At 42.3% G+C, this 144,179-nt stretch overlaps 2 protein-coding genes and 1 long non-coding RNA gene across 4 annotated transcripts; 1 reads left to right on the forward strand and 2 right to left on the reverse strand.

Annotated features, from left to right (window-relative positions):
* Positions 1–3,120: 3,120 nt before the first annotated feature.
* Positions 3,121–36,410, reverse strand: TMEM123 (transmembrane protein 123). The gene is made up of 6 exons (XM_073338213.2): positions 36,138–36,410; positions 26,357–26,419; positions 22,023–22,052; positions 14,671–14,817; positions 11,865–12,018; positions 3,121–5,944 (listed from the first exon to the last, which is right to left on the reverse strand). The coding sequence occupies exons 1-6, from the start codon at positions 36,214–36,216 to the stop codon at positions 5,920–5,922; spliced, it is 498 nt and encodes a 165-aa protein (XP_073194314.1). The 5' UTR covers positions 36,217–36,410; the 3' UTR covers positions 3,121–5,919.
* On the forward strand, positions 35,670–72,399 carry LOC144930441 (uncharacterized). 2 transcript variants are annotated; one of them, XR_013635631.1, is made up of 8 exons: positions 35,670–35,912; positions 61,639–61,776; positions 61,986–62,097; positions 65,131–65,313; positions 68,087–68,221; positions 69,546–70,048; positions 70,597–70,815; positions 72,317–72,399. It is a non-coding gene; the product is annotated as an uncharacterized LOC144930441 (long non-coding RNA). The 2 variants fall into 2 exon arrangements; XR_013635632.1 differs by lacking the exons at positions 70,597–70,815; positions 72,317–72,399 and having other exon boundaries at positions 69,546–70,478.
* Positions 72,400–76,282: 3,883 nt separating this feature from the next.
* MMP7 (matrix metallopeptidase 7) lies at positions 76,283–85,087 on the reverse strand. The gene is made up of 6 exons (XM_073338270.2): positions 84,933–85,087; positions 82,660–82,883; positions 82,408–82,556; positions 80,134–80,259; positions 79,518–79,679; positions 76,283–78,857 (listed from the first exon to the last, which is right to left on the reverse strand). The coding sequence occupies exons 1-6, from the start codon at positions 85,038–85,040 to the stop codon at positions 78,835–78,837; spliced, it is 792 nt and encodes a 263-aa protein (XP_073194371.2). The 5' UTR covers positions 85,041–85,087; the 3' UTR covers positions 76,283–78,834.
* Between the last annotated feature and the right edge of the window lie 59,092 nt (positions 85,088–144,179).

Consider the following 144,179-nt stretch of genomic DNA (forward strand, 5'->3'; position numbering starts at 1 on the left):
CATCAACTCTCAACAGCACTGCCTGGAGAACAAAAGCCTGAGCTGGGGCCAAGAGTGGATATACAGTTGGCTTCTAGAAGAGGCTGGAAGCTCTGGTCTAAGGACAGAGGGCCAGAAATGGAATCCATTACAGCTTGGCCGGCTGATGGCACTGGCTTGGCCTCTCATTGCTAACCTAAGGACTTTCAGTTTCCGCAGTCACGTGACCTATAAATTGTTACCTGATTGAAAAGGCTGGCTGTTGTCTCTGCAAATACTCACTGAGAGCTTTGTGCCTTAATAGGGTACAGTATGAGCCTTCCACAGGAATCTGGCGTGGCTGGATTCTCTGCAGGGAGCCATGGAAAGAGAAAGGGATTGCTGGTACTGAAGGCCCTATCCCAGCGTCTTGGATGCCACAAGGCTGCCCCTAGTGGAACTGCGTGGGCCCTTGGGACCCAGCTCATTAAAGCAGTCACTCCCAAGAGACTGGTGACAGGCTGGGGCATAGATCAGACCCTCTGAATCTGTGACAGCCTCTAGAATTACTTATTCTCCAGGGGTGTGACTCCACTCAGCTACTTTGTTTTGAGAAGGGAAAAGTTATGGACCTGTAATTCTGTTTCCTTTGAAACTGTTCTGACAGGCTTTTCACTCACCTGCCTTCCTCCCCACTAGTGATGGGGGGTGGGGGTGTTATATTTATAGAGAAAATACTAGTTGGTTTTCTTTCTTTTTTTTTTTTTTAAGAAGATCTTCAAGCCTTTGCTGCTTGCCTTACTTCCTTTGGGAGTTCTGCCCCTGCCCAATAAGAAACCACCTGGAAAGCTCCAAGGTCAGAGGTTAAGCTGAGCAGGAAGCAACTGCTACATAACTAGGCTCTTGCACCCCACTCTTACAGTGGTTTAGGGGCTCATCTTAACAGCTTGGGGATATGCTTCAGATTTTGCCCTAGGAAGCTGAAACACAGAAGTGAGAATCCTGTTACACTATCTTCAGAGAAGTAAAGTTACAAGTCAGTAATTTTCCATTTCCAGAAAATAAAAATAGAGCAACAGGGTGAAACAGCTATGCAAGGACATGCCTCAAAAAGCAGGAACAGCACTGAAATGCAAGATTAAATAGAGGCCTACAAGAACACTTGCAGTCAGAGGAAAAAAATCACAGCAGCTAGCTTCAGCTTAAGTGTTGGCCTGGTGGATTTCATTATGATAAAGCTGGAGAATGAAAATTGCAAACAGTTTCTAAAAATCACATAATTCAAGTTAGAAGGGACAGACTTTTGTTTTGAGGAAAGATGTCCTCTGAAACCTACATAATATAATTCGGTTGAGATTCTGTTCTCCTGCGAGGTGTGGAAAATGGGAATGCTGTGTATATAAGGGAGAACAGAATTTTCAGGCTATGATTTGGCCACTGGGTCTGACAAAAGGTGAATTTAGTTTAAGTGAAGCATAAACACTTTACAAAAGAAAAAATAAGGCAAACATACAGGGTTTAAAAAAACCCTGGAATAACAAACTCTAGCCCTGCCTGTTTTTTGTTGTTGGCTTTGAAAATTCTTTGCATTATTATAACATCCACAGAGACCCATAATTCTCAGATTCCTTTTGTGGTCCAATTTTGCACTTTTGGTTTCAGTCCAAATTTTTCTTTTCTTTCTTTTTTTTACTAAATGGAAGTTTGAGCAAAAACAGATTGCCCTTTTATAAGTTACCAGTGTGGGAAAAAACCCAAAATGTTGTTTTTTCCCCATATATACATTTTGATTAGAAATTTTGCATACAAGTAATTTGAATAATGTCTGAAGGTAGACCATAGGCTCATTTTGTACATCACATTAAGATCAAAAGCTCAAGCCAAAACTGAAGGAAGTCACTTGAATAGCTATGAGCATTTAAAATTTCATATCTGATGCCTGCACTTTAGTTTTCTTTCTCCCCCCCTTTTTAAAACACATTGGATGCAAGGCAGCACTTAACTTTCAAGGCAACTTATTTTAGATTCTGAAAGGAAAGAGTATTTGATGACAAATGGAAGAACATCTTTCAACTTATTATTCTCCTTCCAGCGGGAGGGAGGTGCCAAAATAATTGTGCAGAGAGATTGAGCCACTGTTTATTCTAGTTTTCTTAGACACTGATTCAATAATGCATGTAAATATATGCATAAGTTCCACTGATGTTAATGGTTGTTAAGCATGTGCTTAAGTGTTTTGCTGAATTGAGGCTTTAACATCTTGTATTTCATTATAAAGCAACCAGTTTTACAACTCAGAGACTACCTGCATACTCTGTATAACATTTCCAGAATGGATGCATTGTGAGATCTTGGGAACTTTCTATTGTATGTTCCCACAATACAGCTATAACATTTCCAGAGTAGATAAGTTCAAACAGCTTTACAATAAGGCAACACAGCCTAGAGGGCTGAGCACAGGGCTGTGATGTAATCCCCTTTTTCCCACAGATCAGCTGCGTGTCCATAGGATAGGCATAGAGAGTTAACAATGTTCAGACAATCAGGTTAGTTAAATAGCTGTGCATTTTAAGCTGTTCTTAATTCTTCAAGTTACTCCATATGGGTAGACCCCTGCATCTACATGGCGTCCCAATGAATTCAAGTTCACCTGCATCTGGGTACAAGTGACCACAAACATGGAACAACTTGCAGGACTGAGGTCTATGTACATACTTTACACATATTATGGTACAGCAAAGAGTTCTGTCATTATCTGACTAGTATTATTAACAGTCAACTGACCATAAGGCTGAAATCCATTTCCCTTTCATTAGAATGTAAATTCTGAACCTTAATGGTGAGTAGGACTCAATTTTCACTTCCTACAGTATACACACACCTAAAGGAATTTAACTTTCCTTTGCATCATTTACTGCTACATCTTAACTGCAGACATTAATATTGTTTTCTACACACAAACTCCAAACAATAAAATAAAATGTATTTCAAACTGCAGAAGTTCTGGAAAAAATTAAACTCTTGTGTTCTGTCATCTAAAAAGCGGATCATTAAACACCTGTATATTGTAAATTGACATTTTCATCCAACATTTTTTTGGGGAATGATTTTTAAGGAATTAAAACACTGTTTAATAAAATCAAAAATACACTGGACCTGACATTCTGGTAATAAAGGCAAACATTTCATTTTAATATTTATCTGCACAACAGAGGTCAGAGGATCTCAGTAACTCTACTGAGTAGCACTTAATACAGTAAAACTCTGGGTAACTACAAAAAAAATTCTGTAGAACAACGATTTGCAAACTGGTAAAGTTTAGCTATAGTCTTTATATATACACATATAAAAAGAAAAAGGCAAGGTTTTCCCCCAAAACAGTGAAATTAATAATCACTTAAAATACTTCAATTTTTTTTTTAAACAAGAGAAAAAAAAAGTTTTAATGGCATAGCCCAGCAAACCCTTCCTCCTGGGAGTACGCAAACAAGTAACTCTACTGATTGCAAAGGGAGTGCGTGAGTAAGGACTGCCCACAGCAGGAAAGGTTTGCAGGCCTAGATCTTATCATACACAGAAAGAATTTTGTATTTAGGACAGATTTTTTTTTTAAATAAAATCCTATGAAAGTGCAAGACTTAAAAGAGTGAAACATTTCTAAACAAAATAGTAACTGGTATAAGACCTGTTTCTACCAAAGTGCTGCATCACACACTAATGGCCACCTTGCATGCAAAAATGCACCTGGGCAAACTTTCCAATAGCTGTCTAATACCTACGTGGTTGTGTCTTGGATGGTGAATTATCATTAGTAGTACCCACCAAAGCAGCTCTCCATCAGAGGCACTTTTCCATACAGGGTCAGCTGCAAAGGGAAACTGATTGGGATTGAACATTAGCTCACTGCTGCTGAAATATTCTAAATATCCAAATTTGCAGTCTTTGAGCCTCACACGAATCTTCTTATATCAGTGTAAATCAGGATTACATCCACTGAGGTCAATACAATTATACCAGTGTAAACGGGAAGAGAATTAGAAATCAGTGTCAGGCCCCTTCTTTATGACTCCCTATGAAATAAAGATCTGATTCAAAGTCTGTTGATATCACCCAATGGGAGTCTTTTCATTGACTTCAATGGACTTTGGACTAGATCAGGGGTGACCAACCTGAGCCTGAGATGGAGCCAGAATTTATCAATGTACATTGCCAAAGAGCCACAATAATATGTCAGCAGCCCTCCATAGGCTCCCCCACCCCCGTTCCCAGCGCCTCTCACCCTTCGGCAGCCCCACCGATCAGCACCTCCCTCCCCAAACCTCCCAATCAGCTGTTTCGTGGTATGCAGGAGGCTCTGGGGGCGAGGAACGAGGGCACAGTAGGCTGAGGGGAGGCGGCAGGAAGGGGTGGAGTGGGGGCAGGACTTGTGGCAGAACCAGGGGTTGAGCAGTGAGTACCCTCCAGCACACTGGAAAGTTGGCTCCTGTAGCTCCAGCCTCAGAGTCAGTGCCTATACAAGGAGCCGCATGTTAACGTCTGACGAGCCGCATGTGGCTTCAGAGCCACAGGTTGGCCACCCCGGACTAGATCATAATGTGTAAGTACAGCAGCACCAGGTCCTGCAAACAATTTTAAGAATGTAGGGCATAGATATATATTTTAAATGCTATCCTACATATTATATTTTACCACTTGCATTTGGAAAGTTACTCCCAACTCTTCCTAAATCCTACTAGAAACCCTGTATAAAGCTTCCAAATAAAACAAAGCAGGGATTTTAAATTACATTCAAGCTAGAATAATTTTCAGTGGAAATCTTCATATTCACAGTAGGAGACAAGCCTTTTTTTTAAAAAAATACAATTTTATCTCAATCATACCATTGTGATTTGCTGGATATGAATCACTAATTTAATTCTAAATAAAACCTGTATATTATAATGATCATCTAGCCCATTTCAACTTGTAGACCACTTCATAAGAGACAAGTACTGTCATGGACTGTATCTCCTCCCCCTCCCAGTTCCCCACAGATTGATTCTCACTATATTTTATTCTGCAGACCCAGAGGTAATGTGGTGGAAGGAGCACACAGGGTCACATGCCCCTTCAGATTTCTGCCAGGATTTATGTGCTCTGCTCTGAACCCCGCTGCATACCACCAGAACCTTTACATTGTGTCCCCCCACTATCAACAGTTACGAGTAGTCTCCGGTAATATATCCACAGATCACTGATCATCCGTAGACTATATTGTAAGTACGTTTTCTATCATCCTGTTCTGGATAGTTTACGACATTATGAATCATAATTTGATAAATTGGAATAATCTCATATCCCTTTACTAGCATCAGCACTGAACTGAAATATTTTTGTTAAAAAACAAAGTCTGAGGTTCCCAAATCATTAACAGAAGTTCACCCCAAGTTTCAAGTTACAAATAAATACATTTTAATACAAAATAGTAGCAAAGTCACTTCCTCTTGTAGTTTACCTGCCAAGCCTATTGCATTTTTCCCTAACTGCGACTAGTATTTTTTCAGCCTGTTGTACCCAAAGTAGAACCACCCGCATTTATGTAGTATGTAGGCAATAATCCAATGTATTCACAATTTTAATGTCACGTGGTATGTTATGGTAATGATTTGGTATCTCAAAGTTTGTATGCATTTATTTTAAAAAGCATTTCAGTTCATCATTAGGTAATGAACGTTCAAGATTTTTTTTTTAAATTGCATCAACAACAGGGCATGTTTCTGCAAAGTGCTAACTTCCTCCAGCTCCCATTGCAATAAATGGGAGCTCAGGGTGCTTGGGAAGATCTTGACACTGTGCAGGATCAGATCTATGGATGCATTAGAGATTGGGACTATCTTTATGAAAGGAAAAAAACATTTTCAAATAGATGTTCTTAAAGCAGTGATCGGGTGGAATTTCCCCACTGTCTTCTCAGAAGTATCTTTAAATGATAGCATCATGTTCATCACTGTAACAGAAACACGGTAATTAATCATTTGCAAAAGCATCAATGGTCTACAATACAATATCAAACGTTTCAGAATGTCATGACCCACTTTACTGCTCTCAAGGGTTATTTGCTAATAAAGGCACTCATCCTGGAAAGTGCTGAGCACCCACAATGCCTGTATGGGATTTTCTGTTAGTGCTTCTCAGAACCAGGCCTGATGTTAAAACACTTACCTTTCACCACATGCCTTAAGCCTTGCTCAACATATAAGACATTGCAGTGTTTTCATATTTCATTCGTCTAGCTAACTAACTACCAAAGTTCACAATGGGTACATTTTATTCTGTCTTCCCTCGCCTATATTAGTGATTGAAGCTATTCACCCTATTTCTTTCTCTTCATTTTTACTCTCAAAAATGAAATTATTTAAAAACAAACAAGATGATTTTCTGGTGTTAATCCTACATGAATTTATCTACTGGATTGCATTTTTTTAAATAATGGTTTCTGAAAACACCAATCAAATGCAGATACCCTTTTTGGGGCAGGTAAACATTTTGAACAAATGGCTAACAGTGTATTATTTGGACAAACAAAACACTTGGATTCTGCATGTCTTGTTCACCCAACACTCCTGTGACTTCAATTGCTATTACACATCAAATGTTTTACTTAGTGTTTTATTTACTACCCATAGACATGACCCCAGGAGCTACACAAACTAAGAGAAACAACAAGTATGTCATCAGAACACAAAGAGAACATTTTTTCTTGCTGCACACAGCCAAAGAATATAGGATGGGACCTATCTGATACTCCCTTTTTAAGTACATTGGCTTTAGAAAAAGAATGCCTCCGCTGACCCATAGATTGTACACTCTTCAGAGCAGAGATCATCTCTTTGTTACGTTTGTATTGTGCCGAGTACAATTGGGGTGAGATCTATAGGTCTTACTGCAATAAAAATAATTATTAATAAATAACAGGATTTTAATATAGGGCATTCTGATAACAAATTTCTTGATGTGTAATAATTACCTGGATTAGCTGCTTTGCTCATGATGGAGAACTTGTAATCAAAATAAACTGTCTGATGTATAATAATGGTTGACGGCACTGAGAGTTTTGGTGGCAGATCGTCATCTACCTTCTCTTTAATCAATAATTTTGAAATGTTATCAGAAAAAAACAATTAAGTTTATTTAGCCTGGTTTGTTGCTATAAACCTGCACTGCTTCTTGCTTACAGTTGTGTTATCCTTTTCAGCCTTGACTTTGGGAAGTGCTGAGCATCCAAAACTCCAACTGAAGTCCAGGAGGGATCTCCTGGTGCTCAGTTACGCTGAAAATAAGGCCCTTGATATATGTTCTTTATATTTTCTCCAATTTCTTCTAGATTTTCCTAGCATTTGGCCTTAAAGATGCCAAATGGCAACTACTAGGACACCACTTCTGAGAAACACTTGTTTTTTTTCTCCTACTTGTCTAATACTTCTCCAGTTACTCACACCCCTTTCAAAACAGATTTTACTCATTTGATAGGTTCATTAACCAGCCCTTAACTTCCAGGGTGCATTTCACTCACTAATTGGTATATCATATGTTCCAATCGATCAAGTACCCCATTTTACCTGCTTTTTATCAATAGCTTTTTTGACAATGGGGTCATTATTTCCTAAATGTCCACACAGGTCTAACAAGAAAAATAAAGACAAGACCGTTTTTAAAAACAGAGGAGAGTAAAATCAGAGAGGAGTATTCCGTCGAGCGATTCTTGTGAAAGGACAGGGGCAACTAATGCTACAGTGCTTTGAAAAGCAGTGTTGCCAACTCCCAATTTCATGATGACTTCCACAAGATATGATGTTATTCTCAAAGCCCACCCCCTGGAGTCATGTGAGTTCATGAGGCATCTCAACTTTCATTTAAAACAAAGATGTTTCTAGTCCTCATTGTTGTGGAGAAAAGGTTAAAATGCACTAATCAAAAGACTCAAAAAACAAAAGGCACATAAAAAGAATGCCCATTTTTTAACATCATGATTTTAAAGCTAATCTTATGATCTTGGGGCTGGGGGGGGAAGAAGGGGCTGAAACATGATTTTTGAATGCTTAGGATTGGCAATACTGGGAAAGGAATAGCTGAAAATAAGAGCTAGTTGATGATTCTTGCATGTGCTTTTTTGTTTGGAGATGGTTGGGGAGGCTGGCTGAACAGTGGGGTGTTGGAAGAGTCACTGATAAGGAGGGGGTGGAGCCGTGACTCAATGGATCCTGTGACCAGCAAACAGAATTCAAAAGAGGGAGATGTACCAGAATCCCTTGACACTATCAGAGTAACAGCTGTGTTAGTCTGTATTCGCAAAAAGAAAAGGAGTACTTGTGGCACCTTAGAGACTAACCCATTTATTTGAGCATAAGCTTTCGTGAGCTACAGCTCACTTCATCGGATGCATACTGTGGAAAGTATAGAAGATCTTTTTATACACACAAAGCATGAAAAAATGGGTGTTTACCACTACAAAAGGTTTTCTCTCCCCTCACCCCACTCTCCCGCTGGTAATAGCTTATGTTGAATTGGAATTCATTTGCAAATTGGATACAAAATAACTTAGGCTTGAATAGAGACTGGGAGTGGCTAAGTCATTATGCAAGGTAACCTATTTCCCCTTGTTTTTTCCTACCCCCCCCCCCCCCCCCCAGAGGTTCTTGTTAAACCCTGGGTTTGTGCTGGAAATGGCCCACCTTGATTATCATACACATTGTAAGGAGAGTGATCACTTTAGATAAGCTATTACCAACAGGAGAGTGGGTTTGTGGGGGGGAGGGGGGAGGAGAAAACCTTTTGTAGTGGTAAACACCCATTTTTTCATGCTTTTTGTGTATAAAAGATCTTCTATACTTTCCACAGTACGCATCCGATGAAGTGAGCTGTAGCTCACAAAAGCTTATGCTCAAATAAATTGGTTAGCCTCTAAGCTGCCACAAGTACTCCTTTTCTTTTGACACTATCAAGTTCCAACAATTCACTGCAAGTAAAACAAACACCTTCAACTGACATGAAGAATGGAAACCATAGGGAGTAAGGCAATCCAGTGTAAAGATGTTCCAGCTTCTGACCAAGAGGGTCTAACTCCCCAGGGTGAGATTACAGTTTGGGCAGTAGTGCACAATGAAAAAAAGAGAGAAGGCAGCTTAGTAAGAAAAGCAAAAGACATTCTCTGAACCGATACAGTTCAAATATGTCCTGACAAAATAGCTGTTGTTCCCCTACAAGAAGGAGTAACATAGCTCTAATAAACCAAAAATATGCAGTAGCCTGATCAGTGACTAAGAAACAAGTACTGCATGGGATTAAAAAAGAAAGCAGAGGCAAGTGATCCTAATTAGTGACTCTACAGCAGGGGTGGGCAAACTTTTTGGCCTGAGGGCCACATCTGGGAGGGGAAATTGCTTTCAGGGCCACGGCAGGGGCTTGGGGTGCGGGGGTGGAGTGCGGTGTGCAGGAAGGGGCTCAGGGCAAGGGGTTGGGGCAGAGGAGGGTTGCGGGGTTTATGACGGGGCTCAGGAAAGGGGGTTAGGGTGCAGGAGGGATTTGGAGTGCAGGAGGGGGCTCAGGTCAGGGGGTTGGGGTGAAGGAGGGGTATGGGATGTGGCAGGGGGCTCAGGGCAGGGAGTTGGGGTGCGGGGTGCAGGAGGGGTTCAGGCTCCGGCCCGGCGCTGCTTACCTAGAGCGGCTCCGGGGTGGCAGCAGCACGCACTGGGGCCAGGGCAGGCTCCCTGCCTGCCCTGGCCCTGCGCCACACCACTCTGGGAAGTGGCGGGCACCATGTCCCTGCGCGGCCCCTGGGGGGGGGGGGGCACAGAGGGCTCTGCATGTTTCCCTCACCCGTTGATACCTCCTGCGAAGCTCCCACTGGCCGCGGTAACCTGTTCCTGGACAATGGGAGCTTTGGGGGAGGTACCCACAGGCAAGAGCAGTGTGCGGAGCTCTGTGCTCCCCCAGCCCCACCCCCAGGGGCTGCAGGGAAATAGTGTGGCTGCTTCCTGGAGTGGCGTGATATGACAGCGGTGGCAATCCCGCGGGCCGGATCCAAAGCCCCTAGAGGCCGGATCCAGCCCATGGGCTGTAGTTTGCCCACCCCTGCTCTACAGCAAGGAACCCAGCAGTGGTTTGAGCATTGGCCTGCTAAACCCAGGGTTGTGAGTTCAATCCTTGAGGGGGCCATTTAGGGATGGGGCAAAAATTGGGGATTGGCCCTGCTTTGAGCAGGGGGTTGGACTAGATGACCTCTGAGGTCCCTTCCAACCCTGAGATTCTATGATTCTAAGATGTGACCCATATAAAGAAACAGGTACCAGGATGAAGGATCCTAATACTTAGACCTGCCATGTGTGCAGGGGACTGGACTAGATGACCTCTCAAGGTCCCTTCCAAGCCTATGATTGTATGATCTGATAATGCATGTGATGAGAAACCTGGAAAATGATAGGGGCATTTCCACTAACTCTAACCCATATAGGAACAAGCGAAGGGAGTGTTAGGTAAGACAAACAAAAGACCAAGTTATTTGACTTCAGGGATTTGGGAAGAGACCTGAAGGCAGACTCAATACATGTGATCTCTTGGAGAGCCAAGAATAAGATAGGAGACAAACCAGTGGATGTGCCTATATTGTAGAGGGGAGGATTTGAGGTTCATTTCAACATTTTCAAACACGAGTGCCCAAAGTTAGGCGTAAGTGTGTAAACGTTGGCTATAGATCATTGGAATGCTTTCTGTGAGGACAGGTGACTGATTTAGACAGTCTCTGCTTAAGCAGGTGGGGTAACAAACCCTGGATTCAAAACTGGCTTGTTAGCCAGTCTGTAAATTATGGGGGACTGTAAGGGGGAAAGAGGGATAGTCATTTAATTCCAAGAATCTGGCATGTGCACCCAATACATCCAGGAGAACACAGAAGGTAGAAATACTCTACTACAGAAAACGAAGAATAAGAAAAAATACCGTCAAAAGCGTCTATACGCAGATGGAAAGGAATGAGAAACTAGGAAGAAGAAATAAAAGTGTTGACAAATGATTATTTATTGAACATTCAGCTAGTGGGAATGTCACCACAGATAGGTTGCAATAAGTACAGGAGGGATAGAGAGGAAAGTAGAGGAAGAGTAGCTATACGCATAAGACGAAGAAATGATAGGACTGGTGAGTGTGCGGGTGTGAGGGAGAGAAAAGGGTGTTGGTGAGAGAGAGAATTCTTCAGGCATCAGAGTTCATGGAAGAAATATTCAGCAGTGAAGAATTCTAGTAAATATTAACATGCAAAATTCTGGAAGAGGGCTGGAGGTTCTAAAAGGCAGCACAATTACAGCGTAATAGCACTACACAAAAGAAGAATGCAGAGAACAAGAGATGATCAATATATCTTTCTGAGGAACTTCTCAAAAGGAGTATCTTAGGGGTAACCCCTCCACCCCCAAAAAACCCAACCCTAACCCTATAGTGGAAATGGGGAAGGAAACGGGAACAAGATTAGAATCCGTCAGAACTTTCAGGGACATAAATAAGGACAACAAAAAACCAGAATGAATGAATTTAGATTAGCTAAAGGGCAGGGGAGTAAGAAAGGAATTTATAGAACAGATTAGAATGATTATTTATTTGTATTATTGCAGTGCCTAGCATAATGGTGATTGTGCTTGACACTGTACAAACAAGTAGCTTAAAATCTAAGCAAGAAAATCCCCAATAAAAAATAGGCCCCATGAATAAATGAGGATCAGTTGAGGTGAAACTGATGAAGGCTCTAAGCGGCTGAGATACTGGCCTGCCTTTTTAAAAAAAATCTGCATTGAACAAGAAAGTAGAGCATTTTCTTCTCTTCATTTCCAACAAGAAACCAACAAATTAACAGGGGAACACACCTCCAAAAAACTTACATGGTTCTGTACTGAACACCTCTTCTCGAGTGATATGTTTTACACCCAACATAGAGAATGGCTAGCATTCCAAGTGTCAGCACAATGCCACCGAAAAAACTGCCCACATCAAATCTGGAGGTTCTGGATAGCACAGCTGCAGATTTTGGCGTGGCTAAGAAGAAAACAAAAAGAAAGTTTTTATGACGCTTGTAACTTTTGCTGTAATGTACTGTGACTGCAGTTCTCTCTGTCTAGGTTCTTATATACCCTCTGCCCAATCATAACATCATCTGAGGACCTCAGGTGACGACTTTATACTGTGCTGCTGGTAAAATATCAACCAACTCCACTGGAACCCAGAGCCGCATTCTTAAGTGCCAGATTCTGGCCAGCTTCAGCACACACAGTGAGTGAGGAGGATGGCACTAGGAGCCACTCTGCTCCCTTATACACTTGCACAGGGGCTGGCAAGAGTCCAATTGGCAGGCAACTCCCTCTACCTCAACACCTCTTTCTGCCCCAGTCAGTGGAGCTTGCCGGGCATGGAGTGGAAAGCACGACAAACTCTCTTCAAGGTTGGTGCTTTCCAGAGATCTACAGGAAGGCTGGAATTTTGGAACAGCAAACACAAACTGATCAATCATAATTGAATATTCATTTCCATAGATTCTTGAGCTATGATATATTCTTACCATACACTTTTCCTTAAAAATTACTAGTCTACCTGAATCAAGACTCAGCCTTAACTCCTAACTCAGTGGGTTAGGAAAACTGGGTTTCCCACCTGTAGATACAGCTATTCGTCCCAACAGAAACCTGCACAATCACCATCCACCTATGACAGATTCCTGTCCCAGAGATCATGCACCTGGGTAACCCACCCCACACCTTCGCCCAGGCAGATTCCAATCCCAGAGTGGTTTAACCAATCGAACATCCCAATCAAAAGATGCAATTTAAGCTGATGTGGTCAACCAAATGTGTGATGGCACTTGCTGAGGTTAACAGGCACTTCCCATGTTAAAAGACTTCACCTAACTTGAAGCACATTGATCTGCTTATAAGTGTCAATGTGACAATGGTGAAAGTGGTTTGGGTCAGCAGCTGCCTGCTAGGAAACATTGACACTGACAGCTTTATGTTCACATTTGACAACGTGTACTCATATGAAGTGTAACTCACTCAGTGTGGCACACTGTCCCCCTCTACTGGTGCCTGGCCACACATAAGGGTTCATGAGTCTGTCACAGTCTTGGCTAACAGAGCTAGGTCTTTCAGCTCAGGGAGTAGAGGCTCATGTGTTTAGATCTAGCAGTCCCAAATTCAACCCCTGCCACGAATAACCCATCCAGGTATGTGGTATTAAATAAGCTCATTAGGGCCTATACTTCCTAAGTGGAACTGTTATGCACAGGAGCTGTACTGGGCGAAAACAGGTTATTTAGAATATTAGTTGAGTTCAACTGGAAATTTAGATTTGGCACTTATGATGAAATCCTCTCCCAAACTGAATTATTGCCTTTAGATAAAACAGAACTGAAGGAATGACAGAAATACAGAAACTGAGTTCTTTAGCCTCCTGCGGAGTTCCTGCTATCTTCTATAACAGGCTTTCACCCAACATGGCTCTCATTTAGGAGAGAGAATGGCCCTTCTTTTTAGCAAACAAGTAGAGTCTTTCTTGGCTTCACTGCCAGCACACTAACAGAATGGTAACTGTATAACTGTTGTCAGATGGTAAGATGGTGTTGTCGTTACAGCTTTTCCCTGTTATTGGCACAGAGATAATTCTTGGAAATTCTTCTCCAGCATCTGGAGGTTGTAAGTCATCAACTAATTGAACTCAACAAGTGTGACTGGCTTAGCTGGTATCAACAAAGAATATTAGAAGCTAGAGATAAGAGAGACTTATGTTATCTAATGTGTGTCACCTTTCCAATGCATAGTTGTTACTTACTATGTTTGTACTAATGTTTTTGTTGATTTCAATTTCAATTTTCATAGCAGTAGAGAAAGGATATATTTTGGTCATATGAAGGTCTGATAAACAGCTGCTAAAAAAGTACCCTGCTGGTAGGTCAGTATAAACGATCTAATCCAGCATGAACAATCAAGCCATCATATTAGTTAACTGTTCTTGTAAAACACAAGTGCCTCTGAACTCAAAATATTGAGTCACCACTAACACAGTATATGAGATATAATTCCACCCCCTAATACCTCAACAAAAAAAAACAAAAAAAAAACAAACAGTCAAATCTTACATTAACCTTTAAGTACACTGTCCTTACTTTAGCTTGAGGATTGGATTTTCAAAATGTCTTCAAGGAGTGGGATGCCCATTTCAAAGTCCCAGGTAACATTTTCAAAACTGACTCAGAGTCCTAAGTTCTTAAGTCATCCTAACAAAACTTCCTTCTTATTTAAGTGTTGACAGGTCAGAATCTGACCTCAATTATACCTGTGTAAATCTTCCTGTGGAGTTACTCAAGATTTACACCAATAACTCAGTAGATTCTTCATTCTTTTAAGGAAATTTTGAATGCTACAGTTCGTAAACAATGGAAAAACATGTCTAAAATGCCCAATCAGATAAAACTACAATTAACTGTAAGTCTGGCATGTTTATTTCCTGAATATGAATTCACCAACAGGTTGTGCCATTTAAAAACTTCAAATGCACATTGGGTCAAATGGCCTTTTCCTAATGCTAAAGTAACTGGAGATACTTAGAGCAAGCTTTCAAGATGGCAGAGCGATGTAGATAACAGAAGAATGCAAGTTAGCACACTGTGGGAAACAGGCAGCAGTCTATAGTATATACCTGTTACGGAGCTGGAAGGAGACATAGTCTTGGAAGTGGTCACTGTGACACTGGCTGTTGATTGTATGGTTGTTGTGGGTTTTGAGACGGTGGTTGATGTAGTTGTCTGGGTGGTGGTTGTCTGGGTGGTGATTGTTTTGGTAGAACCTATAAACAGTGTACAATAATGATATCACATGGAAAATTATATTTAAAAAGATTATGCTAATTGTGAATGAAATTGCAGCTTTTGATTAACACTATTTTGAAAGATTCCCTATGTCAAAAAATAGCTATTTTTGCTCCCTTACAAAATGGCAGATTATCCCTTCAGAAAGGAGGGATCATGTTAATCGCTTTGGGTATTGTTCTGCTCCCGCAGGCACCTATGCTCCAGCACATTGTTATTGGGTTTCAGAGGCCATCTACCCACATGCACTTCCTAAACTGCTAGTCCCCAGTGCTGACCTCCAGAAGTGGGTGACAGGGTCCTCTGCTGTGTAATCTGCTCTGTCTTGTGCCTAGCTAGAGCCCACATTTGGGAGTTCATTACACATGATGCATTTCTTCATCCTGCTTTTTCTTTTTCTTAACTTGAGCTCAGAGCCATAACAGTGGTTTGGAGGTAGTAGGAAGAGAGGTGGGTTTGACTTCTGCAAATTGTTAGCAACAATTGTTCACTTTCATCTGTGTCCCTTTAACATCTGAATTCCAAAGCGCTTGTGAATTCAATTCTGCTCATGTCCATTAGGTGAGAATATTGTAAATAAGAATATTATGGTTGTAAGGCCCCCCCAACCCAAAAAAATAGGAAAAATTCTGATCAATTTCACAAGTGTATTTCAGTGACTCTGCTGAATTCAACAGAATTAATTTGGATTTACACTGATCTAAATGTGATAGGAATCTGGCCTTGAAAAACAATTTTGCTATAAAATACCAGTATATTTACATTGTTCCAATTAAAGTCTATGGCAAAACTCCAACGGGCTTCAGTGATTATTCCTAAATTCATAAGTTCCTCTTGAAGTGGTGTGTCAAACCCTATTTATATCAAGAGATTTCTGTGCCCAACCCTACTCCTAATTATGACCTCAATTTAGGAAAGTAACCCCAATCAGGAAAGCCCTTCAGCACATGCTTTCCTGCGGAAGTTACGCAGGTGCTTACGTGCTTTCCTGAATCAGGGCTCTGCGTGACTGATTGCAGGACTGAGATCTTTTAGAGTTTTCAACATGACAAATCTTAATTAATCCTAGAATCATAGGACTGGAAGGGACCTTGAGAAGTCATCTAGTCCAGTCCCCCTCACTCATGGCAGGACTAAGTATTATCTAGAGCAATGGTTCTCAACCTATTTACCATTGTGGGTCCCATATGAAGCTCTCTGTGTTATGTGGGCCGCAGCCACACAATATATATACTGTCTGTACAGCTACCATTAAAAAAAAAAAAGGTTTAATATTTGCTATATGAGAGCAATACGATTCAAATTGATATATAGCTTTCATTTCTACACTGGCAAATGTCGACCAAGAGCATTTTAAATCAGCAAAATGAGTCAAAACATTAACTGTTAAAATTAATTAATTTTAATTTGTAAGGATGGCATTCCATGGTATATTACCACCCTCACTTCCGTGGGGTTCTGGCAGCGGGGCTGCACTGAGCGCCCAGAGAGCACGGTTGCAGAGCCTGTTTGCAAAGATGGGGAATCCTGGCTGGTGTCGGGCACCCTACAGCCAGGGACTCTCCTCCATATACCCAGCCCCCCCTCCACCCAGGGGCTGCCCTCACCCAACCCCAGCATCCAGACCCTACCAACACTGGGCTGGCACACATGCCTTTCCTGCAGAGCCAGGGTGCCCTGTCCAGGGCAAAACGCCCTTCCTCATAGGGACTGCTCCCTCCAGCATCACGTCTCCCTCCCAGGAACTCCCCCCAAGCCTCCCCAAAGACTGCCCCTCAGCTCTCAACCCCCACATCCAGGGACTGTTGCCAGTCCACCAGTCCTACACCTAGAGTCTGCCCCAAGGACCCAGCTGCACCCCCCCCCCCCCGTGATCCTAGCCCCCTGCATCCTCCTCCCTGCTTCCTGCACTCTACTCCCTACACCCCCGCGACCACTGGTCTCCTACCTCGGCAGCAGGTAGCTCAGCCATGGAGCCTGCCAACTGCTGCTGTCCTAGGGCTGGGGAGCCTACTCCAGCCGGTGTCACTGAACCCGTGATCCTGCAGCGTGTGGGGGAGCTGAATACCCTGGCCTCCTGCTAATGCTGCTGTGCCCAATCCTGCCAGGATGGGGGGGGCTGATGCCACTGGGCCTGATACTGCATCACCCCATTTTTACACCCTCTCCGCTAGCTCTGCACATGGGGCAGGTGCCCCTCATGCCCTACCTCTTTTCAGCTCTGATGACATCACATTGACTGCAGTTGTGTGCTGATTGGGCCGTAAGTGGGCCACGGGTTGAGAACCACTGATCTAGATCATCCCTGACAGGTTTTTTTCTGATCTACTCTTTAAAATCTTCAATGATGGAGATTCCACAACCTCCCTAGGCAATTTATTCCAGTGCTTAACTATCCTGACAGTCAGAAACTTTTTCCTAATGTCCAACCTAAACCGCCCTGGCTGTAATTTAAGACGATTGCTTTTTGTCCTCTCCTCAGAGGTTAAAGAGAACAATTTTCTCCCTCCTCCTTGCAACAACTTTTTATTTACTTGATAACTGTTATCATCTTCCCTCATACATCATGTTTTCGAGACCTTTAATCATTTTTGTTGCTCTTCTCTGGACTCTCTCCAATTTGTCTACATCTTTCCCAAAATGTGGCACCCAGAACTGGACACAGTACTCCAGTTGAAGCCTAATCAGCACAGAGTAGAGCAGAATAATTACTTCTTGTGTCTTGCTTACAACACTCCTGCTAATACATCCCAGAATGATCTTTGCTTTTTTGCAAAAGTGATACACTGTTGACTAATATTTAGCTTGTGAGCCACAATGACCCCCAGATCCCTTTCCGCAGTACTCCTTCCTAGGCAGTCATTTCCCATTTTGTATGTGTGCAACTGATTGTCCCTTCCTAAGCGGAGTACTTTGCATTTGTCCTTATTGAATTTCATCCTATTTACTTCAGACCACTTCTCCAGTTTGTCCAGATCATTTTGAATGTTGATCCTATCCTCCAAAGCACTTGCAATCCCTCCCAGCTTGGTATCATCTGCAAACTTTATAAGTGTACTCTCTTGCCATTATGCTAAAACATTCATAGTTTATAGTTATCTATAGTTTATAGATAGTGTATGCCATTATCTAAAACATTCATGAAGATAGTGAACCGAATCAAACCCAGAACTGATCCCCGCAGAACCCCATTTCATATGCCCTTCCAGCTTGACTGTGAACCACTGATAACTACTCTCTGGGAATGGTTTTCCAACCAGTTATGCACCCACCTTATAGTAGCTCCATCTAGGTTGCATCTTCCTGGTTTGTTTATGACAAGGTCATGTGAGACAGTATCAAAAGTCTTACTAAAGTCAAGAGATACCATATCTGCCTCTTCCCCCTATCCACAAGACTTGTTTTTTGTATCACTTCCGAAACTACAGCACAAAAGAATAGCTATTGGACATATATTAGACCCAGGATTCCTTATGGTCTTCCCTGTTACGGTGAAAATTAAACTAAAGTAATACTGCATAAAGAACAGCTATTTATACTGTCTCCTCAGAAACGGATGGTCTTGTGGAACTTCAAACAAAGAATAGAACACTGTTTCACAAGTTCTGACTGACACGTGATCTCTCTAACTTTAATTTCACTTTTACCAAACAAACACTCTCACTCTTAAGAAAGTGACAGTGACGTGTTCAGAATAAAAATACCATAGGGAAACATATAAAAATAGAGGAGAGTAATATGCTATATCTGATATAATGAAATCCTGAATACTGAAGTAGAAGAGCAGTAAAATCTTGAGAAAAGGTCATTCCTAAAATAAAGCACTAATGTAAAACACTAAAACATTATATAACTAACATTTTCCCAAACAGATAATATTGGTCAAAAGAGTTTTCCACTTTTCTTCCCAAATTACTATATGCAAAGTTCTATTCATAGCTGGCTACTTTTGCATTATTTATATAACCATATAGCATCTAAGGTTCATCCAGATAAAATGAAATATTTATACTTATCTGGATTAATATTTTAGATTATTCAATTTTACAGTAATACTAATATTTTCTTGAATTGACTAACAATAAAGTTAATGAAGAAAAATAAACTGGTTTCATTTTAGTTACACACATGAACTGGCACCCAGTTTCCATTCCTTGTTCAGCACCATATAGCCTCTTACAGAATGTCGTTCTTACAGAGAAGTTTTATTTAAAACTTGAGAAGCCACATTTTGATTTTAGGAATGAAGTTCTCCCAAAGATTGAGTAGCACTGCTTCAAATGCAGCTGAGAACAAGAAAAAGAAACGAGAGGCTGCAGTACAGATCTACCAGACTGTGAAATAAACTTTAAAAGGGAAGTGGTAGAAACCTTACTCCTTGAGAAAGTTAAAACTGGACTTGTCAAAACGTTAGAAAATATATGGTAGAGAACACTACACCATCCCCATAATGCATCTTATTTATCACTCTCCTTTGATATTACGAGATGGCACATAATATCCCTCATGTGCAGTTCAAAGGCAACATTCATTCAGATTAAATATCTGGCGCTGTTCCATTCATGTGCTTACCTTGTAGCAATTAGGAAATTCAGCTCCTCTCTGAAGCATGTGTAAAACACATTAAGTAAAATACAGAACACATTTTAAAAATGATATGCAAACCCTCCAAATGGCATAATCATCTGTAAATATCAAAACAGCCCTTACCATCGGTAGTATTTAAGATTTCACTTAGGGCTTGAACTTGCAGGGGAGGGTACAAGCATTGACAAAATGTAGTGCTGAGCTACCAGAAAGGTTGCTGAGTTTTGTTCCTTATAATCAGTACAGTGGAGTAAACTGGGATGAGGCTCATACTGCTGGTAGGTGGACTGGCCAGGACCACTGTTGCCAGTGTATGCTAGAGATAGATACCTTTGGGACCCTCAAGACTTTTTGGTCACCAACTGGCTTTGCTGGAGCTGGCTTTGCTGGAGCTGGCTTTGCTGGCATTGTCTTTGAAGAGAAGGTCTTAAACACACTTGACAGAGCCACAGTTACTGGGTGGTAGCATGATTAAAACAACTGGTGACCACACAAACGTGCATTCACTGGATTGTCACCCATGTCCTGGACATGCCCTTTCTCCTCACCACATTACACCCTGGGCTCTGACAGTTGAGCTCGGTTCTTACCCAGCTCTTATATAGCACTTTTCATCATCAAATCCCAAAGCACTTTACAAATGAAGGCAATATCATTATCCCCATTTTTCAGATGGGGAAACTGAGGCACGGGACGGGGAAGTGATTTTCTCAAGATCACCCAGCAGGCCAGTGGCAGAGCCAGGAACAGATCCCAGGTCTCCAGAATCCTAGTCCAGTGCTCTCTCCACTACATAACACTGCCTCCAGGTGCTTACATGGCTTCCATCGCCATAGTATCTGAATGATACTGTGAATTTATTCTCATAACATGTATGGTACAGAAGTTGCACTGTCCCAATTTTACAGATGTGAAACCAAGGCACTGGTTGGAAATTGACTTGCCTGGGGCTATACAGGCAATCTGTCACAGAGCCTCAATTTAATGTAGATCTCGAGTCAAAATCCAGAGTCAAACAAGAGCCCATCATTACCAGTAATAGATGGTCTGCAGAGCAAATTATCCCCTGATAACAACTACACCTGCCTTCATATCATCAGTCTAGAGTGCACAGATGCCACTGAAGCTGGAGTTCCTAGGCATGAGCCAATAGTGCTTACGCATAATAGCCTGCAACAAATTCAGTATGGCTATAAGCAAGGTAACCCTTCCCTCTGAATCAGTACAGACCCAATGCCCTAACCCAGTGATGGGGACGCAGTGCTTCTGAAGATGCTGCCTTGTAAATGAGATGTGTCCAACTGTGGTCACTGAGGAGCGACATGGGGCAATAGTCTTCAATGCAGCTACCTAAATTTTGCCTAAATTCCCCGAAAAGGTATAACTGGCTACAATATTCTTCAGCTCATGACCTAGTGTTCCTATGCAACAATAGATAACAGTGATGTCTCACCCCATAGGTGTCTGAATTTCAGTGGTGGGTGAAGTGATTCTTGTGTTTTAAAAGTGTTCTGAAGTCATTTGGAATAAAAAATACAACAATATAAAGGATGGATTTCTTATACTAATGTTCACTGTACTTTTCTATACGATGTTCACTGTACTTTTCACCACAGAGGAAACAGAAATGGATATATTAATTATGGCAGTTATTCAGTCATGAAAAAGACAAAATTAACATATATTCCATACAACCATCTTGGGTCACCGCTACAATGCTCAGGTTGATAAATCAAACACCAAATTTCATGAAATGGTAAAGTTGAAACCTAACTGTAACTCTGTTCTCTTATGCATATGCCCATACTCCTTAAAATATGGTCTCTCTTTACATATCTGTTAAATAATACTCTATAGTATATAAACTAGAATTCTATATGCAGATTAACACAAAGCAAATTCGAGCACATGCAGCTAAATTATAAAATGCAAGAAATCTCTAATGTTAATTTTTAAAATTATTCAACTGCTTTCTTGAAACTTGGCTTATTCCTTGGTTTCAGTGAGCTCCAAAGATACAAAAGAGAGCAACCCTGAACTTTGTAGCTCCAGTCGTTTGAGTAATCACTGTACAAAATGTTTCATCAGAACACATAGGGAGAAGCACGTAAGGTTTTTTCCCCATTAAAAACCTCAAAAATAACTCAGCTGTTTCTATTCAGTGTTCCCCCACTCACACACAAGAAATTTGTTTGAGAAAATCATGAGCAACTGAAGGAGGTACGTATAGAAGCTAGAGACCAATCTAGACAATAGCGTGCTCAACTTGCAGCCATTCTAGCAATACCATATGCTCTTTCACCTCTAAGATAATGAATCCTGTCATGGAATCAGGGTCATATGCAATAAACTGTATTTCACAGATTAATCCAAAACAGTAAGTGGTTCAACCAATCAAATATTATATAAACAAAAATAGAAAATCATAGCACTATTTATACGTAATTTAAAGGGCATAATATATGAACTCCAACCAGATCAACTGTAGGATTTTTTTTAACAGCAAAATTAGTAATGATTAAGAACTTGACTGCACCATTAAAAGCTTAAAGCGTAATTAAAAAGGGTTATCACACAATTTAGAAATTTAACTCACCTGAAATAGTTGTGAGAGTGACATTTTTATCTAAAAGGAAGAAAAAAATACCAATAAATCCAAGTATGCTTAGACGTAAAAATCAAGGTTTTTTTGGCATTAAAATGCATTACAAAACCTCAGTTACCTATTGCTTACATCTTGTTTTGACTTGCAGATGGCAGAGTGCCTGGCTGCAGCTCCTTCTGCCACATAATTAATACATGGTGAAACACTGGTTTATAATTTACACTTGATGTCTTTGTGCAAGTCCCATTAACAGAAATTGGAGCTGTTGGTGTGTCCTAATGTCCTGATCCAAAGCTCACTGAATCAACAGAAGAACTCCCACTGATTCCAATGGGCTTTGGATCACCCCACAGATGCTGATTTTTCTTCAATACCCACAAATAAACCTCTCCCCAACACGTGCCACCCCAACAACTCCACTCTGGCTATGTCTCCTATACGATGTGCAGGCTGTACTCTTGAACCCCAACCACGGGGAGAGCAAAGACGATGCTGGCTGGCAATGCAGACTGTCTTTCTTTGAAGGAGCCATGTAGCTTCTTTTCAAATGAACGACATGTTCTTTACTGAATTCTGGGGCTGAACTGGAGCAGTGTCTCCTAACTGGCTCCTTGTTACAGGAAGGTTTCAGACATCCTCCTAGGAAGATCTTCAGACATATAGAGTTCTATCATACAGCAGTGCTAACTGCTCTCCTACTCCAAAAGATAAAACAAAACAGGAGTCATAGGCTTTTATTTTTTAAAAGTCCATCACTTCCAAACATGCCAAATTGAATAATGTGTAGTAATATATATATGTGGTTCAGTGTGTCTGCTCATGGCCTATATATATATAGATAGATAGATAGGATTACACAGATGTGGTTCCTAGGCCATGAGCAGACACACTGAACCACAATACACAAACCTTGAGTCACCCCCCAAAAGTATCTGTGCTCTTATTCAAAGGGATTTTGATAAAGTCCCTTGGCACGTTTGCACTCTCGGTCCCATTCTGAACGTTTTTTCTCATTGTACCAAGACGATAGTGCTCAGTGACACAGTAAGCCTTTTCTTTGCAGAAAAGAGGTATATTTTTATACGCCAGCCTCTTACAGTTTATTTAGTTTCAATCATTTCCAGACGTGAACGGTGAGCTTTTCAGAGGCACAAAAGGGAATTAGTGAAAGTCAATCTGAGCTGGGTACCCAACTCTTCTTTTGTGTTTTGGAAAAAAAAAAATCTTACCCGTAGTATTTTACCAACCAATACAAGATGAAAGAACATCAGAGAGCAACAGAAGAAAAACATCTGTCCTTTTATCTTTCTACTTTGCCTGTTCATTTTCCCCTAAAAGTCCAGCTGTACTCTGATATGCATAATGATAAACATACCTAGATTGCATTATTTCATATTTATTACTTAAAAAGGGAAAACAACTAATAATGCAATTAAATGTCATATGATTTTGTTTTATTTTTAAAAGATGAATCACAATTCATAAGCATGACAGCATGTTACCTGCATTTAAAGATATATTGGACACTTTCAGTCAAATATTTAGGGTGAATAAAGAAGGTATCAAGTCTGAATACTAATTTTTAGTGCATATTCCGACTCACCACAAGTGTGTAAAGATCTAGTGATACATCCAGATGCATCCATAATTTTAAGCACCACAGTATGACATGTTTAATAATTATCACTGTGATTGCCTCTTAAAATAAAACTAGTCCTATTTTCTCTCAAGGAAACAGGATTCTTCTATTCACTGCTAGCAAGTAGAAAAATTTTTCAACACTGTAAAAAACTTATTCTAACGAAAAACTAAATGACAAGATTTGGAGTTGAATCACTAATTAATTCAGGGAAGTTCTGTTATGCAGGAGGTCAGACCAGAGGATGACAGTGGTCCCTTCTGTCCTTAAAATCTACAAATCTGTTTCAAACAGGGTGTGTGTGTGTGTGTGTGTTAGGGCAGGTCTACACTACAGGGCTCAGCTGACCTAAGTTACGCAACTCCAGCTACGTGAATAACATAGCTGGAGTTGATGTAGATTAGGTCAACCTTTTGCGGCATCTACACTGTGCTGGGTTGATGGGAGAAACTCTCCTGACGATTTACCTTATGTTTCTCATTCCGGTGAAGTACCAGAGTTGACGGGAGAGTGATCAGCAATTGATTTAGTGCGTCTTCACTAGACCAGATAAATCGACCCCCAGTCATGCATCGATCCTCTGGTAAGTGGAGACATGCTCTTAAAGCTTACCTAGATTGTAAACTGTTTGAGCAGAAATGGTCTTTTTGTTAGGTTTGTACAGTGCCTAGCACAATAGGACTTTGGCCTTTACTTTACTTGCTACCACAATACAAATAATAATAAAGCTAGTACCTCTACAGGAAACCTGGATTTAAGAACCATCTAGAGTGTGAACACAATCCACATTTGACAATGGTTTCATATGTGATGTCAAGCTGTTGCAGACAGGATACCTGTAAGATACTAATCTCTCTGTTTCCTCTTTCATTCATGCCTATGCTTGCATGCCTGAGTAGGGATTCTGCAAACAATGAAATTAGAACATGCACCATTTCCACCACTACCCAAGGCTACCAGGCTTTGGTAAAATTATGTTCTGTTCTCCCTTTTTTTGTACCCACTACTGAATCCCTAAGTCAAAATGCTAACAGCTATGGAGAGTGCAGATGGAGTTTTATCTGTATGAATCACCACATTCTTCAGGACAATATTCAAGACCCAACAGGAATTTCTAGTAATGAGCCAAGTGAGAATGTTCACAGCCCACTGCTCACCTCCCTGATTGCTGCAGGTCTCAGGGCTACTTGGTAATCACCAAGATCCACAGAAATAGGAGTACTTGGAACTTATTAACTGATTTAGAAGTAGCTCTTAACAAAGATATAACAACTCCTTGATTTACAGAGCTCCTTGAGGCAGAGACTGTTTTTTTCTTCCATGTTGGTACAGCACCTAGCTTGCAAAGGGGTCCTGGTCCATGACTGAGGCCCCTACCTGCTACCACAATCCAAATAATAAATAAGTAGTAATCTACTTGTGATATTAAAGCAAATAATAAGTGACAAAAATAGACAGAGTAGAAGAAACTAGACTTCCTTCTCTTCCCTCTTTCAAGTGTAAAATTTCAGAGGGCCATGACAACAGATTATTTTCTAATGCTTCTTCAACACACAGTGGAAAGTGGTATGATGTGCTAGCTTTCAACCAACCTTTTACTGACATGGTGAAACATGTCTGTGCCAAGCTCCCACAAGAAACGACTTTTGAGTTTCTCAGTTCTCTTGCCATGATTTGTTCTCTTTTAATAATGTCACGTTTCAATAACCCAAGGCTGGAATGTTGCAGATCAAATGAGATGGATAATTTGTTTTAGTAGCAGATTAAAAATTGCATAGAAAATTCATACCTTCAGCTCTGCTAAGGATGGGGCAGGGGTCTAGGGTAGGGAAGCATAGTTTTACAAGTTTCAGAGTAGTAGCCGTGTTAGTCTGTATAAGGTTCTATGTCTACAGCTCCCACCCATTAATTATACACATTGACTTATTTGACCATAATACACCTGGCAATATGAAGCCTCTTGCTCCCTCTAATGATAAAGCATTAAAGTCTGAATAACTTGTATTATAAATAAGGATTTGGGGGCCTCCAAGTATGAAGGCTCTTTCCCCAAGGAATGGGATACGGAAGCTGGTGGTATATCTTTAACAGAGTTGCTAGCTCCTACTGCCAATATCTTGTTTGAACTGCAGTGTTTTGTGATATAGGCTCCATGGAGACAGCGCACGTTTCCATGGCGCATCTACCCTGGAGCCTCATCCTAACAGAAATTTCTCTCTCTTTCCCTGCCCCATGACACGTGGATTCCCACCTGTTGGTTACATTCACAGGCTACTACAGAGTAGGAAAATTCAAACAAATATCCACTGCTTGCAAGACAGCCTATTCACTGTTCTACTGCACTAAAATGGAGTGTGTTTGCTAAAGTTCAGAACGACCAAGAAGAAAATTAATCAAGGAGCTTTAGATTTTGTTTTCTTGATTCTTCTCTTCCTATGGCATTGGGGAGCTCATGGCTTGTGGCCAGCAAGTTACCTAGAATGGTGTCACCTTTAATTTTACCAATAAAATAAAAATCTATCTTGGGAGGTCTCTTAGTTGTGCCATCCCATTGCAAAAATGTTAATACCCCCATAAAATGCACGGTTTCAATCGCGGTCTATGGAGTGTTGTCTAATTTTCTGTTTGGGCATTTTTGGTGCTTGCCTATATAGTACCAGCAGGAAAAGGGTTATCAGACACTTACCACATGCTGAAGTATTTGAAGTGGATTGTGCGATTGTGGTTGGAATGGATGTATTTGTAGTCCCTTCAAAGAAAAAAGAAAATAGTGAAAGAATGAACTCTTCTAGCATTAAGAACAAGCCACTTTTGCGCAACCATAATGTACTGCAATTGAATGAGCAAGTCCCAAGGGCATGCACATCTTTTCTTCATGACATCCAACTGCAGGCCACGACTGGGGTCAGGGCAGAAAGCACAGTCACACAAAGGGTGGCTCTTGTCCTATTGCAATTTTGCCATTGATTTCCCTTCCAGCAGGATCAGGGCCACTTTCCTTAAGTCCAGTGATCCCTGTCCTTCATGGGTTGGAGTCCTGCTCACCTGCCTTTTCACTAATTGCCTCTTTTTTCTCCCTTTCCCCCTTCACTTCATGCTCTGTCACAGCTGCTGCATGTGGCCACGTTCTGACTGCCTGGGTTTACATTTTTGCATTTTGGATTTTTCCCTGTTTTGTTTTTTTTTCTAGTTTTGGTTCTGAATATTTTGGTTTTATTTTCTCTCATGGCCCCCATCACATTCTCTCCTCTCCTGCATTTGATTTAGGCAAAGTCTACAGTCAAGATAGTAATGTCAGTTAGGGGTGCAATTTCTAATGAAACTTCTATATTGGCAAAAGCCCTAGTGTAAACAGTGATACTGGCATAAAAGTATTTTTGCAAGTAGGGTTTATTTTGCTCAGAGAACTGGTATACAGTAGTTTATCACTTTTTGGCCATCAGAAGCTTCGTCTACATTGGAAAGGTTTGCTGTGGTAGCGGTGCAAACCTTTTCTGATGCAGATTTGGCCTTACGTCTCCATTTTCTCCTTACTTTCTTAGTCCCATTTTTAAAATTTATTTATTGTTTGTATTACTGTAGCATCTAGGAGCCCACTGTGCTAGGCGCTATACAAACACAGAACAAAAAGACAGTCCTATTCTTTCAGTTTTTCACTTCCTCTCTCCCAACTCTCTCTGTTTATCCCTTCTGTCTTTTCAGGTCTCCCGCTCTCTACATGCTCTTTCCCGTGGTCCCTCCAGCTCCCATTTTGGTGTGTCCCCTCTCCAGTCCTTATGTCTTAATGGGGCTGTTACTCCCCACCTATGTTTGGGGCTGTTCCTTCCCTCTCTTTCCCGCCACCAGTTTTGAGCTGTGTCCCTCTCCTCATTTAAGGATCTCTGAAGCTATGGCTACCACATGTTCTTTCTCTCTTCTCTCATGTTGCTGGTGCTACATAACCACTGCCCTCCACCTCCTTCCATAATGATTGCAGTGAGAGAGAATACTGTAAAGAGCTGCCTGGGGGGAGGGAGGGCTAGAGGTGGCAGGAGCAGGACAAAGAACCAAGCATATCCCCCTTAAACGGTCCTGATGTTCCTAAGGTTTGGAATCTCTGCTCTAAACCTCTCTCTTCTAAGTGATTCCGTAACAGCTGCACACAGGCAATTAGTGTGTTAAGGTTTAAAAACAGATTAAGCAAATTACACATAAGCAAGCACACATGCACACACAGTTTGCTGTGTAATTTTTATAAGACTGACTTCCAGGCATCCTGTTTGGCACATATAGAGCAATAAACAATGCTACAGAAATGCGACACGGGTATCTAATACTCAGAAAAGTGATATTAATTACTGTACTGTACTGTCTAGCCTACTGCATTTGAGAAATAGTGTGTGATCATTAATAATTAAACATACAGGGCCTGATTCTTCTTTTGGCTACAATGATTTTACACTTGTGCAATTCCACTGACACTAGTGAAGCCACCCCTCACTATCACAGGCCCTGTACTGGGGGCCCGAGGAATGGGTGAGCATGCATGCTCACTTGTGGAGTTTCTTGACTTCTGAGTGATTAACCTGTGCCACCTTGGTACTATGTTCTGACATGGGTTACACGCCCATGCGTGGGAGTGAGAATCACCAACACCACCCTATGTGGCCTGCCTGGAACGGGGACCTGGGAGAGCCGCTGTAACTAGAGTAGCTGGGAAGGAAGTGGTTGGGAAGAGCAAGGAAAAGGGCAAAGCCTTGGCTACACAACCTCCTTGTTGGCCAGTAACAAGTTACAGCAGCAAGGAAAAGGGGAGGAACTGATTTTGGAGTGTGCCTCTGAGTCAAAATGCTGTGTGGAGTGGTGCTGCACATATACCACCCATTAGGGTGGATAAAAATCAATGCTCTAGAAACAAACACAAAAAAAACAAGCAAGCGAAGAATGTTATTTAATTTGGATTTTTTAAATTTAAATTAAATATAGGTTTATTTAAAAAAATATTTATTTAAAATTATCTTCAAGTTAACAACTTATGTTAAGGGTTACATTTATTACAATCTATTCAAATTATTTAATTAAATAAAAAAGAATATTAAGCAGCACAGTACACTTCTGTTTATCCAGAACCCTATTATCCAAACCTCTGCATTATCTGAACCCCTTCCTGGTCCCCCAGCATGAGAGACATATAGCATGTCTCTATAGCATGTCTCTCATGCTGGGGGACAAGGAAGGGATACAGATAACATGGGTGTTCGGATAATAGAGCAGAGACCCCTATCCAGGATTGCGAGGAGGAGCAGGACAATGAGTCCCTGGCGGCAGCATGGCTCCTGCTCTCTCAATTATCTAAACTCCCAGTTAGTCAAATGAAACCCATGTTCCCCATGCGACTCAGATAATTGGGAATATACTGTACACTTTTGCTGCCAAGTTTTAAAGGAAGTCAGACCACTGAATTGGTGGAAGTCACTGGCTAAGCACCTGAAACCAGGATCTGTTGATGTGCTAAACCAGCTTTTGACTGCATTAGCCCCGTCTACAAGTGCAGAGAGAATATTTTCTTCATTTCAGTTTATTTAACCAGTTCTGTTCAATGACTAATTCCGTCAAAGTTAAGAAACCAACTACTCAGGAAAGCTAAGACAAATCAACTAGAGCTGTGAAGTTAATGAGCATAAATTAAATCCTAAAGAGGATTAAGCTATAGCGAGCTAAAACCATTTCTGAATCAGAGCACCCACACAAGAGTTTAATTCACTTTAACTTCACAGCTTTCATTGATTCGTTTTAACTTTTCTGAGCCTCCTCTCTGCAGCAGGGTCAGCCTAGTGCTAGCACATGGGCTACATACAACTGTTAAGAGAAAACAAACATGCACACAATAGAAAATGCTAAATTTGCACAAGTGATTAGGAGACTTCTGGTGGTTACTGATTTTTGTGACTTAGCAAGAAAACAAGGACAATTGAGGAGATCAGTGATCCTGCATGGCAAAACATACCGTTTATTACTCTGACAAGGATAGTTTAGTTCTGATTATATGTGACAATACACCATAAAATATACATCAATGTCCTGTAATCCACTTCAGAAATACGATACAGGCTTAGTAATAATGAAATCTCCATTCTTACTTCCAAGTAAAGATCTCAGAATGATCAGGCTTGCAAATCAGTGAGGTGAACTAGTTCCAACTGTATTTTAAACCTAAGGTACCCATTCAAAGTGCCGTGTAGCAAGGCACTTTGATATTATGATGGGACTGATGTAGTGGGTAGAATACTTATTTACAACAACAGTGAAATTTCCCAGACTGGTTACGTGAACAGCAGCATAGGAGCAGAGTTAAATTTTTTTCCCCTAGAAAGGACCCAATCCTGAAGTTCTTACTCAGAGTGTAAGGGGGTGGGGAGTTTGTCTGAGAGACGCCAGCAGGGTCAAGCTTCAGTTTCCCTGACAGTCCAAAGAATGGATTTTAATTCTGTTAAAAGTTAATTTATTGCAATAGTTGTATCTCTGCTAATGTAATAACCACAATTTATAAGTTCTAGTGATGACATTTTATATGCAAGTTCAATCATCTGCTTTTTGAATGACCTACTTTTAATTCTATTAAAAGTGTATTCATTATCTGATCTACCAGCTATTTTATCAGTCACTCTGCTGTTTCCCTTTGCTAGTGTCATCTGTAGATATATCTTGAAACATGACTGTTTGTGGTCTGCTCTGCTGAAGTGGATCTGCTGCATCAAGCTGGCCTAGCCTGAACGAAAGAATGTTTCCTGTGGGGATCTAAGATGGTGTCTGTCACGATGATTTATTCCCATCTCCTGAAAACACTTGTAGTCTATACCACATGCAGTTTCAAATCTCTGACACAAGCTAACTTGGATAGACCAGAAACAAAAACTTTCATACACAGAGAATCAGTCAGTTGTTCCAATTTTATGTGGAAAGGCTCTCCGAGTAATTTCCAATGGCTATTTCTATGAGTGTATCGATGAAATTGAGTGTGATAGCGTATATATAGAAAGTGGAAACCTTCATGTGTGTTAAACCTTCATGCATAACTAGAGGGTTGTGCACTTTGTTGCTTCTGTAGGCTAAGCTCACAGCACACACCTGGCTCCTTGCATTCTTCCATCCCCGCCACAACCTCCCTGTATCTCAACCTGCCATCCCCCTCTATTTCAGGGACTCTCTGTAACCCCAACATTCCTCCCTTATACAGTAGAATCTTCGAGTTACAACACCAGAGTTTCGAACTGACCAAGCAATCAACCACACGCCTCATTGGGAACCAGAAGTACACAACAGCACACAGCAAGTACAGTACAGTACTGTGTTAAACATAAACTACTAAAAAATAAAGGAAAAGTTTAAAAAAAGATTTGACAGGTAAGGAAACAGTTTCTGTGCTTGTTTCTTTTAAATTAAGACAGTTAAAAGCAGCATTTTTCTTCTGCATAGTAAAGTTTCAAAGCCGCATTAAGTCAATGTTCAATTTTAAACTTTTGAAAGAATAACCATACCATTTTTTCAGAGTTACAAACATTTCTGAGTTATGAACAACCTCCATTACTGAGGTGTTTGCAACTCTGAGGTTCTACTGTACCACAGGCTCTGGTAGACAGACAGACAAAATGCAACAGAATTGCTTCACTGGGCCAAAAATGTCTGAGATATGTACAGTTCTGTCACTTGCATAAAACGAAGAGGAGAAAAATTTACAATGTGTTTTATTCTGCATATTAAAGAAGGCCCTGATCCTAAACTGTGATGGCCACTCAAACTGAGAGTGTGCTAAAGCTCTGCAGTTGGGGCTATAATAGACTCTTTTCCTCTGCAGATCACTCACCAGCACTTTGTGATTGAAGTTATGATTGAAATAATGACTGAAGGATTACTCCTGCGCTTAAAGTTAAGCATATGTGGAAGCGTTTGCAGGATCAGGACATGAGTCTGTAGGAGTAATCCAAGTGTTGCATAGAGCTGGTGCTATATATAATCTCATATTATGGCTAGTGAGGATGAAGTTAGTTTTCATCAGAATCCCAATCTAACTTTACCAAAACTGAAGCAACTGGTAGGAGACAATGACAAAATAGGCTAGATTCAGCCCTGAGTCACTCAACTTCTACCAACATAACTCAGAATGCAAGGACCCTGGTACTCCAAAGTTTAACCAGAACAATTTCTGATACTGTGACACCATGTTACAACAGAAAAAAGATATATTAGAATTGGAAAAAGTACAGAGAAGGACAACAAAAATGATTAGGGGAACGGAACAGCTTCTGTATGAAAAAAGATTTAAAAGACTGGGACTTTTCAGCTTGGAAAAAAGACGACTAAGGGGGAATATGAAAGAAGTCTATAAAATCTTGACTGGTGTGGAGAAAGTGAGTAATGAAGTGTTATTCACTCCTTCACCTAACACAAGAACCAGAGGACACCCAATGAAATTAATAGGCAACAGGTTTAAAACAAACTAAAGGAAGTACTTCTTCACACAACACACAGTCAACCTGTGGAACTTGTTGCCAGGGAATGTTGTGAAGGCCAAAACTATAACAGTGTTCAAAAAAGAAATAGACAAGTTCATGGAGGATAGGTCCATGAATGGCTTTTAGTCAAGATGGTCAGGGGTGCAACCCCATGCTCTGGGTGTCCCTAGCCTCTGTTTGCCAGAAGCTGGGAGTGGATAACAGGGGATGGATCACGAGGTAATTGCACTGCTGTGTTCATTCCCTCTGAAGCACCTGGCACTAGCCACTTTCAGAAGACAAGATACTGGGCTAGATGGACCATTGGTCTGACTCAGTATGGCCACTCTTAGGTATAAAAACATTGGAGAGAGGGACACTCTTTCTCACTCCCATCTAGAGATAAAGAAAGGGAAGGTGGCTGTGACCACTCTGGGGCCCTAAGCTCCCAAGTTGAGAATCCATGATCACAGGAGCAATCACAGGGCTTGGTACCAGCAACTCACAAGCAAGTGCACATGTGCATATGTCAAGCATAGCATTGTACAGTAGGGGTATGTGGCTGGTTTTGCCAATGTTGAACGTTTATAATGTGTCAATGTTCAGTTATCTATCTTTGGATGTAGGGCGGATGAGGACTCAAACACAGAGCAGAATTTTGTCTGATATAACTTAACTCTGCATTTCCACTTTTTTATTTTTAAATGCAACCATAACTCTGAATCTCTGGGATTTTACACATTCATAAATTGATTTATTTTTATTTTTAAACCATAATTTTCTAATAAAATTTTCCCCTTAAATATTTGACGCATATTCATAACTTAGTAGCAGATTAAAAAAACATGATCAACTTGAAATCACAATTCTGTCTGAAAACCTATTTCTCTCTATTTTCTCATGGCCCATTTACTTTGTGTATTTGACAGCATTTTGAGTACTGTCAGTTTCACACTTTCCAGTGTACTGTCAACTAGTGAATCATTTTCATCCTTCCTGAAATAGACAAACATCAACAGGAAAGCAGAAAAACCCGCACAACATTTTTGAACAGAATTTAGATTTTTAAAAAGTCAGAACATAATATTTAAGGGGTACTCTATTAGCAACTGACAATGTTTTAAAATTACCTAATATAAAAAAAAGTCTTTACATTGACAGTGTTCCTTTATGTTACTCGTCTTGGAATAGAACTTGTAATTTCATCACTATATCATAGTAACGGCCTGATCCAAAGCCCACTGAAGTCATCTGAATCTTTCCAATGTCTTTGGATCAGGCGCTAATAGCTTATTTTTTTTACACAGTCAGTTAAGCACAGCTCATAAATATCACATTTCTCAAAAAAGAAAATGCTACTTTACAGTTCATGGAAAATACAGATAATAAAAACAGAACTATTTTCTTTCAACATTTAACCAATATTTGCCAGTCAGCTTGCTTACCAGGGTTTTATATTGGTTTACAAAGACAAATCATGCTGTTCCTTAGGTAAAACAGAACCTCCTGCAGTGTTTCATTGTATGACAGGGTCATAATGCATTAAAAAAAGACAATAGACAGGATACGGCATATGTTCCTTCAGAAGAGCATTTTTTTATCCAAGGGAGAGTTGTTTTCTACTGAAATGGAGACTTGAAAGCCTGTCATATTCCTCCACCTGCTTTTTTAATTCTATTTTTCATTGCAGTTTCACCAAAGTAAACTCAGTGTAAAAACTTTTACTAACTGTTTCAGAGTGGTAGCCATGTTAGTCTGTATCAGCAAAACAAAACAAAAACAAAAAAAACCACACCGAGGAGTACTTGTGGCACCTTAGAGACTAACAAATTTATTTGAGCATAAGTTTTATGCTCAAATAAATTTGTTAGTTAGTCTCTAAGGTGCCACAAGTACTCCTCGGTTTTTTTTTTTTGGTTTGTTTTTTTTAACTGACTGTGTATCTGTAAGACGAGAAACAATTCAGGATTGCTAGACCAAGTGATATTTCACTTTAGTTTCTGATGTCAGGATGCTTTTTTGCGGATTATTTTGGTTACCTATTTAAACAAAATTGTTGTGTTTGTGTGGGACTCCTTGAAAGTAATTTTCTGGGATTCTATCTGTCTAGCTTTTTACAGCCATCCTTATGGTAAGTGTTTTCAGAGGGTTATTATCAGTGTGGACTGAATCTGGTGCTTTCACAACTTGAGTTAAAGAACTCATCTGATGTGAGACGGCAGCAATCTGTATACTTGCAGGGATCAGCCACTTGAAGGAAACATTATTATAAGCACCAGACCAGTGCAAGACAAAAAAGGGCCCTTCCTTACATAGAAGAGTAATCCCACAACTGCAGAAAGAGCAGCAGATACCAGTCTTGCCATAAATGTAGCACCGCCTTAGGGCATTTGCTGATCTTCAGCTGAGATCGGGAAAACTATTTCCTCCCTCCCCAAATTTATGACACTATACTACACAACCAGCCAGGAATATTATGGCTCCCTCCTCTCCCTTCTCTGACATCTAGTGTAGGCCCCTAGGATAGTTCACTAGAAGGACCTTGATCTAGGCACCTTGTTCCATTGTTCCAGTTGCTTCTGTCAGCTATGGTTTTGATTGTACTGATCTCCTATATGAGTATCTTCTCTCCCTATTTTGTGTCCACATAAATTAGTATTTTTCTTTGTTGAAGGGAAAAGGGGATAGTGGAATTCAAAGCTGAACAAGAAAACAAAATCTAGGGGAGTTGTTTCCTTTTCTGCTTTCTTGCAATATACAAGAAGGTTTATGGGAATTTTTTTTAAGGAAAGAAAGGGAAGGGGTTCCACTTGTTTTTTCACTTTAGCAGTATCAAAAATGTCAAATCTTGTCTCCCGTTTTGTTGGAGGTCTCCTTTAGAGGAATCAGAGTTATGGATTGAGAGCATAAGCTCAATTTATTTGAGCATAAGCTTTCGTGAGCTACAGCTCACTTCATCGGATGCATTCCGATGAAGTGAGCTGTAGTTCACGAAAGCTTATGCTCAAATAAATTGGTTAGTCTCTAAGGTGCCACAAGTACTCCTTTTCTTTTTGTACTTTAGCTAATCCATCTGAAGTGGCCATTGCCTGAGGGTAAAGGCAAACCTGGTCCATTCCCTCCCTCCCTAAGGGAGTAAAACTTCTATTTGGACATAGCTTAGCATGTCATCACTTACAGAGTGGATAAGATGTGCACAACTGAGCCAATAAATATGATACCATCACTCAGTAAATGCAGATCATAAATCTTTCTGCACACTGTAAAACTGTAATACTGATTGCAAAGTGTGATTTTGACATAAAGTAGCCATCTACGCCTTAGATTAGATCATCCTAGAATGGTGAAAAGCATCTTTTGCAAGTGTCTTTGAAAGGCACAACGCACTTCTACTATACCTGTATTTGATCCCTTATCTTAAAAAGCCCCAGTGTGCAAAACAAAGATGATGACTGCTCTAGTTAGAGACTAACAGCCCATTAGTATCCGTGTGGTATGAAAACATGCTTTTATAAGCCTGCATGACCAGAGGCTCCCGGGACTCTAATGAAAGCTGGATTTACATCTCTCCAGACTATCCCAGGCTTCGGAATTACAAGACCGTTTTAACTGGGACCTCAGTACAGCGATACCCGAACAGCGGCGAGGCAGCTGTGCCAGGACGAAGGGCTAGGTTTCTGAGCAACCGGTCCTTGGCATCTCTCGGACACAGTTTAGGAAGGCAGCAAGCCGGTCCCTGCTTTCAGAAAAGGTTGAGGAACACTGAGCTAGGTGAGCTAAGGCCACTTCCAATGTCCGGGCAGCCCCTCCAAGGGGCACTCGCCAGACCGCTAGGTCTCCCCGGTGATTTGCTCTGCCAGGGGCCCTTCACCCACGTGGGAGGGGAGCAGCCGTCGGGGCCCGGCAGGGGGCGGTTCGGGTCCCACTCGGGGCACGGCGGCGGCCCGCAGGGCAAAGCCCCTCCTGGGCGCACCGTTACCCACGGCTCTGACTTACCGAGCGCGGCGAGACAGGAGGCGGCGAGCAGCAGCGCCGCGGCGTGCAAAAGGCTGGCAGCCCCCGCGGAGCGTCTCATGGTCCTGGGAGGGAAAGGGGGGAGGGGGTCTGCCCCGTGCCTAGCCCTAGGCAGCCCCCAGGGCAGGAGGCGAGGGCCGAGCGCTGCTGCTGCTGCCTGACGCTGACCGGCTGCGCCCGCCTCAGCTCCGCGCCTCTCTGCGAGCAGCCGGGCGGGGAGCGGGGCCCCGCGGCAGGCAGCTCACGTGGTGGAGCTGGCGGGAGCGGAGGGGCGCGGCCCGGCGGGGCGGGGCGGGGCGGGGCAGGCTGAAGCGGCGGCAGGGGGCGGAGGAAGCGGTTCCCGCCCCGCTGCGGGGAGCCGGGCCCAGGCCTGTGGACTAGGGACCGAGCCTGGGAGAGAGGCCGCCGGTGGCCTTCCCACGTGCGGCGCGTCCCCTTGGGGCTGGGGGCTGCGTTCCCGCTCTGCTCCCCCCCCCCGATGTGCCCCAGCCGCGTTGGGGACGTGGCCACAGGCAGGTGGGCACGGGGCCGGGGGTGCAGAATTCATTCCCTCGGGGCAGGATTCAGGGTGAATGCAGCCCCTCTCCTTGGAAACTTCCTCTCCGCTCTGCCTGGCGGGAGCCAGCCTTCCCTCCCTCCACCACCGTCCCGCCCGACCAGCCCCGCTGGAGGCTTGTCAGTCCCCTCCACACCTCGGAAAGAAAAGGAGGACTTGTGGCACCTTAGGGACGAACCGATTTATTAGAGCATGAGCTTCCGTGAGCTACAGCTTATGCTCAAATAAATTGGTTAGTCTCTAAGGTGCCACACGTACTCCTTTTCTTTTTGCGAATACAGACTAACAGGGCTGCTACTCTGAAACCACCACACCTCAGTCCTTGATTTCCACCCCCATGAAGTCAGCCAACCCTGGAAGGCAGCTGGCCAGCGAGGATCAGCTGAGTGCTGCCTGCTACTCGGCCTTTGCGGGTGTGTCTACACAGCGTTCTGGAGCCAGCCTCCCAGTCAGGGTGCCAGGTCTCTCAAAATAGCTGTGTTACAGCTAGTACTTTTGGTGTGGGCTGGGCTCCAGCTCTGAAGTCTCTGTCCGCTGGGTTTCAGAGCCACATCTCCAGCCCAAGCCACAACTTCAAAGCGCTGGCTGTGTACAGCTCTTTGTAGAGCACTAGGCCTGATTCCTGCTAGCCGAAGTCTGTTGATGAGGCTGAGAGGGTGGCTGCAAACTGCTGTGTAGCCCAGTAGGTCTAAAACTTTTTTTTACTTTTTTTCACATTGCAAGCCTCTGAGTGCGACCCCCCCCCCCCCCGCCCCATTAGGTTAAACACCATTATAAATGCTGGAGGCAAGCAGGGGTTGGGGTGGAGGTTGATAACTCGCCTCTCCCCCCCCCCCAGGGGTCCCAACCTGGTGAGAACCCCTGGTGTAGATATACCCTGTCTGCCTGCTCCATTCAGGTTCTCTCTCAGTATGGGAACTTGATCCCACAGGTCCTTCTGTCCAGTCTGAAGGCAATATTTCTTGTGGGATAGCACTGATCAGGCCTTTTAATGCACTGCAAGGGCTCAGCATATAATTGCATCTACAATGTTAGCAGTATTTCCAAACCCAAGCATTACAAAAATCACAGGTCAGGCCTCAAAAAAATCATTAGTTTGGCTTAAAAATTATGAGATTTTAAAGAAATAATTTAATCTTGGACTCTTTAATTTTTAAATTTTTAGCCTTTCAGGTGACCTCAGGTCATATTTTCAAGCTTTTCTCTGCAATCATGAGGGCTAGAAACTTACTTTTTAAAGGCAAAAACTGAGTCACACATAATCATGAATCCAAGAGCTAGGGCTTTGAGCAACAACAACAAAAACTGAAAAAGTTGGCCACACTGGTTGGTAATCACATGGAACCTTGTCCTGAGAAATTCTCAGCATCTACAACTGAAGACAGTGGAAGTTGATGACACTCAGCCTTTTGCTCATTGCTTAGCATCTCGCATGCCGGCCTTGGGAGTTTATGGATATAGAATGTAGATTGAGAGCAACAGATCAGCAAGTGTATGAGTACATTTCAAAATGCTAGCTACTCCCTGCCTCAGTGTGCACCACAAACATCAGGAATGTTGGGAAATAAAACTATTTTAAGTTGTATTTCCCAATGATTATATTCCTACAATTTGACTCTCCAGGCATGTATTACTACACATTTTTATGGCTTGCGTCTAGGATGGGTCCCTTCCTTTGAGTAAGCTTTATGTGTGTTACATCATTTCTTTAAAAGAACAAACAAACTCTCTGGGTACTTTGTATGCATGCATGTATGTGTGTGTCTGATCCACCTGGGTGGAGCTCTCTTGATTCCTTCTATCTGTGTAGAGTACCACTGAAACAAATATAGACACACAGATCTACGTGTGTGGATCATTTTTCAGGATTAGGGCCCAGATCCATAAAGGTATTTAGGCTTCTAACATCCACTGAATTTTCTTTCTGGGCCTAAGACCCTAAGTCTTGGTGTCTGCCATCTCGGCCTGAGTTGGGTTTCCTCCATTGCAAGTATACTAAGAAAGACATCGCATTTTCCCCCCTACTTCTACCATTTTCTCCTGTTTTTTGTTTTGTTGCTGAAACTTTGAATTCTCTCTTTTCTTTTTTAAATATTGTTTTGAGTTTGAGAATGCCGCCTGCCATTCTCTTTTGTTCTACTCTTCCTTCACCTGGCCTGACTGCCATTGCATTGAGTCAGCTCTTCCTAGTCTTGCCTGTTTACATGAGATGTTGCATTAAATGATGCAATACAGGAGGCAGTTTGTGTTGGCCTACATGAGATAGTGTTATATGAATGAATTTTTTAAAATGTGTCACAGATTAAGAAAATAGTTAAAGGAGCCAGTGCCATGTTAGAAAAGATTTATCTGCAAATTGTGTTTTCCCATGAGTGCTGATTGATTTTAGGAAAGCCAGTGTTTATGAAAGATATGGGGAAATATATTACAGAGTATTTTTCTTTTCTCTACTACTACTACTAACAGCAGCAAAGCGATCTTGGAAAGTTCTAGGCCAGTAGTCACCAACCAGTAGATCGCGATTGACTGGTTGATCGCAGAGCCTCTGCCAGTCAATAGCAGTCTCCGGCTGCTAAAAGTCCAGTGTGGCAGCAGGGCTAAGGCAGGCTCCCGGCCTGCCCTGGCCCCACTCTGCTCCTGAATTGGCTGGCACATCCCTCCGTGGGGAGGAGGGGGTCTCCGTGTGCTGCTCCCGCCTGTAGGCACTGCCTCTGTAGCTCCCATTGACCTGTAGGGAGGGGCAGCGCCCAGAGCCACGTGCCCCCCTTTCCCCAGGGGCTGCAGGGACATGCCAGCAGCTTCTGGGAGTGGTGCGGGGCTGGGGCAGGCAGGGAACTTGCCTTAGCCCTGCTGTGCCGCTGCCCAAGGTAAGTGCCGCCCAGTGGGAGCCTGCACCCCTTCCATACCACAACCCCCTGCCCCAGCCCTCAGCCCCCTCCTGGAGCCTACACCCCAACCCCTCTTGCACACCCCAACCCTCTGTCCCATCCTAGAGACTCCTCGTGCATCCAAACTCCCTCCCAGAGCTTGCACCCCTCACTACCTCCTACACCCCAACTCCCTGTCCCTGGCTCAGCCCAGAGTCGTCCCCCCCACTCTGAACCCCTTGGCCTCAGCCCAGAGTCCACACCCCCTCCTGCACACCAACCCCCTGCCTCAGGGAAGGGAAGGGGTAGATCCTGGGTTGCACTTAAATTCAAAAAGTGATCTTGTGCTTAAAAAGGTTGGAGGCCACTTTCTAGGCCTTGATCCTACAATGAGCTGCACATGGGGGCAAGGGTCCTCCTGCCCAAGCTTAATACAGGATTGGGGCCATGTTATGTTTGAGTATGCTCTATGTAGTAGTGTTATAGAAGACTGGAGAAAATATTGGGTGGCTAAGAGGTGTGTGAAGGGGATATTGTCATATCATAGTGATATACAGAGAGACTAGCTAGGTTGTACATAAAAGGAACCTATGTTGTAGCTGTAAACATTTGAAGAGAATGCTGGAACAACTAGCGTGTGCATTTGTGTGTGTATGCATGTACCCATGGAAATGAGGGTGTAACTGAAAGTGTTAAGAGTTGTCAAGGTTCCTTCCCCACTCTGAACTAGGGTACAGATGTGGGGACCTGCATGAAAGACCCCCTAAGCTTATTTTGACCAGCTTAGGTTAAAAACTTCCCCAAGGTACAGACTTTGCCTTGTCCTTGAACCCTATGCTGCCACCACCAAGCGTGTTAAACAAAGAACAGGGAAAGAGCCCACTTGGAAACGTCTTTCCCCCCCTCTCCAAATATCCCCCCAAGCCCTACACCCCCTTTCCTGGGGAAGGCTTGATAAAAATCCTCACCAATTTGTACAGGTGAACACAGACCCAAACCCTTGGATCTTAAGAACAAGGAAAAAGCAATCAGGTTCTTAAAAGAAGAATTTTAATTAAAGAAAAGGTAAAAGAATCACCTCTGTAAAATCAGGATGGTAAATACCTTACAGAGTAATCAGATTCAAAACATAGAGAATCCCTCTAGGCAAAACCTTAAGTTACAAAAAGACACAAAACCAGGAATATACATTCCATTCAGCACAGCTATTTTACCAGCCATTAAACAAAAGAAAATCTCATGCATTTCTAGCTCGATTACTTACTAATTTAACAGAAGTTCTGAAGAGCATTCCTGACCTGGTCCCAGCAAAAGCCTCACACAGACAGACGGACCCTTTGTTCCCCCCCTCCAGCTTTGAAAGTAACTTGTCTCCTTATTGGTCATTTTGGTCAGGTGCCAGTGAGGTTATCCTAGCTTCTTAACCCTTTACAGGTGAAAGGGTTTTGTCTCTGGTCAGGAGGGATTTTATAGTTCTGTATACAGAAAGGTGGTTACCCTTCCCTTTATGTTTATGACAAGAGTGGATAAAGGCTGCTAAGGACAGAAGCAAACAAAACTGTATATAAGCAAATCTTATTGGAATCATTAAATAAGTAACCTTTTCTCAATAACAGTTTCAAGTGGGTCACTTAGGCCTCAGTAACAAAATGTAAGTTTGTTCTCCTCATCAATAGGGCAATATATTGTTGATCGAGAACAATAATTAGGTGCAAATATCCTCTTTCTTCATCCTTCTTAAGAATATTTTGAACCAGGATTGCAGTTTTCATACTTTGCACACCCTGTTTAAATTGGCATTGGTTCTTCAGACTATTGTAGTCTGTTGTTGTTGTTTCATGCCATTAAGCAATCAGAACAAAAGATGTGCAACGTGAAAGGATTGTGAAATTTCTCTGCGTACTTGAGAGCGTTGTACATCACTCGCTATTATACTATATGACTGAATTGTAGTCATTCTTCTGTCTTCTGTAGAGCTAAATATACTGTATAACAGGTTCTCAAACTTCATTACATTGTGACCCCCTTCTGACAATGAAAATTACTACACAACCCCAGGAGGGGGGGACCAAAGCCTGAACTCTCCTGCCCCGAGCTGGGGGTGGGAGGAAAGCTGAAGCCCAAGGGCTTCAGCCTAAGGTGGAAGGCCTGTAACCTGAGTCTCGCCACTCAGGGCTGAAGCCCTCAGGCTTTGACTCCATCCCTGGGCGGTGGGTCTTGGGCTTTGGCCCTGGGGCCCAGCAAGTCTTACGCCAGCCCTGACAACCCCATTAAAATGGGGTTGCAACCCACAGTTTGAGAATGGCTGCTTTATAAGAATAGCAGAGAAAAAAAATCTTTAGAAGTCCTTCCATGACTAATTTTGCAAGAGTATTTCTTCAGAGTTTTTTCATGATACCTATAAAGTTAAAGATGATGTTAACATTTTTGTGGAGGAAAAATATAAAAGTTAAGGAAAGCATGCCTTATTTTAAAGAGTGGAATGTGTGTAGGACTTTTATAGACTAGAAAGCATGAAAAAGTGTCATTCCTTGCTAGCAAACTCATGAATTAGAGGAGAATAATTTCTATTTATGTAGGTCATTGTATAGCTCCATTAAAGTGACAGCTGACTGCATCACAAATAATGAATATTTTGTCACAGCACCACTGTGCTGTGTTATCTCAGTTTTGAAGATGGGGAGTTGAAGCACAGAGAGATTAAGTAATTTATCCAAGATCATACAGACAGTTTGTGGCAGAGCTGGGAGCTGAATTCAGATTCCTGAGTCCCATGCCAGTGCTTTAACCACAAAACCATCCTATCTTCTTTTCACTCACTTTTGTTCTCTGTGACCAAGCCTCATCAAGAGCCTCTAGTAAATTAAAATGTTAAAATAAAATTACATTTTTGTTATGGGGTAGTTTGGCTATATAACATGTACCAAGTCAAAATAGTTTACAGTTTTATATTTCCAGCATTCTGTTATTTCTCTGATCTGCTCTGGTTCTTGTACAGCTTTCGTAATTGTACTGAGTACCTTCCAGAAATGCATCTCCCCTGTGTTTTTATTGATCAGCTGAGAAGACAGCAAAACAAAGCTCTTCTCTGTAATTTAGATAAAAATAGTACCTGAAACTACATTGGCTAGGCTAAAAATTAAAAACACTAATAATCTCTTAGTTTCTCAGTGTCACAAGGTGACTGGCCTTTTAAGAGGAGATGGACCCAGCCTCACCAGAGAGTAGTTAGCTGCCTCCCAGCTGAAGCTGTAGGGCCTGATGAAGAGCACCTGGCATATGTAAAACAAAAGCTCAGCTGAGGAGGACAGCTAGAATGGGGATGCATTACAAGGAGCAGGAGGTCTCTAACAGATGCCCCTGATGTAGGGGAGAGGACTAAGGTAGCCAACTTTCCAATCTGTGAAAACCGGACACTGAGCGAACCTCCCCTGCTCTACCTCTTCCCACCTAAGGCCCTGCCCTGCTTTGCCTCTTCCCTCGTGGCTCTGTCCCCCACTTCTCTTCCCGCCCCCATCGGTCGAAAACCAGACACCTGGAAACCCTAGGGAAGACCCAGGCTGGGGAGGGATTCCAGAGAGAGTATAAAACGACAGAAACTGAACAGCCCCCAAGAGGGGTTGTCAAGGTTCCTTCCCCACTCTGAACTCTAAGGTACAGATGTGGGGACCTGCATGAAAGACCCCCTAAGCTTATTCTGACCAGTTTAGGTTAAAAACTTCCCCAAGGTACAAACTTTGCCTTGTCCTTGAACCCTATGCTGCCACCACCAAGCGTGTTAAACAAAGAACAGGGAAAGAGCCCACTTGGAGACATCTTTCCCCAAAATATCCCCCCAAACCCTACACCCCCTTTCCTGGGGAAGGCTTGATAAAAATCCTCACCAATTTGTACAGGTGAACACAGACCCAAACCCTTGGATCTTAAGAACAAGGAAAAAGCAATCAGGTTCTTGAAAGAAGAATTTTAATTAAAAAAAAGGTAAAAGAATCACCTCTGTAAAATCAGGATGGTAAATACCTTACAGAGTAATCAGATTCAAAACATAGAGAATCCCTCTAGGCAAAACCTTAAGTTACAAAAAGACACAAAAACAGGAATATACATTTCATCCAGCACAGTTTATTTTACCAGCCATTAAACAGAAGGAAATCTAACGAATTTCTAGCTAGATTACTTACTAACTAACAGAAGTTCTGAGACTGCATTCCTGATCCGTTCCCGGCAAAAGCATCATGGCAAAGACGAACCCTTTGTTTCCCCCCACTCCAGAGTTGAAAGTATCTTGTCTCCTCATTGGTCATTTTGGTCAGGTGCCAGCGAGGTTATCTTAGCTTCTTAACCCTTTACAGGTGAAAGGGTTTTGCCTCTTGCCAGGAGGGATTTTATAGCACTGTATACAGAAAAGTGGTTACTCTTCCCTTTATTTTTATGACAGGGCTGGATTGCTTAGCTCAAGAGGAGCAGAAGATTTTATTTTTGGTTTGTTTGGACTTTAATCCCCTGGAAGGGTTGACTGTTATGTGACTTAGTACAGGGCTAAAGTCACCTCAGTAGCTGAGTGTGCTGAAAGATGTGTGGGATGGTGAAGACAAAGGAGAGGAACGGAGGAAAGGTGTCTGCAGGAGCATGTTTCAGCACAGGGGGGAAGGTTCAGAGACTGCACCCTGCTACCCTGGACTTAAAGGCCCTGATTCCAAAAAGCACTTCTAGTCAGGAAAGTGCTTGGGTCCCATTGAAGTCCTGAGGAGGGGCGCCTTGAGTGCATGCTTGACTTCTGTAGAATCGTGACTTAGGTGAGATCAGAATCTGGTCAAATTTTAACCCATATCATTAATGTGTTGTGTGTGTGCGCTCACACCCACACACGGAAATTGCTCTCTAATTCCACTGACAATAATAGGATTGAGATGCTTTTGTGATTTCTTCACTGCTTTGTGCAATGCTTTTACTTCTTCCACTTTCTCAGCAGTCTTAGCTTGTTTACATTTTTCCTTTAGTATTCTTCTTTCACAGACTTGACCAGCTTTCCTCTATTTGCTTACAATTTCCAGTTACTTCCTCCACTGCATTTTGTGTTGTGTCCTTGAATAGTTCCCATCCATTCTGTAGTGAGATTTCTTCACTGCAGAGTAATGGCCTGAAATACCCCCAAGTACTACTTTGTATGCCTCCCTCATAAGTTATCCTTTAATTTATCAAGATCAAATTTGGCTCCAGTTGCACCCATCATTTTCTCGGACTTTAACTTAATTGTAACCTTTCCCACCAGTAGTTTATGATCACTGCCACATCGGAGGTTAGTGCCAGTGGTGATTGTCTGTGCTTTTTACTGATAACAATGTGGTGTCAGGAGTAAGGCCCTCAGCTGCGCCATATTCTTGGCACCCTAACAAGCTAGCTAGGCAGCTTGATGGACCACCCTGCCTAATTGGCTGAAGAAGTTAGCAGGCTGGTTCTTAAACTCAGCAGCAGCAGTAGCTTGCTGGGTGCTCAGTGCCCATGGATTCTCTGCCTCCCTGTGCTCAGCTCTCACTAAGCCCTGCTTTTGCTCTGCTCCTCCACAGCTTCAGCCCAGATCCATCCTACACCCAGCCTTGCTCCTGCCTCAGAACCGGCCCACTCCTGTCTTCCATGCCCCTGATGATCTGGTTCAGACCCTCAGCTCTGATTCCTGACTCTGACTCTGTCTTGATTCTTGGCTCTGGCATTTGGATTCTGACTCTAGTTCTGGTCTTTGGACCTGCTTCTTGGTTTTGGCCCTGTCTCAATCCCTGGTTCTGGCATTTGGACTCTCACCACTAGGCATGACTCCCCACTCTGACCACGATGCCTGACTGCCTACAACCTGGTCTCCTGACATGTGGTCAGTCTGGTTTGTGGTTTAACCGTCTTCTGCTGAGTTCCATGTAACCTTGTGCATGTCTTTGTGAGGAAACCAAGTATCACCAATAATCAGTGCATGTTATAGCACAGTGGTTCTCAAACTGTGGGTCAGGACCCCTTTTTAATGGGGTCACCAGGGCTGGCGTTAGACTTGTTGGGGCCCTGGGGCTGAAGCCCAAGTCTGAGACCTGCGCAGGGCTCAGGCTTGGACTTCAGCCCTGGGCTCAGGTTACAGGCCCCTCCCATCCAGGCCTGAAGCCCTTGGGTTTCAACTTTGGCCCCTTTTGGCCCGGGGGAGCCAGGTCTTGGGTGGGCTGAAGCTTTGGCCCCCCTCCTGGGGTCGCATAGTAACTTTTGTTGTCAGAAGGGAGTCGTGGTGCAATGAAGTTTTTGAGAACCCCTGTTATAGCAAGTTCTTACCTTTCTCTATTATTGTTTGCTATCCTAATGCCATGTGGTCCAGCTCTGTTCATTTGCTTACCATATCTGCCACAAATCTTTGCATTCATATCTCCCGTTATTAGGATCATAGCTTGATCAGGAATCTCATCTACAATGCTATCTAGCTGTTGATAAATCTGTCCTTCTCTTCCTCTTCTCCTGCTTTTGTTTGTGTATGTAACAGCAGATCACAGTTTTGCATGGTTTATTGTAGGTAGTAGTAAACCTTGCTATGACAATCTGCTCAGACACCAGTTTCCAGCTGTTCGATGAAGTTGCTGTTCTCTTGCCCACTGCTGTAGCAACCTTATCTCTATGCTTCACTTGCCCACTTGAATGTCCAGAGTAAAGGACAGTGTAATTTCCAAGTGTCGACTTTCCTGTACCTAGGCAATGCATCTCCTGTGTGGCAGCAAGGGAAACTTGTGACAAGTATCAGAGGATAGCCATGTTAGTCTGTATCCACAAAAACAACAAGGAGTCCGGTGGCACCTTAAAGACTAACAGATTATTTCAGCATAGGCTTTCGTGGGTCTGAAGTGCATCTGAAGAAGTGGGGTTTTTACCCACAAAAGCTTATGCTCAAATAAATCTGTTAGTTTTTAAGGTGCCACCAGACTCCTTGTTGTTTTTAAGGGAAACTTGTAACTTCCTTAACTCCTCTGTTACTAGCTGAGCCTGGCCTGACGCAAATAGAGTTCTATCATTCCCGCTCGCAATATGTGTAATGTGTTTAGCCGTTATCTGAAATCTATGACCATTTCTATTTGCTAGTGGATCAGAATCCATATAAATCTGTTTGGTTCGCAGTACTGTTTCTATAACAAGTGAGTTTCAGATGTAATGTCTTGTTGGGCCAGTCTGCCCTGTCCAGGTCATGGGAATGCCATGCCATAGCCTACTGGCATGCTAGGAACAGGTATCAGCAGTTCCACCCTCTTCAGCTTGCCTTCCAAAAGCATTGCACAAAGCAGTGCATAAATCACAACGATTGGACAAGCAAAAGTTTTGGAAGGAAGGGGCTCAAAAACTAGAGGAGGCATGAAGAAAATAATATACAAAAAGGTTAAATTGCATGGAAACACAATCAGGCCAATGATGAATGCAGTAAAAAAGACTACCGGTGAACTGAGAACAAATGCCAAATAGATGCTGAGAGTATGGAAGGAGCATTTTGAAAAAGTGCTGAACCCTGTCACTGATCCAGATGCAAGCATTTTAGACATCCTAGAAAACAGAGCAACTTGCAAGGCAGTGTGGATATCAGCACTGAACTGTAATCAGAAGAAGAAATAGGAAGAGCAGTGAAGCAATTAGAAAATGAGAGCTGCAGGAATATACAATATAACTGCTGAGCTGCTAAAAGCTGGTGGGACGAGTGCTATCAGAGCATTAGAAAAAATATTCAAGAAGGTATGGGGGCAAGAAGAGATACTAGCTGAATGGTACAACTACTGCCTTTAGACAATCATGAAGAAAGGAGTTACTGATGATCCCCATTAATTATATTGATGTCAGTACTGGGAAAAATCATGATGAAAGCAGTTAACAGATTAAGGCCAATTTTAGAGGAAATAGGCAAGGAACAGCGTGGGTTTAGACCAGGCCAAAGTTGCATTAATCAGATATTCATGCTCAGATAGTTGATGGTGGGGGAAAATGAAAATGGGTTTTAAAGATGTTTGCAGTTTTCATTGACTTCACAAGCATTTGATTCAGTTTGGAGGGAAGCATTATGGAAAGTAGCAAAGTCATATGGAGTTCCAGATAACTGCAATTATAAAAGCTAAGTACTAAAAGTTATAAGAATTGGTGGAAAATTGAAGCAACTGGCTCAAGTCAAATGGTGTAAGATATTCTCTTCTCTACTTTGGAGAATTGGTGTAGTCAACTAGGACTTACAATTAATGCCAAGAAGATCAAGTGGTTGCATGTTGGAAAAGGAACAACAGATAGTGTTGAAATATATCAGTCCTGAAGTCATAGAACCTGTAAAATCTTGTATGTACCCAGGAAGCTTGATTAGTGCCAATGGAAGTTAAAAGGAGGTGTGTCTTAGCTATGAGTGTTGCACAGAAACAGATGAAATTATGGACTGATAAAAACATTGTTTGGACCAAAGTGAAAATTTATCAAAGCAGTGTACTAACAACATTACTCTATGGTCTGGGAGCAGCTGCATTAAATGAAACAGACCTCAGAAGGCTGGAGGAAGTAGAGGTCAGAGTTCTTTGAAAGATGATAGGTGTAAAGTAGAAGGAGCTTAAGAAAAATGATGTTAGGAGAGCGGGATGTGAAATCAGGGTACAGGTTTGGCTAGAACCAAAAAGATTGCAATGATGGGGACGCTGTCAGTGGTATAGTCCTGAATGAGCTGTACACTACTGGAACACCCCCACTGGAGTGACCTCACACAAATGTGTGGAGGATGCCATTTGGCTCTCCAAAATGGTATCTTCCAGGTGGCGTGACCTTGCACCTATGGTAAGTGTGAGATGACACTGTGCGGAGGGTGCCATTTTGAAAGAAAAATAGCATCCTCTGTGCAGCAAAAGTGCCAGAATGATGTTCCGGCTCTGCTACACCTCGGGACACTGCAGAAGACAAGCAGATGGTAAGCTGGTAGGATGCCAAAGAAAGTGCACACAACCAAGCTCAGTCCAAACTAGATCTGACCATCAGCTAGATGTCAGGACATCATATGCAGAGACATGACCAGGCTGGGCTTAATGAAGGAACAAGCCATGGACAGGAATTAATGACAATGCTGAACTGCTCCCTTTGTCTGTAAAGATGTTTAGGGATGAAAAGAAGGTTTTGTGACTTAGCAATTCGGATACCAAGAACTAAAACAGTATAAATGCTTACGTGCAGCTGTGTGCATTTTGCCTCTGGCCTTCAAGTGAACAAGTTATGATGAAAATCTGACCATAATCCCAGAAATTCCAGTTGTAAAGAGTCTTGGAATTTATTTTGTAAAAGTCCTTTAAGTCTTTGAACTTTTTGTTCCTTACTGGCTTTGTACATTGTCTATTCAATCTGTACATCATTATTTATTGCTACATGGTACTTACTCCTGTGTGACTGTGGATAGGCTATATTGAAATCTTTGTGACCAAATATATCCTACTGAATAGTGTGGCTGGGGCCCATTCTTTTATGCTGCAGTTGTATGGAATATTCTGATTGTCACCTGAATACTGGTGAGAGGTGCCAGACCAACAGCCCTAGAGTCTTTTTATTCAGAGAACAGGTACAGCCTGGAAGTTGTAGCACAAACTTTCCTCTGCCAACCATGAAATGGAGGGGCCTCATCTAAGTAAAACAGTTTCTGCATCCCATCTCAGAACTGGCTGAATTTTAGTGGCCAGCAAATGACCCCTTATCTACATCACCAGGGTGTTGTGATACTTAAGCGTTCTATATATGATAGGGTTTTTATGTCAATCTCCATGCTCATTTTGTCCTCAGCCTCTTTGTTTTATCATCTGTTGACGAGGAAATGGAGCCACCATCTTATTTAATATATTCCATTGGTCATCAGAAGGTAACAACTTTTAGTCACTGTTCACCTGACATGTACCAGTAACACAAAGGTGAAAGGAGGAGTGCTGGAACAATTTGTATAGTGGAGGTGCTGTTTGAATCATTGAACCAAACTGTAAACCCTGTGTATGATGGAAATCACTTCAAGCCAGGGGATCTGGCAGCACTCCCAGCATCCCTAGTTCTAGCACCTGTGGGTAAAAGGCTCCATAAAACCACAGTCGCTAGAGCTACCCAGTTCACTGTGATGCCTCTTGATTTGGTATTTTAAAAATATAACCCTTTGTTCTTATGTAGCAATTTTTATCCAAATATCAAAACACTTTACAAAAGTTAAGACCACTAGGGACTCTGTTACTGATCACGTGTAGATGCTCTGGTGATGGGGGGGGGGGAAGGCAACATAAAAACCCTATCATATATAGAACGCTTAAGTATCACAACACCCTGGTGATGTAGATAAGGGGTCATTTGCTGGCCACTAAAATGTGGCCAGTTCTGAGATGGGATGCAGCAACTGTTTTATAGCGCAGCAGTTCAGAGTAGGAAGCGATGAAGAATACATTGTCTAATTGCAAGTGCCGGAACACTTAGATTAAAATGTAATTAGCTGATCTGGAGCCTGGCCAGATCACTGGAGTTAAAAAACGCCTACTTTTACAAAATTCACCATGGGATCCTTACTGATCACACAAGTGTCAGTTTTACCGCTCATGTGAAAGATGACGCATTTAGCAGCACTGTGCCCCTGACACATTGTTGGGCATCGATTCCATATTGACCTAGACAGGTGGAATTCTTCATACCAGTGCTATATTCTACAGCACTTGGAGATGTCCTGTCTAGGTATTGACTGAACCGGCTATAGCTTCTGAGATCTGACAGGTTCACAATACAATGCAGGATGCTGCTATCTTTTCATTATCTGTTGTTTTACAAGAGGTCATTAAGACTGAGACTAATGTGGTGATCCTTTTTGGGAAATACTTATATAGACATTGGAGAGAGATCTGATAGCAATGGAATTATTATAAAACTATTAAACTACTTAATTTTGAACCATCAATAAAATAAAATAACAAATCAAAAGTCAAAACAGCCCATTTATTACTGTAATGTTCTTAAATAAGCATGGGAATAGTTTTTTCAGGATGGAAATGCATGTTTTCAGGTATTAACTCAATTAATATTGCACTTCAAACAGTTAACTCATCTTCAAAGACACTGCACCAAAACATTGGTAGCTGGATACAATGTAGATTGCTCGCTGCACAGGATGTCCAGCACAGCATGCATTAAACATCAGAGACCAGAAGTTTTTTGGTTACGAAATCTTCTGTTAGTCAAATCAGAAAACAATAATTACTTTCAGTTTGGAGAAATAAATACACTTAGCAATGCAAACCACCTTCTTCCTTCTTTTTGTTTTTGTTTCTTAATAGAGACTTCTGCAAATTGAATGGCTATAGTTATTCCAAAAATGTGTTTGCAGTAAGGCTAGGGTTTTAAAAAACGGATACCTATTGTTTAATATGGATCTAGGAGCCTAATTTTAGCTGGCAATTGTTGAAAACCTTGGACTGGAAGTTGACAAGGCCTGCTTTTCAAAGATGCTGAGCACCTGCAGCTCCCATTGACTTGAACTGGAGGTCTGAGAACTTGGCATATCCGAAAATCAGACTCTTAATGAGCCAGTTGGAAAACAATGCAGGTCTCCACTTGATGCACCAATGTATTTTTTCATAGCTTCATAAGTTTAAATGAGTTATATTTTCTAGTCCCAGAGGGAGACTTTTTCTTTGAAAATAAAAATGTTTTGTATACTGGTCCTTGAAAAAGTCAACAGAAAAGACAATTACACATTTTATTGCACTAATGTTTAAATTACACCAGCTTTTGGACAAAAATGTTGTGGTGTAAGATACTTTAGATTAGAACACAGAATGTAAACTTCAGATAAAGGTGTTATCTATTATCAATAATATTTGTCAAATTTTGCTCTAAACTGGTGTGAATCAGGATTGGCAGAAGCTGCCCCAAAAAATCTTAGCTGTTTTCTCAGCCTACTTCCCTAGCACATACATCATTTGAGTTGAAATGCACTTTCAATCAGCTTTGCCTGTTTCCCCGCAGGATTTAGTGTTATGCAATATTTGGCCAGAGATTAATGCATTCAAACAGTTTTCCTTCTAATTTTACTATTTGGAATCCTATGCCAGAAATGATTACCTTTGTGTCGCAGAACATCAAGGACTCAATGCCTTTAGAACGTACAGCCATGTATATAGGGTGTTGAGGGGTACCGCATCAGAACTAGTCCTCAATGAGTCCTGACTGAGGTAAGCACATGCTTAAGTTGAACCTGATTCAGCTAGACCACCTAAGCACATGCTTAGAGAGACAAAGAGGGTAAGGTAATATCTTTTATTGGACCAACTTTGGCTGGTGAGAGTGACAAGCCTGTCATTCTCACCAATAAAAGAAAAGGAGTACTAGTGGCACCTTAGAGACTAACCAATTTATTTGAGCATAAGCTTTCGTGAGCTACAGCTCACTTCATCGGAGAAGCACAAAAGCTTATGCTCAAATAAATTGGTTAGTCTCTAAGGTGCCACAAGTCCTCCTTTTCTTTTTGCGAATACAGACTAACACGGCTGCTACTCTGAAACCTGTCATTCTCACCAATAAGAAGTTGGTCCAGTAAAATATATTACTTCATCCATCTTGTCTCTAATATCCTGGGATGGACACAGCTACAACTACATTGCATAAGCATATGTTTAACTTTCAGCATGTGCTTACATCCTGTTTACTTTAGTGGGATTCAAGCAAAAACTTGTTAAGCATAATGCTTTGCTGAATAGGGGTAGCTTGCTGCATCAGGGCCTCTAGTGGTGGAGCACACACCGGTTCTGGCTGGAAGTTCAGTTGTGGCTCCTGCATTTCCTTTTTAGAGTTATAGGGCTGGCTATGTTGGCTACACCCAACAGCCTGTGCAGAAAGGCATCAGGCCTAATTCTGGCCCCTTTGGATTTTGTATTGGTACCGGTGCTGCTAGCACTCCTTCAGCCCTTGCGTTTGAGGACTAAGTTCTTGGCTGTTTCAGCTGTGCTGGTAGGTACATGAGAAAGAGGAAGGGCTTTTTGTATCCTTTGTTTCCGTTGCACAACCACACAGCCAGTCATGGGGCCAGATTTTCCCACCCTTCTGTAACCCACCAGTGAGTGTGTGTTACAGGTCCTACTCTCTACTGCGCCACAGAGCATATGGGCTGTGACAGTCCCCAGCTACAGAGCCTTGTTTCTTTAGCTTAAGTTGTAGCATCTCATGCTCTTAATTCTGGAGGTCCCCAGTGCATCGGCCAAGATGGTGGCCATCACACTTACGTGGAATTATCTTACTACATGAGCACTACTCATGAAATAAACTACTAGTTGATGTAAATGAGCGTGGCAGAATCAGGCCTCTGATTATTAACAGCATTGGGATTGAAATAATTTAAGTATTGTCAAATTTCCGTTCTGATCACTCTGTTCCAGAAAGACACTGCCAGCCTCCTTTTCCCAGAAGTTTTGTAACAGACTGACCACTCTGTACCTGTTCTACTGCTCTGTACTGAATCAAATACTGATCTTCAGACCTGCTTGTATGTATGCAATTTCCATCTCCTGGCTAAAGCACCAACTCAGCAAAGCAATTAAGCACTTGCTTATGTACCATTCAGTGCTGAAGAGGGATGGAATTAAGCATGTGTTTAAAGTTAATGGTTGCATAAGACATGCTGGTGTTTTGCTCAGTAAGAGCCTTAAAAGGTGGAGGTACTCATTTGACTTACTAGATGGAGACCTATTTTTTGGAGGCAAAGGTCATGAGTTATTTTCCTGAGGTTTTTTTTTGTTGGGTTGGTACCTGATGTACATGGTGTTTGCATGTATATGGCCATGCCATTGATTATTATCCAACCTCAAAATCTGGGTACTACAGAGATAGGATCGAATCACTTTACAACGAATCCTGTCCCTTACAAATACTGCTCTCTTCTGAAATCTCTCAAGTGTCGTCAGAGAGACAGATGTTTATCGTCAACTTATCGCCTTGAACCACTGGTTGAGGCAAGGATGGAGAATAACTATTTAATGGAACATGCAATTGATTTGGAAGATATCCGTGTAGGAATAGCTTTACTGATACCTGCAAACATGCTCTATTTGACTTGTTGAATCCAAATCTGTTGAAATGAAGTGCTATAGAAACAGCCTCCCCATCACTTTAATACCATATGATTTTCTTTCTGCTAAATTCCAGGAACTGCAGTTTTACTAGAGTCTGCCCTTCTGAATGCCCTTTAGGTTTTTTGGCTATAAACATTACTTGTTGGGCTGGTTAGAAAATGGGGGGGAAAATGCACAAAATGTTTAATTTTCATCAGCATTTTCCAACCAAAAATGATTATCTCAATTCTCTGGCTTGTGATAGGTCTGTTATAACAATTATCAAAACGTTTAATGTTTTCTCTAGTGACTTGCTAACATATTTTGCCACCAGGATAAATATGGTATAATTCTAATGAATTACTACAGATTTACGTTGGTGTAACTGAAATTATGCATTCAATATCCTGTTTCAGGTTAGTAAAAATAAAAGCATGCTGTAGGTTTTGTGGAAGTGTACAAGATTTAAAAAAAACATGAAAACAGGTTGTTATGCTGCGGGGAGGTGAAGCCTTATTGAACCTGGTGGGCATACTAGTTGTCCTTTGTTTTTACATTTATCCTGAATAATCAAGCTCCTTTGTGGAATAGATGGCTGACATAATAGAAGCCACCACAATGTAAAGTTGGAATAGGAGTTGAGCCATGCAGTACAAGGGGTTTTCACTGGGGTCTGAATGCAAATGCAGGGGGATGGGGATGGTCGGAGGGGGGAGGGGAAGGGGAAGGGGTGGAAGGAGTGTGACACTGCAGAAGCACAAAGGAACCGCAGAGAAGTATTTGTAGTGTGATCTCTCAGAAAAAGCTGAGAGAGAGAGCGTACTTTTGGGTAGACTGTTGGTTAGAAAGAGCTTTGGAAGTATGAGCAAAGAAACTGGTTCCTGCTGTCCTTAGGGAAATAGAACTTTGTGTACATTCTTTGTAAATAAACAGCATTGCATCAAAGAAATACCTGACTCCATCATCAATTTCTCCCCCTAGTGGAAACAACTCACAAGTCCCCCATATATTCACTACTTGCTCAGATCAAAAGGGATAACAATATTATGAATTCTTTGGTTTGCTTGTTCTTAGATAAAGAATAGATCTGCTGGAGTAAAGAACCATAAAGGCTGAAAATACTGTTTTGTTGGCTCAGAGCTAGCTATCAGTAGATCTAGAAAATAAGAGTGTTTGTTGTTACACAGGTTTCAGAGTAGCAGCCGTGTTAGTCTGTATTCGCAAAAAGAAAAGGAGTACTTGTGGCACCTTAGAGACTAACCAATTTATTTGAGCATAAGCTTTCGTGAGCTACAGCTCACTTCATCAGATGCATCACCTCATTGGATGTAGCTCACGAAAGCTTATGCTCAAATAAATTGGTTAGTCTCTAAGGTGCCACAAGTACTCCTTTTCTTTTTATTGTTACACAATACTTAGAATTCAGTTATTTGCACAAATCATTTTAATTTTTCTCTGATTAGGATTTAAAAATAAGCAATTAGATATTCTGTAAGGTGCTTAGGAAATTTTTATGATTAAAATCAGCATTTACTCTGTATATATGCAACCTCACATCTATACTTGTAAGAGGACCATGTTTCCTGAAGCAGTTTCAAACCACTTCAAGCTAGAACAGTTTTAAGCTACTTTATGTTTCAAATGTGGATGGTGTCCAGCTGTGTCAATGAATTTTTTAATTATGGCCATGAGCCAAGATCCAAATTTTAAGAACTTGCTTACGTCATTCATATGCTATGATGAATAGGGCTGCTTTCCTGAACTGTGGTCCGTATTTGGAAATATCTTTAAAATTTAGACTCAACCACCCTTCTTAAACAGTTTTAACATATCTGGCCCCCCAGGTATGTTAACTTGAACCAGTTAATTTTTGTTAAACACATTTAAACTTGAAATGATTTGACATCAGATTTAAAACCATTTGAGGAAAATGATCCCCTTATAAATATAGAAGGGGCTTAATTAGTATTAAACTGCAAAGATCAGATTCTCAGGTGGGGTAAATTGGCAAAGTTTCTTGACTTTAATGAAAGGATGTGATTTACATTAGCTCAGGGTTTGACTCTGATAACAAATATAAAATTATCTTAGAGCAAGCTAAAGTCAAGGAAATGTAATACAGCTACAGCATGAACAATACTATTGACTTGCAACACCATCTGCTGGAAGACAGAAAATAAAAACAAAAAGAAAAGGAGGACTTGTGGCACCTTAGAGACTAACCAATTTATTTGAGCATGAGCTTTCGTGAGCTACAGCTCACTTCATCGGATGCATACCGTGGAAACTGCAGCAGATATTATATACACGCAGAGATCATGAAACTATACCTCCTCCCACCCCACTGTCCTGCTGGTAATAGCTTATCTAAAGTGATCATCAAGTTGGGCCATTTCCAGCACAAATCCAGGTTTTCTCACCCTCCACCCCCCCACACACAAACTCACTCTCCTGCTGGTAATAGCCCATCCAAAGTGACAACTCTCTTCACAATGTGCATGATAATCAAGGTGGGCCATTTCCTGCACAAATCCAGGTTCTCTCACCCCCCTCCAAAAACCACACACACAAACTCACTCTCCTGCTGGTATCAGCAGGAGAGTGAGTTTGTGTCTGTGGTTTTTGGAGGAGGGTGAGGGGGTGAGAGAACCTGGATTTTTCTCTGAAAAAAATCAAATTCCAAGTTTGCCAGTAAGAAAAGAGCCTGAGTAGTAGTCAACTAAAGAATGGAAGGGAACAGTTTACCTAGGAAGTTACAAGAGCCTATATTAAAATGGAGAGCTACTTTTACCCTTTTGTCTGCTTGCTTCTGGCAAAGGCTGACTCAGGAATAGAGGGGGAATTTCTTGGGGTGCAGCAACTCTGCTGGCTTGGAAAAGTGTGCACTACATCACCTGTTCCTCTCTGTGTTAGACAATTCCTGTGTCTCTGTTTCTACAGTTTAAAACCTTTAAAAATATCTTTCTTTACAGCTGAATATAGAAATTGCCAGAATCTAGTCCTGTACTTTTTTATTTAAAAGCAAACAAACAGCGAATTGGGGATGTTTGCACTAAAATGATATGAATCAGTGTCTGTATTTCTTCATATTTATATGCCAAACAAATGTATAAAAATCTGCATTAAAATAACGATTAGTAAGTGTGCAAAATTGAGCAATGGAAAGTTAGGAAATGCCAGGATTCAGGTAGTTTGAACACTGTGCACATGCATTTTGACACAGTCTTTAATAACACATTTGCACTGTTTTTTTTCCACAGGCCCCCTCATTCAGTGGTAATTGAAGTTTTGTTTGTTGTTTGCCTTCAGGCACTGTGCAGCTGTGTACATACTTTGCAACATGAACATACCAAGTCAGGTTCCAGGTCTCGGTCCTTATTTTCAAGGTGCTCAATGGCCAGGGTCCAGTATCTCTAAAGTACCAGGCTGACAGGTCCTATTTCTCAGGCACCATGAAGTTTTCTACGATAAGGTTAGGTTTGTTTGTGCAGGAGATAGAGCTTTCTCAGGGGACAGTCTGTGACAGTGGAACAAACTCCCAAAGGAACTAAGGACCATGACAAACCTCCCTACCTTTCCCAGTGCAAAGTGCATTTCTTCAACCTGACTTCTCTAATATAAATACATGAGCAATATGTACACTTAACCTCACTCCCAAACAAACCAGAAATCAAAGCCCTACCAAAACAAAACAATCCACTGCACACACAATTCTCCCCATGAGAAGAGGATGAGAGAGAATGAACTGGACCTGACAAATGTTATTTGCAATCATGTTGTAGCCATGTCGGTCTCAGGATATTAGACAAGGTGGGTAAGGTATAGGGTGACCAGATAGTAAGTATGAAAAATCGGGATGGGGGGAGGGGTTTAATAGGCACCTAAACCCTGAATATCGGGACTATGCCTATAAAATTAGGACATCTGGTCACCCTAGCTGAGGTAATATCTTCTATTGGACCAACTTCTGTTGGTGAAAGAAACAATCTTTCAAGGACCTGAAGAAGAACTCTGGAGTTCTTTCATCAACAGAAGTTAGTCCAATAAAAGATATTACCATGACAGATGTTAGTCATATTATTAATGTACTAGGGGAAGCTGCTCAGATACTGCACTGATGATAGTATAAGAACCTATATAGAATAGAGTGAAGGAGAAAGAGAGAGCTGCTTCTTGGGATTATCCTTTCCCTTGTCCCTAATGATCCTATTTGCTAAAAAATATATGCATTCTTAGTGCTGTTGTAGCTTTGTGCAAAAGTGTGAATTGTCTCAGTAGATTCTGATGTATTTTATCCTGTAGGCAAAGATATCTAAAACAGGGAATATAAATAACACAGGTTATGCAAACCCACACCACTAGGTGGAAGCAGATATTTTGAATTGTCATTTATTGAGAAACTGTTTCAAAAAGCGAAGTAATGTTCTTGGAATTCTGCTTTAAGCCATAAGGCACACAGCTAAGCAGAGTCATCTATAGAGTGCTGGATCTTTAATTTTTTTCCATGAAAGAACATGCTTAAAATCCCTTTAATAAATTGTGTTATCTTCACTCTCCTATTTGTCTGTGCTGTGACGGAAAAATATAATTGTCTGTTAATAATGGCTTTTATTTGAAGCAGAGAGTTAGAAAACATGTTTGTAAAATGCTTTGAAGAAGAAAATCTCTCTAGAAACGCAAATTATTATTATTGTTGTTATTGGGTCAAATTCTACAGTCCTTTCTCAGATCCTCAGAGGTATTGAGGCTCTTAGCTCCCATCGATTTCAGTGGAAGTTAGGAGTCTAAATACCCTTAAGGATCTGGGTCTCATACCCTACTAAGACAAAACTTTGACTGACTTTAATTCAACCTAGCACTGAGTTGGGTTAAGCCCTATATCTTACTGTACGTTATACAGAACCTTTTAGCTAGCAGGAGTAAATCTGCTAACTATTTTTGTAGTAATGCATTTTCTCCATTTACCACATTTGTTTTCTTGCTTCCTCAGGCATTTTGGGCCTTGTACATAATGTGTATAAATGGTATATTTATCATCCTCTCTGACTGTAATGTGTTTTAAGTGATGGTGTGTTGTAAAGCTTCATTCAGTATGGGCTGATCCGTTGATCCTCATTAGTGAGACAAGTGTATGAATTGCAACCCCAAGACCTGCTATGGGCTAGCTGCAGTGAACAAGCATTATTAAAATTACCTGTGCTCCTACAAGATGCTGCATTTTTGAAAGGCCTGACTTTATGGAGCCAGGTGTAGACAGTGAGGGGTGCATAACAGCACAGAGACAGGCAAACTCTGTGATGACCATGCCCGTAGCTTCTTGTGGAAGTGGTCTCCTGTTTATGTACTAAAAATGGAGTAGGCCTCAACTGTGTGCCACTGCGTACTTTCCATCTTGTTTCAGAGTAGCAGCGATGTTAGTCTGTATCCGCAAAAAGAACAGGAGTACTTGTGGCTCCTTGGAGACTAACAAATTTATTTGAGCATAAGCTTTCATGGGCTACAGCCCACTTCATCGGATGCATAGACTGAAACATACGGTAAGAAGATATATTGAATAATTTTGAATCTATTTCCCCATGTTAAGTATCCTCACACCTTCTTGTCAACTGTCTAAATGGGCCATCTTGATTATCAGTACAAAAGTTTTTTTCTCCTGCTGATAATAGCTCATCTTAATTAATTAGCCTCATACAGTTGGTATGGCTACTTCCACCTTTCATGTTCTCTGTATGTATATATATATATCTTCTTACTATATGTTCCATTCTATGCAGTCGATGATGTGGCTGTAGCCCACAAAACTTTATGCTCAAATAAATTTGTTAGTCTCTAAGGTGCCACAAGTACTCCTGTTCTTTTTCCATCTTGTGCAATTGTACAAGTTCCCAGTTTACACAATGGTATGGAACAGGGGCTTAGTCACATCAGACCCTGAATTAGGGAGAAAGTTCCCTAAATATGTAGCATTACATTAGTTATATACTGGTACCTGGTCAAAGGGGCCTTTTTTGCTTACTTTATTATTCTCTTGTCTGTTTGTTGTGCTGTTAATAGGTGTTAATTAATGACAGTTAAGGACCATCTTGTTCTGTGTCTGTATAGCCTAGCACAATGGGATACTGGTCTGTGACTGGGACTATGAGGCAGTACTGCAATACAAATAATCACATGCTGATCTACAGAAATACTTTTGTACCTTGACGATCCCCACTGGCTTAAGAGAGCGAGCTGTATTAGTCATTGTAAATGGAAGTATGTGAACTGCGGTTTAACTCAGTCCCCTTGTTTCCTGCACTGAGTGTTCTTTCTGCTCAATACACTCAATGGTAGGCATGTCCACATAATAGGGTTATGAAGATGGGTCGATGGGAGAGTTTGACTTCCTTAGCCATGGGATGCTGTTGTAGGAAGGAGGTTTGCTGGGAAGAGATGGGGTCCGTCTGACCAAGAAGGGGAAGAACATTTTCATGCACTGACCAACCTTATGAGACGGGCTTTAAACTAAGTTCAGAGAGGGGGCAAGTGACAAAAGCCACCAGGTAAAAAAGGTGATCTTAATAGAGGACTAGATATTTGGGGAGAAGTAGATGTGGAAAATTACAGTAGAGTTATAAGAAAAGGAGGACTTGTGGCACCTTAGAGACTAACATTTATTTGAGCATAAGCTTTCGTGATGCATCCGATGAAGTGAGCTGTAGCTCACAAAAGCTTATGCTCAAATAAATTTGTTAGTCTCTAATGTGCCACGAGTCCTCCTTGTCTTTTTGCGGATACAGACTAACACGGCTGCTACTCTGAAACCAGTAGAGTTATAGGAGCAACAAGAGGGAAAAACATAGAGGCATCTGCTTAACATCTTAGAAATCGATACACAAATGCTAGGAGTAATAATAATGGGGAATAAACAGTAAGAACTGGGAGTTTTAGTTCATAAGTCATAACTGAGCTTAACTGGCATCACAGATACTTGATGGGATAAATCTCATGACTGGAATATTGGTACAGAGGGGTATAGCACAGATAATAGGGAAATCCCTGATGAGCCCCCAGCTGTGAGAGGGAGGGATGTTGCGCCCCCACGTCTTCCACAAACACAGACCGCTTTGAGACTTTCTTGCTTGTAAACACCAACATGTAGTCTATTTAATCCCCCTACCAATAGATAGCACCTTTACATTGTATCTCAGCTTTCTAACCTCTTCTCCAAAAGTGGGGGGAGGGAGGGTATGGTGTTTCCACTCAGAGAACTCACTTTCTCAGGCTCTCCTAGCTTTTTGTCTTTCTTTTTCTCTTAGGGTGACCAGACAGCAAGTGTAAAAAATCAGGACAGGGGGTGGGAGGTAATAGGCACCTGTATAAGATAAAGCCCCAAATATTGGGACATCTGGTCACCCTAGTTTCTCTCTCTGTCTGTTCCCCTCAAAGGGCTCCTGCCTGTGTCCTTTTATACAGTTTCCCTGTTAATGGGATAATTGGTTCCTTGACTCACTAGCCCCAATCTGGCCTGGTAATCAGGGTACACCTCTGTCCAATTAGGCCTTCTGTGGGGAACCAAATTAGTACTAATAGTGACCAGAGTGCTGACTCAAGTGCAAGCCCACAGCACTCTGTCACATCATATCTGGAGATATTACCCAAAATGTCCATTAGTGATCACCACACTCTATGCCCCTAGTTTTTCGGTCCGGATCATGTATTTTTTCCATATCACTGTACTTTGCTAGTGCCCATACTCCTTGCAGAAAGAGAAAAATGACTGCAAAATGTTGTCCCTAGCAAAACTAGTCATATGAGATGTATGAGACTGAAACTTACCTCCTGGTATCAAGTCCTTCCAGGGACACTGGTCTCCAGGCTATTGTCAATGGATGAACTGTCGATGAACAGCAGACCTGACAAGTAACCGGGGTTTCCAGACTCTGTTCAGGCTGCACCTTCCTTCTGATTGCTGCAGTTCTGTGCCTCTCTTTCACCAGGCTTTCTATCGAAGCATTAGATTCTGTGCTTTTCAAGGGTGTGAATGAGAGACTGGTGAGAGCACTCAGGAAGCAGAGAACTTGGATTCTTCTTGAAAACCCCAAGACTCACCATGAGGGGGTGTATCTGCTGGTGAGGTAAGAGATCTAGGAGGCATCATTTCATGCTTGGGGATCAGTAACCAATAGAGTGGCTGAGAGGGAACTTCCAGTTTATAGCTTTGTGGGGGGTGCCCTGGGTGGGAAACACACAGCTCCCACTCCTAGATATCAGAGCTGTATGGTCAGAGCAGCTGAGTTTTCGAAGTGTGCAATCTACCCCAAAAGCGGTTTCTTTTGTCTTCCAGTCTTCTGCTAAGATCGGGACTAATAACACCTGAGATCATACAGAGCCTCCTTCCCTGGGTGAATTCCCCAACAGAAAACCACCGAGTCACCAGCACAGCTTTCCTTGCCCGGGTAAGACACAGGGCTCTGAAGAGCAGTTTCACCATTAGGCTGTTGTCTGTTGTGTGCCTTTCTTTCAGGAGTTGTACAGTTCAGTTCATAGGAGTAATTGTCATTTAGATAGTAAGATGGATCCTCCTTTATATGGAAACCTCACAAGGAACTTCATTACACCTTTCTGAGTTCTTCTCTCTGTGTTATTTTTATCGCTGTCACTGCCTATACTAGCTACACAGCCACTGGTGCTGGCTGAGAGAGAGTGAGAGAGATACAGACAGAGTTTGGATGACTGGACCTCTTCTGCCAAGTCCTAGTGCTGATCCTAACCAACAGCTCCTGATTTTGGTTTAGCTCAGCAGATCTTCTGAATGAACCTAGTGTCCTAATACTATGAAACAAGCAACATACAAATACATTAACATCTATCTTAGGTTCTCATTACTGTAGTATCTGAATACCTCAAAACTCTTTTTAATGTATGTATCCCCACAACACTCCTGTGAGGTAGGGAAGCACTATTATCCCCATTTTACAGCCAGGGAACTGAGGCACAGAAGGGCTAAGTGACTTGCCCAAGGTCACACAGGAAGTCTTTGAGGGAGCAGGAAATTGAACCTGGGTTTCCTAAGTCCTAGGCTAGTGTGATACCTGCTGGAGCACCCTCCCTTTCCACAGCCTTCCTCCAACATCTGCATCATATTTCCCACTTACGCTAAGCAACTATCTTCGGGGCTCATCTGGTTCTCAGAAAAATAATCTATCTGTGCCTGTGATGGGCTGTACCTGGGCTTTGAGGCGCCTTACAAGAGGCCCCGTGGTCCTACTACACCCTGCCCCAGGAAAAGAGCCACAAAGGTGGGTCCTCCAGGTCTGTCTAGAGAGGCCTCGTGAAAGCAGCCAATTAGAGCCCATCAGGCTCAGATAAAAGGAGCTGCAGGGTCTTAGCAGGTCAGTTCCTGGCAGGAACTGGAGGGGCAAGAAGGGGTGCTGCTCGCTGGCCACAGAAATTCAGGGGATAGCCGGAGTTTGATTCTGGCAACATTTGCTTAAGCTTGGTTTGCAGGAAAAGAGTCCCTAAGAACTTTAACCCTGAGGTGAAAGTGGCTGGTAGGAAGAAGCCTGGAGAAGAAGCAACAGTGAACTGAAATCAAGAAGTGCCTAGCTACTGTTTATAGGTCCATGGGTTGGAACCCATAGTAATGGGCAGGCCCAGGTTCCCCTACCATCCACCATGGCAAAAGCCCCACGAAGGGGACAATTCGTATGGAGAGCTTGAACAAAGGGCAAGATTTAAAGGGCCAGAGTTGGGGCTGAAGACCCTAGTGAGGGAAATGGGACTATTCTTTACTTCCCCAGAAGGGGTTCATTTGGACTTTGGGACTCGGACAGAGGGCTGACCCACAGAAGACTCACTGAGGTCGACTGGCAGGGTGCACCAGGGGTGAGAAAAGGACTGTGGTACTATACCCAGCCACTAAGAGGCTCTCAGAAGGTGAGTGGACCCCTAGTACAGTGCCCAAAAGGAAAGCTCCATGTTTTTAAGACATTTCTCATTTGTGTGGAATAATAAAGTTACAATGTATTATGTGCCAAGTATCAGAGGGGTAGCCATGTTAGTCTGTATCCACAAGACTGTGGCTGTAGGAGGGCTCCTTGTTGTTTTAGTATATTACATGTCTGCTCAAATTATATTCCCAGTCTTAATGAACATATTGGGGTTAACGGACATGTTGATTTTATTTCAGCTAATGAGTGATCCAATGCTCAGGGAGAAGAAGTTCCTTAAGTCTGTCTTACACATCTTGGAAGAAAGGTCACATGATAGAAACAGCATTGTCCATCAGCATTGTCCATTTGGGAAATTTAGTCTATGGGGTGCTTGAGGCGGTAAGAGAGAATACTGAATAGAATGCAGCATAACTAGAGAAACCAAGGAAAACAGTTGTTCAGAGTTTACAGAGGCTGCACACAATGCACTAGGCCAAAATCTGCTCTCTCACCCTAGTAACCTCTTTGCAGTCAATACAGAGCAAGCTGGATCCTTTGGTAAACTGGGCATAAGTCAACAATGTGCACTTTAATATGACCGTATGTAGATGTATACATCTAGGAACAAAGAGTGCAGGCCATACTTACAGGATGGGAGACTCTATCCCAGGAAGCAATGATGCTGAAAAAAACTTGAGTCATGGTAGATAATCAGTTGAACATAATCTCCCAGTATGAAGTTGTGGCCAAAAGGGCTGAGATGATCCTTGGAGGCATAAACAGAGGGATCTTGAATAAGAGTAAGGAAGTTATTTTCCCTCTGAATATGGCACTCATATGAGCACTGCTGGAATACTGTGACCAGATCAGGTGTCCACAATTCAAGAAGGATGCTGATAAATTAGAGAGGATTCAGAGAAGAGTCACAAGAATTATCAAAGGATTGGAAAATATGCCTTTAGTGATAGACTCAAGGAGCTCAATCTACTTAGCTTTACAAAGAGAAGGTTAAGGGGTGCTTGAGGACAGTCTATAACTACTCACATGGGGAATAAATTTTGATAATGGGCTCTTCACATTAACAAACAAAGATATAACAAGATTCAATGGGGAAAGATGAAGCTAGACTAATCCAGACTGGTAATAAAGCTTACATTTTTAATGGTAATTTTAATTAACCATTGGAACAGTTTACCAAGGGTTATGGTGAATTCTGTCACTAGCAATTTTAAAATCAAGTTTGGAAGTTTTTCTAAAAGATACACTCTAGCTCAAATAGAGACTATTTCGGGGAAGTTCTGTGTTATGCAGGAGGTCAGACTGGATCATCACACTGGTCCCTTTTGGCCTTGGAATCTAAGTAGCTAGGAATCTAATAGGATTACACAGGTGTAATATGGCACCGAGTTTGGCTCATTGTAGCTAGCACCCGGTCTGAAATATAGCTATAGGTCTCAGGGGTATAGATGAAATTCCCACAGCTTCATAATTGCTAAAGAAAACTTATTAGAAGTGTGATCAGTGATAAGTGGTTTTTAATGTCATATATTTGTACAGGTGAAAAAGCACAAGAAGTTTCTTCTGGACATACTGATCAGGACCTTAAATGACACTTTCAGTTCTGAAGTCATTGGTGAGAGCATGAAGGCACTGGCCAAAGTCCTGAAGGAGCTGACGGAGAAGGACATAGCTTCTTCCTTCAGAGACCTCACCCCACAGATTTGGACTTGCTTTGACAATGTATGTGAACAGAACTGGTAACTGGATTGGTAACTGGTTAAAAAGAACTGGATTGGTAACTGGTTAAAAGATAGGAAACAGAGGGTAGGAATAAATGGTCAGTTTTCAGAATGGAGAGAGGTAAATAGTCGTGTCCCCCAGGGGTCTGTACTGGGCCCAGTCCTATTTAACATATTCATAAATGATCTGGAAAAAGGGGTAAACAGTGAGGTGGCAAAATTTGCAGATGATACAAAACTACTCAAGATAGTTAAGTCCCAGGCAGACTACGAAGAGCTACAAAAGGATCTCACAAAACTAGGTGACTGGGCAACAAAATGGCAGATGAAATTTAATGTTGATAAATGCAAAGTAACACACATTGGAAAAAATAATCCTAACTATACATATACAATGATAGGGTCTAAATGAGCTGTTACCACTCAAGAAAGAGATGTTTGAGACATTGCGGATAGTTCTCTGAAATCATCCACTCAATGTGCAGCAGCAGTCAAAAAAGCGAACAGAATGTTGGGAATCATCAAGAAAGGGATAGATAATAAGACAGAAAATATCATATTGCCTCTATATAAATCCACGATACGCCCACACCTTGAATACTGCGTGCAGATGTGGTTGCCCCATCTCAAAAAAGATAATTGGAATTGGAAAAGGTTCAGAAAAGGGCAACAAAAATGATTAGGGGTATAGAACGGCTTCCATATGAGGAGTGATTAATAAGACTGGGACTTTTCAGCTTGGAAAAGAGGCAACTAGGGGGGATATGATAGAGGTCTATAAAATCATGAGTGGTATAGAGAAAGTAAATAAGGAAATGTTGTTATTTACTCCTTCTCATAATACAAGAACAAGGGGCCACCAAATGAAATTAATAGGTAGCAGGTTTAAAACAAACTCAAGAAAGTATTTTTTCACGCAACACACTGTCAACCTCTGGAACTCCTTGTGAGAGGGTGTTGTGAAGGCCAATACTATAACGGGGTTCAAAAGGGAGCTAGATAGATTCATGGAAGATAGGTCCATCAATGGCTATTAGCCAAGATGGGCAGGAATGGTGTCCCTAGCCTCTGTTTGCTGGGATTGGGTGACAGGACATGGATCACTTGATGATAACCTGTCTGTTCATTCTCTTTGGGGCACCTGCCATTGGCCACTGTCAGAGGACAGGATACTGGGCTTGATGGACCTTTGGTCTGACCCAGTATAGCCGTTCTTATGAACTCTCCAACCCCGTTCAACTGATCTTGATTAGACTCCATTTACAATGTGTGATGTGGACTCCCTGGGCATTGCTCATGTCAGAGTGAAGAGATTTTAGGCCTCAGGGGAGAGAAGTGTTTTACGGAGGAGGAGAGCATTAGGAGGATGGGGATGACATCCCTGCTCCCACAGTCTCACCCTTCTGTTCATCTTTATTTCCACAGAGAATGGCAAAGAAAGTCTGAATACTGGATTAGGTAGCTAGATAACCATGAAGAGGGGGTTACAGAGAACAATAGAGTGCTGGGCCTGCTCTATACCATTTTTACTTGAGAGGGTGGGAATGATAATTCCATTTTGCAGAGAATTTTGAGATTTCAAATTTTGGTTTTGTTCCTATTTGGGGGAACCTCCCTCCCCAAATTTCAAAACTCTTTGTGAAATGGAATTACTACTCCCAACCCAGCTCCTCTGGAAGCCTTGGCCCAGGGCAGTCTGCTGCCAGACTATCCCAGAGCTGGGGACCCGGGAAACTCTGGGAGCTGGAGGTGCCAGGGAGTTGCAAATTTGAGAGCCAGGACTCCCAGAGTTCCTGGCTCCCTGTCAGCCTGCCAGATAGGCTGTTCAGAAGCCGGGGGCCTAGAAGCCCATGATCTGCCAAGGAGCTGGGTGGGTGCACTGGCAGGACAACAAACAGGTTTCTAAGGATCCCTGCCTGGCTTCTGGAGAAATTTCATCAAAATTGAACTGTCTCTAAAATATTTTGACGAATCAGCAAATTTGGACGAAAAATTGGTTAATTCAAGTTCTTCCAACCAGCTGTAGTTGGAATCACTCTGCTTTAGCATAGAAGAGATGGCTGTGCTAGGTGCATGATGTGATTGTCCCTTAGTTACCAACTTGCGGGGCTTTCTTGGCTGTAGGAGGATGATGGCCTCTTCGTTCATTGGCTTTTGTCCTATTTGGCATCCTGGCCCACTTGACAAAGAGAAAATGGAAGGCCTATTTCACTGATCAGGTTAGACAGAGCTGGGTCACACTTCTGCTGCACCTGCAAGACCCAAACCCCGAGGTTTCAATGGTAAGACCGACAGTGACGTATTTACTAAGGAAAAGGAATCTTCCTCCCAATGCCAGGGAAGCTCTGCTATTCCTGCCTGCTGTGGAGGCCCAAATTCTCCCCTCAGTTTATTACCTGCCCACTGAGTCAATTCCAGCCAGACTGGTCTATGGCTGCCTCACCAGAGTCCAGGATAGGTCATGGGTCTGACCCCGACAGGTCTCTGTTCCTGTCTCTCTGCACCCTGCCTCTCTAGAACAGAGGAGAGACCACAGCTATGCCTGGTGAAGCAGCTTTCATAGATATATCTGTTCCAAAAAGACATTGATGCTACTTCCAGGTTTCAGTGGAAGCTCTCCCCCATATTAGACATTCCTGCATGTTTTCTGCCAATTACATCCAGGTGAATCCCTTTTTATCCTGGACTAGATGAGCAGTCAAGGAGATTAGTTCCATTTGAATGAACATAGCACTCGATAGGGAACAATTAAATGGTGCGACACTCTTTTTCAGGAATGCAGAGCTACGTTTCACCTCTGTGCCCCGTTTTTGGGACTGAAGAGGCTCCAAGCTGCAGTTAATGAGCACCTTGGTGGCACAGCCGAGCTGAAGCCTGAAGGGCTCCAGGTGGACATTTGCAGACACCTCGTGAGTGAGCTGTAGAACTGTATGCGATATTGACTGCAGTGGCTTGTTGTGGTGTAGAGGTGTGGGGGGATGTGTGATCAGTAATGTAAGTAACATAAGAGTAGGATATATGACTGAGGGTGATGGGAAATGTAAATCTGCCACAGATTCCCACTTTTCCCACTTCTACCCAGCCACCCGTTCTTTTTCTTATTTACCTGTGGTTCATAAAAGCATGTGTTGGCCGTCAAAGCACACTTCTAGCTGGAGAGAGCTCATGTGTCCCTGATTTCCTCTAAGCCAAAGAGAATGCAGAGCTGCTGGAGAACTTGTACAAAACCACCATCACGTACTTCTATAGCAGCTGGGAAGAGATCCGGGCAGTTGTAGCCAAGTTAGCTGGTGAGAGATGATGCCCAGTGTCCCTTTTGGTATTCCTATTGAAGGAGACAGAAAAAATCCCACTGTGCATCACTGAGCTGCCATTAATCTCTCTGTGCCTCAGCTTCCCACGCATAAATGGAGATATTAATATCCCTACCTCTCCAGCGTGGTGGTAGGAGGAATTCATTGGTTGCTATAAAGTGCTTCGGGATTGTTGCAGAGAAAGCATGGTGCAATCATTTAGTAGTAGAGGCTGAGAAACTGTCACATAGGGTATGTTTACACTTTGAGCTGCGGGTATAATTCCCAGCTTGATGAGACATACCCGCACTAGCCCTGAGTGCTAAAAATAGAGAGTAGCCACGATGGCGGGAGCAGCAGGAGGGGCTAACCGCCCCAAGTATGATCCCATCCAAACCCCAAAGTCTATTCTCAAGGTGGTTAGCTCCTCCCACTGCTCGTGCTGCCTTAGCTACATTCTATTTTTAGCATGCTAGCTCAGTCAGAGCTAGTGTGGGCGTGTCCCATTGAGCTGGGAATGATACCCCTACCTCAAAGTGCAGACCTACCGACAGCATTGTTCAGTGCTCCTTACTGCTACTTCATCATTCATGCAGCCCGCCTCCCCATAGTGCCTGCTGTTTCAGGTTCCTGGCCACACCACCTTGTCAAGGAAGCATTAGGTTCCTCCTCTTTGGCCCTGTGCCCTCTTCTCCGTAGCACACCCATGTGAGACAGGCAGGCATTGTGACCTAAGTCATCTATCAGTCACCTTGTGAGATCCCCGCTTAGAACTCACTTATTCCTGGCCCCAGTCCTTTGCTCAGACCACTAGACCAGGACACTGTCCTAGTATGTCTCCAATAACTGACAGCAGTGGCAAGAGGAACACAGACTGTTTAAATCAAATGGGTTTTATGTAAACATTCTTTTTAAAAAGTGTCTCTTTTATTCTCTTCAGTGTGGACTCTAAACTGCTCTAGCATCCTCTTGTCCGCAGCTCATCCTTAGGCCCACAGTAGGAGAAGCCAAAGACCTGTCTAGGAGCTGCTATTATCACCGTGCACTCAGCAAGGGAAGGTGTTGTTGTTGTTTGTTTTACATTGTGTATTTAGGCATCATCCTGGAACGCACGGACACCCAGCATATGAAATGGCTGGACCTAGAACAACTGTTGATCTGTAAGTAATAAATACAGCTGAAGTCCTGTTCATTAGTGAGTTATAAAGGAATTTAGCTGACAAGCAGCAGTAACCGATACCACTGGTGCAAAGTGCATCAGCCACACATTAAAGGACAGATTCACTCTTGCCCAGGAGAAGTCAGCTTTAGTTTTCCCTGAAGGAGGAAGCTGCAGCAGGTGTGATATGAGTCAGTGGATCTCCTGGCTGTCCTGGCAATGCCCCCTCCCCAACCAATGCTATCCACTCTTTGGGCTTCATTGGCTCCCTGTGGACTCCCCAGGTGAGAAGAAGTTGTAGCCACTTTCTGCTACCCCAAATTTCCCACCAGCAAATTTTCTTCCAGTAGGTGCCCTGTATCACGCATAAACCAACTTGGACCTGGCCTCTGTTTAATTCCAGGTTTATTTGAGCTCAAGCAGTGGCTCCTGAATAGAGATGGAAAATAACTTAAAAGTGGAAGCTATTGAAACAATGGATCTTCTTCCATTTACAGCAAAGTGGATGAGTTTCTGGTAGAGTCAGGGTCTCCCCACAGTTTGGAGCATGGAAGAAGGGTCCCAGTGGAGGAACCTAAAGCTTTGTTTGTCTTGGAGAGGTTCTGTAGCGTGGTATTCAGAGGTAATAAGACTCCAGCTATTTCAGGCACAGGTGACTATGAAAAGTGAGCCATATTCATCTCTCATCTATTTTCCATCCCAATATGAGGACTGAGACCAGTTTCACATTTTTGCATGTGATCATTCTGCTCAGGTACTTCAAGGTTCTGTGATTACTCTTAGCTGTGATTTGACAGTCTATTCACTAACACGTTGTCCTCTGTAATTTCAGCTCTCCAGGTCCTACAGAAAGACCCGAGTCCCACTGTCCAGCTGGTGGCAACTCCGGTCCTAAGTGACATCTGTCCTGGAAGAATGCTTGGGGAATGAAGTGGAAAGGAAACAAAGAGAACAAGGCTTTCCCGCTACCCAAAATTGGAACAAGAGAGAGGGAGAGAGAGGCAACTATAATACTGGCCAGTATTTGCCATTGTCATACTGCTCAGATGCTGTAAGTGAGAGAAGAATCAGGCCCTGTAAAGTAAAAATTTGATTTTATTACTCAAATTATTAGACATCAGAACATCTAGTCATTCTGATGGACATGCAGCCTCTGGACAAGCTCAGTGATAAGCATGTAGTATTATATTGCTTGCTCAAGGGTTATTACTATAGTAACAGCCAAGTACTGGCCCAGATCCTCAAATACACCTGAGCTGTAGACTCTGGGGTGTTCTAAATTATGCTGTCTTGTTACAGACATTGCTGCACTGTAGCTTGCTGGAGCACACTGCACTCTCTCTGTGCCATCTTCTGTTTCCAGCTCACACCCCATATACTCGGGAGGGAAGCTAGGAGTTGGTGACATACAGCCAGCTTCACTGGCTGCACACTATGTATGCTAGCTCTCCATGTGTTAGGGATTTGCACATGCTGGGGGAATTCCTAGCTGCCCTCTTAGGACAGCTTCATGGCTACTTTGCCCTGCTCCACTGCAACATAGGGCAGCATGGCCCACTATATGCAAAAAGGTGACTTTACAACTAACCCCTCCCCTATTTATGCACCTACACGTGATTGTTAGGAGTCTAAGTTTAGGTATTCAGGTTTGGAAGTTTCAGTCACTTGGCATAAAGTTGTCTCATGTCAACCAAAGGACAAATATGCCTTTAAACATCATTCCCCTTGTTTTTAAACCCTGCACCTCATTTTTATTCAGTCGGGGCTGGTCATGGGGATAAATATGACTAACTCAAGCTCAGTTTTCAAACTTGAGTGCCTAAAGTTAGACACTGGAAGCCATAATTGGGAATTCAAATATCTATTTTAGGCACCTCAGTGCTGATAGAGATTTAAGTGCCTTAATCAACACTTCTGCAGGTGGCTATAATGGGTATTTAGGCATCTAACTGCAGATTTCGGTGCTTAACTTTAGTCACCCAGGGCCTTTGTACTTGTATTGCCCAATCCTACGAGTTGCTGAGTGTCCTCAAACTCCCACTGATGTTATAAGGATGCTCTGCCCTTCAGAGAAGGTGCTCAGCAGATATAACTCATCCTCCAAAGTTAGCTACTATGAACCTCCACCTCATATAAAAAGGTCACTGAATGGTCAGGTTTCTAGTCTCCATCACCACGTCATTCTCCAGTTTATTGTCCCCCTGAGTTCAGGGCCTGTGAGGATTCACCAGGCAGCAGTTAGCAGAGGAGGGCGAAAGGCAGAGGGCGTCTGGGATGTCATTGCTCATAATTCTCAATAGGGAGACAATGTTCCTGTAACAGTTGAATATTGGAAGGAGATCAATAGAGACCCCTGTTGAATTGACACATTCTGCTAATTCAAAAGCAACTATATTAAGTAATATGGGTTCTTGTAGGGTTTCCTGTTTTGGTGATTGCAGCTTATTCCCAGTCCATGTGATCATATTGTTGTTCCCTAGTATTCTCCATTCTGTTTATGTGTATTAAGGGGCACTGTACAATACTGATGACTCTTCACATTTCTTTTTCAGGTGCTGGCCGTGTATCTCACAAACAAGGTGCTATGCAGATAACCCAGCCCCAGCTTTTGTATTTACTGTGCACACATTTCCTACTAAACTGTTTGAAGTATCTGTTTCAATTGCTCAGAGGCCTGATTTCTTCTTCCATTGTGGGGCTTCCTGCATGTCCACTGTAACCATGATGTAGGTGCTTCCTCCCTTGCCCTTTCTCCATGGAGATGGACGAAGACTTCAGCCCAGTGCCTCTTTGGGGTCGCTAACCACTCTTCCGTGATCCACACAAAGCTAGATCTAATCCCTATAGTTAGTGATCTGGGGTCTGGTTCTTAATCATATCCTCTTCTTTGTCTTTCTGGGAATTCAGTATTGCTGATGAATTCTGGGTTGTAAGTGGAATAGACTGTGTTCTGGTGAGTTACCCTCCCCCCTGTCTAGCCTATTTCTGGGTCAGAAGGCTATCTGTGAACATTTGTCTGTTTACTTACAGACTTAGGATAGGTTTCAGAGTGGTAGCCATGTTAGTCTATATCAGCAAAAAGAACAAGGAGTACTTGTGGCACCTTAGAGACTAACAAATTTATTTGAGCATAAGCTTTTGTGGGCTAAAACCCACTTCATTGGATGCATGCAGTGGAAAATACAGTAGGAAGATGTGTATATACACAGAGAACATGAAAAAATGGGTGTTGCCATACCAACTGTAACAAGACTAATTAATTAAGGTGGGCTATTATCAGCAGGAGGAAAAAAAACTTTTGTAGTGATAATCAGGATGGCCCATTTCAAACAGTTCACAAGAAGGTGTGAGTAACAATAGGGGAAAAGATAGGTTTCAGAGTAACAGCCGTGTTAGTCTGTATTCGCAAAAAGAAAAGGAGTACTTGTGGCACCTTAGAGACTAACCAATTTATTTGAGCATAAGCTGTAGCTCACGAAAGCTTATGCTCAAATAAATTGGTTAGTCTCTAAGGTGCCACAAGTACTCCTTTTCTTTTTGCGAATAGGGGAAAAATTAGCATGGGGAAATAGTTTTACTTTGTGTAATGTCCCATCCACTCCCAGTCTTTATTCAAGCCTAATTTAATGGGATAGGTGCCTGTAATAGTGTGTGAGGGAAGGCATCTCTGCTTTTCTAAGCTAAGTCCCTGTTTGTGCACTGCAAGACTTTATCAGAGAGGAACCATTGGATTTCCTAGCTTCCCACACTGCACTACAAGAGAATGACTGTCATTGGATATCTCTGATAGGGTATGTCCTGCTGTGCTCACTGGTCTTGTGACTTCTCCGTATCAAGGACCAGCTCATTTTGTTCATAATTCACATTGGACTAGACCTGGGTGAAGGCTGGAGGGTCAATTCATTGTGAGGCTCACCAGTTAAACTCCACAGTTTAGAGAATCATAGAAATGTAGGGCTGGAAGGGACCTAGAACGATCATCTAGTCCAGCACTATATTGAGACCATCTATGGCAGCTGTTTGTCTAATGGGTTCTTAAAAAAAACCTCCAATGATGGGGATTCCACAACCTCCATTTGAAGCCTATTCCAGAGCTTAACAATCTTTATAGTTAGTTAGAAAGTTTTTCCTAATATCTAACCTAAATCTCCCTTCCTGCAGATTAAGCTGATTCCTACTTCTCCTACTTTCAGTGCACATGGAGAACAGTTGATCAGGGTCCTCTTTATAACAGTCCTTAACATATTTGAACATATTTGATGATTTGGCCATATGAGGGTTTGGCTAAGATAAAGAGGCACCTGGAGGAGGGAAAGGAGATTACAGAGGTATGTGTGTAGCTTTCTTGGGGTGCCAGGGCTCTGAGTCACCTTTTTACCCATCCAGCAAGAGGAAGATTTTCTCATGCTTGGCTAGATATCTGCTCCCTAACACCACCAGTCTGTTAGCCATCCTACCAGTTTCCTTAGGGCTCTGCTAGCCCTTGCTTTGCCTTGTATGGTAACAGTAGGTGCACCACAGCCCCCAAGTCCCGCTGAAAGTGTCCCCCTGTAGCAGCAGGTTCCTGTCACAGGACACTCACAGAAATTACCAGGTTAGCTGTCCCCAAGGGAACAGAATCCAAACAGCTTGATTGGTACAGCTTGGGATCAGATCTTTTATAACATCACAGCACTGAGAATCATAGAATCATAGAATATCAGGGTTGGAAGGGACCCCTGAAGGTCATTTAGTCCAACCCCCTGCTCGAAGCAGGACCAATTCCCAGTTAAATCATCCCAGCCAGGGCTTTGTCAAGCCTGACCTTAAAAACCTCTAAGGAAGGAGATTCTACCACCTCCCTAGGTAACGCATTCCAGTGTTTCACCACCCTCTTAGTGAAAAAGTTTTTCCTAATATCCAATCTAAACCTCCCCCACTGCAACTTGAGACCATTACTCCTCGTTCTGTCATCTGCTACCATTGAGAACAGTCTAGAGCCATCCTCTTTGGAACCCCCTTTCAGGTAGTTGAAAGCAGCTATCAAATCCCCCCTCATTCTTCTCTTCTGCAGGCTAAACAATCCCAGCTCCCTCAGCCTCTCCTCATAAGTCATGTGTTCTAGACCCCTAATCATTTTTGTTGCCCTTCGCTGGACTCTCTCCAATTTATCCAGATCCTTCTTGTAGTGTGGGGCCCAAAACTGGACACAGTACTCCAGATGAGGCCTCACCAATGTCGAATAGAGGGGAACGATCACGTCCCTCGATCTGCTCGCTATGCCCCTACTTATACATCCCAAAATGCCATTGGCCTTCTTGGCAACAAGGGCACACTGCTGACTCCTATCCAGCTTCTCGTCCACTGTCACCCCTAGGTCCTTTTCCGCAGAACTGCTGCCTAGCCATTCGGTCCCTAGTCTGTAGCGGTGCATTGGATTCTTCCATCCTAAGTGCAGGACCCTGCACTTATCCTTATTGAACCTCATCAGATTTCTTTTGGCCCAATCCTCCAATTTGTCTAGGTCCTTCTGTATCCTATCCCTCCCCTCCAGCGTATCTACCACTCCTCCCAGTTTAGTATCATCCGCAAATTTGCTGAGAGTGCAATCCACACCATCCTCCAGATCATTTATGAAGATATTGAACAAAACCGGCCCCAGGACCGACCCTTGGGGCACTCCACTTGATACCGGCTGCCAACTAGACATGGAGCCATTGATCACTACCTGTTGAGCCCGACAATCTAGCCAGCTTTCTACCCACCTTATAGTGCATTCATCCAGCCCATACTTCTTTAACTTGCTGACAAGAATACTGTGGGAGACCGTGTCAAAAGCTTTGCTAAAGTCAAGAAACAATACATCCACTGCTTTCCCTTCATCCACAGAACCAGTAATCTCATCATAAAAGGCGATTAGATTAGTCAGGCATGACCTTCTGTCAAGGTTCCTCCCCCACTCTGAACTCTAGGGTACAGATGTGGGGACCTGCATGAAAAAACCTCCTAAGCTTATCTTTACCAGCTTAGGTCAAAACTTCCCCAAGGTACAAAATATTCCACCCGTTGTCCTTGGACTGGCCACTACCACCACCAAACTAATACTGGTTACTGGGGAAGAGCTGTTTGGACGCGTCCTTCCCCCCAAAATACTTCCCAAAACCTTGCACCCCACTTCCTGGACAAGGTTTGGTAAAAAGCCTCACCAATTTGCCTAGGTGACTACAGACCCAGACCCTTGGATCTTAAGAACAATGAACAATCCTCCCAACACTTGTACCCCCCCTTTCCTGGGAAATGTTGGATAAAAAGCCTCACCAATTTGCATAGGTGACCACAGACCCAAAGTCTTGGATCTGAGAACAATGAAAAAGCATTCAGTTTCTTACAAGAAGACTTTTAATAAAAATAGAAGTAAATAGAAATGAAGAAATCCCCCCTGTAAAATCAGGATGGTAGATATCTTACAGGGTAATTAGATTCAAAAACATAGAGAACCCCTCTAGGCAAAACCTTAAGTTACAAAAAAGATACACAGACAGAAATAGTTATTCTATTCAGCACAATTCTTTTCTCAGCCATTTAAAGAAATCATAATCTAACACATACCTAGCTAGATTACTTACTAAAAGTTCTAAGACTCCATTCCTGGTCTATCCCCGGCAGAAACCAGCATATAGATAGACCCACAGACCCTTTGTTTCTCTCCCTCCTCCCAGCTTTTGAAAGTATCTTGTCTCCTCATTGGTCATTTTGGTCAGGTGCCAGCGAGGTTACCTTTAGCTTCTTAACCCTTTACAGGTGAGAGGAGCTTTCCCCTGGCCAGGAGGGATTTCAAAGGGGTTTACCCTTCCCTTTATATTTATGACACCTTCCCTTGGTGAATCCATGCTGGCTGTTCCTGATCACTTTCCTCTCATGCAAGTGCATCAGGATTGATTCTTTGAGGACCTGCTCCATGATTTTTCCAGGGACTGAGGTGAGGCTGACTGGCCTGTAGTTCCCAGGATCCTCCTTCTTCCCTTTTTTGAGATATATGTATAGTGAAATAATCCTAAATTTGTTATCAAAGGTTAAGATTTAAGAGATACTGAGTCAGGATAATGGAAACAGAACTGGTTACATATAAAATGAAAATCATAACATGCTTCTTAGAGTCTAAATTTAACAACAGGCTAAAATCCATGATTACAGCAGTTTCTCATCTAAAGCAATCTCCCAGCATCATTAACCAACATGCCTGGAATCCAACTTTCATGAGGAAGGAAAAAGGCTTTTTGCATGCAGGGGAGGATAAACAAGGTGATTTTTGCCTCCATTGATTTTGTCCTCAGAGTCAGGGTGACCCTTGTGGAGTCTTTCCTTGAGTGCTGGCTCCAAACTATCTTCACTTACTCCTGTTGTCTGTTTTGCATGTGGAGTCTTCCATTGTGTGGGCTTACAAAGCTTCTTTTACATGTGAACTTAAGCAGATAGGTGAATCCACATCCCTTTGTGTGGCAACACCTGTTTGACAACCCTGCCTGGGCCACAGTCTCTAAGACATATTTTCAGTACATATATGTAACGCCTTAAATTTCATCCGTACATACATCTCACAAGAATTAGGAGGATCGGTATGACGTAAGCTTTTACTAGACATGTCACATGTCCCTTGTGGGACATGAAAGCAGCATCTTAGTTGTAGTGAGCTTGTCAGGCCTGATAGGAGTTGACAACATACAGTAGTGAAACCGTTGCCAGCTGGCACCAATGGGCCTGTTAGAAGTCAGGACCTGCAGCTGTGCCTGCCCAGTCACCAGGCAGCCAATGAGCACAGCAGAACCACCTGATTGGCTAAAGCAGTCAGGTGGCTTGCTTTTAAGTCCAGCAGCTGCAGAGGATCAATGTACATGCCCACAAATTCTGTTCCTTCCTATGCTCACCTCACTCCAAGCCATGCTCCTGACTTGCTTTGGAACTGCTCCAACCTAGACCCTATCCTGCACCCAGCCTCACTCCAGGCTAGACCCTGCCCTGCGCCTTGTTCCTGTCTTGTCCCAATCTTGCTCCTGCCTTGATACCTGCCTTGGTACCCTGCTCCTGCCTTCCCTGACTCCATTGAATCTGGTTCTGATGCTCAGTCCTGGTTCTGGTTCTGACTCAACCCTTGGCAATGGCATTTGGACTCTACCTTCAGTTCTGACCTTTGGCTCTGATCCCTGGCTCTGACTCCGCCGTGGGCTCTGGCATTTGGACTCTTAACTAGGACTGACTCCTGCTCTGACCACTAGGCCTGACTGCCTATGACCCAGTCTCTGTGTCACAATGTGTGATTACTTTCCTTTTCCTGAAGGGTGACTCAGCTTTCAAACATTTGGGATTGCTGCCATAGGCTATTTCCTGAGGCCTTTACTCTTTTTTTATCTTGTCCTGACTTCCACAGGAGTCTGACTGAGTAAGGAGGAGATAAAAATGGAGTGGGTGGGGTACCATAATTTTGATCTCCATATTTAAATACTTGAGAAGCATTCAAGTTCTGCAGTGAGTGAGGCCATATCCCCTAAGTGCCTAAACAGAACTTGCCTCTCAGATCTCCATGGGATTTGGGGGTGGAGGGAGAGACCCTCTGTGTGGGGATCCAACCCTTCTGGTGCTGAAGCGGGGATTGATTGTGTACACTGCATCATCTTACATCCTTCTGCGGGACCCTTTGGAGGGTACTCTGAGTCTGGGTATGTACAGGGCAGGGAGCGGAAGAAGGGAGTGGGCTGGGAACAAGGAGCCTAAACTATGGAGTTAGATGCACTTCAAGCACCCAACTGAGAATTTTGTCCTGTGTATATGTATTGTACATACAGGAGTCACTGAACCCATCAGTGAAATGCAGCCCACCTGAGTTTAGGACAGAATGTAGGATGGCAGAATAGTGCTGAGAGAATTTTTATTTTCACAGAAACTACTGAATAAATTTAATGAGGTTTTCAAATCTCAGGAAATGTAACGGAGCAGAAATTGCCCTTCAAACATTTGCCATTTTAATTCACGGAAGAAATAAAACGAAACATTTCTGGTGTGAGTTCTTCATTCTTTTTAAACACACCAGGGTTCTTTAGAAGTTTTCACGTTTGCGGCCTGTGGAATAGAAATATGGAAACATTAAGGTATTTGTTTAAGAGACAAAATACAGAGAAATATGTACCACGATCGGTGTCCCTTTGTGAAGTATTCCATAAAAGGGAATGTCCACATACAGGTGCTGCAGGCAAGATTTGCTCATTGGTTTAGGGCACAGTTTTGCCACTGTAACACACAGTGAGTAGTACCTGACTCCATGAGCAGTGAAGTGAGGGCCAGATTCTGCCATACTTACATTGAGCAATCTTTCATTCAGCAAGTAGTCCTACTGACTTCAATGGCCTGTTTGGCAAAGCAAGGTACTACTCAGTAGTAGAAGGTTAGCAGAATGTCATCATTGATTTCTGCAAGGCACTGGTGTGTAGGGAACCTATAGTCTGCCAGGATCTCCAACTCCATTAGCTTTTGTTGCAATATGGAGACTCCATTGCTCTCAGACTCCAGAAAGGGTAGGTGGGAGGTATAAAGTGAATTATGTTGTCTTGGTCTAAATTTTGATACCCTTACATTGAATAGTACCTTACGCTGAGAGTAGGCCCTTCAAATCAGTGGGCTGTTTGCTGAGTAAGGTATTTCTCCTCAGTGTAAAGTGTGGCAAAATCTGTTCCTTTGTTGGTAATTTTTTATATCAAAATTAACATCTCACACTGAAATTACCATATAATTTCTGAATTCCTTGTCTGTCATCAGCTGGAAGGCTGAAGGTGTTTGGGTCCCAGTAGCGATAGATAGGATACATCAGAGCACCTTGAACATTTGAATGACCCAGTCCCAAAGAATGACCAAATTCATGTGCAGCAACAAGGAACAAATTTGTTCCTAAAATATAGAAAAAAGGAAAAAATAGTTAACATATAATGGAATAGAGCATCACAAGCAGGGCAATTCGCATCTTTCTTTCCACTGTGATGAAATCCAATAAGTTTAATTTATTTTTACCTGCTCTCCCATTTAATTACAATATGTATGTCCACATGTTTTAGGAAGAATATTGCAGAGCCCAGGAAAGGGAGTCAGGAAACCTGAAATCTGTTTCCGACTCACCTTTTGGCAATTGTTTTGGGCTCACCTTTTGATCATGAGCAAATCACTTAAACCTTCTGTGCCTCATCTACAAAAAGAGGATAATATTGCTTGCACACCTTTGTAAAGTGCTTTGAGCTCCTCAGGCCCTATATGCCTATTATGGTAGGTAAATATAAGTATGTTGCAAAGATCAGCGTTTTGTTTAGAAGGAGCTGAAATTGTTGTGATGGTACATGGAATACTTTACCTATATGATCTTGTGACCACTTCTCACTCTCATCAAAGTGAGCATCTCCTCCTAACCCTGAGCCAGGTGCAAATGCATGGGCCAGTATTCCCCCTCTTCCATCAAAGGGGAATGAGTCGCCATGTGCTGCGTGTGAAAAGAAATGAATATGTCGTCAATTGGCAGAATGATGCATTTTAAACATTGAATTCTACATCTTGAAGTTTAGAGTTTGCTTTTATTAATTGTAGATTACATTACATTATAAATTACTCTAAAACAATGTTAAGGTTGCAAAGTCAAGCACTCAAAAGGTAGGAAATGCCATACTTAAGATTGCCTGTGCAATGAATTCAGCTCCTGTGTGTACATTATGGTACCGTTTTTAATTACATGATTGTATACTAGTTTTGCCCCACAGGACCTCTGTGTTATTGAGGACATGTCCTCAGAAATGGCTGAATCAGCTTATCAAAACTTCACAAAAAAGTTCAGCCTGAGGCTGACACCCAGCAAGAAAATGTCTGAATGGTTTAAGTTTAGCAAAGTTATAAGCATCTGAAGGTCCTATAATGGACAGTTTCGGGCAATGATAATTATAGATAATGCCATCTGCACCACTTGTAATACATGAAGTGAATGATATCAGTAACCACAGCTTTGAAAAACTGAGCATCTCACTTGGTACACTGGTTTGGTGTATCTTTTGTTAGATTCTCCTGTAACAGTGTGTGGGATGTCCAGACCCTTATCCAGAGGTTGGCTGGAAAAGGTTGACTCTCCTCCTCTGCCTATAAGAAGGGCTACAATTTCTTGCTGGAGTGCAAGGATTTTCAGGATAGTTGTGAAAAATTCATCACCCGGAAGACACTGTAAGATTACTGTGTTATTGGATGTTTGGGGATGAATCTCTAAGGGGTTGGCTACACTTAGAATGCTGCAGCTGTGCCACTGTAGAGCTTCAGTGGAGACGCGACCGATGCCGATGGAAAAGGTTCTCCCATCAGCGTAGGTACTCTGCCTCCCCAAGAGGCAGTAGCAAGAGCTCTGCATGGTACAAATTTATATCTGCTGATGCGGCTATTTGCGGATACAAATCGGTATCCGCGGAAGGGCAGGGCTCTCCCGGGAATTGCAGTGGCGAAAGGAGCAGAACATGGGGCCTCTGGCATGGCTCTACTGCCCCTGCCTCGCCCACTGGGGTGGACACCAGCAGCTGGTTGCACTCTTGTGTTCAAGTGGCACCTTCCCCTCCTCCCCGAGACAGGAGACGCAGAGAGCGGCGTGGAAGGGACAGAGGCAGGGCTGGGGATGGTACAGCCACGCTGGAGGAGCTGCCGGTGTGGGGCGCTGGCTCCTGGGAACAGCAGCCCCACATTCTGCTCCTTTCACCGCTGCGGTTCCCGGGAGAGCCATGCGGTTCCGCAGATGCCCGATTTATATCCACAGATATAAATTTGTATCCACACAGGGCTCTAGCGGTAGCTAGGTCAATCGGAGAATTCTCCTGTTAACCTAACACTGGTCTACAATGGTCAGAATAGCTGTGTCTCACACCACTGAGGGACATAGCTATACCAAAGCAAGTACCTAGCGTAGACAAGGCCTAAGAGGAGAATTAGCACTGAGATGGGAACCAGGGTGCGTGTGTGTTTGTGTGGGTGTGCATTCGTTCTTCCTCTTTCAGACTTCTTGGAAGTGAGACACTCTTTAGACCTGTGCCTTGGGCGTGGCTAAAACACACCACACCCTGTGCCTTTGCTTTGGACTACAGTGGAAAGAAGCCTTGCTGTATTTGTGTTTGGCTCTAAAAAGGCAAAAAATCTATGTTTCTGTTTTACAATGAGGCATGTGACCAAGATGTCTAAACCCCACACAGGCATGCAGAATCCTTGCTTGCTCACAAATAGGAGTAATGTTCATGGCAGAGGAGTATGTTTACAATCAAATAAGAAGATATTATTTTCCTCATTTTACAGTTCAAATTCCCAAGGGATTTTTGTGATGGTTGGTCAGTTAACATTGATACCAATATAATATAAAATAATATTGATAGCAAATATAATATAAATATTTATATTTGTTATCAATGTTATATATAAAATCAATGCCTCCCTTGAGAGGCTGCTATACTGACCATATATTTTATCTCACAGAACAAGATAAAAATTGGATAAACTGAGAATGAAAATGTTCACTCTTCAATCTTTGGCTACGAAAACGTGTAAGCTTTCAAAGCATAGCTTTAAATAAAATGTAATTCATGGATTCTTAAAAATCCAGCAGCAGCCTCACCACCATGTGCAAAACGAATCAGGATATCTGCTTCTCTCCCGGCAACTTTTTGAAACTTCAGTGGAGTCACATCACTCCACACCTTAAAAGCCTTTTGTATTGCTTTCTCCACCATAAAACGAGGCAGATCAGGTGTATAGTTAAGGATCCTTTTGGCAACACAAGAAAATAAAATATTGTCATTTTAAAGTATGGAATAATATGGCATCATTAAAAGAAAACAAAATACACAAAAAGTGAAATATAACCAGCCTGTAAGTCAACAAATTCTTCCTCCATCTTGGATTTCCTGGAAATGTGCTGTAATCTAATACATCGGGGATGCCACACCTTGGCTGATCCATCATTTCCTCCGTTTCTGAATTAAATTTTCCTGTTACAGTCAGGTGGAAAAATTTCTGCATCTCTTTAATTTTCTCTTCTAAGGTACGGCCACCTGCTTTATTAATGGATGGAAAGAACCTGTCAAGGTAATTCTGAAAATAAAAAGAAACATTAGACTCAGGGTGTATCTCCAGTTGTGTTTTTCTTATACCTTTAAGAATCAACTTGTCAACCAGTATAAGACCCAGATGATCCTTGGGTATACTTATACTACTGCACCCAGAGAAACCCACTGTGATCTGTCATAACAGGGAAACAATTTAGACGGATCTGAGGGCACTTTTCCAATATATGTGAACAAAATAAAAATGTAGATTGATGTTAAAATATTCACTACCTTTCTCCTTTGAGAATTGTGTGCTTACTTCATCTTACTTCACATCCGTATGCTTCAGGGCTCTATTCTGGTTTCTCTTATGAAATACACGAAGGGGTTCTGTGCGGCTATCGGTTATGGTATTACTTGTAAATGTCCAGGGGGTCTGATTCTCATTTACACTAAGGACCTTTCATAATACCAGACTGGCAGTGTAAAGGGACATTAAAATGAGTGTAAATTTATACCCATTTTCAGATCCCTTTACATTACAAAGTGGTGTAAAAAGGCATGGGTGTAAAAAGGTGTAAATGAGAAATGCATGCCTAGGTTCTTATGCCTGGAAAGGTTCATGCACAAGCAGTTACTCAAATGCAGGGCTTATGATTCCTTACAAATGAACATCATAAGATGTCACTTGCAACTAGGTTCTCAATGAACTTCTTAAAAAGGAACAATTAGATGATCAATCACTAATGTGCAAAGAGGGAGAGTTTTAATTAAAAAAAAAAGCACTATACACTTGACCTGGGATATATGGACTTCCCAGAAAATTATCGGGAACCAAGCAGTATTTTTGGCTTGAAAATAGATAAGAGTAACAGGAGGTGGATGGTAGGATCAAAGGATCATATTGTTTGTACTTAATAAAAAATAATAATAAATCATCATTCATTGTGACAATTTTTAATAAACATTACTGTGAAATCATCCTGTACCTTTTTATATGATGGGTCTTACCAGAAGGAGAGGGTTTGTGAGAACTGTGGACTCCTCAAGGATATTTTTTAGCATAAATTTTACTCCACAATAAATTGAAATCACCTATCCTAAAACTCCCCCAACATTTTATTTGTGGTGGTGGTGTTACTTTATACTCTAATCATGGATAATTATAACATCTTTTTTTCACACTTCAGTCTACCACTTTCAAGTGCTTTGAAACAGCCTTTCATCTCTCCATAATACAGATTAAATACACAGAGGAAGCCTTGCCCAATAATAGCAAGACACTGAAGCAAGTGGTCCTGTTTATTTTAATGGGAGTTCACTGGGCATTAGAATCTAGAGAATAATCCAACCAGTGTGGTGTATATAATTAGTCTTGCCTCTTCTCAAAGAAATGTGAGCACTGGATACAACTACGGTAAGATGCATCTAAAATAGTTTAGTCCATTATTATTAAAATATTTTTATCTTTCTGAAATATTATATATATGTATAATACACACCCACACGTACATCAAATTAATCCTTAATTTGGCCCATTGGTTTTAGAGACTTCATTTTCTTAGAATTTATATATATATAATTATTGTAAGCTCCTTTGAAAGTCCCACTAGATGACTGTCCGTATCTTTAGATACCTAAATATCTTTAATACTTGGCCCTAATTCACTTTTGCAATTTCACTTAGGGGCTTTCAAAATTTTTACTTTATGCCTTCTAGTTTTTGTGAACTGACTTGTAACAACTACATAACACCAAGGTAAAAATAAAATGATGTCACATGCTCTCTGGAAAGAAATATTATAATTAGGATTCAGAGTAGCAGCCGTGTTAGTCTGTATTCGCAAAAAGAAAAGGAGTACTTGTGGCACCTTAGAGACTAACAAATTTATTTGAGCATAAGTTTTCATGAGCTACAGCTCACTTCATCGGATGCATTCAGCTGTAGCTCACGAAAGTTTATGTTCAAATAAATTTGTTAGTCTCTAAGGTGCCACAAGTACTCCTTTTCTTTTTGCGAATAATTAGGATGTAAACTTAAAATGGAAATGCAGCATATTCACAGTTCACCCTTACAGCCCCACTCACGACATACCTGTAAATGCTTCAGGTCTTTGGAGCTCGGTGGCGCTGTCTTAAGCGGAACCGGGAGAGCAAGACTTCCAGGCAGGAACAGTGCAGCACAGAGTAGGATGTATCTCATAGTGTTATCAAATGATCTCTGCTAAAAAGAGAAAATCTTAGGTCTTCTGTGTCTAATGATCACAGCTATAATGCTTATATATAGGCCCTTACTGCCACGTGTGGTAATAGATTGCTTGAGTCATTTTTAGGCTTCCTCTGTGGTTTTGTTATTTTTGGTAACAATTCTAGGGTGTCTTTATTCCAAAATGTAAATGAAGAAACATTAACTAAATCTTTTTGTTGACAGCACAGCTGATGTCACACTGACAGAGCAGGCAGCCAACTTTCTTTATCTCCCCGTTCATGGGATTCAGGTGCTAAAACCACAGGGGCACAGGGAAGTTAGCTTTCTTAACGTCAGTCAATAAATATGCTTAGTGTATAATCTCAGCTTCCCAAAATTTCCTTCGTGCCATTAACACACATTGCAACACTCTTCTGGCTTGATACTCTGCATGTATTGATGGACTGTGGAGGACGTGACTAAATGAGTGTTAGTGCCATGTGAGTGAAATCACTTAAAACTACATACTTTGTGATACCCGCCACTGTAAAAGTTTCTGTTTAAGTTTTCTGGCCCAAATTCTGATGTCAGTTACCTTGAAGTTATTGAAAATCCAGAATAAATTTACTGAAGTTAGTGAGGTGTTTCCAGATTTGAGATCAGAATCTGGCCCCTTCTATACGTAGGAAGGTTATGGGGCATCTCAATGTTTTTTTTACTTCAAATCTGGTGGGCTCTGATGAGCCAATCTCTATAATGGATTATAAAATAAAGGGGCTAGAACTATCCTCTGGTATGCATGTGAAAAAACCAGATGCTTATATGAAAGAGTAAGGATCCATACTCAGTTACGCAGGTGCAGCCTTGTGGATTTCAGTGAGGTAGCAGTAATGTAAATGAGAGCAGAGCTGGGCAAAAGCCGTTTTATCTGGTCTACGGAGCCACATTCTAGCCTCATTTGCACTCCATGGAATTCTACAGAAAACAATGGATTTATTGCACAGGGTACTTCTGTGTTTCACAGTGGGACTACTCACATGCATAAAGTTAAGTATGTATAACTGTAGGAGGGAGACCTTAGGGCCCAGTTCTACTCTGACTGAAGTTAATAGAAAGACTCCTGGGCCTGAGCTGTGCTTTGGCACAATTGAGAAAGGGATGATAGGTAAAAGATGGAAGTCCACCGCTTTGTGTTCTGCCAATCTTGGACTATCAGGGGCATGATCTGGTTCCTCATATAAATCAGAGAAATTCCAAGGTCATTATCAGCTAACACTAGATAGAGCAGCCCCCAGGCTGCTCTAACCTGGGCAAGGGACAAAGCTGAACCAGAGAATCAGGGAACCATAACCAGCTCACTAACACCCCCTCACTCTGCTGCGCTCAACAGAAACTGGGCACAGCAGAAAGTCTGGCCCCAAATCAGGAAATTTCAACCTCAGAGGAGAAAGTTATTGAAATATTGAAAACTATAGGATGTTAGACTAAAAGTTCTTGTGTAATATTAATTATCGTGGCTTCTCCCTCTACACAATGAAGCAGCATAATACTATATAAAGAAAGTCTCACGATCTTACCATCTAAAGGTTCATACCTAGGACCTTTACTCAGGTAAGTAATCGTTCTGTGAAAAACAATGCTTAGTTAGCTCTTGTAGAATAATCCCATGGACTGAGAGGGGAATTTTTGTGCTGTGGGCAAAAGTGCCTCTCAGTAAAACTAGGAACTATGTATCATATCTGATATGACGACTTCTGTATTTTGCCTTTCAGTGTTTTTAACATTCAGTCGGGTGAAAAAGTGAAGTAGAACCAAGTGATTCATTGTTGAATGGTCACTGGTCATTGCTCTTGTAAGGGAAGATTGAGCTAGTTTCTGAATAAATTTATTTTAGGCAACACTTGAGCCTGTCCTTAAATGCAGAGTTCAAGATTCACTTAAGTGTGTTGGCTGATGCCCAGAAGAGAGAATTACCATATAAAGTCATGAAATCATGAGAAAAGTTTTCTTTGGCCCACTTATGAACTTTATTATACTGTACATCTGCTATTACAACAAGACTCTTTTAGTTTCTTTTGATAGATAAGACATTCAATCCCTTTTGCTGAGTATTTAGCCTGATTTAAATATTTTTTCATATCTGTGTTTATTAAGTTCACCAGGAAAAGCTACTGTTCAAATTTTTATTTATGAAAAGAATGGCAATTTATGAAGGATATATGCAGAATCTGCTCCTACATTCTGATGCTTCAGGAAGTTTTGCATCGTCCCCCCAAACAGCCTTGTGTGGCCCTGCCCACGCTCCACCCCCAGACTCCTTCCTGCTTCCCGGGCTGTGCTGCGGTGGGGGGGCTCTTCCCCGCCAGGGCTCCAGCCTGCTCTCTGGAGGTGGGGGAGGGAGGCCGCGCCACTCGCCCAGTGCGCTAGGGTAGGGCCATGCTGCCTTCCCTCTTGGTGCTCTGGGGATGGGGGGAGGCTGTGCCAGCCGCTCACCCATCCGGTGCTCTGAGGCTGATGGTGCTTGCTCACCTGCTTGGCGCTCCAGGTCTGGGGGTGCTCGGGAGGCCTGGGGTGTGTGCAGGGGGGATGGCTGCTGCACCGGGAGAGGGGGGACTCTGGGCTCTGGCAGGAGGGGTGGGCCCTCAGGCAGAAAGGGTGGTCTAAACCGGGCACTAGCCTCTCTGAGCCTGGGGTTCACCCGCCGCCCAAGTGCACCACCTCAGAGGAAGCTCTGACAACACTAATGTACTTCTCCCTGTTAAGAGGTGCAGCATCTTTGCCCTGCAGTGCTGGCTCTACTTGCTGGTTCATGCAGGGAGTAGGGAAGCATGGCTCCACTTTCTCCCTATCCCAGCTCTGCTGAGTTTCTCCCTGAGGTTTGTGGGGAAATTGTCTTTGCAATAGCCCTTGCACTTCCCTCAGCACAGGGGCTGCAATTCTGGGTAGCCCTTTCATTGGCCATTTGAGAGTAGACAAGTCTTACTTTCTCTTGTATGTTCACATAAGGGCAGGGCAAAAACTAGCCTTAAATTGGACCCTGTATGGTTTCCAGAACAGGTTCATTGTGAGAGGCAAGCCAGAATGTGAAGCCAGATCCCAGAAGGATTGCCAGTGGGTCCCTTTCTCCCCCAGCACCCACACAGAAAGTCCTAGGTAACATTTGAAGAACTTGCCCCTCAACCCAGAGGGGCAAAGTACATGTAGTCCTCCCACTGCCAGGAGAGTGCTTTCCCTGTGCTGTGCAGACTGAAGTGGAAGAGATCACATCTGCACCATCAAGAGGGGGCCATTTCTCTGGTGAGTACTCAGGCAGGAGCAAAGAGGAAGTTACATACAGGCCCCAGGAAGAGACTTCCTCTAACCCGTACACCAGCCCTGGTGAGGACAGAAGCTGCTGTTAGTTCCAAGACAATATTTTATTTCAGAAGCAGAAGAAAGCTACTAGGGGAGAGGCTGTTCTAGATTTGTTTTTGACACATAGGGAGGAACTGGTTGAGAATTTGAAAGTGGAAGGCAGCTTAGGCGAAAGTGATCATGAAATGATAAGAGTTCATGATTCTAAGGAATGGCAGGAGGGAGAACAGCAAAATAAAGACAATGGATTTCAAGAAGGCAGACTTTAGCAAACTCAGGGAGTTGATAGGTAAGATCCCCTGGGAAGCAAGTCTAAGGAGAAAAACAACTGAAGTCAGTTGGCAGTTTTTCAAAGAGACATTATTAAGGGCACAAGAGCAAACAATCCCACTGCATAGGAAAGATAGGAAGTATGGCAAGAGACCACCCTGGCTTAACCAGTTCTTAATGATCTAAAAATAAAAAAGAGTCCAACCAAAATTACAAAGGATGAATATAAACAAATAACACAAGTATGTAGGAGAAAATTAGAAAGGCCAAGACACAAAACAAGATCAAACTAGTTAGAGACCTCTTAAAGGGTAACAAGAAAACATTCTACAAATACATTAGAAGCAAGAGGCAGACCAAGGACAGGGTAGGCCCATTACTCAATGAGGGGGAAAAATAATAACAGAAAATGTGGAAATGGCAGAGGTGTTTAGTGATATCTTTGTTTTGGTTTTCACCAAGAAGGGTGGTAGTGGTTGGATGTCTAATATAGTGAATGTCAGTGAAAATGAGGTAGGCTCAGAGGCTAAAGTAGGAAAAGAACAAGTTAAACATTACTTAGACAAGTTAGATGTGGTCAAGTCACCAGGGCCTGATGAACTGCATCCTAGAATACACAAGGAGCTGACTGAGGAGATATCTGAGCCATTAGCAATTATCTTTGAAAAGTCATGGAAGATGGGAGAGATTCCGGAAGACTGGAAAAGGGCAAATATAGTGCCCATCTATAAAAAGGGAAATAAGGACAACCCAGGGAATTACAGACCAGTCAGCTTAACTTCTGTACCCAGAAAAATAATGGAGCAAATAATTAAGCAATCAATTTGCAAACATTTAGAAGATAGTAAGTTGATAAGTAACAGTCAGCATGGTTTTGTCAAGAACAAACTGTGTCAAACCAACCTGATAGCTTTCTTTGACAGGGTAACAAGCTTTGTGGATGTGGGGAAGTGGTAGACATGATATACCTTGACTTTAGTAAAGCTTTTGATACTGTCTCACATGACCTTCTCATAAATAAACTAGGAAAATGCAACCTAGATGGAGCATCCAAGGTGGGTTCAAAACTGGTTGGAAAAACGTTCCCAGAGAGTAGTTATCAGTGATTCACAGTCATGCTGGAAGGGCATAATGAGTGGGGTCCCACAGGGATCATTTCTGGGTCCAGTTCTGTTCAATATCTTCATCAGTGATTTAGATAATGGCATACAGAGTACACTTATAAATTCTGTGGTGATACCAAGCTGGGAGGTGTTGCAAGTGCTTTGGAAGTTAGGATTAAAATTCAAAATGCTCTGGACAAACTGGAGAAATGATCTGAAGCAAATACGATAAAATTCAGTAAGGACAAATGCAAAGTACTCCACTTAGGAAGGAACATTCAGTTGCACACATACAAAATGGGAAATAACTGTCTAGGAATGAGTACTGTGGAAAGGGATCTGGGGGCCATAGTGGACTATAAGCTAAATATGAGTCAACAGTGTAACATTGTTGCAAAAAAAGCGAAAATCATTCTGGGATGTATTAGCAGGAGTGTTGTAAGCAAGACACGAGAAGTAATTCTTCCGCTCTAATTCGTGCGGATTAGTCCTCAACTGGAATATTGTGTCCCATTCTGGGCGTCATATTTCAGGAAAGATGTAGACAAACTGGGGAAAATCCAGAGAAGAGCAACAAAATTGATTACAGGTCAAGAAAACATGACCTATGAGGGAAGATTGAAAAAAATGGGTTTGTTTAATTTGGAAAAGAGAAGACTGAGAGGTGACATGATAACAGTTTTCAAGTACATAAAAGGTTGTTACAAGGAAGAGGGAGAAAAATTGTTCTTGGACAATGGGAGCGGTGGGAAGCAGCGTGGGCTGAGGGACATGCTAGTCACCACTTCCTGCAGCTCCCATTGTCCAGGAATGGCGAACCACAGCCAGTGGGAGCTGCGGGACTCCGTGCCTGCAGACGCTCCAGATAAACAAACCAACCCGGCCCACCAGCATCTTTACCCTGACAGGCCGGGTGCCAAAGGTTGCCAACTCCTGGTCTAGATAATACTTGGTCCTGTCGTGACTGCAGGGGACTGGACTAGATGACCTCTCAAGGTCCCTTCCAGTCCTATGATTCTACTTGCTACCTTACTGCACCTTTTACACCTGTCAGTGTAGAGGTTAGTTAGAAAGACCCTGGTGTTGGAGCTTTATCTGAACACCTACAATAGGCTCAAGTGTCTGCTATTTATTTGACACAGAGGCAGAAGTACAGTTTAACTCAAGAGTCCTCTAAGACTGCTTAGTTAAAGTGCCGTATTTTCAGAACTTCCTCCACAGGTTGAAATGAAAAACTCATTCTGTTAATTTTTGACTTACTCTCTCTTTTGTGCTCTATAAATATGCTTAACCAAGTTTATTTCAGCAGATGCAACCCCCACATGATTTCCCATGCATTAACTTAACACTGTGTACCACTTATCCACCTCTCTGGCTGCTTACATAATCCTTATCACTGCAGTATCTGAGAGCCTTCCAAGTATTTAAAATGAAGTGTTACAATGTTTCTCTCTCTTCCTTTTCAGGTGAAAAGGTTTGGTTGGCTTATCAGTTGTTTGTGCCTATTGTGTCTCTGGGGAACAGCTCAGTCAAATAAATGAGTTTGCATTTCTTTCTGCAAGTGGAGAAGTCTGTGGTCAAACTTATGTCTTGCAAGAATGAATTCCATAATTTAGGTTTAGCGTCTATGGAAACTGCCTCCCTTAGTTGCAAACATCCCCACTACACTGAACTGCTACAGCAGCCCTGCCGCAGAGGCACCACTATAGTGTTTAAGTGTAGACAAGCTCTATGTAAAAATGCTCTAACTAAATAAGGCTCAAGACTGATTTTAATCCTTTACTTAAGACATAGTGCAATGCTGGTATCTCACAGCCATTATTTACTACATTAGATGCCTTATCTTCTAGAAAGGAGTTTGGTAGCCACCTTCCCTCCAGAAGCCTTGGAGACAGTGGCCATCCTCATCTAAGATATTTAGGTGCCAAACTCCCATTGACTTCAATGGGAATTAGGTGCCTAAATACTTTGAGGATCTGGGCCAGTGTGCTTCTCCCTCCCTCTCCAGTTTGGGGACTAGCCAGCAGACCACCTCCTCTGCTAAATCTTCCAGCCTGCACATTCTATAACAACGAGACCCTAAAGTCTCCTCTGGTTCCACTCCTGCTTCTATGACAATGGAGAAATACTTGAGCCCCCATTAATTAAGCAACAGGGCAGAATATGTCTCATCCTATGGGTTCATGACCTTCTTATCATATTTGCAGTCATTGGGTATTAATGGACATAGATCCGTGCAAGCGAGTATGTTTTTGCAATAATCAAATTAAGCAATAACCCACAACAGGATGTGCATTCCTGAAAACATTACCTACCTTATACCTAGATCTGACATCTTATACATTTTATTTTTCACTTCCTTGATAATCTACTTAGACATCTAGTCTCTTTATTTCGTGGTGACACACACACCTGGGTTATATGAGAATTTCTTTTTGATATGCAATTTTTGCTTTATTAAATTTGAATTGGACAGAAAGAATAACCACATGAAAAAGGAAGTTTAGGAGGAATGATCAGCCCCCCAACCTGAAGCAAATACTCATCAGCAACCACATACCACACAACAGAACCACTAACCCAGGAACCTATGCTTGCAACAAAGCCCATTGCCAACTGTGCCCACATATCTATTCAGGGGACACCATCACAGGGCCTAATAACATCAGCCACACTATCAGAGGCTTGTTCACCTGCACATCCACCAATGTGATATATGCCATCATGTGCCAGCAATGTCCCTCTGCCATGTACATTGGTCAAACTGGACAGTCTCTACGTAAAAGAGTAAATGGACACAAATCAGATGTCAAGAATTATAACATTCACAAACCAGTCGGAGAACACTTCAATCTCTCTGGTCACGCGATTACAGACATGAAAGTTGCTATTTTACAACAAAAAAACTTCAAATCCAGACTCCAACGAGAAACTGCTGAATTGGAATTCATTTGCAAATTGGATACAATTAACTTAGGCTTGAATAGAGACTGGGAGTGGCTTAGTCATTATGCAAGGTAGCCTATTTCCCCTTGTTTTTTCCTACCCCCCCCCCCCAGACGTTCTTGTTAAACCCTGGATTTGTGCTGGAAATGGCCCACCTTGATTATCATACACAATGTAAGGAGAGTGGTCACTTTGGATAAGCTATTACCAGCAGGAGAGTGATTTTGTGTGTGTGTGGGGTGGGGGGTGGGGTTTGAGAAAACCTGGATTTGTGTTGGAAATGGCCCAACTTGATTATCATACACATTGTAAGGAGAGTCGTCACTTTAGATAAGCTATTACCAGCAGGAGAGTGAGTTTGTGTGTGTGTGTGGGGGGGGGGGTGAGAAAATCTGGATTTGTGCTGGAAATGGCCCAACTTGATTATCATACACATTGTAAGGAGAGTGATCACTTTAGATAAGCTATTACCAGCAGGAGAGTGGGGTGGGAGGAGGTATTTTTTCATGCTTTGTGTGTATATAATAAGATCTTCTACACTTTCCACAGTATGCATCCGATGAAGTGAGCTGTAGCTCACGAAAGCTTATGCTCAAATAAATTGGTTAGTCTCTAAGGTGCCACAAGTGCTCCTTTTCTTTTTGCCATCAAGAATGTATAATTCTATGTTTATTTGTCTGTTAACCTATTCTTAGATTGTATATATCTACCGTGCAGTAGCCTGCCATGCACTAAGTGCCTATGTGGATGCTGCTGCCATGCACGAAAAGTTCTGTAATGTACATTGATCCACTGCTGTTTAGTGTGCAGCAGCAGGATCCATGTGGCCACTTCGCATGTACTAAGCTGGTGCACTGTCTATTCATGCCCTGCCTACTCACGCACTAAAGCCTTGTCTACACTACAGAGTTTCGTCAAAAAAAAAGTTATGCCGCTTTAATTAAAACCACTGTTGCATGTCCACACTATGCTCCTTGTGTTGGCAGAGCACGTTCACACTAGCAGTTCTTACGTCGACACAGAGAGCAGTGCACCATGGGTAGCTATCCCACTGTGCAACTGGCCACAGGGTGCTTTGGGGAGGGTTTGCAGTGCCTCATGGGGCAGGTACAGCATCACATGATGCAGATTTCTCAATCCAATTACTCCATGGGCATCCCACTAGATTGTCAGCTGCTTTTCAACTGAAGTGTATGTGTGGGGGAGGGAGACAAAGTGTGTGATAGGGAGTGTGTGTGTGGGAGAAAGACAGAAAGAAAGTGTGTGTTGGGAAGTGTGTGTGTTGAGGGAGATTGTGTCAGCATGCTGTCGCTTTAAGTGCAGACAGCAGCCTGAGCAACTAATCCTGGGGGAGGGGGACACCCCCCCTTTTCATCAGCCCCCAGATCTGCACAGCACAGCACAGCACAGCAGTCTGTCCCCCTTCTCCCTACCTGCGGCAGCCCATTCTGTCTGGCTGCTAGTTCCACATTAATGGTTGTGTGATTCCCTCCAAATTCTGCCCCAGCCTCAGCTACCAGGAGCGGCATCCTTAGCAGCTCTGCGAGCTCTCCACGCTGAGGAATGTCAAAGCTTCTCAGAGGAAAGGGGAGAGGAGCATGCCTGCAGGGCAGCTGAGTTCAAAACAGTGAGCAGAGCGGTCACGGTGGGCATTGTGGGATACTGGGGGAGGCCAGTTATGTCGACATAAGGAATGGCAGTGTCTACACTGATGCTTTGTCACTTTAACTTTGCCACAAAAAGTGTTATGCCTCTCATTGAGGTGATTTTGCGGCAGAGGTTTGCCACCAAAAGTAACTTTGTAGCCTGTACATATCCCCTGTTTTGTCAGCAAATGCAGCCTTTTGCTGACAAAACTGTGCGGTGTAGACAAGGCCTAAGTTTCTGTATAGACAAGTCCAGTCTTGATCTTCTTATCCTTTTTGATCAAACTGATGTATATGCTTAGGTGGTTGTATAAAGTTTTGGGAATATAGACACAGTAAACCAAATAGTTTAGAAGTTTTCATGATTTACAAAATTCTGTTTCTATCAAAAAGGACTCAGAGATAATAAGTTTGAGCCTGATCTGCATTATGGTAGTGTAAATCCAGAGGAACTCCACAAATACAATGGGGTTACACCATCATAAAACTGGTGTCAAATCAGATTTGGTGTTGAGGTTTCAAAATTTGTTCCATCCTAATGCAGAACGAAAGCAAGACCTTTGCTCTGGGACTGGTGGGGGGTTGGAGACACACACCTCACTCTCCCTCTGGAATAGACAATAGTCCAGTGGTTGGGGCACTCAGCTAAGATGTAGGAGATCCACACCCAAATCTTTGGTCTGCCTAATATGGACCAGGACTTGAAGCTGAGTCTCCGACCTCCTAGGCCTGTGTCCTAATGACTGGGTTATTGGCTGTTCTGGAGCCTCTCACTCTCTCTGGTTTTGACCAGAAATTTCATCCTGGTCTTGAGAAACCTTCCTGACAAAATTTTAATCAAAACAAATATATTTCTTCAAAAAGTTTTGTTTTTGCTGAATCAGCATTTTCTGATTTTGGGGGAGGGATGGGGGGCGGAGGTTTGTGGAAAAATCCAAGCCAGCTCTACCCAGAATCTTTACATTTCTAGTTTTTCTGTTGTTTTCCATTAATTAATTTACTGGACAGGGACATCCTTTTAATTCATTCTTTTCCTATTATCCTGATTGGCAACAATGTTTTGAAATTTATTCTGAAAAATTCTATCAGGCCTTTGCTTTCAGAAATTTTAAGAGCTAAAATGAGTTTGGCTTCATTAATTTTAATAGCATCCAATACTAGATTCCTAGATATTCCCATCTCACTTTTCCCAGTCCCTAGAGAGAGCAGAACAGCATGAAGGAGAAGAAGAAAACCCGCACGATGAACATGACTCAGAGGTTCTTTTCTCATAACAGAAGTTGTGGCTAGCACATGGTACTCTAGGAGTCTATGCTGGAGAATTCTACCATATTTTTAAAAAAGGTGTGTGTGTGTGTGTGTGTGTGTGTGTGTGTAAAACAGTGATTCACATGAATAGTCTGACTAACTTCAATGGGTTATCCATGTGAGTACCTGCTCACTAGCGTGGCCAAGGGCCACACAATCAGGCCCTAAAGAAATCATATGGTCACACACACACACAGACACTAAAAGGAAAAAAAGGAAGAGATGACATTTCAGAAAATCCAAGCAGAAGTGTCCTTTAACCACATGGTGACAAACAAAGTGGCTACCTGCCATGGCAATGAGAGAGAAAACTCTATCTTATACAACTCTCTTTTTAGAGTGTAAGGCCTTTGGGGCAAGCACCATCTTTGTGTGTTGTGTTTGTACAGCTCATAGCAGAGTGGGGTCCTGCCACATGACTAGGGCTCCTTGGCATTATAGTAACATGTATAATAAATGTCATATAGAACCTGTCCTGAATGCTGTTTTCATATTTCTAAAGAATCTACTTAGGCAGAGGTGGAAGTGAGCTGGGAATAAGCCTGAGAGTTTCACTGGATGCTATCAGAATTAATAAATATATACACAAGAATACAGGTCTTGTCTACACTTGCAGTTAAATGACTTCCAATACCACTTCAGCAATAAGTATGTTTCCTTGAGTGGATAACAGTGGCTATAATTCACAATTGTAAGGCTTACTTTCTGTGAACAGTTATAAGTTCAATGGAAAACAAGTCAGAGAGAGACAGGGATGTTTCAATAGCTGGTCTTTCTTTAGAATTGCTAACCCATTTGGGTCACATTGTAATGTCAATTATGTCAGTGAACTGTAAACCTGAAGTCATGCCACTGATTTCACAAAAGCTACTCTGGATTAACACTAGTATAACAGTGATCAAAATTTGGGTCTTTATATTGGCTGTAGGTGGTTTTGCTTTCCTCATATCTGTCCCAGGCAAATGAGCGATGGTATCTTGTGTCTCATATGGTAAGGTTCTTTATCTTCAACATGAATGGAATGTGGGTTCTTATTTGCTGGGATGAGGTGTACATTCTAATTTCCTTTGTGGCTTCTGTTTCCGCGAGCCTGACAAGCAAAATCACATACAGTAGAAGGCATCAGGCAAGATATGGCATGTTGCTATGATATGTTCTAATGCATTTCTGTCCCTGTACTGTCCCTATGAGGAAAATAAATGTTATATTAACTCTAGTGTTTTGATTCAACACCCAAAAGTTGAAGACTAAAAGAACAACTTTATGTGGTTTATTGGTTCTGAAGGTGATTCACCATTATTATCCCCTGAGCACAATCCAGGAACAATGTGTTTGTCTTTTATGCATTTTAGTCCTGCATAGATCTCTGCATTAATGTTTAATAAAGGAAATAGGACATTCTCCAACCATCCCAAGCCTCTCCTCAATCCTTGGTACGTGGCCCATTTTACTTCCCTAATGCGTCATAATTTGCATTCTTATATAACCTCACTGGAGAACAAACCTTGACTAAGTAGCAAGACCAATGAATGGCAAAATACCAGGGAACTTCCAACACTCATGTTTTCCTATACATTAATTTTCCTTTACATTTATAACAAATATATTGTCATGACTATGTGTATGAATGTGATCTACGACAGACTGTCATCCTGATGTCACTGTGCCATGTATTTTATGTAGTCATTTACACCTGTGCACAGTGTGAGTGTAATTCTGATTTGGTAGTGCTCTACATCTATTTTGCACTCACTTTGCACAGGTATAAATGACCACAAGGTTCAAAGGGCCGATGTATTTCAAATATTTTAATTCTATTGTAATTATGTTGTTAAAATATGGTTCTAATTTCACCCGGGTGCAACTCCATGAAATTCAGTGGTGTTATGCCATGCACAGCTTTGGGCCTGTGTGTATAATATTTGTGCAATAGAGGCCAGTGGACTGCAGAGTATGTTAAGTTGTGGGTCAAGAACACACTCTGACTACTTAGACTGAGAAAAAACAATCACCTTTCTAATCTAAAATGTTATCCTTCAGCAAGATTGGTGCTGCCCATAAATTAAACAAAAAACAAAAAAACTTCAAAAACAGACTCCAAGGAGAGACTGCTGAATTGGAATTAATTTGCAAACTGGATACAATTAAATTAGGCTTGAATAAAGACTGGGAGTGGATGTGTCATTACACAAAGTAAAACTATTTCCCCATGTTTATTCCCCCCCACTGTTCCTCAGACGTTCTTGTCAACTGCTGGAAATGGCCCACCTTGATTATCACTACAAAAGTTTCTCCCCCCTTGTCATAAATATAAAGGGAAGGGTAAACCCCTTTGAAATCCCTCCTGGCCAGGGGAAAGCTCCTCTCACCTGTAAAGGGTTAAGAAGCTAAAGGTAACCTCGCTGGCACCTGACCAAAATGACCAATGAGGAGACGAGATACTTTCAAAAGCTGGGAGGAGGGAGAGAAACAAAGGGTCTGTGTGTCTGTCTATATTCTGTCTTGGCCGGGGATAGACCAGGAATGGAGTCTTAGAACTTTTAGTAAGTAATCTAGCTAGGTACGTGTTAGATTATGATTTCTTTAAATGGCTGAGAAAAGAACTGTGCTGAATAGAATAACTATTTCTGTCTGTGTATCTTTTTTGTAACTTAAGGTTTTGCCTAGAGGGGTTCTCTATGTTTTTGAATCTAATTACCCTGTAAGGTATCTACCATCCTGATTTTACAGGGGGGATTTCTTTATTTCTATTTACTTCTATTTTTATTAAAAGTCTTCTTGTAAGAAAACTGAATGCTTTTTCATTGTTCTCAGATCCAAGGGTTTGGGTCTGTGGTCACCTATGCAAATTGGTGAGGCTTTTTATCCAACATTTCCCAGGAAAGGGGGGGTGCTAGTGTTGGGAGGATTGTTCATTGTTCTTAAGATCCAAGGGTCTGGTTCTGTAGTCACCTAGGCAAATTGGTGAGGCTTTTTACCAAACCTTGTCCAGGAAGTGGGGTGCAAGGTTTTGGGAAGTATTTTTGGGGGAAAGACGTGTCCAAACAGCTCTTCCGCAGTAACCAGTATTAGTTTGGTGGTGGTAGCGGCCAATCCAAGGACAAAGGGTGGAATATTTTGTACCTTGGGGAAGTTTTGACCTAAGCTGGTAAAGAGAAGCTTAGGAGGTTTTTCATGCAGGTCCCCACATCTGTACCCTAGAGTTCAGAGTGGGGGAGGAACCTTGACACCCCTCCTCCCCGCTCTCCTGCTGGTAATAGCTCACCTTACCTGATCACTCTTGTTACAGTGTGTATGGTAACACCCCTTGTTTCATGTTCTCTGTGTATATAAATCTTCCCACTGTATTTTCCACTGAATGCATCTGATGAAATGAGCTGTAGCTCACGAAAGCTTATGCTCAAATACATTTGTTAGTCTCTAAGGTGCCACAAGTCCTCCTTTTTTTTTTATCCTCAGTGTGGCTCCATTGATTTCACAAGGGATAATATGACCCTTGGATGTCAGTGACATTAGTTACATGAATAATGTGGCCACAATTCAGCCCCAAGGGAAAACATTTCCTAGAACTCTGACCAGGAGTTCTATCACACCTGTTTGGTGAAGTGGTGATCTACTGAGGATCTTTTTCTTGAACAAGAACATTTTTTCAGAATCAAGCTAAGCAGAAAACAGCTTCAGAGGAGCTCCATAGCTACATATTGAATTTGCTACTGGGGAGCTGATTGAGCTAGGTTTTTGCGTGTTATTGTATGAGAGTACAACCCAGAGTCAAATATTTAACTTTTGTAAAAGTCAAGTAGTCAGAATTGTCCTTGGAATACCAGCCTGCACAAGTTGGAAGCTTTACATATCAGGGAGCCATGATTTGTCCCAATGTATAATTTACACCACCATTGACATGACTGCAGAATTTGGACCCTAATGTTGTGAGAGATTTCCTACAATATTTCCGTCTCTAAGATCTTCCTATAGAGATAATAAAATAATCTTGTCTTTCATAGATTCATAGATATTTAGGTCAGAAGGGACCATTATGATCATCTAGTCTGACCTCCTGCACAATGCAGGCCACAGAATTTCACCCACCACTCCTAAAAAAAACCTCACACCTATATCTGTGCTATTGAAGTCCTCAAATTGTAGTTTGAAGACCTCAAGGAGCAGAGAATCCTCCAGCAAGTGACCCGTGCCCCATGCTACAGAGGAAGGCGAAAAACCTCCAGGGCCTTCCAATCTGCCCTGGAGGAAAATTCCTTCCCGACCCCAAATATGGCGATCAGCTAAACCCTGAGCATATGGGCAAGATTCATCAGCCAGATACTACAGAAAATTCTTTCCCGGGTAACTTGGATCTTACCCCATCTAAAAACCCATCACAGGCCATTGGGCCTATTTACCATGAATATTTAATTACCAAAACCATGTTATCCCATCATACCATCTCCTCCATAAACTTATCGAGTTTAATCTTAAAGCAAGATAGATCTTTTGCCCCCACTACTTCCCTCGGAAGGCTATTCCAAAACTTTATGCATTTCATCTTGATATTTTAATGTCTTCTACATAGACTTACACTGATTTAAATCAAGTATAATGTGGGAGAAACATATATTTTTGATTTTTTTGAAATAAAAATCTGCAGTACATGGGCAGCATATTATGCTACATTATAGGTTTTTCTACAGCTTACAGTACAATATTTATTTTAATTTCTGAAAAAATGGACATACAAGAAAAATATGTGGAAAGAAACATTTTTTCAAGCCAGTAACAATAGAGCACAGGTAGCTAAATGGACAGAGAAAAAGATTAGGAATATCAATAGTATGATTTAAATATACCACACAATGGGAATTTCAGGCCCCTTGTCCCTGAGATTTGCGAAGGAGAAAATCAATCCATTAGGTAGTAAAATAGAATAATACTTTTCAAGAATAGCAAAACACATGGTTGAAATGACATAAGGAGCAGATAGGGCTTCATAATAAGGTATGATGATAGCCGAAATATGTGAAGTGTCTGGCAACCAATGAATCTTAGTAGACCAAATTAATCTCCTGAGTAACTCTAGTGACTTGAGTGGTGTGACCCCAGGGATGGGCTTGGCCCAGTGTGTCATTTCTCTCAGTGTTTAATCACCTTTTTAATTGTTCTTGGCTGTCATGAGGCTTAACTCTCCTTGCAGAGATCAGCAAAATGTCCTAACTTGCTCAACAAGCTGGGAAGGGAATCAGACAAATTTTAAGGGGATCCTCATTCAAACACATTGTTGCTCTTCCAGCAATCAACCAGCCAATATTATTACACAAGTGAGGAAGGCCCAGCTTTTACAAGCAATGGGATTTTTTGCAAAAAACACAGAGCAACCATCTGAATGTGAATTGAAGTCTCTGAGGGAGTATAAGATCTAGATCTTTGGTTTGTACTCTATACACTACATATATTAGCTAAATTTGTATCTCAGCCCTCAGAACCTATTAATGCATAACCTGAGAAACAAAGTGCAGCTTTCATTTAATCACGACAGTTATTGTTATTATAACAAGTGGATTAAATTTCTATAATTTTAAAAAGCAAGACAGTTGCTATGCACAGTATATTTAAACTTAAATATGGGTCTCTTCAGAGACAACGCATGGGTCACTAATGTAGCTCCTAGCTGCCACATGGAGGCTAGGAGGAATGAACCAGTTTGGTGATATGATTTACCTTAAGGATTAGCTGGATGATAACAGAACACACATATTTATTTCTATAAAATATGACTAGAAGTGTTTTTCTGCATACCAATTCTAGGCTATATCTGACAACACTGATGGAAATTCTGTCTTGGGAAAAACAGCCAGAGCACATAAGCATGAGTGATTAAACCCAAAGTAACTCTACAGAACTGCAAATTGACTGTCCTCTGGCAAATTCTAGAATAATTGCGATAGGGTAAGACTGGTAGAGAAAGGGGAACGTTTTTCATGAAAATTCATAATTCTGACGAACAATGGAATTTCGAGCAGCACCATTCAGGAGACTATAGCTCCATGGCCAACAACTCATTGCTTTCAAAGGATGCTGAGCACTTTTGAAAGTCTGGCACCAAATATGGGTGATGAGCAAATCTGAAAATCTGGCTCTTCATTCTCTAATGGTGCAGTCTCTAAACCAGCTCAGGAGTGGCAGATGATGGTTATCAATGGAGTACAATCTGGGTATCAAATAAGCACCTCAGTAACCTCCTTTTATGAAAAAATGTGATAGTTTGTTGAACATCTCTACTGTTCAGAAGTCAGCTGCACAGGATAATGACCCATGGGGCTCCAGTATTAAAACGGCACCATTTTGCTTCAGTATACTGTGGTTCTCACTCCCAATATCCAGTATGTGGCATTCATGTAGATAATTGTAATTTACTTCAACCTGTTAATAAACAGTTCTCTTTTCATCATTGGAGAATCTCTGAACTGATGGTGGATGCTGGTTCCGCTGCATCAATTCTGCCTAGATCTACATACCTGTAATGTAATGTGTTCAGAGCACAGAGCTTACAGGACCTAAAATACATGGAATGACTTAGCGAATGTAGTCTCTGTTCTTGGTTGTATGACACCAGTGTGCCTTTAGGTTCTTTATTGTGGAAAACTGGCACAACAGTAAAATGGACTGTTTTACTCCCTAAAGCTTATGCACAGTTGACTGTGTTTCTTCTACCCTGCACAGAAAGACCCATTTTTAACTTTTTAAATTAATTTTTAACAGAAGTACAATATTTTAAGTAGGGCAGACAGAAAAGAGATGGCAGTTTATATAATAAATGGGTTCAGTGTTATCAGACTTTCCAGTATGGCGACACTTGGCATCAGTAAAGTTATAAAATAACTTAAGATATAAAATGGAAACGCTGTGATTATTAGTCAGAGATGACACCCACTTCCCTCATAGAACTGTTCACAAAAGGGAGGTACAATGTGTAACAGATGTGAGACCTGGGAGGTGTAGGGAGTTCAAATGACTATATTGAAATGTGCCAGACCGACATGGCCTTTTGGGACAAAGAGTGTGAAATGGGTTTCCTGGAGAATCCTTGGGGCATGCTTCATGCAAATTACACCACCCCAGTTATGCAGAATCCCAGCCTTTTGAAACTATGCCCTGAGCAGAGGGTAAGTGACTAGTGATTACCGGGTTCTGAAGAGTGGAGCTCAAAGGCCCAAGGTGTATAAAGAAACAGCTGAACGGTCCAGCTGTGGTCATGGTTCCTGATTTAAAAACTAATGTGAACTTGTAACCAAGGAGGCAAAATGAGTTGTGGGCTTTGAAAGACTGACCCCTAACAGAGTGCTGTGTTGAATTTGGGGGTGACTTCTGGTAAGCTTTTAGCATGTGTGTAGGTTCTTTTATTGTTCTTTATGTGTTTTGTCCGTAATGCTTTTGCCCTAAGAATAATTGCAGTTTCCTTTGTGAAGGCTGAATGGTAAGTGGTCCCTGGAGAAAGAGTTAACCACGGGTGCTGGAACCTTGAGAGACCTCCTGGAAAATCATAGCAAGGTGTAGAGGGATTGCAAGTCTAAACTCCCAGCCTGAAGGGAGAGAGATGTAGGTATCTGCCCCATGATAGGTGACAGCTGGGAAGCCTAAAACCTTGAGTAGGTGCCTTCAAGGAAGGAGGGGAGTCAAAGGTGCAGTTAATCCTGGTACTGTGACATAATGATGAGGGAGTGGCAGAGTACAGTAAGAAGCTGGAAAGAAACATGGTGTGGGGGAAGGAGCATTAAGTTAGGAGTCAAGAGTTCTAATCTGCCACTGTATGGACTTGGGTAAATCACTTCATCTTTCCCCCCATTTGTAAAATGAGGATTGCAATACCTCCCTACCTAACACAAAGGGGGAAATGTGATAATTAACTAGTCAGTATCTGTACAGTGCTTTGAGCACATACATGGTTATTAAAATGCAAAGTATTATTATCGTAACCGTAATGAATGTAACTTAGAGAAATAGAGGAAAAGTTCTTAATCAAGAAGCAGAGCAACCATCCTTTGCATCTGTTTTTCCCTGAGAAAGAAGAAGTTACTGAAAACATGTGAATAATAAGGAAGTCTGGTATCAGTGATCATGAGCAACTTGAGCTCAGCATAATGAGGGATGAGTCCACAAAACACAGCAGTGTTTATTAGAGTTAAAGAAATTGAGAAATCTAGTGAACATGGTGCAATGTGTAAGAGGAAAGAGTTGGTGGATCCCAAAATACATTGTAATGAAAGTAATTTTCGTTCACTTCCTCTGCTGTAAACACATCAGATCTTACAAACTAAACAAGGGTAAGTACCTGGCTGAAAGATGTCCATGAGATACCAAAGTACTGCAGGAATGGTGGTCCTAACTGAGTAGGTGACTCACTCATTTATGTTTGATACAGTCCTAAATGAAAGTCCACAATGCTATCAGGGATGGTGTGAGGCTTGGGATGAGATAGAAAACTGAGGGACATTTTGAAATCCCCTGGCTCTGTCACAAGAGAATATGAGGGGTGTTAATTAACAGCTGTTTGCAACACATTGGTTTTGGTTCACATGAGTTTCCAGCACATTGTTTTGGCTTTGTACAAATCCAAACTCAGACAAAATTTGCAAATTGCAATACTTTTGCTAAGAGTCTACAAGTTTTGCTGGTTATATAACTCAGTCCCAGAGAAAAAACTTACTGATTTCAGGCAGTGCTCACATTTAATGGCTAGGCCAGTAGTGGGCTGAGACCTCTGCTTGTTGTATGACAACCTGTTCACTTTACTGTTACTGTCCTCCCCATAACTCCCCTTTGTCTTATCTACCTGCTGTCTTTTCATGACCTAGATTGTGAGCTCTTTGGGCAGGGATTATCCTCTTTATGGTGTGTCTGTATAGTGCCCAGCATAAGGGAGCCCCAAACCTTGATTGATGCCCCTAGGTGCTACTGCAGGGCAAATACTAAATAATTAAATAAATAAAATCCATCCTTTACCTTGTGTCTGGCACCCAGGGATGGCTGCAGCAGTAGGCGAAAGCCACAGATATAGCACATATTAGCTACAATCCCTCTCTGGTTTTGTTGATGGGCTCGCTCAGAAGGGACCATTGTGGTCATCTGGTATGACATCCTGTATGACACAGGGCTGAGAATTTGCCCCCCCAATCCCAAAGATATCATTTATAAAAACATCTGAGCTTGATCTTTAAATTGCCAGCAATGGAGAATCCACCACAACATTGAGTAAGTTGTTTCAATGGTTAATTACTCTCACTGTTAAATATCTATGCCTGATTTCCAGTCTGAATTTGTCTTACTTCAACTTCCCGCCATTGGACTGTGTTATACCTTTTTCTGGTAGGCTGAAGATCCCACTGTCAAATATTTGTTCCCCACATAGATACTTATAGGCTATGATCAAGTCACCCATTAACATTCTCTTTGTTGAGCTAAATAGAATCATAGAATATTAAGGTTGGAAGAGACCTCAGGAGGTCATCTAGTCCAATCCCCTGCTCAAAGCAGGACCAACACCAACTAAATCATCCCAGCCAGGACTTTGTTAAGCCAGGCCTTAAAAACCTCTAAGGACGGAGATTCCACCACCTCCCTAGGTAACCCATTCCCGTGCTTCACCACCCTCCTAGTGAAATAGTGTTTCCTAATATCCAACCTAGACCTCCCCCACTGCAACTGGAAGCCATTGCTCCTTGTTCTGTCATCTGCCACCACTGAGAACAGCCTAGCTCCATCCTCTTTGGAACCCCACTTCAGGTAGTTGAAGGCTGCTATCAAATCGCCCTTCACTCTTTGCTTCTGCAGACTAAACAAGCCCAGTTCTCTCAGCCTCTCCTCATAAGTCATGTGCCCCAGCCCCCTAATAATTTTCATTGACCTCCGCTGGACTCTCTCCAATTTGTCCACATCCCTTCTGTAGTGGGGGAACCAAAACTGGACACAATACTCCAGGTGTGGCCTCAACAGTGCCGAATAGGGGGAATAATCACTTCCCTCGACCTGCTGGCAATGCTCCTACTAATACAGCCCAATATGCCTTTGGCCTTCTTGGCAACAAGGGCACACTGCTGATTTATATCCAGCTTCTCATCCATTGTAATCCCCAGGTCCTTTTCTGCGAACTGCTGTTTAGCCAGTCAGTCCCCAGCCTGTAGCGGTGCATGGGATTCTTCCGTCCTAAGTGCAGGACTCTGCACTTGTCCTTGTTGAACCTCATCAGATTTCTTTTGGCCCAATCCTCCAATTTGTGTAGGGCCCTCTGGACCCTATCCCTACCCTCCAGTGTGTCGACCTCTCCCCCCAGCTTACTGTCATTTGCAAACTTCCTGAGGGTGCAATTCATCCCATCATCCAGATCATTAATAAAAATGTTGAATAAAACCAGCCCTAGGAATGACCCCTGGTGCACTCCGCTTGATACTGGCTGCCAACTAGACATTGAGCCGTTGATCACTACCCACTGAGCATGACAATCTAGCCAGCTTTCTATCCACCTTATAGTCCATTCATCCAATCCATACTTCTTTAACTTGCTGGCAAAAATACTGTGGGTGACATGCATCTGACAAAGTGGGTATTGACCCACAAAAGCTTATGCTCCAGTACGTCTGTTAGTCTCTAAGGTGCCACAGGACCCTTTGCTGCTTTTGTGGGAGACCATATCAAAAGCTTTGCTAAAGTTAAGATATATCACATCCACCGCTTTCCCCATATCCACAGAGCCAGTTATCTCATCATGGAAGGCAGTCAGGTTGGTCAGGCATGACTTGCCCTTTGTGAATCCATGTTGACTGTTCCTGATCATCTTCCTCTCCTCCAAGTGCTTCAAAATGGATTCCTTGAGGATCTGCTTCATGATTTTGCCAGGGACTGAAGTGAGGCTGACTGGTCTGAAGTTCCCCAGGTTCTCTTTGTTCTCTTTTTAAAATCTGGGCACTGTATTTGCCTTTTTCCAATCATCTGGGACCTCCACCGATTGTCATAAATTTTCAAAGATAATGGCCAATGGCTCTGCAATCACATCTGCCAACTCCCTCTGCGCCCTTGGATGCATTAGATCTGGACCCATGGACTTATGCATGCCCAGCTTTTCTAAATAGTCCTTAACCTGTTCTTTCACAACTGTGGGCTGCTCACCTCCTCCTCATACTGTGTTGCCCAGTGCAGCAGTCTGGGAGCTGACCCTGTCTGTGAAGACTGAGGCAAAAAAAACATTGAGTACTTCAGCTTTTTCCACATCATCTGTCACTAGGTTGTCTCCCCCATTCAGTAAGGGTCCCACACTTACCCTGACCTTCTTCTTGTTGCTAACATACCTGTAGAAACCCTCCTTGTTACCCTTCACATCTCCTGCTATCTGCAACTCCAAGTGTGCCTTGGTCTTCCTGATTACACCCCTGCATGCTCGAGCAATATTTTTATACTCCTCCCTGGTCATCTGTCCAAATTTCCACTTCTTGTAAGCTTCCTTTTTGAATTTAAGCTCACTGAAAATTTCACTGTTAAGCCAAGCTGGTCGCCTGCCATATTTGCCATTCTTTCTACACATCGGGATGGTTTGTTCCTGCACCCTCAATAAGGCTTCTTTAAAATACAGCCAGCTCTCCTGGACTCCTTTCCCCCTCATATTAGCCTCCCAGGGGATCCTGCCCATAGATTGAGCTACTGGAGTCTGTCACTATAAGGCAGTTTTCTAATTATCTAATCATTCTCATGGCTCTTCTCTGAACACTTTTCAATTTATTAACATCCTTCTTGAATTGTGTGCACCAGAACTGGATGCAGTATTCCAGCAGTGGCCACACCAGTGTCAAATAGAGGTAAAATAACCTCTCTGCTCCTACTCCAGATTCCCCTGAATTTTTTTGTGAGGACAAAGCTGCTAAACCTTAATCTAATACTGGGCTTATTTCAAAGGAATATATTAGCCACAGATGGGAGAGCCATGGGGATAAATATTCTGCCTAAAAGCATGGGGCTGAGCTATGAGTTGGAATTGAGAACAGCTCTGTCACACTCGGGTCCCTAGAGAGTGCTCATGAAGGGTCACTCCAAGCATAAGGGGCAGCATGGAAGAACGCACAGAGACAGTTGTGGGAGAAGTGGATAAACAGGTCACCCAGGCTGGCGCCATGGTTAGGGTAATGGGGTGACACACTAAGAGAAAAGGGTGGATAAGTTGGGAATGGCAGAACTTGATGCAGTTAGGAAAGGAGGGATTCAAAGAGGGTTGAGAGTGACAGACGAGGGAGATGGACTTAGCAGCAGCATTCTGCATGGGCTGTGCGGGGAGACCTGGGTTTTGTGGGGCTCAGGGAGCAGGAGGTTGCAGCGATCAGGATGGGAGATGAGTTTTAGCTGTTTTTAAATGGCACACATTTTTCCCCAAGTCACTCGTTGGGTTTAATAAATAAAGACCCTTGTAAGAGCTTTGTGGTTTAAGATCCATAAGGCTGTGTAGTCTCAAACTCTAACAACCTGTGTGAACCCGCCCTATCAGTAGATGTTCATCCTGTGGGAAGATGGTAAGTGAGTGCTGCTGATTTACTGTTGCACATGATTTGTTAAATCCACCCTAGATATAAGGAAGGTGAAAATAGCTCTCTCTAGAAATATGAAGGGGTCCTGTGGCTGAGACTGACCACTCCTAAGGCTGGAGTTAGTGGTTGATTTTGCAATAACTTATTGTTAAGACAAACCCCAGGAAGGGGGTGAGTGAGTTTGGACCCTAAGCAACATGTAGGAACTACGTTTTGGAGTAGGCAAGGATGCTACCTGCACACACTGCAGCTTGATGGATTTGTATAAATAAGCAACATTCTATATCAGCAATGGAAAAGACATGTTAAGTCTTCCTATGTTGATCAGGAAATATACCTGGGTCAAATGCAAGGAAGGCAGTTTATGTGAACCATGGTGCCCTCACTGGGTACTTTAATATGAATCTGTGCTATTGTACATTAACAAAATGGGGCTGATCAATCTCCTTGCTATAAAGTTGGAATGATTTTCATTTTTGCTTTATTCAAAGTGATGAGTTTTGTTTCCCTGTTAGTGTAATTGAACTATTCTGTCTTATTCTTCTCTGTGGGTGTGAAAACCACAGGGTTTACATTTCAGCATCCTGCTTAGGCATGCCTGAACCCCAAAGAAGCATGAAAAACCGTGAGGTCAGTAGATGTTTTTCTGAGGTTCCACCTGGTAAATTACGACTTAACAGTGCCCTGGGGCTGTGTAAATGATTAACATTTGAGATAAGAATTCACTGACGTAAACATTCATAAAGATTTTCCAGAACTGGCGTTGAGAGATCAAACCAAGCAGGACCATTACTGGTTAGCCAAACATATAATGTCAAACACAAGTACTTGTGTGGGAGAGCTGTGAACCCTTCTGGAGTTTGCACACACACATTAAAGCAGCATATTATACACATTTAAGTTAGAAACCTATAATTTATCCTCTAAACCCAACAGATCACATTTTAAAAAGCAATTGCAATCATATGCTAGGTTTGTGGTTAAGTGTTTCACATTACCATGGGGAAGGCAGTTACAGTCATGAGCCAGGCTTTTCTTTAAGTGTCACCATACGGGAAAAGCCTCTTGTATAATTGTGTGGAACACTTAACCGAAAGCCTAGCTCATGGTTTTAACTGCTCTTTCTTATCTATTCTTCCCAAGTTTAAATGCCATACCGATAGTCATGGTGTCTCAGCAGTGTTTCTGAGTGACTTATCTATGCTGCAAGCAATCAGAGGTCAAGAGCAGGAATACTAAGTGCATGATTTTCACACGTGGCACATATGGATGTGAGAGATTTTATTTTGTGCACAAATCTCATTTCTCCAAATATGTTTTGCATGTATAAATTCCACCGTCTTTCAGCTAAACCCACAGGTGCTCGTGCACCAAGAAAGATGCACAAATACATGCATGCACAAAGTTGCATGCACACAAGTGGAGGCTGTTTCAAACACTTCAAACTGATAGCATCCTTTTGGTGCTTATGAGAGCACTGTCTTTGGGTATTAACATCCAAACCAAGCATTCATCTTGATGGAAAACACAATCTTTCTCTCTTCATAGCTAAATGCATGTACTTGAGAGCCACCAAAAATGTACGAGACCTATGAGAGAAAAAGAACATTAATGTAGTTTCACTTGCCCATAATTTTCTTAGAATGTTTGCAAGGCTAAGAAGTTTCTGACTGAGGCAAAGGGAATAACAGGTGTACTGGGTCATGGTCAGTGGAGCTGTGTATACTGTAGTAGAAAAAGCCTGAGACATAAGCCCTTGTCTGAGCAGGACTTGCTCACAGAATTTGGCAAGAACAAGGCTGATATTGCAAAAATACACATTCCTAAGGAGTGCTAGGTACACAGTACTCATGCAAATACATCCTGTTATCAAGTGGTACCCAAACATCCCAATATCAAGGACAGCACAAAAGCATTCCCCCAGGATAACAGGAACACACTGACCCCTCCTAAAAAATAAGGTCAGAATGTAATAAATATGTTTTAATCAAACCAACATGTACAAATTAATAGGTAATAACTAGCGGGGGAATAAACCTGGCTGGGTGCCTTCATCCTGTAACGGATCTTGTGGTCATTGGGTGGTTCGCTCAAGGTCTGCCACGCCAGCTGTCTGTGCAGGGCTGGGGCGGCACACACACACAAGTAGCCAAACATCTATCAACATTTAACCATACGTGGCAGATTTACTGGACCACAAACCTATTGAAAGGCAGCATAAGCAATGGGGTATGTCAGTTATTCCTACCTATGCTGTGTAGTAATGGTTATAGCTTATCTGTGTGGGTTCCCTGGGCCCTATATGCAGGTTAGGTGAAGGATTTTGACCCTCAACTGCTGTATCAGACCATAGAATCATAGAATATCAGGGTTGGAAGGGACCTCAGGAGGTCATCTAATCTAACCCCCTGCTCAAAGCAGGACCAATCCCTAATTAAATCATCCCAGCCAGGGCTTTGTCAAGCCTGACCTTAAAAACTTCTAAGGAAGGAGATTCCACCACCTCCCTAGGTAACGCATTCCAGTGTTTCACCACCCTCCTAGTGAAAAAGTTTTTCCTAATATCCAACCTAAATCTCCCGCACTGCAACTTGAGACCATTACTCCTCATTCTGTCATCTGCTACCACTGAGAACAGTCTAGATCCATCCTCTTTGGAACCCCCTTTCAGGTAGTTGAAAGCAGCTATCAGATCCCCCCTCACTCTTCTCTTCTGCAGACTAAACAATCCCAGTTCCCTCAGCCTCTCCTCATAAGTCATGTGTACCAGTCCCCTAATCCCTTTTTGTTGCCCTCCGCTGGACGTTTTCCAATTTTTCCACATCCTTCTTGTAGTGTGGGGCCCAAAACCATGATTTGTTCCAACAGTAATAATACTAATTTACAAAACCAACCCATGTATGAATACTTGCTATATGGAGTTATTTAAATTATCCTGCAAAGTAGAATTTTATATTTGAACAAATAGTACATTTAAACATTTTCTTCTGGCTCAGCATCATATTTGCCATTCTCCTTCCCATTCAAAGGCTGCATTTAGACTATTAATTGCTAAGAAACCATATTTTTAGGGTACCTGTGTTCCATCATGTTTAGAACTTCATCAAAACATCAAATCTATGAAAACTGAGAGACAGTACTTATTTCCAAGTGTTTTTTTAAGAACTAAGCCAACTCCTTTTGGAAACTGCAAATTCTAACGAGATATATGGTGGAGCAGTTTGCGGGACGGCGAGCAGAGCGGCTGGTGGAGCAGAGCAGTTTGTCGGATGCCTAGAGCAGCTCATGAGGCGGCTGGCAGAGCGGAGCCCCATGGAGAGGCGGGGCCATCAGCTTTGGACCATGTAAGGTGCCCCTTAAACCACCCCCCCCGAATCTCCACCCAGGTTGGGAGGTAAAACTCTGCAGATAAACTTTCGAACTCTGGGGCTGCCTTGACCAGGGACAAAGACTTTTGGGTCATTGGACTTTTGGGACTTGAGTGATTTTGGGTTGCTGGACTCAAGAACCAAAGGGAAAGGACACGCCCCAGTTTGCTTGGGGTGGGTTTTTGCTCATGGGTTGTGTTATGAATCCTGTTGGTGGTGTTTCCCCAACATAATGCCACATTGTTTCTCCCTGTTATTAAAAGGCTTTTTGCTACATTCAGACTATGTGCTTGCGAGAGGGGAAGTATTGCCTCTTGGAGGCACCCAGCGGGGGTGGTATATATTTGTCCCAGGTCACTGGGTGGGGGCTCTAGCCGGTTTTGCATTGTGTTATTGGAATGGAACCCCTAGATACTGAACCTGGCCCTTGTTGCTGCCAACTCTGACAGGCAGAAGGGTATCCATTACTACAATCGATTTGCAGATAAACAAAGGAATCTCAACTCCAGGGGCATGCATGTAAGTCAAACATAGATCTTGCTCTAAATACCCTTGAACTACAGAGAAGTATGGATTTTGTAGCTCAAACTCATCTCTAGTCCATGCAGAAAACCAGTGTCAGGAAACAGATTTATCTTCTTCCTCCTCATTTCCTTTGCTACATTTACCTCCAACAGTACTTGGAATTATTTATTGGTAACCTTTCAGCTTCTGAAGGCTGGGACAACAGCTACTATAAGATGAAAGATATGCTATTTAGTTAGTGTTCTTGATTCTTACATTGGAGGGAACAATCCTGCAGTAGTAAAGGATTGATTTTACTACTAGTCAAGCCCACTGCATGGAGAACTCCTTCTGGCTTCAGTGGGAGCTCTGTGTGCAGAGGGTTTGCAGAATCAGATCCAAAAGCTGTGGACAAAGTCTTTTGAAACAAGGTCTGAAACTAGGTTACAAACAAAACACAACCTACGTTTGACATAAGGTTCCCCTAGGTTCACATACCTGTGATGTGTTTTGAGAAAACTCTGGCAAAATTCTTGATTTTTTTGTTTATTCCAGACCCTGAATTCATTTTCAGACTTTCAGTCCCCTGGGGTTGACCTGGCTCCTATCACTGCCTTTACCAAAGTACCCCCTCCCAACACCATACACTATTTACCAAACATTCACAACCAATAGTCTGTAAAGGAAGGAATTTGGTAAAGAGGTGTGCAGCAAGAAGGTCAGGTGTGAGGAGCAGATTAAGGTTGTAGTTCCTGGTAATGGGAAGGTGTGTGGAGGAGAAAAGATATGTACTGTTAGGTAGCTTAGCCTTTCAATGCCTTGCTTTTTGTTTGTGCTAGGCACATTACATATGTTTAGCAACACTAATTGCTTCACAGCCAAGTGTTTTGAATATTATTAATATTAGCTTCGATCCTGCACTTGCTCCATGCATGGAGCTCCTGTTGTAATCGATGGGAGTAGGAAGTGCTGATTTGCTCAACTGTTTCAGTAAAACTATAATTTTACTATAAGAGAAAATACAGAAACCAGTGAGATTAACACCTCCAGTATTCATCGCCAACAAAGAACAAGGTCTTTGTGTTTCTCTTTATGAATACTGCAGCATCAACATGAAACACAGTGGGAAGAAATCCTAGCTCATATATAGAGTGTACTGTCAGTTCCATGGTCAAAGTATTTATTATCCAGTATTTAGTATCTGAAAACCAAGCCATTGGAGAGACCACTTTTGTAATCTAGGTATTACAAGGTGACTAGCATTTTTATGGTCTTTCCTCTTACCTATCAGATTTTCAAAAGTGCTCAATATTGGTCAAATTCTTCTCTCATCTATGTCAATGAGAATTTTATCATCAACTTTAATGGGAACAAAGTTAGGCCAATACTAAGTGCTTGTGAAAATCCTTTCAATATCACTTGACTTTGTGTAACTCAGCTTTGAAACCCTGACATGTCAGATGATTAAGAAATAACCCATAGAAAAATAAAGCAAACATGTTAGTTGGTTTTGAATGTTATTTTTGCATTTGTAATTCAAACTCATCTTTTTAATACTTTGTAATTAGAAGAAAAAAATCCTCCTGAATTTTGTGAAAATCTGATCTTGGGTTGTATGCACATCTGGAAAGCACTAGGGTGTGTGTATGTGTGAAATTTCTGGCTGCAATTCTAAATTCTTGAGAATGTAGTGAAAGAAACACTTAAGTATCAGTTGTGGCACACTATATATGCATCTCTAGTTATGGGTAGGTTGGGGTATGATATCTACCTGTCAAAAGATAAACTTTCCTTCTTCCTGGAATTTCATAAGCACATCAGTTTTTGTCTGAATCTTTGGGAAATAACTTGGAAGGAGTCCTTCCATATTATCAGTCACCCAATGCTTACTGGTTTCAGAGTGGTAGCCGTGTTACTCTGTATCAGCAAAAAGAACGAGGAGTAAATACATTTGTTAGTCTCTAAGGTGCCACAACTACTCCTCATTCCCAATGCTTACTGAGTCACATGTACCTAAAAAGAAAAGATGGTTTTAAAAAAAGACACCTTTTACATTTCTTATACTTTACCATGCTTGATAAAAGTTGGGCAGTGTATTCTGACATGCTGGTGGAAATGAGACATTTTTTATTCTTTCTGTCTTCCCTAGATAAAATCACAGTGTTTTTCCCTGGGGACCATCAGTCTTCACTGAGCATTGCAATGCATTTAAATATTATACCTGTTCTGTAGCTTTGAATCTTGGCTCATTGAGGTTCAGGGATTCATATTTCAAAGGAAAACATTCAGCATTTCCCCCCCAAATTTCAGAATAAACAAGGCTTGCACACCATTAGAAATTATTAGCAAACTAAAATATAAAACTTATTACTTGGTAGCTGCAGTTTTCAGGTAACCAGGAAGGAAATAAATGCATTTCCTATTGATTTCTGTGCAAACTGAGTTTTACTTCCCTTCCTAATTTCTCCTGCTTCCTGCCTGTTAACAGGAAGAAAGGTAGCTTTCAGGAGAAAAGCTCAGAGACCTCCACAACCATCTACAGAAATGTTGAGATTTCAAGAGGCATTTCTCAAATACTGTGTCTTCCAGTTTTATTTTATTATTATTATTTGTATATATCTCTACCTCTAGAACATTTAGCAGGAAAGCACTGGATTTTTCCTTTAATTTTTTTTCAAATGCAATTAGGTATATGAAGAACCAGTCTAATGTGATAGTTCTCAAGCCTGTACTCATTAAGTCTGTGATTCAGCAAAGCACTCACATGCTTAACTTTAAGCCCACGAGTAGCCCCACTGAAGTCATATGCTTAAAGTTATGCATCTAAGTGTTTTGCTGGATTGGGGCCCAAGATCCTGATTCAGCAAAGCACATAAGCATGTGCTTAAGTACTGTGGAAGCAAATGAGACTTAAATCTTTCGTTGAATAGGAATGGGACTATTCACATACTTAAATGCTTTGTGGAATTGGGGCCTCGTTTGGTCAAATAAGCTTTTTAAAAGTGCTGAATATTAAAGAGAATCTCATAAAAATAAATCCTTTAATAAAGGTGTAACCATACCTCCGTGGGTCACAATGGAGAATACCAAATTCAGGACAAACTGGTGAGAAATAGGGCAGAAAAACTGGTGGTTATTCTTTCATAAGATATACCAAACGAGCAACAAAAGTAAACTTCTGTTTCACTGCACTGGCTAACAAGAAGTTAGAAAAGCAGTTTCCTTAGGTATTCCAGTTCTTGTATCACCACCAAAAACACTAGACTTCAAGATGAGTGGATCTTTAAAACCAATTTCATCAAATAGAAAGTTCTTCTGATCCCAAAGGACCAGCCACATATTCAGGTCAATATACAACTCAGATCTTACCCAATAATCATGCTGTTGCCAATCCTTTAGTATCTAAAATCTAAAGGTTTATAGAAAGAAAGAAAGTTAAAATTGGTTAAAGAAATCAAATACATACAACAGTTGCAAAGTTCTTGGTTCAGGCTTGTAGCAGAGATGGAATAAATTTCTGTCATGTTAAATCTCTGGTTGCTTCTAAATCATTGGATGGTCCTCCATCCTTTGGTTAGAGTGCTCTCATTAGTATAAGTTCATAGTTCAGAGGTTTGAGCAGGAAAGAGGCAAAATGGATATGTTTCCAGGGCCTTTGATAGCTTCTGCCATGTGGAGTGAAATCCATTGTTTCAAACAGCCTTCAGCACAGCTACTGAAAAATTACAGGTAGCAAGATGGTGTTTGGAGTCACACGAGCAAGTCACATGTCCATGCATGACTTCCCTTAGTTACAGCAGGAAAGTCCATTAAGTGTCTGATAGGCATCTTCCATTGTGAGTGAAGTGTTCATTAATGGGCCACTTAACTTGGATAGTCCAGTCAAGATGCGCAGGCTAAATACCTCGTAGGTGTTACCACAAGAGCAAACATATTTGAAATACAGGTATAGAGCCAGGACTCATAACTTCAAATACAAAAATAATACATGCATATGTAATGCCGACAGACCCCAGTCGTTGGCAAGCAGGATCGAACCAGGGACCTCTGCAGCTTAGTGCATGAGCCTCTACCGCATGAGCTAAAAGTCATCTTGCTGTTAGCTAAGGCTGTAGAGCAGACTCATTAAGCTCTCTCTGTAAGTGGTCTCAGTGCCACTAGATGGGACAGAACACCACACCAAGGAGGTGTGTGGGTTACACATACAAATAGCATAATCACATTCAGCAAACCATGAACTTTCCATAGACACCTTACTTGACATACTTTGTACAAAATTTGTTGCAATTATATAACAGTAAAAAGAAAAGGAGTACTTGTGGCACCTTAGAGACTAACCAATTTATTTGAGCATGAGCTTTCGTGAGCTACAGCTCACTTCATCAGATGTTTACCGTGGAAACTGCAGCAGACTTTATATACACACAGAAATCATGAAACAATACCTCCTCCCACCCCACTGTCCTGCTGGTAATAGCTTATCTAAAGTGATCAACAGGTGGGCCATTTATATAAACCTGTCATTATATAACAGTAGTAGCAACAATGATCTACCTATATTTTATCAGATAATGTCACACAAGGTCAATCAGTTCACCACTTGACACTGGTAAAAGGAGATGGACCCTGTCAGGTTGGGAATTAACTAGATAAGAGAAAGAGTGATTTTCTAGAGTCTGTGATTCTTTTCTTTTTGCGAATACAGACTAACACGGCTGTTACTCTGAAACCTGTGATTCTATGAAATGGAACCGTCAGGAAGGAATGTGCTCTTCAAACATTTATGTAGAACTGTGACTACCTCTACTGTGATAAACTAGTCAATAAAGTACTGCATATAATGAGAGTGGATGTTTACCTATCCTAGCACGGCATTTCCAATACTAGTCATTGCATCGAAAGTTAGGAAATCACCACATTTCAGCATTTATGCAGTTTGAGATTAATTGAGATTAATGGGAGAAGTTGCAGCTGCAGCAGTCAATAACAAAACAATGTCACAAGTTCAAGTAGCATGTCCAACTGAAGCCTGCATTAAGTGTCATCATTATCAGTTTTGCCATAGCAGAGCTATAAAGAACTTTGGCAAGGTGATTGAAGCCCAACAAAATAAGAACTGTATTGGGCCTGTGGCTGTAGTAATGAAAGAGCAACTCCTAACTAGCTTCTAAAAGTAGTAACCCCTGCCTCTCCCCACACAGTATTTTGTGGTTAAAATATTACATTATGCAAAGCACTCTCTATTAGTCTGAATAAAATTCCTAGAGAACACATGTTTTGCAGCATTAAGCATACTTTATACTCTTCATGTAAATAAGGACAAATTAATTTAAAGGATACTAAAATAATCTAAGTACAAGTAATTCAGTTATACTTGTATTGCACCTTCCCTCAATCAAATAGATGTTTAGCAACAGATTCTCCACTAATGTTTCACCAGTTTGATGCCAGTGTGCATATGGTTACCTCAGTGTAAATCTGGTGTAATGGAGTGGAGTATCAGGCCCTTATTGTTCACACAGTAACCATTTCAGCACTGACCGTACAATCACTGGATTGCCCTCAGATTGTCATGTGAAAGTTGGAATCCTTTTGGTTAAAAAAAAAAGTATACTTTGGGTGCATAAATGCATTTGGGTCTTTGGAATGTGCCAGTCCCAGAGAATGGCCAAGCTCATGATCCACAACATGGAACAAATCATAGCCTGACAATAAAACACTGATTAGGTTTAACATCAGAATTGAAAATATTGATTTCAGGTTACAGGAGAAGTTCCTGGTTTACTGCTTTAACAATAGATCTGTTAGCCATGTCTCCTGTGATATGCCGTAATAAGCACCACATGTGGATGCATAAAATAATGAGGAGTCTTTGTGATTATGGATGCATGTGATTCATAGATTTTTAAGGCCAGAATTCTGACCTGCAGAACACAGGCCTTAGAGTTTCATCCAGTAATTGCTGCAGCAAATCTATAACTTCTGTGTAAACTCAAACATCTCTTTTAGAAATATTTCCAGTCTTGATTTAAAGATGTCAAGGGATGGAGAATCCACCACATCTCTAAGTAAATTGTTCCAATGATTAATTAACCTCAGTTAAAAATGTGCACCTTATTTCAAGTCTGAATTTGTCTAAGTTAATCTTCTACTCTTTGGATGCTGTTGTACCTTTGTATCTTACAGAGTTTCCTGGGCCACCTGCCAGCCTCCTGCAGGTATTTCCTGGGGAAAAGTCAAATTTGGTTGTAAATCAAGTATACTCTTGGAAAACAGGTTTTCAGGAGGGATGTGTGGCAGAGGTGACTACTGCAAAGAAAGTGCATATTCTTACTATGCAAATGAAGATGGACATGGAAAGAAATAATAAAAATGACTTCTCATTAAAAGGCTGTGGATTGACTATTCTTCAGAAGTCTGGCACGTGCCATAATACAAAACCCTGAAGATTCTTTTGACAAACAGAATACACTTTAGCTGGAGCTCACGAGTGAATAGAGAAAAAATGTGCACACAAAGGTGAAGATTATTTGCTACAATGCCTTCATGGTTTTGGTTTTCACCATTTATTATTTGTAGCATAATTATTTTGGGCTTGATCTCAAACCCACTGAAGTTCTGAAACGATTCCAATAGTTTTCACTAGTCTTTGGATCTTTCTGAGGTAATAAGCCTAAACTTATTTTTCTTGCAAAGTCTTTTCATCCTGTCATGCTCCAATAGTGATTACAGCGGAAAGATAATTGAAAGCAGCCTGTTTGCTGGAGCATGCTACTCTTTCTATATAGCAAAACTGCTTCACATTCCCAGTGGACTGTGCCCAATGTTGTTTTTAAAAATGAGTACTTATTGGGAATTTCTTAGCGCTCAGTGCTTTTACAAATCAAGCCATTTATTTGGGGCCCTAGACGTAAACTCAATAGCCTAACCTGAGGCAATCATTTTTTTTGTTTATCAAACTTGGCTTGTATTCATGTGTTACCTATTTCCATGGTGGCAGCAGCAAGAGGGACATATGCAATGAAATTCACTGTACATAAAGTTTCCAAAAGAGTCTGAAGCTAATGCCTCTTCGGGGGAGAGCTGATCAGTTAAACAAAACAGCTGCCTTTCCAGACATACTCCATTGTCCAAAATTCCTCTTCATCCAAATGAATGTCACCTCCTATTTCTTCTCCAGGTCCATATACATGACCCAGCACACCACAAGAGCCATCAAATGGGAAAAAGTCTCCGTGCTCTGGCAAAGTACACATAAAGGTTTTAGCTGCCAGTTGATGGAACCAAGTAATCAACTCAGCTAATTTGAGCAAAGATAAAAACATGGCCCTCAAACTTTCCATCTAATTAACTTGACTTTGCTGCTAGTGTTTCAAACCATACAGGCACGTGTTAGGTCAACAACTCATAGAGCTAGACCCCCAGATTTTCCAGAGCACTGCTTCATGTTCTGGGGAAATAGAGGATCACAGGTAGGTTCAAACCATCTTTCTACTGACCCAACCAATCTCTTAAGCTGCCAGGGGCCAAGTTCTAACTTTCTGTGACAGGTAGCTACTCCCAAGATGCTGCTGGCCAAGATTGCAAGAGCGCATCATGCTCCAGTCCCACCTCTCGTACCTTTCCCATGCCCCTTCCTGGTCCTTAGCCTGCCCCAGAATGCCTCCTAGTATTTACAGGGGAATCTTCAGCTGTTGCTTTAAAGCAATGTTTAGTTACCTTTTTGCCTCTGAGCCAATGCAGTGGCTCAAAGGGGACATACAAGGAAGTAAGGATCTGGGCCATCCAATTTAAACATTGTGAATATTTCTTTCACATCTGTCCTGCACACATGTATTTTTAAATATTAAAAACTGTTTCCATGTGAGTTCCCAGATTTTTCTTAACAAATTTAAATGATCTCTATTAAACTCATCAATTTTCTGAAGAGACTGATATCTTCCTTACACAGCAGATTTACACCATGGCCGCAATCCTGAAATCTTTTGAGTAGTAATTCATTTTAAAGCCTATATTCTGCCCTCAGTTACACCATGCTATTCCCATTGCATTCAATGGAAGTTTAACATATGTATCTGAGGGCAGAATCAGGCCTTAAACTCAGAGTCTCCAATCTGCTAAACTGCACTCTGTGCAGGACATGACAGGAAAGGAGAAAAGTATCTATACACCACCTTTATACTCTTCCCATCCCCTGGGCTGCCATAAAGTAGAGCAGCCTTAAGACAGCTCAGCTTACACTGGCTTGTAATAGTCATCAACTACGAAGGACGGTCTAGTGGCTGATGCACTAGACTGAGACTCAGTTGTGCTCCAATACTACAGTGATAGTCAGCTGTACAAAACCCTAGGATAGATGGGACCTGGGATCAATTCCTGGCTTAACTACAGACTTCCAGTGTGTGACCTTGAATAAATCATTTAATCAACCCTGTGCCTCAGTTCCCACGTTGTAAAATAGGAAAATGTTTTCTCTACCTCATGGGGCCCTGTGAGGACAAAGTCCATTTCTGACTGTAAGCTACTCAGATATTATGTGGATGAGGGCCAGATACTGTACATCAAGAGGAGGAGTTGCCTGACTGGAAATGAGAAGATAGGCAGCACTGAAATTCATGTTGTTTACTTTCCTCAAAAGGAAACCTTAGCACTTCAAAATGTCTTTTGGAAATACTCTTTAAGGAAGCACCACCAAAGAAATCAGGCTCCTTTAGAAGCAAATGTAATCATGATATTAACATTGCCATTGTCTACTGTCACAAAATATAGTGGTGTGACATCACTCCAGCCATTTACAGACATCTCTACTGCTTGGTACACTTCCTCATGCCTCAGTTTGTTGGTAAATTCACTATCCTACATGCAAGGCAAGTGCAGGACACATAAATGCTAATATGCAGTGTTGTCATAACCATGTTGGTCCCAGGATATTAGAAAGATAAGGTGCGTAAGGTAATATTTTTTATTGGACTAACTTTCAAGTTGCTTCCAACTTCCCACTTCCAAGCTGATCCACCCACCTTGTCTCTTTAATAAATGTTAATAGACAGTTATTCAGAGTTGTGACTTGTGAGCTCAGAGGGCTGTATTCTCTGGCCCACCGAGTTCATTTTGCACCATGTAATTAGCACTAAGTGAACTTAAACCAGCTGCAGCTTGATGTTAGAGAATTCCTCCTGTACAAGGGAATCACCGCGGGTATATGGCTGGTGATGGTAGGATAGCTACCTCCCATGCCAGTGTAGATCCTGGAGCACTGTTGTAATCTACATTGTTTTATATGTAAATTGCAGCTAAAGTCACACCTACGTTCAAACAAACTGTCTCTCTCTTTGGATTAATCGCTCTCTCTCATTATTTTAGTGCTGTGTTGTAAACCAGCGATTCTCAACTGCAGGTCCACGGCCCACTGGGGGGCTGTGAGACGTTTCAGGGGGTCTGCCAAGCAGGGCTGAGGCATGAGCCCCAGCACCCTGCGAGGCATGGTTCAGAAGCTTGGTGCCCCCCTGACCTCTAGTGCTGAAGCTCAAACCCCAGTGCCCCAAGCCCCAGCAGAAGCTGCCCTGCAGGACAGAAGCCTGGAGCCCCCCTGCCCAGCAGGCCTCAAGCCCTGAGCTGTCCCCTGCCCCAAGGGGCAGAACCCCCGAGCCCCCTGCTCTGTGGGGCGAGTCTTGAGCCTCCCCCTCCCCCCCGTGGAGCTTCCAAGCCTCCCACTCCCAGCCTCATAGGGCAGAATCCTGCCCATGGCTGAAGCCCAGAGCTGCTCCCCACCCCCCATCTGAATCCTGGAGGGCCCTCCCTTGCTGGGCTATGGAGTTTCTATAACATGTTGTGGGGTGGCTTCGAAAGAAAAAGATTGAGACCCCTCATTGTCAATCACACTCTAAGAAGTCCATTTGGGCACCACAAAATAGTTATTAGCACTTCTGTGACGTGCAGCAGCCAATCTGAAGCTGTAACATCAATCAACATCTTGCCCCAGTGAGGTTAGATTTGGGATTTAATTTAATAGCATCTCTGATGAAATCTGGCATTTCATAATCATGCCAGTAGACATTGTCAAGTGCATGCCACCCCCACCATAAGATAAGCTCTCAGAGATTTATTACTACTGTGACTTACTCTCCTTTTTCTTCACATAGCCACACACTGCAGATCTCTCGCTGTGCTCAGTCTGTATTCTGACACAACAAAATGCCAACTGGAGCCAGAGCAAGTTTTGAGGATACCAAGGGGTGCATGGAATTCAGGACAGGCCCTTCAATCCACATTCAGGTAAATTCCTTCTGACTTCTATTTTGCTTAACTAAGGACTGCAGATATTAGTCCATAGGACTGGGTCCCTCTGTCCATACTCACATTGAACAATAATTTACTGCATGAGTAGTCCCATTGACATGATTGGGACTAAAGTTCGGTGCTGCTCAGTGAGAGTAATGGTATCAGAATCTGGCCCATAGGGTGAGATTTTCAGAAGCACTCAGGATTGGCCTAACAAAAACTTACCCATAGTGTTTAGAGATCATGGTGCAATTCATTTGAGCACCTGATATACTGCAAAGGGATTTGTCCCTAGCTTTGCAAATGTGAAATCACGCTAAATTAATCCTTCAGGCTCATTTTGCAAGGGTAAACAAAAATAAAATTCACAGTTTGACAAAATGAAGAAAACTATTCAAGTGGACTTCAAGTCTTTTAACAGCACTTCCATCTAACAATGAAACTTTCCCGCTATTCCTCATGGACTTTATGGGGGTTGAATGACCCTGTTTGAAAGTGATTCATGTTTTTCAGTTATGCTGAAATCTATTAGTGAACCCCTGGGTGTTATGGGAATGACAGAGAGACAATAAATGGACCAAATACTTTAGATTTTAGAATGAATATTGTTGTGACTATGTTTTAAGATTAATGAAACTATCTGATGAAGAAAGCACTTACAAATGAAAGAGGACGATTAACATCAAACAATTATTCTTCTCTGATCCTTTTCTTCCTGTTGTTTTTACACCTTACTAATGAGCCCTGGTTTCCTGTGAGTACACATTATATAATGATAAATTTAGTGTAGTCATAGAGTAGAGTGTGTTTTGCTAATGCATTTTAAGATAAATATTTATAGTTGTAATCCAGAAGTGATAGTAATTTATGATGAATGAAAGGATACATTTAGGGCCTAATTCTGCAAGCACCTTAGCTCAGATCCTCAAAAGTATTGAGAATCTTAACGCCCAAAGAAAGCAATAGAAGTTAGGTAAATATCTTTGAGAATCTGGGCTCTAATGCTTACTCCCCTGAGTAATAGCTTAGGCATTAATGGAACTGCTCTTGCTAGTTAATATTTGCAGGATAGGACCCTTCAGTGTTGGGTTTTTTTCATGGAGTTCAGAGCGAATGCATACGCTCTTTAAGACGTTCCAGGCTGGCATATATAATGGTATTTCTGGGAGTGCTTAACAGTGCAGGGAGGATGGCAGATGCAGGACCAACAGTATACAAAGGTCAACTTTAAGTCACCTCTGGATACTGGCCCCTTACTGGCAGCCTTGCATTTTGACCAGACTCCAAAGATTTGGCCTGCTGTCTGTGGTGGAGCAATTTATGGAAACCTATTTGCATTTACATGCATTATATTGGCTGTGCTTTTGAATCCCATGAAATGTAGCATTCAGCCGCCTAAGTGCTTTTGTTCTAATGTCACCCCTAATAGAATCAGAACCATGTGACTCTGGAATGTCTCCAGAAAAAAATAATTCAAAGAAAATAGGACACACTAGTTTGGTGGTTTTTAATTGAAAAATTAGATTAGAGCAGAGCACACAATGGCAGCCCTCCACAGGCACAAACCATGGAAGAGACAAAAGATTGGACTGGAAATTCCATGCAAATGAATTCTTTTCAATGTAATTAAATTCCAGTCCTCAATTTTCAATGAGTGTACAACTGCGTTATACCAAATTGGCCAACAGCCATTTCCCCAATTAGAAACCAATTGTAAAAGGCACCTGAACTGCTCCTGGGAGCTGTTGTGGCCCTTAGACTGTGCCTTTCCCACAATAAATCTTAGCCGCATTCTCAAATTGAATTTTCCAGTCCAGATATGCCTAGGGTTACAAAAATACACACAGGCCAGGGAGTCTTAAGTGACCTTGTAATGGAAGTGTTCAGCTTACAGAGTCTCATACTTCACCAATAGACTTTGATTTCTTATAAATATCTTTGCATAGAGCTAATGTGAACACTTCAACCCACTTCAACCCATGTTCCCAAACTCATCACTTTGACTAGTCTTTATTTGTGTCGTGTGGTTGGCCGGTGTGGGCATGTGGTACTGTCTCCGCTCCTTCACTGGGTGACAGAAACTTTTAAATGGTAAAATTGTCAATTTGTGTTAAGAAGTGCATGTGTAAAGGGCTCCACTCACGGCAGGTATGCCTCCTTCTGCTTAGTTCCGGGAATTAGCTTTCACCCTGTATGGCACCCCCGGTCTTCTGTTGTTCGCACTGTGGTCCCACTCTCATTTTGCAAAGTGAAGTGCTCCAACATTTTGACTTGGCCCTCTTGCCAGGTCACTGTACAGTTCCCACTTCTGGAGCACCAAAGTCCTACCAGCCAAGCTGTCCAAATGTTGCCTCAGACTGTCTTCCTTTCCACCTCCAGGTCCTGTGTCATGTCCAAGTGGCTGGTAGGGGAACCCGGGCCCGCCTGCAATTCTGGCTTCCAGCCCAGGGATCCTATGTAATCCAGGTCTGCTCAGGTTCAGTCCCAGTTACTGGTTCCCTCGGCTCCTTCCTATCTCACCTCTCTAACTCTTAATCTATCTCTGGGTTTAATACCAGAGCTTCCTCTGCTCCCTGTAGCCATTTCACCCTTCTTGGCCTCTTGCTGGACTCCCAAGTCCAGGGCAGGATCCTAGGGCTTACTTTCCCCTGCGCCTTCCTCCTTGACCAACTCCCTTTCCATCTAGAGAGTGACTTGCAGGCCCCTTCCCTGAAACATCCTCTTTTCTTTCGTTTCTTTTTCATGGTGAAGCAGATTTGTTTGATACTCTATAGCTGCCACCAGCTATTATTCCTAAATATCTAGCAGTTTATATTATCTCATTCTGCCCTGTGGCTTTTAGGTAATGTAAGAATGTCTTTCTAATACTACCCCATTTCCCTTATACTTTTAATAAATAATGTAATGTGACTTTTGTTACCTTATACTGCTTAAAATCCTCAAAAAGCCTTTCCATTCTGTATCAAAGCCCTGACATACCCGTAAAAGGTGATCATGTGTTTCTTCTACCTTGTGCACCTAGTGTATCTTTGTGTCCATTTATTCAAAAAAGATTTTTGTTTTGACAACAATGGCCAATTAGTACTCTAAACAAAATCACTTCGTTTTTCCTATCTGGGCTCTGAAGTTTATCAATAACTTCAACTCTAGGGCATAGTTCAAAAAATTTTCTTCTTCCTTTTTCGTTGATCCAAATTTTTTGCCATTCCTCTTTTCAATTGTTTTGTACTAGACTTTTGAATTCCTGTTTACTCAAGGGTATTTCTTTGTCAACCTTTCCAGTTCTCATAGTATTTTTAGCTACTTTGTTCACCATTTCATTCCTTGTTATCCCAATAGGCACTGAGATCCAGGCTAATGCTACATGTATCCCTAGCTGTACTAACTGTTATTAGAAATATAATTTCATTGTTTAAATCACTTCTACATATGGACACACCCCTTTTTATTTTCATAAAGTCGGATATTGAGTCCTAAAAAAATGATTGCCAATGCTGGGCATATATCCCAGATCCAGTTTAAAGTTAACATTATTGCTACTAGTTTGGCTGTCATGACAGCTACAAAATCAGATGTTCTTTTAGATGTACCAATTCCTAATTTTGGTATATAATATGCTGTCCCTACTCCTGCTGTTTTTTTCATTTTTGAACCTATCTGCTTATATTTGACAAAAACAACTCCACTTGTCATCTATATGCTGGTACACTTCATTTTTTTGTACCTATTGTCTCCTTTTTACTCTTAAATTTATAAAACGCATCTAAATCAACATTTGGATGTGTGACTTTCCATCCATAACTAATTTCTCTCTGACTAAAAGTTTAGACTTTGTTTAGCTTTTCCTTGTCTTTATATTCTTGCATACACATTTTAAATTGAACAGCATGTGGAATTCTAACATTGTGAGCTATCGTTCACCTAGTGCATTCCCAACATGTCTCATATATTTGTTTAGTACTTTCATCATTGCAATTCCCAATTATCTTTGGTGCAGAAAGGCAGGTCCACTAGTTTTATTCATAGTGTAACTGGCAGCCTCCTCCTTCTCTCACTTCCTGGCTTTAGAATCCTATTCCAACACCTCCCCCAGCTGGGCTTCCTCTGCAATCAGGCCTTATCAATGCCTGGCTTCCCTCTCGATGCAGCATATAAAGTTAATTGGACCCTTCTGGCACACATTAACTGTCTCAGTGGCTTATGTTGGCTGAACATCCCATCACATGTTAAAGAGATGAACACAGGAAGCTGCTTGCAGTGTACAACAACTTTAACGATGCTCAAATAAATTGGTTAGTCTCTAAGGTGCCACAAGTACTCCTTTTCTTTTTGAGAATACAGACTAACACGGCTGCTACTCTGAAACCTTTAATGAACCTATTACCTTATAGAGAACGCTATATATTATTCTTATATGATAATAGATGTGCCCTTATAGAGCACTTTCATAACCCTTTGTGTATGACCAGTTCTGTTCCATAGATCAACAGCCTTGTTTACATGCAGATACAGGTATTCTTTTGTACAATGAACAGGAATTCTTCAGTCATGGGAAACAAATGATTTGCATATGAATAGCAACAACTATGGTTGAATCAAACAGCCATTCAGAACTTAAAAAACAAAAAAGAAGAAGTAAAATTCTGTGGTATTTGACCAGCTGTTTTCTATAATACTGACTGTTTCTTCCTCTCTCATTCCCCCTTGAAAGTGTAAGTATTTTAGTGCAATTACTGTAGAATTCTGTAATATATTTTTATAAAGGTAAATCTGCTCCTGCCAGTAGCATCATGTGATTCACACCCTAGATTACATTTATCAGCTAGTTTGGGCAGTGTATTGAAACCGTCCTAACTACAGTTCAGACTCACAGAAAATGTGATGAATGCTTCCATAATCTCCTCATCCTCTTCCCTGTTGTCCAGTGCAGTGTCACAATTCTGTGGACAAGACTCTTTCCCCTGTCTTCACAACATACACAGAAACAAACAGCTCTGAGAATAATCACACAGTTTGACCCTTTGCAACTGAAATGTGTACAATGCCATCACTAGTAGCTCTCTATGACAATTATAATCCCCTCTATTAGTGACTCCGATATACAGATTCTGGTTCTCTAGTCAGAAGACAGTTTGCAGTTCAGACTTTTCCTAGAACTGTAGATTATCCTAGTGATCCTAACACTTCTCTTGGCTATTACAGTATTATAGCTTCCATCATTTCTTCACTAAATAGCCCTTCCAGTAACTAGAGTGACATCTTATAGAAGACAGCAGCAATGTGCTCAGCGACATCTTTGCTTTCTTCTTATCCCCATTTTCTAATTGCTGCAGCCAGTAGTCACAGACCTACTACCATTCCACTATAGCATCAATATTGCTCAATGTATTAGCTGCATATAGCAGCTTCCATCAGGAGATGTCAAAACTCAAAATAAACATCAAATGATTGATCTTTTGAACACCCCTGGGTGAAGCAGGTGTTGTTACCACCATTTTACAGATGGGTAAACTGAGGTACAGAGTGGTTAAGTGACTTGCCCAAGGTCATAGACAGTGAAACTGACAACCAGAAATAAATCTCAGGATCTGTGACTCCTAGACCCCTGTTCTAGTTACTAATTGACACCGCTCATACACTAAACTGGGCATGGGGATCTGGAAGAGATTCAATAGGTCGAGGGGGATAGCTTCATATACCACATGCTGAGCAATAACATGAGAGGACTCCAGGTTTCTATAACTAAACCATCTCTTTATTAAGAGAACTATTTACAGAGGTGCTGCAACTGCAGGTGGCATTCTAGTTATGTGCACACACTGGTTCCTGATGCCTCCTCCAAACTCTTTCCTCCTGCAACTCATGATCCTCCCTCCAAATTCCATGCAGCTTGCTGTGTGTATGTGTGTGTGTCGGAGTCTGTATGGAGCTCTGGTTAAGGATGCAAGGCTGGATTAAAGCAATTCAGCATCCTAAGCACACAATGACAGGGGATCTTCTGTAGCCCCACCCCTTGCACTGTGGTCTCAACCCCACTTGGAGTGACAGTGGAAGCTGCACTGGCTGCCTTTTCCTCCCCAGGAGCATCGGTAGGTGCCCTCTCACCTCCTGAGGTGGGGGTGGCAGCAGAAAGGCCGCCCACTACTTACCAACTAGGTAACTAGGGCCTATTTACTGGTATGGGTGAACTAGCCTGCAACACTCTTCTTCTCCTACTGCAGACACAGTCCTTTCCTATGATAGAGTTGGCAGGGATCCCACAGAGCAGTGCGTCTTGGAGCTAAAACCCTATTGAGATGCATGGGGCAGTTCACTCATCTAAGACCTGTTGTTTCAGGCTGTCTGCAGACTCAGGTAGAGGTCTGCATTGGTTACACTCAGGTTATGTTTTCAAGTTTCTCTTTGGAAATATGAAGACTAGAAACTTCTTTGTTTGGATGAAGGCTGAGAGCATAATCACCTGACTCCAGGAGCCTGGGCCCTAGGCAAAGGCCGATAGTGCCTGTTTGACCCTATAAACTTCATCATTAGTTGAGGGAAATCCAAGGATGGTTTGGCAATAGAGCATGTGAATGTCTCCATTGTGTTTGAATGAGTGGGCCTCAAGAGAGAGCTACTTAATGTTCTGTTAAAAAAAAAGAATCTGGATAGAATAGAAATGTATTCTGGATACCTGTTTAAAAATCTTTGATCTAAGTTTTGAAAATAAATATTTTACTTATATGTAATCAGTAATATTCTTCTGTTTCTCACTTTTTGCTCTATCTGCAGTGATCAAGCCCCAATTCACCAAAGTGCCCACATCAGTCTGTCCCTATTGGAGAAACCACTGTCACACATGCTTAACATTTAAGTACTTGCTTAGTCGCACTGAAGAAAAAAAGTTTAAGTAAAGTTAAGCTGGGTGGGGGCTGGATTAATGAATCGGGGTTTACTGTTTTCTCACGTTTGTCAATCAGTTATGCAGCCATGGCAATAATAAAGAAATCATCAATGATCACTGTTTAAAGCAATGTAGGACAATACTTATAACGTCACTTTAGCAGTTGATTTTTTTCTACAACACTATCTGTTCTCTGATTTTTCTGGTGTGTGTGTGTGTGAGAGAGAGAGAGAGAGATATTTTTCCAGTATTGACTAGCAGCTTATAAATTTTACAGGAAAAATCCTGCATGACAAAAGCTGATGTTTAATAGTTCAACTAAATTATTGATTCCAAAAATCACACTCTTACCAGTCATTTCAAATGCTGCATCTAATTTGCCACTTGCTCCTGGGAAAGTAAGTATATGTAATATTCTTGGAATAGTCTCTATCCAAGACTGATCATAACTAATGTACAACTATATAAACTAACAAGGTTTCTTAGACAATACAGACAATGAAATAAATCCACAGGGTATCATTCAATTGATAAACAATTTCAGTAAATCAAGGATTGCACTGGCTAATGCCATGACTATTAGAGGTGACTTCACTGGAGTTAAAACTAGGGATGAATCTGGTCCCATATGTTTTAAGTGAATGTCTATTTCAACACTTATATATTTCAATAAATATTTCAGTTAATGATTCTTGAGCACAGTGAAGGGGCGTGAGCCCCACACTCTCCCTGGAGGGGTTAACATAGGCCAGATAGGCCAATTCACCTATTAGGCTGCAAGGGGGAGGGGTATTTAGGCTGAGAGGAAAACCCTAATTAAAGGAAGCTCATCTGTGCAGGAACAGGTGGGGCATTTATAAAACCAGGGAGCTGGCAGTAGAAACAATACTACAAGGAGGAGAGTTGCAGTCATGCTCCCTGGGATGAAGAAGAGAAAGGGGTTTGTCTAGCAGACCCAGGTTACAGGGGTTTAGCTAGAACAGTGGAGAATGCAAGCCTGGGACAGGCACGGTAGGAAGTAGTTCAGGGGAGTTTCAGGAAGCTTCTTGGAGATAGGGCCCTGGGGTTGGGACCCAGTTTAGGGTGTGGGCCTAGGTTCCCCTACCAGCCACTGAATGAGTGGCACAATTTGGAAAGTGAACCTGAAGACTGTCTGGGACCGTTCATTCTAGTCACTGGGGGAGCGGCTCAGACAAGGCAGTGGATTTAAGAAGGGCCAGAGATGGTGTGGAAGACTTTGATAGATACGAGAGCACTTCAGGAATGGGGGAGGGTGCTGCAGAGCAAGAGAATGAGATGATGGGCCCAGGAACAGTGACAAGAGGAAGTTGGGCTGGCAAAGCTAATCCGCAGAAGTGGCCTGAAGGAAGTGCTCCAATGGTGGGTAGAGGTCCCTGTGCTGCACTTTTGTGACATCTTGTCACGGTTCCTCCCCCACTCTGAACTCTAGGGTACAGATGTGGGGACCTGCATGAAAAACCTCCTAAGCTTATCTTTACCAGCTTAGGTCAAAACTTCCCCAAGGTACAAAATATTACCCCCGTTATCCTTGGAATGGCCGCTACCACCACCAAACTAATACTGGTTACTGGGGAAGAGCTGTTTGGACGCGTCCTTCCCCCCAAAATACTTCCCAAAACCTTGCACCCTACTTCCTGGACAAGGTTTGGTAAAAAGCCTCACCAATTCGCCTAGGTGACTACAGACCCAGACCCTTGGATCTTAAGAACAATGAACAATCCTCCCAACACTTGCACTCCCCCTTTCCTGGGAAATGGATAAAAAGCCTCACCAATTTGCATAGGTGACCACAGACCCAAACCCTTGGATCTGAGAACAATGAAAAAGCATTCAGTGTTTTACAAGAAGACTTTTAATAAAAAATAGAAGTAAATAGAAATAAAGAAATCCCCCCTGTAAAATCAGGATGGTAGATATCTTACAGGGTAATTAGATTCAAAAACATAGAGAACCCCTCTAGGCAAAACCTTAAGTTACAAAAAAGATACACAGACAGAAATAGTTATTCTATTCAGCACAATTCTTTTCTCAGCCATTTAAAGAAATCATAATCTAACACATACCTAGCTAGATTACTTACTAAAAGTTCTAAGGCTCCATTCCTGTTCTGTCCCTGGCCAAGACGACTACAGACAGACACACAAACCCTTTGTTTCTCTCCCTCCTCCCAGCTTTTGAAAGTATCTTGTCTCCTCATTGGTCATTTTGGTCAGGTGCCAGCGAGGTTACCTTTAGCTTCTTAACCCTTTACAGGTGAGAGGAGCTTTCCCCTGGCCAGGAGGGATTTCAAAGGGGTTTACCCTTCCCTTTATATTTATGACACGCCCCCCAAATCTCAGCTAGGGTGAAACACTGGCTGGGATTTCTTCCTGGAGCTCTAGGAAAACAGAGTTAATAAGACACATGCATCTCTAAATATACTACCAAGTACATAAAGACTAACAATATTTTCCACATCTTCAAGGACGATTTTAACCAGTTGATTCTGGGAAACTTTCACGGGAGAGTGCATCAGCCACTTTGTTAGAAGCTCCTGAGATGTGTTGGATGTCGAAATCAAAATCTTGGAGAGCTAAACTCCACCGAAGAAGTTTTCTGTTAGTTTCTTTGACGGTGTGAAGCCACTTTAGTGCAGCATGGTCGGTTTGCAGGTGGAAACGCCGTCCCCAAACATATGGGCGTAGCTTTTCCAGAGCGTAGACAATGGCATAACATTCTTTTTCAGTGACTGACCAGTTGCTTTCCCTCTCAGACAGTTTTTTGCTGAGAAACACTACAGGGTGGAATTCTTGATCAGGTCCTTTCTGCATTAAAACTGCTCCCACACCACGCTCGGATGCATCTGTGGTTACTAGGAACGGTTTGTCAAAGTCTGGGGCCCTTAGTACAGGGTCAGACATGAGTGTCGCTTTAAGCTTGTTAAAGGCCTTCTGACACCTTCCGGTCCACTGAACAGCATTTGGCTGTTTCTTTTTGGTTAGGTCTGTCAGTGGGGCAGCGATTTGGCTGTAGTGCGGTACAAATCGTCTGTAATAACCGGCCAAGCCTAAGAAGGATTGAACCTGTTTCTTTGACTTTGGGACAGGCCACTTTTGGATAGCATCCACTTTGGCCTGTAGGGGGCTGATAGTTCCTTGACCCACCTGGTGTCCAAGGTAAGTCACTCTGTTTAGGCCTATTTGACACTTCTTAGCCTTAACAGTTAGTCCTGCCTCCCTTATGCGCTCAAGGACTTTTTGTAGATGTTCCAGGTGGTCTACCCAGGAATCCGAAAATATGGCCACATCGTCAAGGTAGGCGACTGCATATTCTCCTAATCCCGCTAGGAGACCATCTACAAGTCTTTGGAAAGTGGCGGGTGCATTTCGCAGCCCGAAAGGGAGTACATTAAATTCATACAGCCCGAGATGTGTGATGAAGGCTGACCTTTCCTTGGCAGATTCATCTAGCGGTACCTGCCAGTACCCCTTGGTTAAGTCCAAGGTAGAGATGAACTGGGCCCTTCCCAGTTTCTCTAATAGTTCATCTGTGCGTGGCATGGGATAGTTGTCTGGGCGAGTTACAGCATTTAGCTTACGGTAGTCCACGCAAAAACGTACTTCCCCATCTGGTTTGGGAACTAGAACCACTGGAGATGCCCATGCACTTTCAGAGGGGCGGATTACACCCATCTGTAACATATCCTGGATCTCCCGTTCTATAGCAGTTTTAGCTTGAGGAGACACCCGGTAAGGGTGGACCCTAATTGGGTGAGCATTACCTGTGTCAATGGAGTGGTATGCCCGTTCAGTCAGTCCTGGGGTGGCTGAGAACGTTGGCGCGTAGCTAGTGCACAGCTCCTGGATCTGCTGTCGCTGCATACGCCCAAGGGTCATGGAGAGGTTCACCTCTTCCACACCACCAGCACATTTCCCTTCGTAGTAAACACCTTCAGGCCACTCAGCGTCGTCTCCTCCCTGGGCTGTAAACTGACAAACCTTTAATTCTCTGGAATAAAAGGGCTTTAGAGAATTAATATGGTACACCTTAGGCTTTCGGTTGGAGGTGGGGAATGCTATGAGATAATTAACAGCTCCCAGGCGCTCCTGGACCACGAATGGCCCTTCCCACGATGCTTCCATTTTATGGGCCTGGAGCGCCTTTAAGACCATGACCTGGTCTCCTACTTTGAAGGAACGCTCTCTGGCATGTTTATCATACCAGGCTTTTTGCTCTTTTTGAGCATCCTGTAAGTTTTCTCTAGCAAGGGCTAAAGAGGTTCGGAGGGTGTTTTGTAGGTTGGTTACAAAGTCCAGAATGTTAGTTCCTGGAGAAGGTGTAAATCCCTCCCATTGCTGCTTCACCAACTGCAATGGCCCCTTAACCTCACGGCCATATACAAGTTCAAATGGGGAAAACCCTAAACTGGGATGTGGTACAGCTCTGTAGGCAAAGAGCAACTGCTGCAATACTAGGTCCCAATCATTGGAGTGCTCATTTACGAATTTACGTATCATGGCCCCCAAAGTTCCATTAAACTTCTCCACCATGCCATTTGTTTGATGATGGTAAGGAGTGGCAACCAAGTGATTTACCCCATGAGCTTCCCAAAGGTTTTTCATAGTTCCTGCCAGGAAATTAGTCCCTGCATCTGTGAGGATGTCAGAGGGCCAACCTACCCTGGCAAAAATGTCTGCTAGTGCCTGGCACACACTTTTAGCCCTGGTGTTGCTTAGAGCTACTGCTTCCGGCCATCGGGTGGCAAAATCCATGAAAGTCAGTATGTACTGCTTTCCTCTGGGTGTCTTTTTCGGAAAAGGACCCAGAATATCCACAGCTACTCGCTGAAATGGAACTTCAATGATGGGGAGTGGCTGGAGAGGAGCTTTGACCTGGTCTTGGGGTTTTCCCACTCTTTGGCACACCTCACAAGACTGGACATAGGTAGAAACATCCTTGCCCATTCCCTCCCAGTGGAATGACCCCCCCAAACGGTCTTTGGTCCTGTTCACCCCAGCATGGCCACTAGGGTGATCATGGGCTAAGCTCAAGAGCTTGGCCCGGTATTTAGTTGGAACTACCAACTGTCTCTGAGGATGCCAGTCTTCCTGGTGTCCCCCAGAAAGAGTTTCCTTGTATAAAAGTCCTCTTTCTACAACAAACCTGGATCGATTAGAAGAGCTGAGAGGCGGTGGGTTGCTCCGTGCCGCCGTCCAAGCTCTCTGGAGGCTTTCATCTGCTTCCTGTTCGGTCTGGAACTGTTCCCTTGATGCTGGAGACATCAGTTCCTCATGGGATTGTGGACCTAGGCTTGGTCCCTCTGGAAGCGATATAGGGGATGGAGCTGTTTCTGTTGACTGTGAACCGCTCTCCGCTGGTGCACTATGTTGGGATTCAGGCTCCGGCTGAGCCTCTTGTGTAGGGTTATCGGCTGCTGCCAGTTCAGGTTCGGTGGGGCCCTCTGGTGTTGAGGTTGCAAGTACTGGATTCAGTGCTGACACGGGGTCTGGTGTTGGTTGTTCGGCTGGTTCCGGTTCTGGGACTGGTTCCGTCTGGGTCTCTGGGACTGGATCCACTACTGCTGTTGCAGACATTGGCCTGGGGTCCAGGTCCATCACCTCTGACTGGGTCCTGATAGAAGTTTCCGGAACAGAGCTAGGCCTCACGGCTTGTTTAGCCTGGTTGCGGGTGACCATTCCCACCCTCTTGGCCTGCTTCACATGATTGGCCAAGTCTTCCCCCAACAGCATGGGGATGGGATAATCATCATAGACTGCAAAAGTCCACATTCCTGACCAGCCCTTGTACTGGACAGGCAACTTGGCTGTAGGCAAATTGAAAGAGTTGGACTTGAAGGGTTGAATCGTCACTTGGATCTCTGGGTTGATTAAATTGGGGTCCACTAAGGAAGCATGGATAGCTGACACTTGTGCTCCGGTGTCCCTCCACGCGGTGACCTTCTTCCCGCCCACACTCACAGTTTCCCTCCGCTCCAAGGGTATCTGGGAGGTATCTGGGCCTGTGGACCTCTGGTGTGATTCCGGTGCAATGAACTGTAATCTGTTGGGGTTCTTGGGGCAGTTGGCCTTTACATGCCCCAGCTCGTTACACTTAAAACATCGTCCAGCTGACGGGTCACTGGGACGAGGAGGGTTGCTGGAGAACGGGGTGGTGGGACGATAAGGGGTCTGGAGGGTTCTTTGGGAGGTAGGTGGGGCTTTGGGCGGCCCCCGGTAATAGGGTGTGGTCTGGGGTGGTCCCTTCTGGTCTCCGCTCCAACTGCGACCAGTTTTCTTCTTCTCTGCCACCTCCACCCATCTGGCTCCAATCTCTCCTGCCTCGATTACAGTTTTGGGTTTCCCATCTAGGATGTATCTTTCTATTTCCTCAGGAACACCCTCTAAGAATTGTTCCATTTGCATTAGGAAGGGCAAATTTACTGGAGATTCAACACTTGCTCCTGATATCCAGGCATCCCAATGTTTCACAATGTGGTAGGCATGTCGGGTAAATGACATGTCTGGTTTCCACCTTAGGGCTCTGAACCTCCGACGAGACTGCTCGGGTGTTATCCCCATTCTGACTCTCGCCTTGGATTTAAACAGTTCATACTTGTTCATGTGTTCTTTAGGCATTTCAGCTGCCACCTCAGCTAAGGGTCCACTGAGCTGCGGCCTCAGCTCTACCATGTATTGGTCAGTAGAGATGTTGTACCCAAGGCAGGCCCTTTCGAAGTTTTCTAAGAAGGCCTCAGTATCATCACCTGCCTTGTAGGTGGGGAACTTTCTGGGATGGGAAGTGGTACCTGGAGAAGGATTGCTAGGGTTTGTTGGTATATTCTGCTGGGCCTTTATCCTCTCCATCTCCTCCACATGCTTCCTTGCCTCCATTTCCCTCTTGTGGGCAGCCTCCTGTACCTCCTCCTTCAGCCGCATGAGTTCTATCTGTCTTTCATGTTCCCTTTGTTTTTCCTCAGCCTGAAATTTGGCTAATTCCAGCTGTAGTCGAGCTGAGGATTTGGTCATTCTAACCTCTCTGTTTTTAACTAACTTTACACCTGAGGTTTAGAAATAAACAAACAAAACTTGGCTGTAAAATTTTGCTGTGCTGGAATAGAATACCTATTCTCTGATAGTGATTGTCAGCCTACAGAAAAAGACAATTCCCTTGTCTCTGCTCTGGGCCCAAATTAAAGCAAAAAACCTCCAACTACTTGGAAACCTGCTTACCCAGCCCAACGAAGAAAAAAAAAAATTTCTTTTCAAACCTGTGCTCCTTGTAAAACAAAAAAAAAAATCAAAATCCTAAAAAAAACCCTGCCACTTTTGTCTCCAGGCAAATGGGTAGAGCACACACCCCCTATTTACTTTTAGGAAGAAAAGAAAAAAAAACCAAACCTCTGGGTTGGAAGACTGTGAATTTCCCTGCAGGAGTTAAGTACCCTGCCTCCAGGCAACTGAAACCTGCAATTCACAAGATAATCCCCTTTTGTCTCTGCTTGGCCACAAAGCAGAGAGAAACCAAGCTGCTTTCAGTTTCAAAGCTGCCTTCTGGACTTCCTAAAAATTCCTTTTTAAAATCTGTATTTCTAGTTCAAAAAATCTCAACTGGATCTCAAAATGATTTCAGGTTAATCCCACCACTGTGCCACCATGTCACGGTTCCTCCCCCACTCTGAACTCTAGGGTACAGATGTGGGGACCTGCATGAAAAACCTCCTAAGCTTATCTTTACCAGCTTAGGTCAAAACTTCCCCAAGGTACAAAATATTACCCCCGTTATCCTTGGAATGGCCGCTACCACCACCAAACTAATACTGGTTACTGGGGAAGAGCTGTTTGGACGCGTCCTTCCCCCCAAAATACTTCCCAAAACCTTGCACCCTACTTCCTGGACAAGGTTTGGTAAAAAGCCTCACCAATTCGCCTAGGTGACTACAGACCCAGACCCTTGGATCTTAAGAACAATGAACAATCCTCCCAACACTTGCACTCCCCCTTTCCTGGGAAATGGATAAAAAGCCTCACCAATTTGCATAGGTGACCACAGACCCAAACCCTTGGATCTGAGAACAATGAAAAAGCATTCAGTGTTTTACAAGAAGACTTTTAATAAAAAATAGAAGTAAATAGAAATAAAGAAATCCCCCCTGTAAAATCAGGATGGTAGATATCTTACAGGGTAATTAGATTCAAAAACATAGAGAACCCCTCTAGGCAAAACCTTAAGTTACAAAAAAGATACACAGACAGAAATAGTTATTCTATTCAGCACAATTCTTTTCTCAGCCATTTAAAGAAATCATAATCTAACACATACCTAGCTAGATTACTTACTAAAAGTTCTAAGGCTCCATTCCTGTTCTGTCCCTGGCCAAGACGACTACAGACAGACACACAAACCCTTTGTTTCTCTCCCTCCTCCCAGCTTTTGAAAGTATCTTGTCTCCTCATTGGTCATTTTGGTCAGGTGCCAGCGAGGTTACCTTTAGCTTCTTAACCCTTTACAGGTGAGAGGAGCTTTCCCCTGGCCAGGAGGGATTTCAAAGGGGTTTACCCTTCCCTTTATATTTATGACACATCTCTACTGGCAAGCTTCCATGACAGGAAAGAGCAGCCATGTACGTATGCCTTTCATGCCCTTGGGTGATGTATTACGACCTACCTACTGGTTGGTGACTGTGCAGAGTAGGAAACTGGTATCGATTGAAACTGGAACTGATCTTTCATGGGGAGGACAGGAGCTTCTAGTAACTGAAGGCCAGGGCCTGGCATCAGTAGTTCTAGATTCTATTTCTGCCCCTGCCACTGACTCACTGATGCCATAAATGAGGAACCAGTTCCAATGCGAGTGAATGGGTCAGTGAGTGGGCAGGCAAGGCAAAACTGTGTGATTTGCACCAGTTTGGCATTCAGTGGGTTTACAAAGTAAGTGTAACATGGTATGTATGGGAGCCAGATTCAGCTCTCACACAAGTTGGTAGCGCTATCTTTGAAGTCAGCAGGCCCAGTTTCGCTCTTGCAGCGGTATGCCGTGGGGCAGAGAGTGGGGTGGAAGCCCTAATGTCAGCAGTGGCGCAATAGCTGCATGGATTCCCCCAGGGCTTGCTGCCCCCAGTCAATCTCAGATAAGAGTTTAAAGTTGATCGTAAGTAAAATATTGCTGACCGTGCCAGCCTTAACTTCCCCATCTCCCAAAGGTCTGGGAATGGTCAATGAAATAGAGAGCCTGAGCCATCATGGCTTTACCCAGTTTTATAGAACTCCATGGAAGTCCACAGTAGCCATTCTCCCAGCCCGCTGCTCACCAGTGAGGGAGCACAATCTCTGCAGAAAAGGTGTTAAGAACAACAGGATGACAGTGGATGCCATAGGACAGTGGTTCTCAACCCAGGGTAAGCGTACCCCTGGGGCTACGCAGAGGTCTTCCAGGGAACACATCAACTCAGCTAGATATTTGCCTAGTTTTCTAACAAGCTACATAAAAAGCACTAGCAAAGCCAGTGCAAACTAAAATTTCATACAGACAATGACTTGTTTATACTGATCTATTGTATGTAATTTACATTGAAATGTAAGTACAATATTTGTATTCAAATTGATTAATTTTATATTATACGATTAAAAATAAGAAAGTAAGCAATTTTTTTCAGTAACACGGTGCTGTGACACTATTGTATTTTTATGTCTGATTTTCTAAGCAAGTAGCTTTTAAGTGAGGTGTAGCTTGGGGGTAATGCAGGAAAAGCGGTAAAGTAGTCTGGAAAGGTTGAGAGCCACTGCCATAGAATTAACGTTTCCTCAAATGGATCATCCAGATCCGAATCCCCTCCGCTTGCAGAAACTTCAATCATAGAAATATAGGACTGGAAGAGACCTCAATGGGTCATCTAGACCAGTCCTCTGCACTGAGGCAGGACTAAATATTATCTATCCCGTCCCTGACATGTGCTTTGTCTAACCTGTTCTTAAAAACCTCCAGTGACGGAGATTACACAACCTCCCAAGGTAACTTGTTCCAGTGCTTATCTACCATAATAATTAGGACTTTTCCCAATGCCTAACCTAAATATCCGTTGCTGCAATTTAAGCCCATTCCTCCTTCTCATGTCCTCAGTAGATAAGGAGAACAATTACCACAGTTATCACAAACTTTTACTTACTTGAAGACTGTTATCTTGTGTCCCCTCACTCTTCTCTTCTCCTGACTAAACAAACCCAATTTTTCCAACCTTCTCTCAGAGGTCATGTTTTCTAGATCTTTAATAATTTTTGTTGCTCTCCTCTGGACTCTCTAATTTTTCCATATCTTTCCAGAAATATGGTGCCCAGAACTGGACACAATACTCCTTTTCTGCAGTACTTCTTCCTAGGCTGTTGTTTTTCCATTTTGTAGCTCTGCAATAGATTATTCCTTCCTAAGTAGAGTACTTTTCATTTGGTTTTCATTTCAATGGCCTGAATTTCATCCTATTTATTTCAGGCCATTTCTCCAGTTTGTCCACAGCATTTTGAATTCTAATCCAGTTCTCCAAAGAACTTGCAACCCCTCCCAGCTTGGTATCGTTTGCAAATTTTATAAGTGTACTTTATATGCCATTATCCAAATCATTTATGAAGCTATTGAATAGAACCATATCCAGGACAGATCCCTGTGGGACCCCATTTGATATGCCTCTCCAGCTTGACTGCATATTGTTAATAACTACTCTCTGAGCATGGTTTTCCAACCAGTTGTGCACCCACTATATAGTAGGTTCATCTAGCCTATATTTCCCTAGTTTGCTTATGACATGATTGTGTGAGACAGTATCAAAAGCCTTACTAAAGTTGAGATATATCACATCTGCTGCTTTTTCATCCCTATCCATAAGGTTTGTTACCCTGTCAAAGAAGGGCATTAGGTTGGCTTGATGTGACGTAAGGAGGAAATTACCTTGAGAAATGTACATAGTTCTCTGTGAAGATACCTCATAAGCAACATAGGTATTTGATTTAATTTGTGATAAGTTACTGATAAATCCTGTCTTAACATCCTGTCAACGATTGCCTAATCCACATACTTCCTGACAGTTTTTAAAAAATAGAAAGGTTAGTACTTAAATTAGATTTTCAGCTTTGCAATCATCCTTAAAAGTATGTTAGTAAAAGTCACATTTTTTCTAAACGCAAGTGGGACGTATCCTACGTATTTTCCACACGTCCTCTGCTTCTTTGGCCACCAATGAAGCAGAGACTATATTTGCATTATTTGGGTCCCACGATGCCCCCTTTAGCAGGCTTAAGATTTGGTTCAAAGGAAAAAAATATTCTGGGCATTAATGGCATTTCTGTCAGTCAGAATGCCCCACTTCTTGTGAAATTACAAAGAAACCACTGAAGGATGAAAATGTTGGAGTTTTACTGTTCCTGTTTTTGAAGAAAACGGTGATTTCTCCCAACCTAGGAACAGTGTCAAAGGTTAGATTAGTGTCATCTATTGGTGATTATCTTGGGAAACATAATGTAAGTCATGGTAAAGGTATGGATAGTACATCCCTTCAGAACTGGACTTTGATCCTAAATTAAAATATAACAAAGAAACAAACTTGAGGTTCGGTAAGCATGACCTGGCTCAGAGTCTCAGCAGGTGTAAATCAGTTTGGCTCCATTGAATTGAGTGGAGTTACACTGATTTCCATCAGCTGAGAATCCTGTCTGTTATTTCTAGTCAATATTAAAATGAGTGAAATTGTGACTCCTATTGAAATCAACACAAGTGTTGCCATTAAAATCAATGGCACTGGGATTTCACCCAAGATGCAGACTATTCTTTATCGCAGTTCCTTAAGCAAAAAGACCAGGTTTTCCTGTTTTCTATAGCAATATTTGGGTGCTCAGTCTGGGGAGAAGGAGTAAGAAGCTTTCCCCTGTGTTATAGTCAGGCTGATTCCCAGACCTTTTGTGCAGCTATACATTTTTCTAATTTCAGTTGCCTGTGAAGAGCTCTGCAGGCCAATGGAAGTATAAACAATTATAATGGTCAAATCTTGTATTTTCATCCTTTCCCGCTACTTCCTATCACATGGTGTCTGATTCTTCTATCACCTATACAAGTTTTACCCCAGTGTAACTCCATTGATTTCAATGGAATTACTCCAGATTTACATCGTTGTAAGTGAAAGAAGATGCCAGTCCTGTAAACTCTTCTGTACATGTGCGGAAGTAATCCCACTGAAATCAGTGGGACTGTCCCCAGGTTGAAGACTAACTATGTGTGCAAGTGTTTGCAGAATCAGGGCTCAAGTGAGGACACCCTCTTTAGTGGCAGAGATGCAGTGGCAGAGAGACCCATACAAAGAATAGTTTGCTTGATCTGCTATTCATTTTGTTGTCATTCTCCAATTTATCAAGATCCCTCTGAATTTTAGTTCTATCCTCCAAAGTGTTGGCAACCCCCCTAGCTTTGCGTCATCTGCAAATTTGATCAGTATGTTCTCTATTGCTATATCTAGGTCATTTAATAAAGATATTGAACAACGCTGGACTCCAATCCCTGTGGAACCCCACGAGAGACCTCCCTCCAATCTGACATCATTCCCATAATAGTTACTCTTTGAGGTTGTTTAATCAATTTTGTATCCACTTTAATGGTAGTTCTGCCAAGCCCGCGTTTCTCCAGCTTTTTATCAGAATGTAACGTGGGACTGTGTCAAAAGCCTTGCTGAAGTTCAGGTATATTATGTCCACTACATTCCTCCTACCCACCAAACCAGTTACCCTGTCAAAGAACCGAAATCAATCTAGTTTTCAAGATTTGTACTTGGTAAATCCATGCTGGCTGCTAGTGATTACTCCTTCATCCTCCAGTTATTTGCAAATTGAATGTTTTATATATTGCTTGAGTAGCTTCCCAGGTATCGAGGTCAGGCTGACTGGTCTATAGTTCCCCATCTCCTCATTTCCCCCCCCTTTTTAAAGCTTTGTGGTAATGGAGATTTTTTTTTAAAAGTTCAGTCTATTTAGTTTATTTTTCAGTATATTTCTGTGTAAAATACAAAAATGGCCAGTGCTGTTGGCTGTGATCCCTGTGGGATAACCCCCAACATTTCCTGTAATCTTGCCTTAATAAGTTATTAAAAAAAATATATACAGCAACCAAGAATATAGTGCAGACCATAGGGGTTCTGAATCATTTGTACATCTTCACGGGATAGCGGAGACATCTAGGGCTGCGTTTTTGGTATGTGGGATACATCACAGATGCCGGGTTTTTTTGAATGAGAGCCCTAACAAGCGGCCAAACTCATGATCAGGAACAGTTTAAAATGGGTAAAAGGGGGAAACATACTTAAACTAAATGATAGTAGCTACAGTTGCAGGAGTAATGGCCCTGTAGGAAAACTAGGGATGTTCCTACAATTAGGAGAGCAACATGTAACGATGGCACTGAAGTTGTGTGGTTTTTTGTTTTGTTTTAAAAAGAATGTAACAAATTGAATCTTAAGCTCCCCATTTGGACAGAATGTATTCACCTCTTGTCCTAAACCAGGCTGTAATGTTGCTATGCGCTGCATTGAGGTCCACCCCTTCTGTCATATGTTTTCAAACTAGTCACCATTATGTTCTGCTGATCACTTTTCATTTGTCAGAATGAGTGTCCCATCCAATTCCTTCTCTAGGTCCAAGTGCACGAGCCAGAGTGCCTCCTTGACCATCAAATGGATGCGAGTCTCCACAAGTTAAAAAGATAATATACAGTGACACGTAGACTTTTCATGTAAATCAAGTGCAGATTATGGCCTTGATTCAGCAAAGGATGTAAACCCAGATCCTCAAAGGTATTTAGAAGCCTAATTTCCATTAGATCAATGGGAGTTAGGTGCCCAAATACCTCTGAAGATCTGGCTCTTACTTAACTATAGTATGTGTATACGTCCATTGATTTAAAGTTAAGTACATGCCTCACTGCCACAGTTGCCAATTTTCACGTGGTAAATAAGCACCCCAACTTTCACAAGAAGCCAAAAATCAAGCTAACCCCATTTCAAAACAAGCCAATTCTTAAGAACCCCAACACTCTGAGACTCTCCCCCCCCCCCCCCCGGTGTGCAGTCTGGGACTATGGTGAGCCCACTGTGCATCCCTGACTCTCTCCCCCTTTGCCCCTGCTTGCCACTCCTTGCCCCTGCTTGCTGGAAGCTGATCAAAAAGAAGAAGCAACAAGCTACAAGCCCAACATGCTACAAGCCAAAAACTAGCCAACAAGCAACTCACAAGCCAATTAAGCCAAAAATCAGCCCAATTTCTGCATTTTTTCCACAGGTTCGGCCTGTCTGCTCACTACTTTGCAGATCTGAGGCCTAAGCCAGTTTAAAGAAAATGCAAATCCTGCCATTCCCTTGAACACTTTTTATGACCACTCTATCAACATTTTTAGCACTCGATGGGAAAAACATCAGCTGACTAACATCACTCCAAACTTTTAAAGCTGAAGAAATAAGGGATGATTGCAGTCATGAAGTATCTGATATGCTGTGAAAAGTAAGAACAGAAACTCTTCGTTTATCTTAGCAGTTTTGTTTTAGAAATTATGAGGGTCAAATCTGTGCTGGGTTTCTGTCTTAGGTTGATATTTTTCTTGAAAGTTTCAGCCAAAACTGTCACCATTTCTGAGGATGAGCTGGGGGGAAATGTATTGGTTTTGTTTTCCAATGAAAACTTGACGATAGTTTCACTGAGAAATCCAATGCCTCAGTGCTTTGCAATGGAGACTTGAAATTTGGGCTGGGGCCAGAAAGTTGCCTCTTGCTGTATCCATACCGGGCCAATTTCAGCATCTGAAAACCCCTGTTTGCAGGTGCTCAGTAGAAGGTCATTAGACCTAAGCAGAAAAATTCTGAAGCCCCACAGTTCTGTGTAAACATGCATGCTCCACCGTACAGGCCTCACTGAG

The sequence above is a fragment of the Lepidochelys kempii genome, chromosome 1 (genome assembly GCF_965140285.1).
Source record: "Lepidochelys kempii isolate rLepKem1 chromosome 1, rLepKem1.hap1, whole genome shotgun sequence".
Lineage (NCBI taxonomy): Eukaryota > Metazoa > Chordata > Testudines > Cheloniidae > Lepidochelys > Lepidochelys kempii.

Excerpts from the sequence above, each read along its gene's own strand:
- TMEM123 (XM_073338213.2), bottom strand. The coding sequence starts at position 36,216 with ATGAGACGCTCCGCGGGGGCTGCCAGCCTTTTGCACGCCGCGGCGCTG. Across the intron at positions 26,420-36,137 it reads CTCCTGTCTCGCCGCGCTCG|GGACTACAAATACATCCATT; the intron begins GTAAGTCAGAGC and ends TTTTCTTTGAAG. Across the intron at positions 14,818-22,022 it reads CACTCTCACAACTATTTCAG|GTTCTACCAAAACAATCACC; the intron begins GTGAGTTAAATT and ends CACTGTTTATAG.
- MMP7 (XM_073338270.2), bottom strand. The coding sequence starts at position 85,040 with ATGAGATACATCCTACTCTGTGCTGCACTGTTCCTGCCTGGAAGTCTT. Across the intron at positions 80,260-82,407 it reads GATTCGTTTTGCACATGGTG|CACATGGCGACTCATTCCCC; the intron begins GTGAGGCTGCTG and ends TTTCACACGCAG. Across the intron at positions 79,680-80,133 it reads GTGGTCACAAGATCATATAG|GAACAAATTTGTTCCTTGTT; the intron begins GTAAAGTATTCC and ends TCTATATTTTAG.